The sequence below is a fragment of the Carassius auratus genome, chromosome 38 (assembly GCF_003368295.1).
Source record: "Carassius auratus strain Wakin chromosome 38, ASM336829v1, whole genome shotgun sequence".
NCBI classification, from domain to species: Eukaryota; Metazoa; Chordata; class Actinopteri; order Cypriniformes; family Cyprinidae; genus Carassius; species Carassius auratus.
Window position 1 is genome coordinate 7,325,863 of NC_039280.1, and position 144,179 is coordinate 7,470,041.

Sequence of the window (144,179 nt, forward strand, 5' to 3'; positions counted from 1 at the left end):
ATCATTACATTAATTAGTTACATTAAAATCTTTTTGCTTAAATGACAGCTGCATGATTGAAAATGCTTCAGAGTTTATATGCATCACTTCAAGCAAGAACATCTGAACTTTAGTAGAAAGGAGTGGTCAGCATAACAGTTTTCAAATTCACATGTGGATTCCATGGAATAGAATAGAATAGAATAGAATAGAATAGAATAGAATAGAATAGAATAATGGTGGTTAGTATGTCGGCATACAGCGCAACTGTATTCATGGTGACCCGAGTTCGATTCCCATCTCGAGGTCCTTTGCTGATCCCATTTCCTCTCTCCTCCCAGTGCTTTCCTGTCTCTCTCTCAACTGTCCTATCTATATAAAAAAATGCATAAAAGCCCATAAAGAAATCCATATGCAAAAAACCAAAATCATCACCGTTACATATGAGCAGTGCCAGACAGAACATTGTTATGGCTCTGATAATTACGTTCCAATTCAATGTTTACAAGTATGCCTGCTTTGATTGAGGATGCCTCTGGGTTCCACCTGCCTGCAGGGAATTATCAGCTTTAGATGTGGATTTTGCTTCGCTTTGCTCTACGTGAATATTCATGCACCGTAACAGCAGCAGTGTGGCCTGCTGGGGAAATTCACTTTCGTTTTTAATTTCAGGATTATTGATCTTGACTCCCTTTATTGCTGTATGACATCCATAATCAGAACAACAGAGCGACAGAGGAGATTAATAAGACAGCAGGAGGAAGCAAGGGGAGCGAGGGAGGGGAACTCGAGTCCATCTCTCATAATCTCGCTTTAATTACACATTTCCCTGATCTTGATGGATTCCACTCCATCAGCCATAAATTTGCCTTTTTGCTGCATGATATCTGTTTGTTTAAGAACACATTAGAGTGTGGGATTTGCAGCGGTTATAATTAATCAGATGGCTGCTTGTTAATTATGGTTGATATCATTAATATAATTATTCTTGAAGTCACGGTTAAAATGGAGGAATCAGTGCAAGTCATTGTGCCATAGGCACAGCATCTACAATCTGCAAAATGACAAAAATAAATTGATATTAGTCCTTACATGTGATTTTTTTTTTCAATGATAAAATAATTATAATTTATTTTCTTTCTCTAGTTTATATAGAAATATAAAACTTCTGAACAAAAGGTATTTGGCTGACCTTTTCCTTCAGCATTTCTAGTAGAAAAGTGTCAGAGATCTAGCTGCTAGATTTAGATCTAGATTTAGCTGCTAAACTGAAGGGCAGTCTTCTGGAGAGTAACTTGTTCAATCTGTTTTCCACTCTCCGCTCACAGAGGGTTTCTTTCTGCAGAGGGTTTCTGCTCACTGTTTAGTTAGTATGCAGTAAATACAGGCTGTAGGAAGCCATGTGTCACTTTACTCAGTGTTTGCATACAGTTAAGCTTATCAGTGCCTAAGATGAATTGAGACACAGGGCTATAGTGCTTTATCTTGGTCAGGAGGGCACGCATATCCTTGGAAGACATAGCATCATCCCCATCTTAAACATTTAGGTTTCAAGAGCAGGTCCTAGTGTCCTTAAAGCAATGATGATGAATGCCTGAGCAATGGCTATTTTTAGTCATTTTAGGAAAATGCATAATAAATGTTAACATTTGTGGATCTATTTCAAAAAAATTAACACTGTACTGAATGGAATCTGTATAACTGTTTCATTGATTTATTATATTATATTATATTATATTATATTATATTATATTATATTATATTATATTATATTATATTATATTATATTATATTATATTATATTATATTATATTATATTATATTATATTATATTATATTATATTATATTATATTATATTATATTATATTATATTATATTGTTAACAACATAGGTAGCCATTGGGTTCCTAGTGTCCTTAAAGCAAAGATAACGACTGCCTGAGCAATGTATTTTTTTTTTTTAGTCTAGTAAAGTAATTTTATTTAAAATGCATTATTTGTGATACCCTTTACATATTTGCAAATGTTTTTTTTTCTTTTAAATGCTATTTAAAAATAATAATAATACTGTATTGCACAGAATCTGTATCAATAATGCATATATTATATTATATTATATTATATTATATTATATTATATTATATTATATTATATTATATTATATTATATTATATTATTCTTGGGTAATTGTTCAGACACAAAATATTTTTTAAAGATTTAATGCCATTCGAATAGTAAATCCAGTGATTTGTGTGCATTATGCATAAGATGGTCAGTGAACAGATTTTGGATAGTCTGTGGACAGGCCATCTGAGGCTGAGACTATAACAATGATGGCCCAAATTTTTTGCAGGCCTGAATAACCTTTGGTATTGTGAGTTACAATAATGTTTGTACTCAGTGTAGTTATTGTAATATGTTTGGGCAGGTGGGCACATTGCACGTTAACTGAAGGGAAGAGGAAACAGCAGGAGTGAACTGAGGCAGGTGGGGGAAGTGACAGGATCCCACCAATAAAATATTGATATAAGCCATTTGGTAAGGATGGAGGGTTTTAAAGCTGTACGGTATAGAGTTTTATTTTTGAGTGGGAGAGGTCAGTGCAGCAGCAGGCCAGAACACAACTGGATCTCACAACCCCTTCAAAGAGCAGGGGAGGGGCTAAGAAAACCCCACCCTCTCATGGTTTAAGTGATAGTGCCATCACTCTGAATCATAAAATCACCGCTGGAAATTATGAGGCAATAACAATAAATCATATGTCTGGCGACTGTGTAAACTGTAATTTCCTGGCTTCAGCTGGCATCCTTGTTTGTTGTTTCCTTATAAATTATTACTTTTGATTAACATTTAGAACGAATTAAGCCCATGGCAAGCAACATTTAAAAGTGTGTTTTGCCTCATCACCAAATAGAATTCCAAAAAGTATATTTTTCTAAAAACCCTTTCTTCATACCAGTTTATTTCCACCAATCCTTATTAAAAAAGGTAATTGGTACTTTTTTAACTATTTTTGTTCTATTTTCCTAATTCTTTTTTTTTTTTCTTGCAATTTTCAGTTTATATCTCACAATTGAGACATTTTATTTCTCACACTTATAAGAAAATTCTAAACTGTGAGATATAAATGCAGAATTGTGAGACAGAACTCACAACTGTATTTTTTCTTATAAATAAAAAAATAAAGATACAATTATGCATTTATTTAATTATTTTTACATTCATGGCATAAACACAAAACAGAATTATGACATTTATTTCTCAATGTTGGTAGAAAAAAAAAAGTCTGAATTAGAGATTCTAAGAACTGAGATATAAACTTGCATTGGTGAGAAACATTACTTTTTTATTTATGTTGTGGTATAAAAAACAATTCTACCCTTTTTTTAACAGAGAGAAAAAAGTCTGAATTGTTAGGTATAAACACAAAATTGCAAGAAGAAAACCGAATTGTGAGATGTAAAAATATAGAAAATACTTTTTTTCTTTTATTATTTTCTATTCTGACTGTACAGTACATATCTTGCAATTCAGACTTTTTTCTCAAAATGTAAAAAAAAAAACTATATATATATATATATATATATATATATATATATATATATATATATATATATATATATATATATATATATATATATATATATATATACACAGTACAGACCTAAAGTTTGGAAACATTACTATTTTTAATGTTTTTGAAAGAAGTTTCTTCTGCTCATCAAGCCTGCATTTATTTGATCAAAAATACAGAAAAAAAAGTAATATTGTGATATATTGTTACAATTTAAAATAATTGTTTTTAAGTTTATTATACTTTAAATTATCATTTATTTATGTGATGCAAAGCTGAATTTTTAGGATCTGATATATATATATATAATATCATGGTGGAAGTAAGCTTCCTTATCTGCCATTGGTGGACAGACTGGTTCAAACTCATGAAGATTACATTGTTGGGCTGGTCAGAATCTTTATAACTAGCTTCTTTAAAGTTTTTTCTTACATTAGATAGGAAGAAGCATTTTAATCAGAAATCAGAAAACGCACACTTCACCTTTAACATCATGTGTTAAATGTGAAAAGCCCTTTTCTAAGAAATCTGCCCTTGATATAATTTGCCATTGATATGCCATCTTGGCTACATCTTCATGCATAGCCACTTTCAATTATGCAGGCCAGTGGAGGGAGACAGAGTGTGACGTTTCCAAAGTTTAAGCCCAGCCTATACAAAACGTGTTCCTACAGGACCCTAGAGGGAACAGTTTCACACTTGAGAGATGGTTAAAGGGGAAATCTCTCCACTGCTGCCGTTTCCATTAACTTTCACTGAGTGAGGTTCAGAGATGAAGCAGGGTTATGAGATAGGACTTTTGGAGGCCTGCAGGAGAGAATATGTCATTTCATATTGTTGCAGTGACACATTTAAGGTGACAGAGCATGACTAAAGGAAAGACCACCTATTGATCTTTTTACACTTGTGTATTTGTGTACTAGGGGAGGGTTTTTATTTATTTTTATTTTTTTCCTATAATGTCTCAAAATGTGTGGTAAATCTGTACATTCTTTGGAATCCCAGAAGCAACCAAGCAACGCATGCTTTAAAATGCATAGAAATGCACCGACAGGTATCGTATTTAGAATCACTCCCTGATCTCTGCTTGACCTCAGGTGCTGTCAAAAAGCTTGAATTTGAAAACAATGACCACTAGGTGGAGACACACATTTATAATATTCTTAAATTGAGTGTATCCCTCACTGTCAGTCAGATTACCAACAGTCACATATGGAGATCAGAAACTGTCTAATGGCATTGCTTTATGAAGTTCCATCTAGAGCGTATTCAGTATTCAGTTTTAGTGCATCTTGAGAGTATTCGGTCCTTGTACTATCCCATAATCCCTCTGTGCATGTCGGTTTGTGGAGCTCTCAGAAGAAGCCTCCTGGCTCTCTCTGTGGCATGGGCAGAAAAATGTCTCGGTCCCGATTCCACCCTATAATCAGCGCTTTTAACAGCTCTCATTTTCTGCTGTATATATAACTGTAATTGTCAGGCAATACTCCCATGGCAATGCATATGTTCAGCCGTTCGCAATAAATGTCAGAGCAGAACCGTGAGGAACCAAAGAAATTTACTCAAACGCCTGTAACACAAACCCTGCACACAGTATGACAATATGTCATCGGAATATGATTCCCATAAAAAATATCAAAAGCCAATATTTATATTTATGAATAAGTAAATAGAATTCAAAAAGACATTAATGCAATTCTATATGTCAAACCGTGCATATGAATGTAAAATTACCTTAAAATGCTTTCACAGATATATATTTCTTGATAGTGCATTGATACCACCTACATAAAAAAAAACTAGCATCACTGTAGCCATTTTCACAAAAAAAAAAAAAAAAAAAAAAACGCCATTTCTCAAAAGTCAGCAATCATTATTTGTTTTCCCTCTTTCATAAAGATTGTGATGCACAAAAGTGTATTTAGGAGTGTATTTAAATGTGTAGAGCTATAATTGTAATTGTATAATATAATTCAAATTATTTGTGTAAGGCCTGCTTCTTAGGTTTTCCTGACACACTTTCATAATGATTGAGTTAAGATTTAACAAAATATCTTGGGCTTCATAAACAAGTCTGAAAGTGAATATATAACAGCTCGTAATGTATTCCTGACTTAAGCTTTACTTGTTTTATTGCTTTGCTCTGCAATACAACGGTTCCTTCCCAGTGAACATAACAAAGCCATAGAAAAATGTCTGTTGAACTGCTATATACTCTCATGAACATGTCACACTGCTGTGGATCAAATATAATGCGTCACCTTATGCCATGTGCAGAATTGACAAATTCATTGATATGAGGTGTCCAATGCTTCCAGTTTTACATGCTGAAATGTGCACAATGTCCTCAAGCTTTCTCCAAAGCTATTATACAGTACTAGATGACCATTCAGGGAAGATTTTAAATGAAACCGTATAACTATATCTTATAACAGCGATTTAAATCAATTTGGTACAAAAACTGGTACAAAAAAAATGAAACCCAGAGAAAAGTCTTTCACAAACACACATTTATTGTTAATGGAGTCCCTGTGCTATGGATCATGGTACAAAATGAGCATAAAAACAGAGTACAGGCAGCTAAATGAGACATGATGAGCGATATTTATTCACATTTGAGATCAGTTGTTTGCATTGATTTACTACTGTAACACCCATCACAAAACAGAAACAAGAGTGTACATCACGTTGCAGTTTCTAGAATAATTTGGGTATTACTTTGCCCATTTAAATCTGTCCTGGCTGATCTTAAAAATTATTTTGAACAAACTGGAAAAGACACACATTTCATCCCTGAAAGTACTGCAAATTAAATGAAGAGCTTAGACTCTCCATGTAAAATTCCCAGAAAAGTTCACAATTGGCACCCAAAGATTATTAAAAAAAAGATTTGCAGATTTAAAAAAAAGATTTGAGGATTATAATGGACTGAAATCAATTTATGCACCACTAGTACTAAGAGCATACAGTAACATGTGAATTATAAATAAAAGCATAGGTGAAATAATTCAAGATTATCATGGTGAAAGTAAAGTATACAATACAGGGAGAGAATAAGTCATATTTATGATTTTACAAAGGTTTAAAAAAGCACTATATTGTGAAAATGGAAAGTACATGTGTTGATGCACTTGATAAATAACACAAGGATTTAAGATATACAGTAGGAATAAATTCAGTTCATCATATGCACAATAACTGTTGTTAAACAATGTCTCGTACTGTGCAAAAATAATAAAAGTAAAAACTGATATAGTACAGCTAAAAAAAAAAATTTTTTTTTTCTTTTCACTATTTATACACAAAAGGTTCTCTACTTTAATAATATACTTAAAGCTCCGGGCCACAAATGTTCATTGCATCACTGCTTTACATTATGAATGCTTTTCATGACTGTTTGCAACATTGTAACAATGTACTTCTTTATACTCCTGAATGTTAAAAGAGCATCAAGTACATACAGTACTAAACAAATTCCAAACCTTGAACATGTTAAACATATTCAAGCAGTCAACCGTTTAGCAATGCAATGAATTATTAAACTAATAAAGCTTTCAACCGGAACATTTAACAATGTATTAAATAAATTAATCTTCAGCATATACAACAGCCATTGTTACCCTGTAGGAATCAGGAAAGTCACTGAAAATTTATTAAAAAGGTCTATTGGAAAAAAAATGCATAAATATTTGAACAATTAATTTAATAAACAAACCAACAGAAGTGTGTTGAATGATGGTAGTGAATGACCAATTACTTCCAGAATACTGACACCCATCAATAAAGTGCATAACTCAAACAGAAGAATTGAAATTAGATATAAAACTCATAAATGAACAGAAAAAGTGAACAAACTGCATTTTGATGTCAGGTAAAGTAGATCAGAAAAGGACTTACTAATATTTATTTCTTTTCTTTTGGTAAAATGTAGTTCAAATTAGTTAAGAAATGCAAAAAATTAATTATTGTACAAATATATTTATTCTATAATGACACATTTGTTCTATAATTAATCTATAACGTCAAGAAATAAATATATGGGTACATGAAAACAAAAAAACAAAAATTCTAATAGTCTCATGGTCCCAAGAACTACAGATTTTACATGATGTTTTATTTTTAACCAGGTGATCAACAACAACTGCTGCCAACTTTCTGAAAACAATGTCCTAGTTACTCAACGGATAATAATTAAAGGAACAGTTCACCCAAAAATACAGATTCTGGCTTTATTTACTGGCTCTGTAGAAGTGACATACTGGTCGGCTGTCAGAGCTGGTTTGTGTCTGACGGTGTAGTGTGAACTGGCCTTTAGTGGTCACTGTTTTCGTAGTAGGCTCTCTTTTCGGATTAATGCCCAGAGCTTTGGAATGAGTGGTGTGCTTAGAAATCCTTTTAATTTCTTTTCAAACTTTTACTGGCTCGGTTAGTTTGACATCCAGTGAAACCCCGTGCAGCAGAGGGCCTTGTTCAGAGCTCTGGGCATTAATCCGATAAGAGAGCCTACTACGAAAACAGTGGCCAGTTGAAATGAGAATGAGAATTTTTGAGGAATATAATATCCACTCTTTTCAATAAAATGAAAGTAAAAAGGACTGGAACTATCAAACTTCAACATAACAAACAATTCACTATAGATAAATAATAAAAGTAAATACCAAATCTTCTCATACAAAACCACCTCATACAGATATCCATTGTCTTAAAGGTCCTGTTCTTGGTGTTCGCTTTAAACTTTAATTAGTGTGTAATGTTGTTGTTAAAGTATAAATAATACCTGTAAAATTCTAAAGCTCAAAGTTCAATGCCAAGCGAGATATTTTATTTAACAGAATTCGCCCACATCGAATGACCCGTTTGGACTACATCCCTCTAGTTCCTGCAGTAATGACATCACTAAAACAGTGTTTTGACTAACTTCCGCCCACAGGAATACACAAAAAGGGGGCGTGGTCTTGTTGCGCTCGCACGGAGGAGGAGGAAGAGTTGCGTTTGAAGAGTACTTTTGTCGCCATGTCGTCGAAATGCGGTTATTTTCATCTCAGAGTCCAATCACCTTTGTTTGGGCTTCCCAGGGACGCTGTACTTAAAGATCAGTGGTTACAATTTATGTTTAACTCGGTTCCCGAAAATTATAATCCACACATAAAACTAAGTGCAGCACATTTTACTGAGGACAGCTTCCTCAATCTTAATCAGTTTAATGCCGGATTCGCACAAAGATTATTCTTGAAAGATGGAGCAGTTTCATCTTTGTCTGGAGAAGCCGTTGATTATGGAACACAACCGGTAAGTGTATTTTATTAATTAAGTTGGTGCGTTTAACAGTTTCTGTAACTTATTACACAAAGGGCAACGCTGTTTAGCTTTGTTAACTAGATGGTAGGGCTGTGCAAAAAAATTTAAAGCAATTTTCATGCGCATCTCGTCAGTAAAAGCGTTCTGTGATTAGAAGTACATCTCCAGCACGTGCGTTCAGATCAGGATTGCCAGGTTATCAAAACAAATCCTGCCCACTTGCTTCTCAAAACTAACCCAATCACGTTTCTTGGAGGGCCGCGTGTGCTCAGCTGCTGTCGAATAACAACACAGAAACCGCTGGCACAATCAGAACTCGTTACGTATTTCTGTAGGAGGGACTTTATAGAACAAGGAAGTCATCAGCTTTTTTTATGACAGTGAAAACAGCGGTATACAGATAGGTGAATTGTGTGAAAAATACTGAGTTTTTTTTACACACGAAAAATGAACACGTTATACTGCACACTGTAAACACAATCAAAGCTTCAAAAAAGCACGAAAAACGGGACCTTTAAATAAGCTCCAGTATCTATTCATTGCAAATGGGTGGAAAAAAAGCAACCAGTAAGTTACTGTACTTAAAAATAAAAGTCAAATACAAAATACTAAGAAAAATTGTGACAGAATCTAATTTTAGGTGAACTAAGCCTTTCGTTTGATTTCCAAACATCAGGAAGAGTTAATTCATTTCCATAGAGAAAATAGTTTAGCGGTGTACTGTAGTGTCCACTTATTAGGGCTACTGGTAGACTGTTCTGAGATCAGCTGAGATCTCCTCATCTTTCACCCAGTTTATTGTCCAATTAGCTGCATTCCTGGGAGCCATTAACGAACACCCTCTCCTCTCATCTCTCTTTACCAGGCTCAAATGAAGTTATTGGTGATCTGACGCTGATGTTCGAATAAATCCTCAGTTTCAGCACTGTATGCATCGCCTGTGAAACAACAGTTTATCAGAATATAGATACATGCTTGAGTATACATCCATATATGTCATGGTTCATTCATTGTTAGGGGGATCATACCTGCATGACAGCCATACATAAACACTCGGTGTCCATCATATTTACATCGACAACGCATGACGTTGTTCATAAAGTCTGATTCAGCCATGTCCAGCGATGGATTTACCTCAACCTGACAACACACACACACACACAGAGAGAGAGAGAATGAACAGAGTTGTTTAGTAATGAGGTCAGTTTGAAAGGCAACCCAGAAGGATAAGTTGCCCTGGGATCCCTCAGGAATTACTATACCAAAAATCGAACTCAATTATACCTCAAATGTGAATTTTGCATCTGCTTCTCTTTTTAAATACATTATTATTATTTTTACATAGGTTTGCAAACAATTTGCTACATAAGGACCATCTAAATAAAATAAAATTAATATAAAAATTATAATAATAATTACTATAGCATTAATAATAATAAGATAAAATAGCAAATAAATATATATATATATATATATATATATATATATATATACACACACACACAAACACACACACAGTATTACATTATTAAATACAAAAAGTTTTATTATGTCTGCCTGCAATAATATTGAGTTATTTGGAGTCATATAATCGTAGCACTGTAAAAGTTTCACAGTTGAACACAAGCAGAACCAAGAAGGATGGAGAGCTTGTAAGAAAATATTATGCAATCAGATTGCTCATCAGACTACTTTACAAATTGGTTCCACCAAATCAGGCTCCCAAAATAGTTATATAGTCACAATATAATCATTTATTAGGATGAAAACATGCTGTTTAAGCAGAGTATGGGGACAAACTAGTATCTCTGTGCTACATTATTCTAAGGAAATTTAATGTGATAATGCCTACTAGGCATAATAACTTTTTAAATGCTGAAACAACAGTTCTTTTATTTTATTCTGGAAATATTTTTCTTGCCGAAGGTAATTATTTTCTGAGCACATTCAAATGTGAGTCTCGCTTATCTTTTTTTTTTTTTTTTTTTTGCTTTTAATGACAGTTTGCAATTTCTACTCTGGAGTGTTGAGCTCAGGGTCTGTCTGACCATATGTTTGAGCGAGAAAGTGCCTGTAAAACAGGCGGGCGTAAATTCCTCTGAATCTAATTGACCATGTCTAATAGAAGGGAATACAGCACGCCTTGCTCCTCCAGCAGGGAATGCTTAGCATTGAGTTATTTTGGGTGTAGATTTAAAGACAAGCAACTCAAAGAAAAAGCAACAGGTTTGCTTGAATCATCAAGAACAGAAGTTTCATTTATGAAGCGATTTTGCTCAGACAGGCTAGCATGGGACGGTTGCTATTGCTCTACATGGAGATGGGAGCTTTGACCTTTGAGTATCACCACGGCTCGCTGCTGTGCCATACATAGCAGCAGCCTGATGCCGGTTTGTAATTAGCATCTGCCAAACGTCCTTAAAATAAATGCAAATCTATCATGGCGACATTTCGAGCAAATAAATCTTCAAAATGGTCAAGGCACAAAGGTACACTATAATTAAAACAAAGCTTCACATCAACCTATATTTATGACTGGGATACATAAAATTCCTCTTGATTGGCCCCTTAAAGCAGCTCTTTGATTGGCTGGTCCTGTATGTGAAGCTCAGCTGAGGAAGTGCTCACAGTGCCCACAGTGATTAAGATGATTAACACGTTCCAAAGTTAATGAAAGAGAAAAAGTTGCTAAACTGCATCCTGAAAAGAGAAAATACTGTGTAAAACAGTTTTGTGCTGTGACTGCCATCTTCCACAGTTCAGATGTTCTGAATCATGTCACCTGCATGATGTAGTCTCCAGGTCTGATATCAGTGATGTCTATCCACTGGCAGTCGATATCGTGGCGGTAAGTGTCCCAGCAACCCACCGAAATACCTTGATCTCCATAATTGTAACATGAAAAGCGCTTTTGAAGTCCTGAAAAAAAAACATAGTTATGTGTAGTTGCACTTGTAAACCTATGGAAGCTTGTTTTACCACTGAATACATTTTCTAAAAAGATGACTGCAACTTTTGAACTCACAATTCTGACTTTTTTTTTCCTTTGCAATTGTGATTCACACTTTGCAATTCTGAATAGTTTTCTTAGAATTGCATGACAAAATCGCAATTCTGACTTTTGTCTCCTAAATTGCGAGTTTATACCTGGCAATTTAGATTTTATTTTTATTTTTCATAATTGCAATTGAATATCTCAAAATTCTGACTTCTTTTCTCAGAAACTGTGAGATATAAACTCAATTGCAAGTTACCAAGTCAGAGAATAGTGAGAAATAAAGTCAGAATTGCAAGATATAAACTCACAATTATTTCTTTTTTTCTCACAATTCTGACACAAACAAGAAAAAAGTCAGAATTGTGAGGGAAAAAAAGCCAGAATTTCCTTTCCTTTTTCAAGCTCTTGGTGCATAAAGAAGATATGTAAAGTTGTGAAGACTAAAGTCTCAAACAGTCAACCACCCTGCCCTAAAATGGCTCATTCTAATATGCCCCCACATGTCTATGTCATGATGTGGGAAGATTTATATAACGCCACCCAAATGTTCAGGCAAAGAAAGAAAGCGTAACTTTGATTCTCGCTGTTGCCGCCAGTGCCATGTCGTGTCGACGCTGCTTCATTGTGATAGTGAAAATACTTTGTTTAGTCTTCCAAAAGAGGACATAACTAGAAATCTGTGGATAAGTTGTATTAACAACACTAATCCAGAACAGTTCAACCCAAATATTCAGATGTGTGCAGTGCATTTTATGAAGGACTGTTTCCTGATCCTGGGAGAGAAGACTACAATGCCGGCTGTTCTAACTCACAGTCTATGAATATGATTACATATGTAAAGGATTTGCCACTGATGATTCAAATGCGAGTTTTGAACAGTGTAGAGTGCCGGTTCTCAATTCTAGTAATCGCGCCCCCCTGCTCTGAACATTTTGTATGTTTCTCTTATCGCTTCAGACGTTTGTTCTATTCGAACGTAAGTGCCCTGCAAAGTGGACATCAGAGAATATTCTGCCATTATTCCGGTTTGAAGCGAATGTATATGTTCCCTTCAAAGAGCATTGAAGTGTGCAAGACTTTTTACAGAGGTATATGATGTCACATTTGTCCTTGTGTGAAGACGTTGCGCAGCGCAGTTTTCCCCTGCTCAGGGAGAAGGGAGCAAATGAACACTGTGTAGGGATCATGTCAAAGGGAACACAGTTCATTCACAGAGTGGACTTCTAACGAGCTTATTATCTGTATCAGGTGTGTTAACAGAAAGACATGCAAAATATGCAGAGCTGGGGGCGCGAGGACTGGAATTAAGAACCGCTGATGTAGATTAGCGCTTATGGTTTATCGTTTCTCTGATCACAAATACAGGCATGGTTTGGTTTACACAGCGCGATGGAACACAACGCGTAAAAACACTGTAACACTGTCATTATAACCCATAATAATGTCCCAACTGGATGCAACAAATGGCTCTGGTGTTCTAACAGGGACACACATCACAGTATAGTAAGGGGCATAACATTTCCGTCACACGCTTGAGGTATTCGGCAAATCACAAAGCATGTGCAAGCTGGCCAATCAGAGCACACCTCGCTTTTCAGACCGATGAGCATGTAAGGTATAATGTAAGGTATACCTTGTATAATGTAAGGTATGTAGAAAATAATTTGTTTTTAACCTTAAACTGCATAAACACATTTCATTACACTAACCACACAACATGATGTTCTTTTTAGCAACATCATATGCACCTTTAAGTGATAGAAACAATCTTCAACATAAACCAAATGACATTCATGTAAGATTTAACACAACTAGTCTTTTACCATCAGGGCAGTAGGTGTCTTCCAGGCAGAAACTGGCTTTGTGTCCTTCGGCCACTCGGCTTCCGTTGAGTGTGAGGAGGTCATAATGTGTGAACACTTCAATGCTGTGATAATGCCTGTATCAAACATATTCATATCATTGAATGTCAGCAGAATCAGAATAATTCAGTATTACTCATAGTATTTTTTAAAACAATAATCTCATTTAAATCTATAAACAAGTTAAGTCAAAAGTAAGTATAATAGGCACAATATTAGATTTTCCCCAATGTCCAATATTTTTCAAATATTTTTGGCCATTATATATTTCTGTTTGTTTTGAAACAACACCAATTATCTCTTGTGCAGAAATTGTAAACATTTTTTTTTTTTAATTATGGTTATTTTATTTTATTTTTACAAAAACGTATTTGTTAGAACTAATAAACATTATAAAAGTTATTTTTTAATGAGAGTACATTGCATATACATTTTCATAATCAATGGAAAAAAATTTTTTTTTACATATTAATGTATAATGTGTATATTTAAAAAAGTGTTTGTGATTTCTGTTCATGTAAACTATACGTTCTAGCCTCACATTGGAGGCATCGTCCTGTACGTGCATTATCAAATCAAATGGCGGTCCAAAACACTGAATCATTCAGGCATAAATTCCTTCAACAATGACCACACTGCTGATCTGATCTTAGCACTATCACACTCTGAGCATAAAGCCGCGTTTCCACCGCAGGAACTTTACCCAGGAACTAGGGACTTTGGGCTGGTACGTGAGCTATTCGTCTTATCAGCAAGACACATCGGCATCATTTTGAATAATGCCGATGTTTAAATTGTAAGCCATTATCTGCAGATTCCGATAATATCGTGCGTCCCTACAAGTAAACTAAAAGTAATCCAAAAGCAGTCAGAATACCTAAACAGAGTCATCTAGATGATGTTACAGACTACACTTCTCATCATTTATTTTTAACCAGTTACCCAATAATTAATCAACCCAGCACTGTTGGGAACCACCCACAACACCCTAGAGTCATGGCAGCAGGTTTGCTGATTTATTTTATAATGTGTAAAAATCTTACATTTCGTGCTGGCTAGTGAACATGGGAAGAATAAAGGTTCTCTATGGACCGCGCTTAATGACCTCACTGCTCCTACATGAAGGTGTTGGCCGCTACAGCAACACCCTTTACAGGAAGTTGTTGTTATGCTGACGGGGCTGTTTATTCAGCTCGTCTGAATAGATGGCTTTCAAATGCCAACTTCACTTGTGTTGTTTTAAAAGATTAATAAAACAGGTTTGGCCTGCGAACACGCAAAGCCCACAACTCTTCCACAACAGGGCATCTTGTTCCCACAGAATGAGTTTGCAATTATTTTCAGAACACATATAAAGAGAGTGGAGGTGCTCGACGCAGCTAATTAATCTGAAAGATGACGCAAACCTGCTGACCACCCATGACCCGTTTTAGAAAGAAGTGTATGTTCTTTTCATTGCAAGCTGAAATGAATGACTAAACTGAAAGGAAATGTAACCACAAAAACTCTTCTAGAAAATAGAGCGTCATACATCAGGGCTATTCCTGAATTATTTTAATCCATGTGCTGTCTCCATTATTTAAGTATCCTGTTTATTAACAGAGTGTTACAGTTATGGAGGATGCAGCAGACTACTATGATCTGGTGTACTGAATGTTATTTATTAAATAAATAAACTATATTTTTTCACTTAAATAAATAATTATGATTTAATTATCTAATTTTATAAAATATTAAAAACAATGCAAGATAATAATAATAATAATAATAACTTGGATTGCCTCGCTTAATGAATATGCACTTTTCTACAACATATGTCTGGATATATATGATCCCTCACCTGTGGCACTGGTGCCAGGTCCACGACTCTCTTGAGGCACGTGGACGAAAGTCGGCTCTGCCCAAGTTCATGATACGGGAGGAGAAACGCAGAAGGCGGCGGTGCCCATACGGCCACTGCATACGCTTGGCAGAGGAAGAAAGACAGTTCTCCTCATGTGCACAGGTGAGCAGGTGCAGAGGCCTGTCTTCTAGGTAAGCGCTCTCCTGCACGAGCTGTGCATCCAAAACCAGGTCAGGTGCCGCTAAAACAGGATGATTTATTCATTTGGATCATTCAGTGAAAGATATGCATCAGATTACACACTATGCAATTATTCTAAGCACTATGTACTCACTACTGTATAAGTTCTATAAGGCTATTTTTGTCATCCATCACTGGAGTCTATTAACCCCTCCACCGCCGCTACATCATTAAAGCTGTGGCAGCTGAATGCATAAAGTGTTGAACATTCCACACATTTTTTTTTTTTTTGGTTAATTAAGTGCATCATCGAGGCATATGTCATTCTTTTTGTAATTTTCAGTGTGAACACACCGAATGGCATAGTGCATAAGTATATGATTTAGAGCGCACCTTCTTTCACTCCATCACTTACTTTCAGAACAGGTGACGCCTGCTGCTTTAGCTCCGCCTCCTCGAGGACAGTGCACGTGACTGTTACGACGGCACTGCTGGATGGACATTTCGGTTCCCACACAGTGAGATCCACTCAACAGCACTTCTACTGCTGCAGGGTCTCCATGCCAATAATATGTTTCCTAAATGCCAAAAGGTTATTTGTCTTTTATTTGTCTGTACATGAAATGTTATACATGAGTCATACAGATTTTTAGAATAAGGCATTTGACATTAAATACTTTTGGAAACTTCACTGGCCCTCTAATTTCTAGTTGTACTTCAATATTTAAATTAAACTGAATTTTGTAAGAATTAACAGATTTAAACAGACTTTGTACTAAATATATATTTAAAAAATATAACGTTGGGGCACAAAAAACAACAGACTTATTTATCAAAAGTATATTTAATGCATATTAAAAAGTTTCAAATGTTATAATGCGATAATCTAATATATGGGCCCGGAGCTTAAATAAATATATTTATATAATATAAAAAAGATAAATGTGGGGTGTGGGTGGATGGTTGGCATTGTGACATTATTTTTTATGACATTAATTGTCCTCATCACATATTGGGGGGTGGGGTTAATTTTTCTAATCATAAAAAAACTATTTCAATTATACTGAATTCACATTTAATGCAGAATTTTAAGAGAACAGAGAGAGATACAGCTTGGATTGATTTTAATTTCATTCAAGTTTAATAAAAAATTGGGATAAAATTTAATGCTGAAAATAGGTTTCATTTTCTTTATGAAAAGTATGATTTATTATTTCTTTATGAGATTTACTCTCATAAGCAGTACAATACTGCACATGTGGTAGACAGCAATGTGCCCTGAAAGTATAACTGTCTTGATTCATGTTTTCAACTATTGCTCAAAACAGATGAAGTACAAATATGTGCAAGATGCATAACAAGTGTACCTGACATTCTGTCTGAAAATACAGTGTACTGTTAACCTGTCCACCTCTTCACCTCCACAAAACCACTACTGTATAACACTAATGTTGCCGAGATATATCCTGCCCTGTGCCCCTAAACATTCACAGGAAGCTCTCAAATGCACACAAACTAAGGCAACCAAAGCAAACAAGACAGGAGACATATTTAGAGCGATATTACTGGAAAACCCAACATTCTCTAGCAGTCTCACCTGATGGGCACTTGCGGCGAAACCAAAGCCCAGCTGCCTGCATACCACCATAGCTTCATTTATTCCCCAGTTCTCACTGCAAATTGTCCCCCAGCGCTTTCTGCCCCCCACCTCCATAAGCACCTCCACACGACCCTCAGCCGGGTCCCTGCCGCCTGCCAACCGCACCTGAAACACAAACACGCTCACAGACATCAAAACTACACATTACAGTGCCCTCAAGGAGTATCTGAACACTTTGAACTCACATTTAAAAATGTCATGGCATATGCTAGAGAATTTCTCAGAACTAACTTCAATTTTTTTAGCCATTTTTTTGTCATTACATTTAACAAACTAGATGAGGTTTAATGGATTTAGTGTGTATATTTGAAATAAATGCTATACAATTTAGATGTTGCATTTAAAGGTACATATTTAAATGCAAACATTTATGCAAAAAATGTATGCATTTTGGAAGACTTTTTTCAAAACATCTTGCATTGCATTCAAGGTATATATTTTATCAGTCCATGCATTCCTTGCGAACTGATCCCATGACCTTGGCATTGCTGGTGCTATGAATGCCAGGAATGAATTATGCATTATAGATTGCACTTTTCTTTTCTTTTTTTCTTTTTTTTATATGTCTTAACACAGTACACTGCCTCTGCAGACTTAAATGCCTTTGCATTGTCTAATGATTATAGAATGCAAATGCATTTTAAATCAGTACATTTATTTTAAATAAATGGCATATCATGCATTATATTATGCAAAGACATCATGAATATTTAAAATAAAATATGTTTGGGTTATATAATGCCTTATGACATTTAATATGTATATATATATTTTTAATAAATGTCACTTAATGCAAAAATTAATAATTGCCATATAATGCACTATATAAATCAAATATATTTAAGTCTGTATACTTATTTTAAATAACTGCATTTAATGTAAAACATTAAATTGTGTATATTTAAAACATGATATAATATATGAAATATAATAATGGCCACAATGCATTATATAATGCATATATATTTAGGTCTGTACATTTGTTTTAATGAACATCATTTAATGCAAAAACATTTATTTGTGTATATATATATATATATATATATATATATATACAATAACTACTATACAATGCATTGCATAAATGCAAATACATTTAAGATTGTATATATATTTAAAATAAATGTCATAATGCTAAGATATTTTAAGTGTGCATATTTTCAATAAATGTCAAAAAAGGCATAATATAATCAAAAAACATTTTAAATCTGTACATGTATATAAAATAAATGGCATTTATTGTTGTTATTAAAGTAATGCATATAATGCATAAAGACATTTTAGTCGCCATATTTGTTAAAAACATATGCTATACAATACAAAGATATTTTAATTGTGCATATTTATACTTAATAAACCCAATATAATTTATTATATAATATAAAAGTCTTAAATATCAAAGTATCTTTGAAAGCTGTGCACATAGCATGAATGACTGTGATCATTTTGCTTACCGTGCTCTCAAAGCCTGTCTTAGGAACATAACATTTGACAGAAGCATCCTGGCTGTGTTTGAATGTCCAGGGAGGGACTTCCTGGAAGTAACAATCCAAAATGGAGCGCTCTGTGCCAGTGCACTGCACTGTGTTCATGTGGATCGGCCCCGTCCCTGTAAAACAAACAAACAATAAATGTCACTGGCGCTTCACAAGTTAAAAAGTCTCAAATATAAAACAAAATAACAAATGCTTGGCCTGTTTGAGTACTTTCTAACTGACCCTTTCCTAAACATTGCCTTAAAAAAATGCTGTCTAAATGTTGTTCTTTACTTCTATAGAGGTTCACTATAGGGAAGTCATGGCTTAATGGTTAGAGAGTCGGACTCGCAATCGAAGGGTTGTGGGTTGATGAAATGTTGGAAGACAAATGTATAAAATAAATGAACTGTATGAGTACGATCATTTTAAAATGTAATACAATCTAATTACAAGTACATAATTTTTGTAATCTGATTACATGTAATGAATTACTAGCACTGCTTATATGCCCTTTTAAAGTACTTCTATTTATGGTTAAATATAATACAAAGATGTATCTTTTAGCTTTTGTATCCTGCCCCGGTAACTGTTTTGTACCTTTTTGTCTGAGAGTGTATCATACACCACAAGGCCACACACGAATCTGATCAGATGTGTTTATTTTGTAAAATCATTATCATCACATTCTTGAAGTTTTATGGATATAAAAGAGCTTGACTTCATATCAGATCATATCACAGTTCATTTCCCTCTTGTTTACTGTGACATAAAAACATTGGTCGTTTCAGCATGAAGTGGCCGCTAAATCAGAGCCTAAAGTGAGCATTGTGTTAAACATCAGATATAAATCGCACAAGGATGTGAAATTAACTACACAGCATAAATATACCACAGCAACATTAGCGTAAGAGTAATTATAGAGTTTCTCCCGATCTCAGAAATACATGCTGGGGAAAATAAGGGTAAATGAAGTAGAAAGCTAGATGAACTGCTATGGAAAAACAGTGGTTACGTGCTACTGCACTGTGCTCGGCTAAGTTCAAAAAGTCCTATTTCTACCAGAGCAAAGAAATCATGACCAGCTGTTTAGTTTTGAAACAAAAATGATAGAGCCCAAAAGCAAACACAGCACGCTATTCAGCCTCGCTTCTGGGAAGCAAATTGCTAGAGATTGGCTAAAACCCTGAGGGTTAATATGGAAATGTTCCCTCGCAGAGAACATTACATATATTCAAGGATGTAATCAAAGATTAGGGGATGAACAAGAAAGTTAAGAGTCACTGAAAACCCCATTGACAGACATAAAAAAACAGACCTTTAAATTTTGTTCACTTTTTCTTGCTAACAGCATGATGACATCATAATTCGAACTTAAATTGCTCAATCCTCATTGTGTCATGTGCTACTTCACTTCACCAAGGCTACATTTATTTGATTAAAATATGATCAAATGAAATATATGGTGGTATTTAAAATAACTGTGTTCTATTTTATTTGCTCAAATATAATTTGTGATACAAAGTTATTCATTATTTCTGTCTACATATATAATGTCACACAATCCTTCGGTTGTCATATTGTTATTAATGTTGAAAACAGTTGTGCTTATTTTTTATTATATATATATTATTCTTTTTTTTTTTATGGAAACTGTCACAGGATTATCTGACGAATAGAAAGAACATCATCATTTATTTAAAGTGCCCCTATAATGGATTTTTGAAAATGACCTTTCATGCAGTGTGTAACAGCTCTAAGTGAATGAAAACATCCCAGAAAGTTTTAAATCTGAAAGTGCACGGTGTATAAAAAGGTCGACTCTTTCACTGAAAAGAGTCATTTTTAAAACGAATCCCAAGCCATTGTATGTTGGTCTTTTCACATTGGTCTAAATGCAAATTAATTCTTTGCCACTAGGTGCTGCTTTAGATGGTTAAAAATATTGGTTTCCCCGGTAACGTTGTTCACAAAGGCCCTATCCCAAATGGCACCCTAAACACTCACAGTCTTCCTCTGAGTCCGCAATTTCGTGACGTAATGCCACTTTGACTGTCGGGTAGAAGTCTGCAGCGGAGCTCACCCCAGTGTGGGCTTGGCTGAAAGTGCGGATCGAGGGCGGATAACGGCCTCAAAGGGGGCATCCGTGAGCACCCTTTTGAATGATAGTAACGAATGGGACACCCTACGGTCTCGTAGACTTAAGGGACAGTCCGCAAGACTGAAAATGCACATGAAGTGTTCCATTTGGGACAGGGCCAAAGCAGCACTGCGCTCACAAACACCACTTTATCAGGCATTACAGTCCGGATGAAATGAAAATGTGACCAATCAGACCAATCACCGCAGATTAGTATCATGCTAAGGAGGGGTTTGGAAAAATGAATCGTTAAAGAATTGTTTGGGAGTCGTTGAGCAAATAAGGTAAAAATAAATGCATATTATGAGACAATGAAAGTGTTTTTTGAACTTGCATGCATGTCAACCTGTTTTTGGGGACTCCCAAAACCAAAATATGAACCTTTCATAACCCATAATATGGGCATTTTAAAATAGAAATATTTTAAACTTTAGAAATGTTAGTGTTTACTGTCACTTTTGATGTTTATGCATTTAGTACTTATAAAAAATATATATTTAAAGAAAAAATGTAAAACTCAGTATAAATACAAAAACAGTCTATGCACAAAATGGCAAGTAAATAACAGCAAAATAGAAGCAAAGACTAAGTATTCCAGAAGTGGCTGATGGAAAGGGAGTGGTTCTATGTGTGTGTTTCACTAGAGTGTGGTTTACGGAAAATGGACATTTTCTTCTCCCTAAAATAAAACAACATATATATTCCGCATTAATGGTGTTTTTCTTTCATGGGATGACTATAATGCCTATTTTAGGAGCAGATTAAATTGCTATATAAGAAATATTTCTCACAGCCAAGTGCAATGTCAGCATGAGTTTCAAAGCCAGAGGATAAACTCAGTGACTGCTGCAAACGAAAAAAAAAAGTCTATATGCTTATACGTTTTGCCTGTAAAGTGTGAGCGTGACTAGAAATTCCTCATCTTTAGTGTCTAACTGAAGTAAAACCGGCAGATACAGCATTCAAACAAATCTCAAGACATGAAGTCATCTAGCAACTTTAGGACAGATAGGTTTACTTTCATCTTACTGGGAGGTCAGGCTTAGAGAATGTCTCAGCAGAATGTGTTGCTTCACGCTGCATTGACCTTAACAAAATCTACATTGTTATACAGAGTTCATGCCAACTCCATGACCAAAGTCAAAAAATCCACAACAGAGCCAAAATGACAACAAAAAGCCATAGTTCACCCAAAAACAAGAGTAAATAATGACTTTTCTCTTTATGTCTGGAAAATCAGGCAGTGCAATGAACACTGTACCAACACCATTATTCCGGATCATTTCTAAAAGTGGTAACCACAGTCTGGTACGTGTATCCCATCTCAACAGATTTCCTATTTTTACCGCCTGTCCCAAACAGTCCAGCTCTGTTCTGTCATTGAAAAGCTAATTTGTGTCTCTCTTCACTCACTATATGTTTTTGTGGCCTCGGCTGCACTAGGAAAATTATACACGACAATAAATATACCTAAAGACCTCAACGATACGGGCGTGCAGGAATCATAAGCTTTGATCTCTATTCCTGTCACTTCATCCAAATGGCTTTCTTCAAAAATCAGCAAGTGGAGTCACGTTCTAAAACATTTTCCATCATACCTTGGTTGAATTGATTATTTTTTCCAACCAAAACTATCTTAAATCACCAATAAGTTGTACTTTGCATTATCTGTTTTATTTAAAATGTATATAATTTGATTTCAATGAGAGTTATTACGCTGTTATAGCACTCACATGATCTACGTGATATAAAAAATAATCTAGTCACAAAAACATAAAGAACCTTTGTTATTTGATTCTATATTTTTTTTGTCTTACATATTCCAAAATGTGTGGTCAGTAATATATATTTATGTTTTTTTAAGTAGTCTGTTATGTTAACCTAGGCTACATTTAATTGACCAAAAACTTGAAATATTTTGTAATATTACATACTGTATGTTCACCTTTGAACAATTTAATGCATCCCAGCTGAATAAAACATTCCCTTAATAAAAAAAATAATAAAAACTTTTGACCACCAACTTTTGAATAGTAGTGTAGCTTGCTTACTACAAGAAATAAACCTATAAGTTGTTCAAGCTAACAGGCACTATGGTTGCTTTAAACTGAAATTTAAAAGTAGCCCTTCTAATAAAATTATCAGCCAAAAGGCAAGTAACACATCAAAGACTGGTTGTACTTACAGTATTTGGCACTTGGCAATTTAAACTGAGACCTTGTCTATAACACGACAATATCAACCTTACGCAGGTTCATTTCAAGTGTCTGGACTCTCATATGGGCCACTACTGGTGCAGTACAGCTTATATTTCAAAATAACATGCCCATAAAATCATCATGATCCATAAATCAACATTTCATTATTTCACTTCTTCTGAATGGTGGCACCTGATAAAACATAATTTATGAGTCAAAACCCCTTTCACTTCCTTTCTTTAAATAAAAACTGAAACATTGCAGCTGTGTTTTTCATCAGAGCGATATTGGGAAGTCTTCAATAAATAGCTACTGTCATCACTTCTCCTTGGCAGAGCAATTATCCCATCTTGTCAGATTGCACCGATTCCCCTTGGAATACAGATCAGCGGTGAACTCGGTCTCACTCAGCCCAAGTAAACTCACATGCAGTGTGGATCTGAGCCACAGAAAGTTCAGGGAATGTTCCTTGCTTTAAAGCATCATTTCTGATGTGGAATCCATGTTTTGCACATGGAGATTGTGATTTTGCATTATGTAAAACATAATCTCTGACCGCTTTCATATTCAGCTGCAGACAGGCGTATCCTATAGATAAGCAGTGCTTACAACTTAAGTTCAGACTCAGACTACTGTGGAATCATGTGGCAAACTCAGTATGATCATAATCACGTTCGTTGTTATGAATCCCCTTCTTCCGATAAACACCATATTGACTCAAACATGTCATCAGAAAATGGAAATTCTATCTTTTACTTGTCCTCAAGTTGATCCAACTGGGATCATTCAAGCTTAAATTAATTCTCACCTTGACCCATGTATGCTCCGGTAAGAGCCTCTTTGGCTGTGCCGAAGCCCAGCTCTCTGCACACCACGCTGGCTGAGATACGGTCCCACCGGTGGTCAACCACGGTTCCCCACTTTCCCTCACGGAGAACCTCGACTCTTCCTTCCCCCAGACGTGGTCCGGCCTTCAGACGCACCGACAGCTATGAGAAGAGAGAAAAAGATTGACATGGTTACATTTTAAGTATTAGGGTTTTGACCACAACAGACATTTGGGGAGCCTCAGTGGTGTACATGCCTTCCCCAGTCTTCAGATTAGCGTCGACAAATATAGACTGATTCTAACATCATATTAGCCCCAACCCTAAATATGTGGTTATAGCTTTGCAAACTGATCTCTAAAGCACTACATTATTCAAAACACCCTAACAGTAAGGTTCCTATACATGTCAAATGAAATACTTTCTGGAAGCATCATTCAGTTTCAGTGTCTCTAAAAAGCTAACTTAACTTAAAATCACTAAATGTAACTGAAAAGATATGTAACTCAAGGCATTTGCAGTAAAAATGCAGCAATAGCTTTAAGTATTAGGAATTATTACAAATTATAGTAACTGATTTCTATTTGCATCACATGAAACGGAAATAATTATAACATGACGGTTTGGTGCTAATTAAACATTTCTAATTATTATCAATGCTGGTGAATAGAAAGTTAAATAGCACAAAATGTATTTGAAATGGAAATCTTTTGTAACAATTTAACAGTCTTGTGAACAGTTTTTACTGTTAGTTTTGATCAAATTAATGTATCCTTGCTAAATAATAGTAATTATAAGTTACTAAGGAAAAAAAGAACTGACTCCAAACTTTTTATCAGTGCAAAAAGTCATGATTGATTGATTTTTATTTTACTTTTATTTCGGTATAACCCATTAAAATATAATTATGATGACTGATCAACTTTTTTTTATTAAAAAGTATAAATATTAATTTTTTTTGCCAGTCATTAAAGCCAATCATTAACTGAATAACCAAAATGTTTTTAGGAATACCTGTGCAGGGTGAGGTGCCTGGGGTCTGCCAGAGGACATACGAGCAAACTGTGGTCCTGGGACACACCGGGCCACTGCGTGGCGACCGTTCTTACAGGGGCCAGGGCTTCGAGGGATTGAAAGCTGGGCATGACACTCTGCCAGACTGGGCTCTGTGCCCAGGCAATGTACTTTCTCAACCCAGTTACCCTTCTTCTTGGTCGTCTGACTCAATCTAGGAGACATTATACTTTATATCACAAGAGCAGTAGTACATTAAGAGTTCAATTAAAAGTACAAGAAGATGCTCTGAAGTGTGGTAAAGAAATAGGTTTTAGAAGAAGTGCCAAAGAAGAGTCAACTCAATTCACCTGGTTGTTGAATCCTTGACTTTCTTGTCCCATATTTTTCTGTAAAAGAAAAAAAAAAAGTTTAAAAGAGTTGGGGAAAATATTTGCAATTTATGGTGCTGTTCCTCTAGACTGACCAGCAAAAATAGCAATATTACACTGGCAATAAAACAATATAAATGTACAGAAAGCCATAGGCCACATGAGGTTTTATCATTAGCAGGCAGTTAAAACTCACTGTTCCAAATCTTCATTACCATTTGTGTCTTTATTCAAGATAAAGCTGTCAGCACTCCAAACTAAAGTTTCATCCATTTACATTGCTTTTTTTATAATAATAAAAATGTATGGCCCACAGACTGAGACATCAAAGAACATACACATATGTTTTAACTTAATCGACCACTAAACTGGCTTTCAAATATGTACATTCTATAAACAGATATTTCCACTGGCATGCTGGTATCCCAGAATGGGCACAGCAAGACTTCCCATAAAACAAACTGAGACAAACTTATACTCAGAATGACAGAGAGAAAAAGACTGAGAGAGAGAGAGATCCACCCAAGAACGCCTGCCCTCTGTAACACACCGGTGACACATGAAATCATCACTGTCATCATCACCGTCTGTCCAGCTAAATGTGATAGTTACAGAGGATTTGGCCTGGTTACCCATGGGATATATGTTTAGCACACTACTTTTATTTTGCTGAATCTGTTTTTCTGACCTCTTCACTAAAATTGTTTATCAAATGGACTTTGAAAATAGGAAAATTAATTAAAAATGAAATACAATCATTCTCCTGATGGAGCTGTCTAAACAAATGAATTATAAATGAGAACATAAGTCAACAGAAAAGAAACCAACACTGTGTGGAACCTCCAGTTTAATGACCTCATAAAATATTCTGAATGTTTCTACGACACTTTGTAGCACAGTAACATTATAGTAAATACAGTAAATCTAAAGCTGCAGTAGTGCAGCCTAAAAATTATCATTTACAGCTGTCATGCCAATAGATACATACATGTATTTAATAGTTTTTTTCATTCTTATTTTATATACAAAGTTGCTCTTTTATATATCAAATGTGCTTTGAATGTGAAGAGATACTTCAGACAATATCAGTCTGTTTTTTCATTTGTTCATACAGTTGCTGGCACTGAAATACCCACCTGCTCATGTAATTAGTCCAAGAGTCCCACCCTTGGTTTACTGCTGAACCAAGAAAAAACTTAATGATAGAGAGGGCTGGTCTGTTTGCAGACAACAATCATGCCACTGTTTTAAGCATTAGTCTATACACACATAAATCTTTCGCTCTCACTACGTCTTACAAAACATGCTGTTTAAGCATTTATTAAGCAACAGGGCACTCTAATCTGCGATACAGTGTGAATATATATTAAAAAGATATCTATGACCAATCTCTGTAGTCATTACACAAATATAGCTATTAAGGATGCAAGTTTTTATTAAAGCATTTCAAGCACTTTCATGTCTCCAGAGTTGTTTTAATAATAAATAAATCATAATATAATGTATATATATATTAAACATGCACCTTTTATCAAAGGTTTTTGTACTTGAGATGACAGTGTCTACATGGAAGGCCTTTTGGTGAAATTATGTTACAAAAAAAAATTCATGAAATGAAATGTAAAATCTCACATACCACACCACTGAATCCCAACACCCTGAACTTGATCACATTTAGCTGATTATAGTCTTTGATGCCCAAAGGTGATAATCAATGGAATAAAAACATAAAGCTTAAAGCCTGCCATTAAATGGCACTGAGCCAATTATCACAATATGAACTCCATACACACAGATTTTTTCTTTCTGTACACAGTCTGACTGAGGCACTGCTTTCGACTTGGTCAGACTTGTTAAATATTGTATTTCATTTCTTTAGATGTTCATCTTAGGATATCCGAGCCTAAATTGTGGCTTAAATCTTTCAATTTCCTCGGTGACACAGACAGAGTGTGTCCTGCTGACACAGCAGCCAAAGGGCGCAGCTATAATTGTAATCAGCCTTTCCCTTACTCGCCAGAAACGTGGAAATCTTCCGAGTGGCTCAACAGTTAATTACTGCATCTTCAGCGGTGGATCCAGAAGAGGCAGTGTCAGGGCGGGACGGCTCGCGATCCCTGAGACACGTGAGGGATCGCTACTGCCAAGTCTGCTGCTATGTGGAGACTTGCACATACGACATGGTGAGGTCAGGTGCTGGGCACGCTCACAGACGAGAAGGAGCCAAATGGAGATTCCCTAGGATGTAAGCCACGAAAGCCACAGCTAGCTTTATAAACTCTAATTTGAGTTTAAAAAAGCATCTTTGAGTTGCTGTTTGCGGCATGTCTTTGAGTCATGCATAAACAAAAGCTCGCTTAGGTGTTCCTGTGACCTCAAGATTAGGATTCTCAAGGAAAAGGGCATTAAGCCTAAAAAGAGATAACATTAACCTGTCAACGGTCTTATCTGCTAAGTAACAATCTTTTTTAAGAGCACAAAAATGTGGAAAATGGTCAACGCTCATTTATCAGGACATTTTGTTCTACAGCAGACACAAATCATAGAGGAATCATCAGCAGAAAGCACGTACAACACTTACAACGCCCCAGCACAAACCTTAGACTAAAAAAGCTTAGAGACCGCAGACCCATAAGATTAAGGTGGTGCTTTTTATAACCAGCACATGGGTCAACATGCCAGCACGGCCAAAGCCCATTGAGACGATGGGAATGAAATAGTTGTGCTGTGAATTCGGTTATTCAAAAAATGTCTCTGAACCACAGCAGCCTCCTATAAGAGAAGTAAAAAAAATGAGGCAACAATGAAAAGGAAATAACAAATGGAAGCAAAATGCAGGTAGTAAGCCTGTTCCATTAGGCATCTAATTTAAAAGCAAATTATTAACTAACCTAAGAAAACCTGCTCAGAGTTGGTGGCACCACTCGACATGTTCATGAAATAAAAATGTGCTACAGACAGGCGTGTAAAGTAGGTAAGTACACAGCTCAGTAGGTAGTTAGGCAGAAATTAACATAGGTAGGTAAGTAGGTAAATAGATATGTGATTAGATGGGAAGGTATATAGATAAGAAGCTTGGTAGCAAGATACAAGGTTGCTAGAAGGTGGACAGAGTAAGTATACAGATAAATAAGTACAAATTTACATAGGTAGGTAAGAATGTAAAACCAAAAATTTAAATTATGTCATGAATTACTTACCCTCATATCAGTCCAAATATGTAAGACAGTGATTTATCTTCAGAACACAAATTAAGATATTTTTGATGAAATCAGAGAGCTTTCTGAACCTGCATAGACAGCAACGAAACTACAATGTTCAAGGCCCAAAAAGGTAGAAAAGACATTGATAAAATAGTAATGTGACATCAGTGGTTCAGATGTAATTTTAAGAAGCTACAAGAATACTTTTTGTGTGCAAGGAAAACTAATGAATTTAATCAACAATTCCTTCTCTTCCGCGTCAGTCTTTGACGTACGTTTACGACACTACCACGACACATGCGTGTGCACTCCTCTGCTTGTAAACAAGGCACAGGCTCCTGCGTCAGCACAACCACAAGCATGCATCGTTGTATACTATCATAAACGTGCATCGAAGACTGACACAGAACAGAAGAAACTGTTGAATAATGTCGTTATTTTGTTTTCTTTGCATACAAAAAGTATTTAAGTAACTTCATAAAATTAAGGTTTTAATGATGTCCTTACTACATTTCTGGCCACTGAATGTGTCAGTTGCATTGCTGTCTATGCAGGGTCAGAAAGCTCTCAAATTTCATCAAAAATATCTTATTTTGTGTTGCGAAGATAAACAAAGGTCTTGCTGGTTTGAAATGACAAAAGGATTTGTAATTGATGACATAATTTTCATCTTTGGGTGAACTAGCCCTTTAACTAAGTATGTTGGTAGCTAGATAAGTAGGACTGTAAACAGTAGGTAGGTAGTTCAAGAAGAAAATAAGTAAGGATCCCTCCAAGATCCTGTAGATAGACAGATAGGTAAGTCGGTAGGCAGATCATTAGATAAGTAGTTAGGTAGGCAAATAGGTCGATTGTTAAGTAGGTAAAGGTAAATAGAAAGTTAAAAAGATACACAGGTGGGTAGAAAGGAAAGTACAAAGGTAAACTCAAAATAGATTAGTTAAGGCAGGCATACACTGTGCAATTTCTGTGCGATTTTGGCAAGGTACCAACTCACACAGTATGAGTAGATCGCATGCCATGTAAAGCCTCACGATTTTTATGCACTCACTGTACGGTCTGATCGTTGAGTTGCGATTTGACTGCTCACACTATACGTGGGGAATCAACCGAATCAACACGTAGGATCCCTCAGAACCCGGATGTTTGTGGCTGTTTCTGAATAAACATGGTTTCCCGGGATAAACACACTGCTTTGGTGATATGTGCAATTATGTGTGCTTAAACGTCCAAAAAAAAAAAGGTGTAGGCGTATCTAGACATGCAGGTGGCCAATATGGTTTATCTTTTTTGCAACGTGAACTGGAGGTAAGCAGGTGTTTTCTTCCCTCTTTTATTTTTATTTTTCTTTGCCATAACTCCACAAGTTTCCCTCTATCACTTCAGTCCACAATACACGCCGTGTAAACATGGTTTCGTTTATGGTTTCGTGCAAACGCAGTTAGGGAAATGCGGAAAATCGGTTCATAGCCCTACTTCAATAGTGCGATACCTCACGAGAGGCGACCAAAATTTCTGACATGTCAGAAATCCATCCGACCAACCGATTGCCGGTCGGGAGAGGTTAATCGCCTCTCGTTTCCCCTTGTATACTGCACGAACACTGCATGACGAACGATGCACGAAAATGCTGAAAATCGTCCCGACCCGAAAAAGAGTCGCACGAGTCAGAATTCCGCTCAAAATCGGATGAAAATCAATATGCACAGTGTATGCCTGGCCTTAGTGGGAACAGAAGTAGAATAGTAAAAAGTCAGGCAGGTAGGTATGAGGTAAGGCTGTGCAATAAATCGCATGCGATTGTCAGTAAAGCTGGTTCCATGATTAGTAGTAAATCTCCATCACCTGCTCTCAGATGGAGCGGCATTTATTACACAGAGCCGTATGTCACTGACAATTACGCAATATCACGCTCATTATTAATATATATCGAATCACCTGCGATAATGAACACGATATTGCGCAGCTTGTCAGTGATCTGCGGCTCTGTATATTAAATGCCGCTCCATCTGAAAGCAGGTGAAGGAGATTTACTACTAATCATGGAACCAGCTTTACTGACGAGATGCACATGACAATCGCATGTGATTAATCACACAGCCCTACCTCATACCTACCTGCCTAACTTTTTACTATCCTACTTATGTTTCCAACAACTAATCTAGAATTGCACAGCCCTAGTATGAGGGGAGTATAACTAGGGAGATAACTAAGGAGATTCTAGATAAGTAAGTGGGTACAGTAGGTGGATAAGTAGGAAGGTGAGTAAAATGAATGGTAGATGGGAAGTAGGGAAAGAAACTCAGGAGGTAGATACATAATTTATAGCCAAATTGTAAAGCGCTTTGGATGGCCATGGGATCTGTTGAAAGCGCTATCTAAATGCAGTCCATTTACCATAAATAAACAGGTAGGTAAAATTAAATGGTAGGTAGATGGGTTGAAAGTGTACATATAAAGGCAACAAACATGAGCACAAAATTGCTCTAACAAAATAACTTTTCTAAAACAAATTAAAAAAGCAGGACTGGAACCTTGTCATCTCTGATCCTGTATTTATGCTCTAGAATAGACTTCTAAATACACATATCCTGTATCCCGTCTAAGCCACACTGCAAGAAGAATCTGCAGGCATCAAACTCCAATAGATTTCACAGCACAATAACTATTATATGCATAAACCCATCAAAGATACCTGAGGATGCAGTACACAACCTGCATAAATGCCTTTTTAGAGTAATAGCCAGAAAGTCCAGAAACTCCCAACAATAAACTGCTCTTTACATTATTAAAAGAGCTGACCAAGTGAGACAACAACAACAGTACAGCTCAGTCGGGAACACTGTTCAGGGAAACATTCTGTGAGGAGGCAGGAGAAAGTCAAGGGTGGCAATGTCAATAAAATCATTAAACAAACCTGAAACTCTTTCTCCAACAACAGACACTTGGAAGACTTTAAAACTGATGTCCCTTTCCAATAACAATCAGCAGGGATATTAGACTTCTCACTTAGACCTAAGCGTTCAGAGCAGACTGTTCATTTCAGTAATGCTGAGATCCAGATAGCATCATAGGTTTGAAAGATCTTTTAATCATTGGTTAAGTGTTTAGGTGTGTGAAAGGTGCCTGGGGAACAAAGATAAGGAAAACAGATGTGCCATTCCAGCCAAAAGAGATGGTGAATCTTTCACTTTCTGCTATATGCAGAGACAAACATCTTCCGTTGCTTAGACATGAACTTTGTCTACACAGAATATCATCATCCCTACACCCTGTGTGGTCCAACAAACATAGCACATCCAAAACATACAAAGAAAAGAAGATAAAAAAAAAGGATCAAGAAGGATCATGATTGGAATATATGTCTTAATATGGCTAAAAATTCAACCATCACAGGCTTAAATTACTTTTTTGAAAGATACAAAAATGTTTTTAAAATATTGCTGTTTTTACTTTATTTTTGATTAAATAAATATAGCTTTAATAGTAAGTGTAACCATGATTTTTTCAAAAACAAGTTTTAGTTATTTTTTTTTTAAATAGTTTCACCTCTATTTACCCTTACATAAACAGCATGTAAAAATAAAAGCGTAGCTGGTTGATACAGTTCGGCTACATGTCAGCCAGACAGTCGTTTCCTGTGCAAGTGGGCAGTTTTTGGCCAGAATCAGCTGCAGTCTGGACTGGATATTATGTTGTTAGTTAAAACTCTGGGAGTACTAACACAATGAAATGTAACAAAACTAACATCAGCCAAAAACCGAGATAATTTAATATGATGTTAATTCTCTCCAAAATCTCAGAGATTCATGCCAGTGCTAATGTTGTTGATTTCAATAAAATCTGCATGACTCACTTGTAAGTGTTTATGTTGGGCTGCTCCGCATCAGGAAAGCCAAGCATCCCACACACAACTCTGCTGCTGTTCAGACTCCAGCCTTTGTCACACACCTGTCTCCATCTCCCAGCATGCTTTACTTCCACCACACCTTCCGTAACAAGAGCACGCTTCTTTGTAACCATCAAGATCGGCTTGAGGCGGACTTCCTCGATCTTCACCCTACTGGCAGACTAGAGGAAGATTGAAAACATTTTCTCATGAGCATAACCTGCAATTGGAATCGTTCACCCCAAAATGAAAAATATGCCATTTTTTACTCTCATATTGTTTCAAACCCTGAGTTCTTTGTATATGCCATGTATGTCATGTAAATGTTATTAAAATGGCAAAAAGTACAATAAGAACATAAAATGTGATCAGTTGCAGCTTTTGTTCTTATGTTCCAAGTCTTCAAGAAATATTCTTTAAAATATATTATTATATTTTCCACAGTAGAAAGAAAGTCATACAAGTTTAGACGGACATGAAGATGATTAAACTCTTTATTTAAATGTCTAGCTAAAACAAAATTTAAGTAAAATGCATTACATATGTATATGATGTATACATATGTAGATCTACTCCAATCTCTATTTACCGGATTATGAAACTGCTGTCTGGAGAATTGATCCCATCTGCTGTGATCCTGGGTATGTCCGTTGCCTTGACTGAGATGTGCAGGTGTCCTTGAATTGGAGTAAATGTCCTGCCAACGGTTCGAGGTGACTGGGTTTGGCCTGAGAGAGATGGTGTGCCCTCTTCTGGTGACTCCAGGATGCACTTGGTCCAGCCTTCTCTCTGGAGTGCAGACCACCCCAAGATCCTCAGAGTGCTTGCAGTCATTAATACCCCATCCGTTCGACTTGCAGTCTTTGAGAGTTTTCTCTGTTCCTTCACACCTCACATTATCCATCCAAATGGGGCCTGTGACAGATGTTACAGGTTACAAAAGCACTGGAACAATATAACATCAGTTATGTGTCTTAAAGTGATAGTTCAACCAAAAAAAGAAAAAAGAAAAAAAAAAATCTTGATGACAACTTCTCAGTGTGACCCGGTTCTCGAGTTGTATAAAGCAATTATTCACCCAAAAATTTACATTTACTGAACATTTATTCGCTTTAAGCCCATCGAAGATGTAGATGAGTTTGTTTAATCAGTGGAACATATTTTGAGAACTTAGGCATTACATCACTTGCTCCCCAATGGAGTGAATGGGTGCCGTCAGAATGAAAGTCCAAACATCTGAACATCTGATAAAAGCATCACAATAATTCATGAGTATTCCACATGACTCCAGTCCATCTGTTCATGTCTTGTGACGTGTAAAACTGCATTTTTTAGAAACAAATCCATCGTAAAACATTAATCCATAATTATAATGCTTTCTAAGTTCATCCAGTACAAATCCAAATCCAAACATATATTTTTAAAATGGTTTTGGCTTTTACTTGTAAACAGAGTGTGATCCATGTGTATTCAGACAAGATGACTTTTTCACTAGAGAAAGCAATAGCCTATTATGGATAAAGGACTTGGATTTTTGTCAAAAGGGATGGTTTGAAGGTAGCAGCTTCTTAATGATTGATTTGTTTATTACAAACATGCAGCTTTTCACTTCCCAAGACATCACGTGATGGACTAAAGAATTGTGGTGAATTATTTTAATGTTTTTATTAGCAGTTTGGACTCTCATTCTGATGGCACCCATTTACTGATCCATTGGTGAGCAACTGATATAATGCAAAATTTCTCCAAATCTTGGATGACCTGATGGTGAACTATTCTTTTAACATTCAAGGAAAAGATTATCAATGAATATTGATTTACAGTTTGGTCTGTTAATAACATAGAGTTATTGTATGGGCTTGAAAGACTTAGAATGCAAGTTACATGGACCACTTTTATGGTATTTTGTCATTCTTTAACTTTAAAAGTTTCAGTCTCAAATCATTGTGATGCAATTTTAAAAAAGCTATCAGTATTAAAAGTTATTTTGTGTTCCACAGAAGAAAGTCATACAGATTTAGAACAACGAGAGGATGAGTAAATATTTTTTGGGATGAATTGTTACTTTGAACAAGCCACTACCAGCTTCTCCATAATAAAAGTTGTTTAAAGAAATGTTAATACATATGTATAAAGTTGAAGTCTGCAGACTTCATGTACACAATACAAGTTAATATGTGAGAGAAGCATCACCATCAAAAGCATTACAAAAGAGCTCTAGTGAAGCTGTCTGAAGGGTTTGTTTTAGTTTTAATGACAGTGTTGTCTTGCCAACTAAGTGTTATACATGCTTTGGGTTAGTGGCTGTCTTTATAGCTGCCTTAAAGTGAAATTACAGGGAGAGATTTGGGCAATGTAAAGAACAGTAGCCCTGTGCACTTGCACTAGTGAGAAATAGCTATTAAATTTAACACTGTGCCTTCTTACACAACTGTGTTCAAGTATTTCACGTCATCCACAGTTAAATGTGAAAATAACAGTGATCAAATCTCCTAAACCCTAAGCTATTCAGACAGCAACTCTTAAAGGAATAGTTCACCCAAAAACATTTTTGGAGCTTGATGGCCCTTGGTTCATTTTCATTTGTCAAAAAGAGCAGCACAGACATTCTGCTAAACACAGGTTTGGAACAACATAAAGGTAAGTAAATGAGGATAGATGAGGGTGATTAAAGATTCATAAGTCACAGTTCATGTATTTTTACAGATAAATTTACTCACCTTCTCCCTCTCCGTACTTGGCACTGTGCGCCCATGTTATGCCACTTTGGAAACCCAGTTCCCTGCAAACCACATTAGCGAGTTTAATGTCGACCTCATCATCGCATACAGTGCCCCAGGTCCCGTTGTGCAGGACTTCAACTCGTCCCTCGTTTTCTCTGTGGCCGATACCTGCCAATCGCACTTTTGCAGCAGGAGCACGCCTTGAGCGGCCTGGCGATTCGGGACGTGCATCCATGCACACAAAGAGGAGTGCAAAGACAAGAACACAAATGGGACTGATGGCCCGAATCATGATTGCACAGAGGGGAGTCTTCTGGAATGCAAAACAAAGAGTGTAATTTTTACTAAATGAACTACAAAATGAAATTACCAGTATTTTTATAAGTTGCATTGAGTGTGTTATAAAGACAAATGAAGCAGGTCATGTGATGTCAAAATGGCAGCCACCATGAGGTGACCCACTACATGCCTCTTTATCTGTTTATCTGGACATACTTAGCAAAAATACTTTTTAAAGAAAAGTAAAAAAAAAAATGAGTAGAACATGAAATAGCGCCGTTAAAAAGATTAAGGGGAAATACTTTCTAAAAAAATTTAATCTAATTTTTAATCCAACATTTCACTTAAAAACCAAAAGAAGAAAATGTAACAAAATATTATACAATATTTACTATATAATAAAATGTATAATAACATTTTGCATAAAGGCAATTAAGACCATTTAAAGAACAATGTTTTTTTGTTGTTGCTTTTTGCATTATGACTTTACAATTAAAACTAAAATTAAAATGTAAAATGTGACCCAGCAAAGATACTGTTATGACCCAGACAGTATCTTTGCAGGTGTTTGTGAGGTTCACCCAACAGATCTGTGCATATTGCATTAGAGCATGTGATGGATAGAAGAAAAGTTCAGTAGAAGTATGGATGCAGGAACTTTTCACAGGAAAGTTCAAATTAAGAAAAAAAAGGGTCTACAGTTTGTGTGTATAAATAGCAACATGATTATAAGTATCCAACAACAAACAGAAATAACTAGCTATTACTTCACCATCTCTATGTGGAGAAAAATATTCAGAGATACAAATAGATACCAATGTATATACTTAACATATTTTACCACATCCCAGTTTATTCATAAACCAATAAATGAAACCCAATATGATATAAAGCATGCACTAGAAGAAAAGGATTTTAAGACCATCATTAGGAACCATAGCAGATAGCAGAGCAGCAGTGAGTTACAAGTCAAATTTTACTCACCTGGCAGCCACACGTAAGTCACGTCAGTCACGGACTGAAGGAAAATGAATGAAGGAGAGAGTTGAACATACACTCTGTCCCTCTCCTCCCCCTCCCTCTCTCTCCCTCCATCACTTCTACATCCCTCCCACAGATCTCTCCATCTCTATTTCAAAGCATTTCACATCAATGCAGATGCAGCAGAACTGACTTTTTTTTTGCTAGTTGTTTGATTTCTAGTATATTTTCACAAAATTGTGACTTTTTTTTACAATAATTTTTTTTTTATACATTTTTGATGTAGTGTGATATTACTGTATAGATGGACGGATGGATAAGAATTAACATAGGCATGATAGATGGATAGATAGATAGCTTAAAACACATACTTAAAACTCTCACACACAACAAAGTGTGTTTGTGGTTTATGCTAGTGGAGACTCATCTGAAGTTCAGTCTAGTATACTCACATATAAAACAGACAAATGTCAATACATACAATATACTTTTAACAAAGGTTAAGTAACATATCGTAAACACGAAGTTGCTATTTCTCTAATTTTGATCTGTTCACACACACTAAAACGTCTTATGGCCAACTTTGTAACACAAAGCCACAGGAAGATCTCAAAGTCCTGAATAACTCAATATGTCAAATTCCAAGTGACTAAAAGAAGCTGCATAACCACATAGATGTTTCTCCAGTGAGGAGACCACAAACCTCACTCCAAAAAAAGCAAGACATCCTTCTCTTTAAACCACAGTAAGGATTGTCTTAAATATCTCAAGACTCATTTTCACCTCCATCCATAGTGCTTCACTCTATAGATAAAACAAACAGCTACTTGTTATTATTTGTACATATTTTAAATGATTGCACGTCTGTGAGTTTGAGACCAGATTAGCACGTTCTGTTGATATTCAGTGCATTTCAGTTTTAGCAAACCTCAAAAGGACTGTTTTAGATTCATAGGAATATTTCTAGCAAATCACAACCATAAATGTGTGCAAGGTGGGCTGTACCTCAGCAACAATTACCGTAACTTCCATGTACAGATTTAGAAACAAACAAGAGAAAAATGCGAAGGGGAAAAAATGCCCTACCGTTTTATGAAAATATTTAACAGTTTCCTCAGTTACCTAACCTGTGTTCATATATTCACTGTCAATTGAAAACTAGCAATTAAGTTGTTTTTGTGCCAAAGTTGGTGTGACTGTGTACTTGAATGCAGGACCCTCCCACTGGGTAAACCAAGACAGGAAGGGGGATCCTGTTAGAGCAGCTAATCTAAGAGAAATATTGCAAAATGACTGAAAGGGAGAGGAAAAAGTGCCAAAAATATACATAAGTGCCTCAACAAGACTATTACTTCCTATATACATATGCATTATATCTGACTCATGTGTGGCATACGTGACATACACTACCAGCCAAAACTAAATTGCACACACCTACTCATTCCTCATTGCTACGGTTTTTCCACATTTTATAATAATGGGAAAGTCATCAAAGCTATGAGATAACACTAACTTATTTATTTAAATGGCAAAAAACACTATATTTGAATTTTTTCAAAGTCGACTCCCTTTATCTAGAGCTTAACCAACTTTTTTTCAACAAAATTTATGAGATCACAGTGACAGATTCTGAGTTATAAAGGGGTACCTACAATTTATTCACATTTTAAAATAGAGTTGCAGTTAGGAGAGAAAAGTTGCAATTGTGAAGTATAAAAACAGATGCTAGGAAATATAGTCAGAAAATAGAGATATAAAAAGTTGCAGCTACACGGAATAAAGTCACAGCCATGAGATACTGTATAAAGTTGCTGTGAGACAAACTAAATAATGAAATAAAATAATAAAAACTAAATATTTTGTAAAGAAATTAACATAGGCAAAAAAAAATTTAATTTGTTTGTTTTATTTGTTTAGAAATTAATGCTTTTATTCAGCAAGGATGCATTAAACTGACCAAACGTGACAAAAGATTTATGTAAAAAATGTTGATCTTTTGATATTTTTTTTTCAGCAAAGAATTAATCATAGTTTCTAAAGCAGCACATTAGAATGACTTCTGAATGATATGACACTCAACACTGGAGTAATGACTGCTCACAAAAATAAATGGCACTTTAAAATATGCTAAAAGAAGAAAAAGTTTCACGACATGGTTGCTTTTACTGCATTTTTAAATAAACATTAAAACATTAAAAATTGTTTATATTTGTCTTCTAAGTAATTTCGAGCATTTAAACACAAACCTTTCAGTCAAAATGTTTCTAAGGACACTGGAAAGAAATTTAGACAAGAGCAAAGTCAAAGTCCAGACTTGACAGTTTGACTGATACAATGCTAATTCACCTACAGTGAAGTCTATCAAGTCTATCAAGCATCATTAGTGAAGAAGATCCTAAGCAAGTTCCTCAGCAAGAACATGCAATGTCTTAATGGAAATAGATGGCAAGTCCTCACTGTGTATGTGTGTGTGAAGGGAAGGCACAGGCTCTTAAGAGACGCTGCTGTGGTGGGGCTCTGCCTCAAGCTCTGTAATTACCCACCGAGACCCGGCTCTGCCCTGAGCCACAATTTGCGGTGCCATGAAATAAATACATGCTCTTCAACAATAAACAACTGCCTTTTCAAATTATAGCACCTCCTCTGGTTTACCCCCACCGTCACCTCCTGTTTTCGCTCTCTTCGTATGAGTCGCGAGTTTCATAACGCAGGCCATCATAGAACAGCTTCGCACGTCCATGAAGGGCACCACAGTCTGAGAAAATACTGCCATGGTTTTCAAAAAATGCAGCATTAATCACTTGAGTTTTTTTTTTTTTTTTTTATGCACTGCCACACATCAGAGCAAAGCGGTGAATTACAATGTTGCCATTTCACTTGCATCGGCCTTGCATAAGTTTAACAAGAAAACGTTGTGGCAGGACTTTATTTTACATTCAATGCATTTATTTATTTGAAATATATTTAACAGCAAAAGCATAGTTTAGGAATAAAAAAAAAAAAAAGAGTGTTATAATTGCTGAAAATGTACTCCACCATCCAAGACATATAGGAGTTTGTTTCTTCATGGGAACAGATTTGGAGAAATGTAGCATTACATCACCTAATCACCAATGGATCCTCTGCAGTGAATGGGTGCCGTCAGAATAACAGTCCAAACAGTTGATCCACACAACTCCAGGCCATAAATTAACTTCTTGTGAAGCAAAAAAGCTCTGCTTTTGTAATAAACAAAGCAATCATTAAGGCATTTGACCCTTAAAGTGTTAATTCCTCCATGTCCATCTCACAGAGAAATCTACATACATATTTATGGACAGAGCACAAAGTAAAAACATCATTAAAAGTGCATTTGTTTCTTGCAAACACACAGCTTTTTGCTTCTCTAGATGTTAATTAATGGGCTGAAGTTGTGTGGATTACGTTTGGATCATGGTGATGTTTTTATCTGCTGTTTGGACTCTCATTCTGACGGCACCCATTCACTTCTAGAGGATCCATTATTGAGCAAGTGATGTAATGCTACAGGTCTCCACATCGGTTACAGTGATAAAACAAAACTCATCTATTTTTTGCATAGCCTGAGGGTGGGAACATTTAAGCAAATTATCATTTTTGGGTGAACTATTCCTTTAAATACTTTATAAATAAAGTCCAGTAAAATGTCAAATGCCAATTCAATGTAAGAAGCACACTTTTACTGGAAAGGTCTTAAATCTCAAAGGCCTCTTCCCAACAGCTGTGTTATCAATAGACTTTTCCTAAACAATACATCCAGGCCACAAACCACTGAGGCCACAATAGCAGGCTGGTGGTCAGATGTGCTGTAGGTCGCAGAAGTCATTTTCCCCTGATATAGCGGAGGCATGCTTTTAAATACAGCAGACTTTCATACTCTTTGTGCCATGTGCTCTTCATATGGGACGCCTGTGATTGCACGAACCACAGGTCACTTTCAAGTGCTGCTGATGAAAGAGGAGGATTATTTTGGATGTCTATAGACTGATGCTCTCAAGACATACAAGATATCTGTATGAATTATAGAAACGGTAATATTCAGTAATATATTAAATCTGTTTTATGCTGTTAACAAGTTTATTTATAAATGTATATTTACAGTTTACTGTGTAAGAACTCCCTCTAGTGTCAGTTGGTATATACACTTGAATTATAGGAAAATGGAAACAGAATCTACCTGCATATATATTATGGCATACATAATAATGTAAAAATGGTATCAAGAGTATCGGTAACATTTTTCAAAAAAGTCTCACTCGTTAAAAAAAAAAAATCACCTAATGCATCAGCCAACACAAAGTAAGAATTAATAATATATACTACAATTCAACATTTCTGGGTCAGTAAGATTTTTATGATGTTTTTGTAATAAGTACTCATCAAGGCTGCATTTATTTGATAAAAAAATAAAGAAAATAAAGAAAGAAAATACTACTACTGATAGTGTGAAACATTTGTACAACTTAAAATAATTGTTTTCTATTTGAATGTATTTTAAAAAGTAATTTATTCCTGTGATGGTAAAGCTGAATTTTCAGCATCATTACTACAGTCGTCAGTGTCGCATGAATCTCCGATTATTTTTATATGCTGATTTGCTGCACAAGAAATTTCTTATCATTAATGTTGAAAACAGTTGTGCTTAATATTGTTTGGGAAACCTTGATACAGGATTCTTTTACAGGATTAAAAACAGCATTTAAATAGAAATCTTTGTCACTTTGGATCAACTTCATGCAAACTTGCTTAATAAAAGTCTTAACTTAAAAATAAATTAAATTCTTACGGACGGTTTTGAATGGTAGTGTATTATTTTAAGGAATTTATTTTGGCATCTGAATGTCAAAGGTCCAATGCTAAATAACTGCGTTGTTTAGAGAGCTAGACAATAAGCTAGTATTCCACTATAAACTATGCCTTATACTGATTAGCAAAAAAAAAAAACTGACAAAAGCGGGAAAGGCCACAAAAGAAAAATAAAACGCATACAGAGAGAGTGGAAAAAAAATAACCGAAAAAAAAAGAGACAAAATATTCATTTTGAGTGATAAATATCCTTTAATGCATGACTGAACTCTATTAAGGGCTCTTTAAGCAGCACAACAGTGAGAAATTGTTGCCATTTTCATATTACTTCAAAAAAATAAAATAAAAAATTAAGAAATTAAGTCTTCAAAATAATTTATTGCCAAAAAAAAAGTAAAATGAGAACCACAGGTGTATGCCTCAGTCCCAAACCAACAAAACTGACATTTCTCTGAACATACATTAATTTTCTGTATTATTTCGTTCGCAGCCTAATGTAAAAGTCACTTCCCTGTTGTTCACGGGGGACCTCAGCTTAAATATGAATGCTAAAATAACTCATCTGGTAGAAAAGCAAATTTTTAAAGGCACTCTGGACTGTCACAGAGTCAAAAGAAGCACAACTGAACTAAAAGCACTAGTGTGACTACAGCCTGCATAAAAACCCATGCACTCATATCTAAAAACTGAGGAAAAGTATTTAACTTACACGTCGTAAATAGTGTATCGTACAAAAATAGCAATGTGTTGGTCTGTGGTAAACTAGGTAAACATTAGTGTTTCTTTGGTTAAGTGTGTCAGAAAAGTACGAGGTTATGAGGGTGTTCAAATGCATTGAAACAAGAATATTGCTTAATGAAATCATTATCATACTAATAATAACTTCAGAAATGTGCATGATGTTTTACAAGTTGGTGGAAGACATTTGATCTCAAATAGCCAACTTCCTTCTCATCCCCTAAACACACAGAAAGAAGGTTAAAAAAAAAAAAAAAAAGAGGAAATGATGAAAACCACCTGATCAACTTCGCGCTGATGGTATGAAAAGTGCCAAAGCAAGAGTTTCCTGTGTCTCAGAACTCTTGCATAAGAAAACCACAAAATTTTCTGCATTTCATGGAGCAGCATTACATGATCTATAACCAAAACCTTCTTTTGCGATCTCATTACGTGAAATCATTTTTCCATGTCCATATTTATAGATAAATGTAAATAATATCTAAATGGCAATGGGATGCCAATTGGAAAATACCATGAAAAAAATACCACCAATGACCACAGATCATCGATACCTTTTAGCAACATGATTCTGACCAAACATCTAGTCGTCTTGAGGGAAGAAGACCACGTTTTTCACTTGAGGAACAACCCATAGATCATCTGATTTGATAAAGTGCAAGACTGCAAGAAAAAAGCAGAATTGAAAATCATTTATCAAGAGTAGGGGTGCATGATAAATATCGGGCGATAACTAATGCGCATCTCATCAGTAGTTTTTGCGCAGCTTGTCAGTTAACAACGGCTCTGTTTAGTAACAGCTGCTCTGTGAAATCACTGAGAATCGCTGATTAGAGAACCGGCTTTACTGACGAGATGCGCATTAATTATTGGCCGATATTTATCATGCACCCCTAATCAAGAGACGTAATTTCTTCAAGATTCAAATAATTGCTCTAACCCTTTGCATACTGACATGCCCTCAAATCTCTTCAATTCGGGGCCTTTTGAGAGAATTAGCGGGAAAAGTCCCACTTAAGAATATGGATAAATAAAGAGCTGGAGTGTGTCTGAGGTGGGTGGAAACGAATCAAAACACACAAGTAAAAACTAATAAGCTAATTTTCCCTGAAAGCCTTTTCTCTCTCCACGCAAAATCCACATATGGCATAGTATTATTCTTTGGTACGATTCTCCCATCCTCAAATACAGAATCAAAATCATTCTCTCGGAATGAACTCAAATGTCAGCTCAGATCTACTGCTCTTCTTTGGGTTGGTGGAGTTGGCACGGGAAGAGAGAAGGGAGCATACAATATGAGAGGCTGTGTAAACCTCAGCAGACGGCGAAATGGTGCACCACCCAAACCTCACCTCAAAAGAGACACTTTTCCCAGAGTCCCGTCTGCTTTGAAACCCTGTGAGGTTTGGAGTCTGACAGTGAAGCACTCAAGAGAGCCATCGTAAGACTCTGATCCACAATACTGGTCCTGACCTACAGATAATCAAAGTGAAGATTACAGTCCCTAAAGTCATGCAGTCGTCTCCCAGAGTTCTTAGGGGAGAGGAAAAGAGAGGCAAGAGTTGACTCAAGGTTGCCAGTCTTTGCCTCGATGATCGGGAATGTGCTTATAGCGACATCGATCTCCAAAATGACATCCGGTGGTCCTCCAGAAGTAACACTCATCTCCGTTGACAGGACCTCTGCGTCTTGGCCTAGAAGAATGATGAATTAGTTATGACATTTGCAGTGATTGCTGTTCAAAAACATAAAAAGTAAGCACCATTACTTTTCTTATTAACACCACAGAGTCTGAATTACCCAGTAGTCCCTGCAGGTTGTTGAATAGCAGGTGTCGGCAAGACTCTCTGAATCCGTCGATCTGGATATCGAACCACTAGTCGGGTATTCTCAATAAAATGTCCCTGAGAAGAGCATTTAAAAGGGTTTTACATACGAATATAAAAACATGCATATTGGATGATCATCAGGGTTTCACTCACATTGAGTTTCTCCATCGCACGGGAGGCCATGTTGGCATTATTGAAGTTAACAAACGCACAGAAGCGTTCGTGCAGAACCCGAATGCTGTCAATTTCTCCATAACTGGTAAGTATCATCAAAAATGGAAGCTTTTAGAAAATGATTCAATTATTGTAAAAAGCCAATGTGGCATGAGATCTCACATTTTGAACAGGTCCCACAAATGTTTCTCTGTCAGTTCTGTGGTCACGTTGCCCACCCACAGGGAATTGCAAGGACTTGTGAAGGAGAGCATGAAAATGACAGAAAGGGAAATATAGATACAGAATTAAAGGGAGAGAACGTTTCAAAAATAAACGAAAGCACAGATTTAGACTGAAATCCGTTATATGATGGCTTACCCTGGTTGGAGGAGAGCACAGTCCTGATTTGAAGCTGTAAAACAAATATTTTTATTACACAAATTAGCCATGAGAAATTCATTGATTGTGGCAAATTATCAATAGGGTGTCATTATGTAAAATGAAGAAAGTTTAAGTTGTTTTTTTTTGTTTTTGTGGCAGTGCGTTATTAAAGAATTTAACAAAACAGTTGTTTTTACAATTTTAGTTGTTCTCAGGATGCACAAAATGAAACTTATTTTGCACTGATGCCAGACTTATTCATTTGTTATATTCATCGGGTTTAAAAGAAAAGGAGAAAATTAAAGTAGACTCATATATTATGACATGTAATCAAGATAATAATAATGACTGGTGTTTCTTGAACACCAAATCAGCATATTAGAATAATTTCTGAAAGATCACGTGAGACTGAAAGCTGGAGTAATGATGCTGAAAATTCAGATTTGCATCACAGGAATCGGTAACATTTTAAAATATTCACTCACCAGCCACTTTATTATGTACAACTGTTCAATTGCAACAGAGCGACAGAATGGGAAAGAAAAGCGATTTAAGTGACTTTCAACGTGGAATGGTTGTTGGTGCCAGACAGACTTGGTCTGAGTATTTCAAAAATTGCTGATCTACTGGGATTTTCGTGCACAACCTTCTCTAGGGTGTACAGAGAATGGTCCGAAAAAGAGAAAATATCCAGTGAGTGGCAGCGGTGTAGACGAAAATGCCTTGTTGATGGCAGAGGTCAGACAAGAATGGGCAGACTGGTTAGAAATGTACTAGAAAGGTGTACCTAATAAAGTGGCCAGTGAGTGTATGTTAAAACAGAAAGCAGTTCTTCAAAATAATATTTCTGTGTTTACTGTTTTGCGTGTTACAAAATAACTTGAGTACTGATTCTGGCCAAAATCAGTGTAGCAATAGCACCATCGTGTGGCTCAATAAAAATAGTTGGCAAAATGAAAGAGCTCTTACCCTTGGCTGCAACAACAGCCTGCACCGTGTTGTATTTTTCCAGCAATTGAATACTCTGTTCCTCATCATAGCCAAGATCCTAACAAAGAGAACACCTTTATTTATATTTCTGTGTATACTTTTCAATGGACTACAATACATTCGCTTCCAAAGAAGTATTTTTTAAAGCTGGCCCCATTCTAAACTGAAACACTTCACTCAAACTTCATCCTATTGTTATTCAAAACTTGTTTGACTTTCTTCTGTGGAACAAAAAAAGGAGATGCTTAGCATGGCTGAGCTGCTTTTATTACAACCAAAGTTATGTAGCTCCAAAAATATGGGTGAGTCATATGGACTCAGCTGTTGAAATGTCATTTTTTCCATTGTTCTTCTACTGAGAAGAAAAACTAGGAAGATTCGGAACAACAAAAGTGAATGATTTAGGAATAGTTATCTTGGGGTTTTTTGCTTTATAGAGGCTTTGTAAAAAGAAACTTTGGAAATGTGAACATACAAATTTTATCAGTATGTTCTTTGTTCTCTGGTACTAGAACCCACACCCTTTGTTCTTTGTGCTCTACTTATTGAACTACAATGAGAAGTCCTGTCCTTACCAAAATTTGTTGCACTTTGCAGTACAAGAGGTCATTGACCGCTTCTTCGCAGTCTTGGTCCAGTTTTAGCACCTGTTCCATAGCTTTCTCAGCTTCGCTATAACTCTATTACAAACAAACCCGCATACAAATTCATTGATACACAGCTAAATAGAGATTCGCTCCATATACAGGAAAGAAAAAAAAAAAACCTATACGCCAACAGGTCATACCTTAAGCCCCATAAGTGCACTTCCTCTGCGGTAATAGCCTTTGGGCCAATCAGGAGCCATTTGGATGGACTTCTCAGCATCTGCGAGGGCCAGAGGATACTGCTCCAGACAACAGTAGCAGTACGAGCGATTTCCAAAAAACCTGTTAACCAAAAATCAAAGCTAGTAAAAAAAAAAGAAAAAAAAAAACAACAACAACAGCCAAACAAACAGTATATCTAGATATGATTTCATGCATATCAATGCATCACCTGTAGTCTTTCGGATCACATCTGATGGCCTCTGTAAACAGACTAACAGCTTGTGTGTACTGACCCTCCTGAACAAATCGAATCCCTTTTTCTGGAGTGAAGAGAAAGAAAGACTCATATGGAAGAGATGGATTTGGAGGAATGTATGAGTAAAGAACAAAAGCAAAAATGTTTGACAGTGATACTCTTGCTTAGTAACTGTAAAAACTTGTGATCTACTGTGAAGCATTTGAAAAATTATGTAACTGATTGACCTTCATGTCTTTCCAAACCTATTTCTTTCTGAAGAACATTCTGGAATATTTTTTTTTTTTAATAAATGAAAGTGAATGTGTACCAGGGCTGTCGAGTTCCACAGTGACAAAAAAAAATCATCATCATAAAAGTTATTAATTAGTCTTCTGAAGACATTGAGATTTAATTTGTATTCCAAAAAGCATTCCGATTTGTTTTCCCCTCCAGCTTTACCTTTTATGCTCCACTGAAGATAGAAATAGAAGGTTGGAACAATATAACAGTATAATGACAATTTTAAGGTTAAACTAAAAAAAAAAAAAAAAAAAAAAAAAAAAACCAAGAACAAAGAAAAGAGATTATTACACACCTACTAGTAAGGCACTTCTCTTAGTCTTAGCATCTGGTAAACCTATGACCTGTTTAAAAAAATAAAAAGTTATATTACAGCGATACCACAGGTTATTTTCAACAGTCAAATGCAAAACAAATTTAAAGCTGCATGAAAAACAACATTCAAAATATGTAACTACTATTCTGAAAGATGATTGAATAGTTCAGGAAGGATGTGATATGATTCTCCGAAAGTACTGTCTGCATCTCAGTTCTATTACTATTCATCTCAAATTATAATTGTGTATCCTTTTCATTGAAATGTATTACTTTTTCTTTTAAATAAATATTTTTAAATCTGGAAAGTGCCTACTATTTTTAATTTCTTTAATCTATTCACTGTATGCAGCATTATAAATTAGCACATCCCAGATCAGTACACTACAACAATAGTACACTGGTTTTGAAAGAGGTTTCTTAAGTTCACCAACGCTGAATTTATTTGATCAAAGATACTGTGAAAATATTAATATTGTTAAACATTATTCCAAGTTAAAACAATTGCTTTCTATTTTAATCTATTGTAAAACTGAATTTATTAATGTGATGCAAAGCTAGCCATAGTGTCACATGAGCCTTCAGAAATCATTCTAATATGATGATTTGCTGCTCAAAAAACATTTAGTATAATTAACAATGTTGAAAACAATTGTGCTGCTTAATATTTGTGTGGAAGTAATAATTTTAGGAAATAGAAAACTTTTTTAATTTTAGATTATAAATGTATTTACTGTCAGTTTTGATGCATCAGTATAATGCATCCAATATGATATGAATAAAAAAAAAGCCTGTATTTATACTAATTATACTAAAAATTCTAGCTACATTTTGGAATGGTAGTGTACACAAATCTGTCATGACAGTGGAAGTACTGCCAGCTGAAAAAAAAAAAAAATGTAATCCTGTCATATAAGCCCAGAGTGACAGCACCTATAGATTTATGAACTATGTTAATACTCAAGATTCCCAACGCCCAGGTTCTGCATTTACAGGCTCCACCTTTACAAAACAAGAGTACGGGCAGCCCACAGATGGCAACAACACACATGACACTACAGTAAATACACAATTACAAAAACTCACTTCTCCTGTCCTGCTCTCATTTTCCTTGTTCTCTTTCGACTTGTGTGCTCCTTTACTTTTAGCTTTAGGTCGAATGTGACTGACAGCATTGGCAACAAAAGCACTGTTCACATCCCAGCCTGGGTCCTGAAAATTAAGAAATAGTGTCGAAGCAAGCAACTGAAACCATTTAACATTCAAATAGCAAACTCTGGATGTCCATCAGTGGGAACAGTATGGTTGGCTCAGTTTCCATACCTCCTCACTAGCACGAGCCGCCGGCTGTTGGTTGCTTTTGTTCCCTGACGCCAGTGGAGGTCCAAAAGGAGTTTTACTTTGAGGAGCAACTTGCTTCTCTTCCACTTTTGAAAGGCCGATACATTCCACCTCCTCTGACTCAGACTCCTCAGACTCATCAAGTTCAGAATCAGCTCCAGCATTTTCCTCCCCCTGAAAAAAAAATTATAAAAAAAATAAAATAAAAATCACATTTGAAATTAATTGAATTGCATTGATGGCTATTTTCATGGAAAGATCAATGTATTTTAAAATAAATAAACAGAACTGAACCAGAATCAGAATGAGATTCATTGGCAGGTATGTTTACGCATACTAGGAATTTGTTTTAGTGACAGAAGCTCCACAGTGCAACAGAATGACTGTGACAAGACAAGAGAATAATATAAAAAATATATACTAAATAGACAATGTACAAAATAGCAAAAACACAATTTTGTATGTACAGGTATTTTATGTAAATAAGAGTGTTAAAAAAAAAAAAAATGTGTGATGTGTTGTGTTCTCCATGATTTATGGTCAAGTGTTCATGAGATGGATTGCCTGAAAGAAGAAACTGTTCCTGTGTCTGTCCATTCTGGTGTTCAGTGCTCTGTAGCGTCGCCCAGATGGCAACAGTTCTAAGAGTGAGTGTGCCGGATGTGAGGGGACCAGAGTGATTTTGCCAGCCCTTTTGCTCACTCTGGATAAGTACAGTTCTTGGAGAGTGGGGAGGGTTGTAACAGTGATTCGCTCAGCAGTCCGGACTACCCTCTGTAGTCTTCTGAGGTCAGATTATTTAGCAGAGCTGAACCAGACAGTTACTGAAGTGCAGAGGAAGAATTCAATGATGGCAGAGTAGAGCCATTTCAGCAGCTCCTGTGGCAAGTGGAACTTCCTCAGTTGGCGAAGGAAGTACAACCTCTACTTGATCTTTTTAAAAATGGACTCAATGTGAAAGTCACACTTCAGGTCCTGAGAGAGGATGTTGCACTGGAATCTGAATGACTCCACTGTTGTTACAGTGCTGTCCATGATGGTGAGTGGGGGGAGAGAAGGGGGTTTCTCCTGAAGTCCACAATCATCTTCACTGTTTTGAGCATATTGAGCTCCAGGTTGTTAAGACTGCACCAGACAGCCAGCTATTTCACCTCCTGACTGTAAGTAGACTCGTCACTGTCCTGAATGAGGCTGATAAGTGTTGTATCGTCTGCAAACATTAGAAGTTTGCAGAGGGGTCTTTAGATGTGCGGTCATTGGTCTACAGGGAGAAAAGCAGTGGGGAGAGGATACAACCCTGAGGAGCTCCAGCACTGATTGTACGGGTGCTGGATGAGAATGAGATTTACTAGTTGCTGCCTGTCTGTCAGGAAGCTGTTAATCCACTGACAGACTGAGGTGGCCACAAAGAGCAGAGTTAATTTGGACAGAAGGTGGTTTGGGATGATAGTGTTGAAAGCGGAGCTGAAATCCACAAACAGCATCCTCACGTGAGTCCCTGGTCCCTGGTCTGTCTTGATGCTGCTGGATGTAGTGCAGTCCCATGTTGACTGCATCATCCAGATACCAACAGACAAGCCATCATCAGCCTTTCAAATGACTTCATGGTCATATACGTTAGAGCCACAGATCTGTAATCATGTCCTGTAATTTTGGGAATTCTATGGGACAGGGATGATGGTGGAGCATTTGAAGGCCTTTGCGAGAAGTTAGGGGCCTGTGGCTTTTTTCTCTTGTTCTTTCTGAAGACCTGACACTAGAGGTGTAACAATTCACTTGTTTTCTTGATGCATCGATTTCAAACCCTGACAATTCATATGAATCGATCTTGAAACATGATTTTTGAATTGTGAATCGCCGATATCGAACAGTAATCGATTTAAAGCTGCGGTAGGTAACTTTTGACGCTCTAGCGGTTAATAAACAGAACTGCTTGCGTCTTGCGGAAGAACATCATAGCCAGAACTACTTCTCTCTGTTTATGTCTATGAAGAATCACAAAGGTACTGGGTTACTCCGCCGCGGTTCCCCCGAAGCAATCTAAAATGGTCTGAATATAAACACTTATTATAGGTGCACCTTAGTGATTCAGGACAAGCTAAAAACACGGTTTGGAAAATGGATTCATGGTGTACTAGCTTATTATATATATATTTTTCTACATTTTGAACACAAACAAAGTTACGGACCGCAGCTCTGATTGGTTGTTTCTTACCGGGAGCGATGGAGTTTCTGCAAATAAGCTGCGTATTTATTGCATGGACGGGGCAGAAATGTAAGTGTCTAAATCTTATGCACAGTTTTACTGAATGATAAATTTGTTTTCACAATGCTGAAAAACCGAATGTTTGAAGGGAACTGTTGAAATAACACAGCATTAACAATGACTTAGAAATAAGACAAGGTTTATCTGAGAATTAGATGCATGATAGTTAAGCAAACAGACATCGGGAGCGTTTTCTCTCAAAATCACCATTTGCTGAAGGAGACGAAAAGTAAAAGAGCTACTAGCATTTTATTTTGTGAAAATTAGATAAAGAAGTTTTCACACTGAAAGAGAAGTGATCTCGCTTTCATAGACATGCCAGGCTTTATCTGCAGCTAAACTGAATAAAAGCAGAATGAACTGATGAAACATTTAAAAAATATATTTAAAAAAAAACACACACACAATAAGTAAATACACATATTTTATGTTGCAGTGCTACTTGACATATAATTAATTACAGTACAGAAACTATAAAGTATATTTTCTATCTTATTTTGTGCAGAAAACTGAAATAATTGCTAATTAAATGTAGCCTAGTATATAAAACAATCATAGACAATTATCGATTAGAAATGATTGATTATTGTCCAGCAGTGTATTTGATCTCTTACAGCTAATTTAAAAGTAATAGAAAAGAAGATAATTCCTTATTCCTTCCTTAAATAAGAGGTTAAAATCAGATCAGACCCAGAAAGATTAATCTGTGATAAATAATTTGTTTTCATTTTTGTTCGATTTTTAGAGAATTTTTATTTTTGGTGTAACAAAATACTTTCTGTGTTCAGGTTTGAATGTAGTAATAATAATGCAAAAACCTACAATTCAAATCAACATTTAAAACAACAAAAAATATAAACCTTGACAAAAAGTAGTCTTTGAGAATGCCTTAATATACATTTAAATCCACAACCTAATAAAAGTAAACAATTATGAATAAAAACATCTAGGAAATTCAAAAGCCTCTCTATAGAATCCTATAATACAGGAATCTAGCGGTTGCACCATCTCCTTTTTTTGCTCTCACCAGGAGGTGCTATTCTGCCTTCAAAAATAGGATTTAAAGACCTATCCTCTTTTTAATATGAAATACTGCATTGATTAAAAAAAAAAAAAATTTATAATTATTTTTTTTATTTTTTTACTATTTTCATTCAGGAATCAGGAGGGATCAGGATCACCTAAGGGCTAAATATGATACACTGATCTGCCAGAACGTTTATAAAAAAAAAAAAAAAAAAAAAAAAAAAAAAAAAAACGGAAGTAACTACCTGCATCTTAGACCTCTTACAACAAGCATCCTCAACCTTCTAGTTTTATTTTACCTGTTCAGTACTTTCATCCTTTTTACCCCGCTCTAGTTTCTTCCGCTGACGTTGGCGCTAAAAAAAATAAAAAAGATATTAAAAACTTTTTGGCAGCGACACAATGCACATAATGAAGCTTATTTAGGCCTCTGTTAACAATAAGGAAAAAACAACGCTCAATAGATCTGTCCTGACAGTCAACTCTAGGTTAAAGTGGACTCATTCTTTTACTTAGTGTGTTAAAGTTAATTTCCTCTCACCTTCCTTTTGGCTTTGCGTCTCTCTGCTTTCCGTCTGGCCTTCTCATCCTCACTAAGACCTTCCTCACCATTTAAGACATCCTGTAAAAAACACAAACACAAATGTATTAGTGTATCAGGAACACACACACATATACATACATCTAAATACTATGTTTCAGAAGAGAAAAATTGTGCAATATATCAATATTCCTTTTTTTTTATTAGGCCTATGTCCTTCATTAAAGGTGTTTAAGAAGGCAAATCAAACCTTATTTAAGATAGATTTTAGTTACATGTGCTGCCTACAACAAGGTGGAAATGGTTACAAAACCACTGTGGAGGACTTTGGCCACCATAAATCCATATGCAGATTGATAATGTACAAATGAATGAAAGTGAATGAAAACAGTGTTGCTCAATCTATGAGTGGTTAACCAACTAAAATGCTAATCAAAACTTAAATTCAAGAGGACCGCAGGGAAAAGCTATGGGACAGAAGACAACTCAAACTCTTTAATGTTACAGTCAGTTAAGAATGCACACTACCATGGACCAATAAGACACAATATGAAAGTTCCAGCATGAATGAGAAACATTAACCAAACAAAATACAGAGTTCCTTGGAACAAAAAAGCCTCAGAGCAGCTGCGCAGTTTATGCTGGGAGTATCTCTGCTTGGAGCACATTGACCTGACCTTAAACCAACTGATATGTTGAGGCCTGACTAGAAGATAAAGTTCATGCACTAACAAAAACATCAAGGTCTCGAGGTTCAGCCAAGATACCTACAATGGCCCAAAAATGGTTGGACAACTAAAGCCATACTTAAACGTATCAGTGTCTTTGCGTTACATACAGATACTGTTTAACTGTGGCTTTTGATCAGTTGAATTTGCTCATCAAATAAAAGTAAAAAAAAAAAAAAAAAAAGTAAAAAATATAAACATCATACTGACCGTAAACGTTTAAAACGTTTACACTAAACAAAGATTTTAGTATTAAACGTATCTATAGTAGCCTTAAAAGTGTATAAATAAACTTTATACTATACACACAATACAAGGTGTAATAATATTGTGCTGAAATCGTTGCCATAATTCTTCAAATTTAATTACATTTCAGATTTCATTTCAGACTAAACTATTAGTCAAAATGTCTGCAAACAGTTTGTTCAAAAACAGCATGGAAACATGCAGGTCTTTTGACCTCTTATTACTGATTTAACTTACATCTCGGGCTAATTCAGGAAAAAGAGCCCACTGTTCTTGTACCTGTGAGAGTGTGTGGTCATTCTGCTCGGGGAGGGCACCAGTGTCCATCTCCTCTGGCCTCTCGTCACTGGAGCCTGTAGAAAGATGCAATAGAGAAAACAATGGATAAAGTCCAGTTCAAGCCAACAGAATCAGTCAAGCATTAGCCAACATCATATTTTCTGAGAGGCGAAACATTCATTAATGCAGAAATGAAACTTAACTCTAGATCACAAATCCTAACCACATTTACCATTTCCTATAGTTCACATGAAAAAAAAACATATATATATATATATAAAAAAAAAAAAAATATATATATATATATATATATATATATATATATATATATATATATATCCATACATTTGTGAACACTTCTCATTCACTTCAAAATTGGCAGACCATCATTTTAATCAAAGTGCTAAAAACCCAAGAAAACCTCACAATCAAGCACTAGTTTTACTTGTATAACTTACTATAACAATTGTAAGCTTGGCCGCTGATGTTTTGGCTTTTTAACATTTGTGTGGTCCAGCTGTGCAAAGATTATAATTTCACATCATCTTTGCTACAGAAAAACCAACCAAATCCAGGGCAAAAACACACTCACACATTAGTAAAACACGGGAAATTGGAAATGTTTCAATACAACTGTCAGCTAGCCTAAAGTTTCCTTGCATTGGTAAACTTAGACCTTGCGATCATTTCTCCAAGCAACACATAAAATACACGGCTCAAAGAATTCTGCATGAAAGCCATTTACACTGTGGCCTAAAAAAAAAAAAAAATACTCTCAAAAAATCGTCCAAAGACTGTGTTTTGGATTTTGCCATCAAATAATGTAATTAGATGGATTTCTTTTTTGGGATTCCTGAGAATTCAAGTTTTATTCCTGATTCAGCCCAGGGCTTTGTTACATTACAATAAGCAAGCATCTGCAAAATCTCCAAAATAGAAATTTTCGTATCACATAAATAGCACAGAATGACCAAGTCCCACTTTTTTTTTTGCATTCGTTAACCAAACACTAGCATTCCTGTTCCAGAAAGGGATGTGGATTTGAGACTTTTTTGAGAAGTTTTTTAACTGATTCTTTGTTACAGAGAAGCAAAGACACATTAGACACTCCTTATCCTCAATCACTCCCATCAGCCACAACAGCCTTAATATCCTGCATATAGAAGAGAGACACACACATCTTGCCTTTGGTTACAAATCACTGCCAAACTAACTCCAAAAATCTCAAACAAAAAGCAGGCAGTTGATGCATTGGCTAACACACTTCCCTTTAAGTGACTCATCCCACACTTCTCATCTCAAAACTGATTTACCTTGGTATGACGACACAAACCACTTGGCCCTCAGCTAGTCACGTCTTCCTTGGATTATGCAAACTGTTCCATGCAAATGATCCCGACTTATACTGTTTTCACTGTTGTGAGTCAGTATGCGGAATCCATTTGACTAAAACAGCAGCTCAGAATCATGATTCATACAACAAAAAATTAAATGCATGCAACAGCAAAAAAGACAAGTGAGGATTTTTAAAAGGTGTTACAATGTTAAACAAAGATGTTCATTTCAAAATGTGAACCAGGAATGATGGCGAAAGCTATATGGATTACGTGACAAAACACCTCTGAACATTTTACTATGAATGAAACAGACAGGCAAATTGCAGTCTACAAGCAACAACCATGAAAAGTTAAAAAAGAAAAAGAAAAAAGAAAACTATGTACACTTTAGCATTTTATGGTGATGGCTCTTGTTCTTATGCATATTCACACTTCTAACAACTTTAAGTACAGCCCAATATTAGACAGTACTTCAAATAGACCGCAACATTTCAACAAATACAGTAACAATACACTCAAACACACAATTAAAAATATAGCTAAAGGGATTTTACAGCCTGGTGTCATCATAGGAGAACCTTTTCAAGTTCCTCAAAGAATTTTCATTTTCTAACTCTTTAGAAAACCCTCCATGCAATTGTGCTTTGAGTAGAGCTCAATATTAGACAATGCAAACTAGCATTACTGTATGTAATGGAGACTGCAACAAATACAAAAAAATAATATAAAACAAGTTCCTCGAAGTCAAAGTTCCTCAAAGAATTTTCATTCCATAGCTCTTTAGAAAATCATTCATGCAATGGTGCTTTAAAGAGACAAGACAAGAAAACCCTAGTCTGAAGAATCCAGTTTAAACTGGTAGCTGTGTTTTGGAACATAAAGAGGTTTCTGTATGACTACTGGCTGGTCAGCTAGCTACATTTATCATAAACCATCTTGCCCAATTTAGGCTAGATGGTTTACCAGCTTATACTATTTAAATAGCAACAACCAACATGTAAAAAACACTTCAAGCTAGTATTTTCAAGATTTAAATATTTTCAAAGCACTTTTTTTATAAGATTTGTTGCTTAAAATGGTAAAGAAACACTGAAAACACTTTGTTTATAATTGTAAAAAGTCTTGTTTGCCTGTAGACGCGAGTCAACCTTTAACCCCTAAACTGTGCTTTTAATTTACAATCCTACAGAAATGACTACAAGTCAAACGAATGCAATGCGTCTGAATTGGTTTGTCTAAAAATGGCTACAAAACCACTATCATACAGAAAAGGATGTGTTAAAATCAGATTTAGCGTCTCTGTGATTCACAGGCCTGTTTTGCGTGTGATTTCTTAAGTATTTGAATTAGTTTTCAATAATAAACTAAAACGGCTTAAACAAAAAGCCTGTAATTAGTGTAAACATTAAGCCTACCTTTCTTTGTAAAACGTAATTAAAATAATTTAGAATCTATGAGACTTTACCGAAAAACTTGAGTTCATTTTTCTTCGTAATATTTTTATATTTAACATTAAAAGTAGATTTGACCGAAAAAAGGTTTGGAGACTATTACAATCTACAAATAAAAACTACATGGGTGACAACCGCAGTTACGTGTAGTAATTTTTTCATAAATTACTTTTGCGTAAATTGATTTATATCACATTATTTATTTTATATAAAACTGACTGGTGTAATACAACTTTATATCACTGTCACTAACGCGCTTTAAGGCGATAAAAGTGGATTGTATCTTGTCGTGTTTTACGGTTCTGATTCATGGAAAACTAACTTTATAACTCGGACAGACAGAAACAAAGTTTCCATGCAGAGGAACTCACCGCTAAGCCCCAGTAACCGGCAGAAATCCAAACTGAACTTCATCAGTCCGACCATTCAGCATTATTACCCTCAATACCGCTACAGGAACGTAAATACAGCACAATACACGTCAATTCGACAAATGAATCGTCATATTTAAACTTGTGGTGTTTCTCTTCCTGGGCGTCGAGCGAAGCGCCAGGCGTGTGTGTTGAACTGAACTCAAGCGCCTCCCAGAACCAGTGTCTTAAAGGGCCGCGGGGGCATAGTGTTCTGGAGCCACACTTGTTCACTATGGAAAAAAGCTATTCCACATTTTTTTTCTATTGTTTCAAAACACATTTTATGACAACCTCAGGCCATCTGAGATGTAGACGAGTTTGTTCATCTTGAACAGATTTGGAAAAATGTGGCATTACATCTCTTGCTCACCAGTGCAGTGAATGGGTGCCCTGAAAATGAAGGTTCAAACAGCTGAAAAAAATTATCATAAGTAATCCACAAGACTCCAGTCCATCAATAGATGTTGTGAAGCAAAATCCTGGGAGCTTGTAATAATCAAATCCAATAATAAGTTTTAATTCCATTTTATTATTTTTTTTATATTTCTTACTCCATTGAAACAGTCATCTAGTCTGACTCAGGAGAGAAATATGCAGATCAAGCACAATTTAGAATGGAAAACAGTACAAACCGTTCTAGATCATGGACACTGGAGGCATTATTATTGGTTTTTGGACTCGTATTTTGGCCCTCACAACTCATTTTCATTCCTATCAAAAAGCAAATATATTGCTACAACGACTAAGGTATATTTATTATAACTATTTTTAAATTTATTAACATTTCACTAAAAAAATACATGGACTATTCTAGAATATGGACATTTTGGTAGTGTTAAAAAAACAGAATAACCACATACAATGTTAACCACACTTCTTATTTGTCGTAATCTCTCTTTCCATTAAAGCATCCCATTGGAAAATGACAATTCCCACTGAAGGCCAAGATCACAGTCGTTTGAAATCTGCTAGAACTCTGAGAGCTGAATTCCAGCCAGCTGCACCCATGACGCCTCCACCTGAATGAGAAAAAGTTACATAAACGCTGGAAAACACAGGGGAGGTCAAGCACATCAAGCTCAGCATTTACCTGACCTGGTTTTATGAAATGTGATATCACACTGATGACATTTCTAAACCTAACACGCACTCTTTTAGCTTTTATTTATTCAAGCACAGACCTGGATGGCTGCCACTGCCACATAAGTACAGTCCTTTGACTGGTGAGCGGTAGTCTGCGACAGAGGGCAAAGGTCTCGCCAGGTAAAGCTGATCCAAAGACATTGAGCCATGAAATATATTCTGTGGCATAAAAAATACAAGTACTGAATGTTTGGAATGGTACGAGGTGCAAACTAACTTCCAAATGAGAGATTAAGAGACAAAAACATTCTGTATGATTGTGAAAATTACTTAATTAAAATTTCCAAGTTTATTAAATTTAAATATCCATACCCCTCCAGTGAGACCAAAGACCCTCTCCAGATCAGCGGGGGTTAAAATGTCTTTGCCAACTATAGACTTTTTAAATCCAGGTGCGTAACGCTCAACCCAGTCGAACACTGTGAAACAGGAAACAAAGGACCGATTACAACAAAGATCTTATTACTTTGAGGCATGCGATATCACTGCAGTAGCACAAACGGTGTCTCTGTGTTTAAAAGTAGCGATTTCATCGCATTCCCATCTATCAGAGTGTGAGTTTTTTGATGATGAAGGTGGAGGAAGGGTCTGGCTCATCTAATGTTCTGAAATAGTATTGCAATTACTTATTCTTCAGAAATCATTCTAATATGCTGATTTGGTGCAATTATTATTATTACTCAAATATTATTAATGGTTTGTTGAAAACAATTTTTTTGTAGAAACCTTGAAATGTATTTTTTTTTCCAGAATTATTTGATGAATAGGATCATTTGAAAGCATGTATTTGAAATAGAAATAATTAAATAAGTCTTTATGGTCATTTCTTTTTAATAATCAATTTAATGCATCCTTTGTGAATAAAGGTATTATTATTACTTAAAAAACGACTTGAAAAACTACTTTACCCACTTATTACTTACACGAATGGTAGGTTTGATAATATTAAGAAATGCTTCCTAAGCACAAAGACGGCAAATTAGAATGATTTTTGAAGGATCATGTGACACTGAAAACATAAATTTTGCTTTGCCATCAGTGGAATAAATTGCAATTTAAAATGCAATTTTTACATTTAATTGTAATTTTAAACAGTTATTTATAATTGTCATAGGATTTCACAGTATTACTGTTTTTTATATTATTGATTAAAATTGAAGCCTTTGCAAGCATAAGATACTTTTTTTTTTTCAAAAACATAAAAAAAAGAACTCAACGAACCTGTTTGTATTACACTTTGACAGACCTCCAAGACCTTTTACAAACACAAGGCTTATAATGGCTGTGCACACAAACGGCACAAAAAAAAAATGTAAATAGGTCATCAGGTACCTGTGTCAGCAAATCTCCCCCTGTCCTCCTCAGTCCACGCGTGACAACCCTCCAGCAAATATGGCGTAAACTGGATGAAAAGAGACACCACATGACAGCCGGGGGGCGCTAGAGTCGGATCCAGCACTGAGGGAATAGTCATTTCTATCATGGGCCTACACAAAAACACCAGAAGATAAATTGGGATATCATGTAAATCGCTGTGGTTCGGTGCATTGAATGGAAAACCATCACCATAAACCCTGTTCACGGCAACAGATGTGCTGTCTGTGAAACTCTGGTCATGACTTGCAAATGCAGTGTGTAATGTGCAAATATTAGTTGTTCCATTATAAGCACCACAGCAGGTTTGCCCACCTGGAGGATGGGCGTCCCTGCTGGCCCTCCCTGTAGGCCTCTTCCAGCACCTCCACACTCTCACAGTTCAGGTGGATTGAACACTGATGATGTGGACCTGGTCTTCCATCCGCACTATTTGGAGCAGCCAAGAAATTAGGCAGCTTGTCTACAGCCACTGTTCATTTGCAAAGGACAGAGATTACAGAATATTCCAATCGACAATTATACAGGAAAAAGACAAACTGAATTCCATTAAATTACAGTTCTTGCAAGGCAGCAACCTAGCTAACAAATTAACGTTCCAACAATGTTTTGCTAATGTTAACATTAGTTTATGAAAACGTGATTTCTTTAAACGTTTAAATGTTTCAAAAAGTCTTGGTTATGCGAGTGTTCAAGGATTCTTAATTCGAAATGTAATTTCGCAAACATAATTATCTTCTTTTTTTCTTTTCTTTGAAATGGATATTTAGTTTGATGAAATGAAGTATTCAGTTCTCTGTAATCTTACCATTTATCTTGGTAACAGGAGAGGTGTAGTCAATCTGATCTACAGCCGTGATGAATGCCTCTGGCAGGGCATCCTTTACCAGGACAACCACAGACATCAATTATTCAGACTTTAACAGACAGTCATTAACATTTAAGTAAAACGCTTGTTAATTTCTCCACATGACTATTATCATTTTTTACATTGGACTAATAAAAATAAATTCAGTGGGATTCTTAATGTTTCGTCTGTATATATAGATATATAATCCTACTCTAAACTGAACTAACTCACATGTGGACAGTGTTGCTGGTCAAAGAATAGGGTCACTCCTTGAGTAAACACAGATAAAGAGATTTGAGCTCAAGGCTACAACAAAGTGCTGACAGAATAGGATGACATTAACTGTGAACCACTTTTTTAAGCATCTGAAAACAAGCAGACCTGACACGGTCTTAGGACTTCAGGTCTGTACCTGTGGTGTGAGCTGTTTGAAGGTGATGTAGGGAGTGGCATTGGACAGAACCACTTTACTCTGGACTTCAGTTCCATCTGTCAGCACAACACCTTTGGCAGAACCATCCTGACCAACAAGGACCTGTTCAACATCCTACAGGCCCCCAGGAAAGCCACAGATTAATATCCGTGGGACAGACGGTTCTTTTGAATAAATGTGCTTGAGAAAACAGCTACACCTACTTCCTGAATACTAACCCTGTTTGTGAAAATATCTGCTCCGAGAGACCGGGCGGAGCCGGCGATCGATTGAGACACGCCACCCATTCCTCCCTCCACATAACCCCAGGCACCTTTCTCTTTCTCCAGCTCACCCATGACATGATGCAGCAGGACATATCTACAAGATTGAGCATACAGTCTCCACAATAACATCCAGTGTCCACAACAACAATCACAACATATTCTGAATCTGTTCTAAATGTCAAACTATCCTCACCCACTTCCAGGATTATTTGGGCTTATGTTTGCACCAATCACAGAGTCAGTGGCTAGTGTGGCTCTCAGCGGCTCTGATTCAAACCAGCGATTGAGCACCTACAGAAAAAAAAAAGAAAAATAAAAAAAAATACATTCCAAACAAATAAGCTTCTAATGCCAGATTCATGTCATGAATCACATCCTCAAAACCACAAATAATTAGCCTAATTCCTTAGGCAATGCTCATAAAGCCAAAAATGAATTATTCATATGTAATATGTAATATGTAATTTCTGTATTTTCAGGTAAAACTTTACATATACATTATTGGTCTAGATTTTGTAATAGTTTAGATTTTTTTTTAAGACACCCAATCTGTATTTATTTGATCAAAAATACAGTAAAAACAATAATATTGTGAAACATTATTATGATTTAAAATAACTTCTATTTTAATATATTTTAAAATGTAATTTATTCTGTGATAAGAGCTGACTTTTCAGCAGCTATTTCAGACTTAGCGAGCATAAGATATTTCTTTAAAAAACATTTAAACAATTCTAAATTATTCCAAACATTTAACCACCAGTGTAGATGAAGGCAAGATTTGTATTTTATTTTTTTATCAGAGGACAATCTGGATACTGATAATCTGTACATTTACAGTACACTGCAAATGATTTACAATGTTAGACTTTGGAATGACCTTCTTGGGGTCTGCTAATTATTCAGTCAAATGTATTCAAAACGATGTACTATCTTAACCCACCTTCATAGCTGGAGCTGTAACAAGTTCATAGAAATCTGGTATATTCTTTCCCAACTTCAACCCTGTTAGCATGGAAGAACATGAATTTGTCTTTAATTTATTAGTTTTATAAACACTTGTCTTATAAGAATCTCTGTACTTAGGTGAGCGACAGCAGAACAATTAAGGGAAATCCAGTGTGTTATATAATCATGAAGCATCATTACCAGACTTCACCAAAGGTTTCAAGCTCCTGAGGGCAGACATTTTCTTTCTCAAAGAGCCCTGAGTCAGTCCTGGAATGTCAACAGGTGGAGCATCTAAAAGAGGGTGGATGGCACAGGCCAGTCTTTCCAAATAGGATAAAAAATCAGGATAGACCTATAGTGATTGGACAGAGAGAAGAGAAAAAATACATAATTTAATTATATTTAGTTCATTATTTGACATAGAAGGGTGTGTAGGCAGTTGCCACAGTATTTTGTTTTTAGTGTCACATGCAAGTTCATGAAAGTGTTCTTGCAAAAATTGAATTCCTCTTGTCAGTGAAATTGAACCTTGGCATCTTTCTCCGAGAATTTGCCAATCTCTTGCTGGGTCTTTGCCAGGTCAGCTCCAAGCGTTAAAGACGGTGGTGGTTGCCCTCTTACACCATCCTCCAACATGGGGGTAAATGAATAGGGGTCCCTCATGTACACCTTGAGGCCATGTTTCTGCACAAAAAAGACACACAGTGGAGAACTGCATTTTTAGCTTGAAAGGAAAAAAGTAATTAATCATCTGCCATTTGCTTCTTCTCCTTGTGAAAAAGAAAGGGGGCTTCTTGTACTGAAAGTGCAATCGTAGCGTCCTTCAAATCTTAAAAGTAAATATAAAAATTATACTTGTAGATAATAAAATAAAACTGATACTTTCCTGAAAAGAATCTGCTGTGTTTCTTAACACTTCTGGAAAGTATGTTATAATGTCAGAATAAAAGCATTACTTTAAAGTACATTTTAAATCACTGTTTTAATAATCTTCTGTCATGCTTTTATAGAAGTTTTTCACATAGAAATGGTCATAAATGCTTATCAAAACACTTGGAAATATACATTTTAAAGACAACATAAGTAATTATTAAATTACACTGCCATCCAGAAGTTTGGGATCAGTAAAATGTTTATTGTCTCTTCTGCTCATCAAGGCTGCATTTATCTGATTAATAAAAGATCAATACATCAATACAAGACAAGTCTAAAAAAGAAAAAATTGATTTAATATTACATTTAAATGATTATACATAATTATGACAACAACAAAAAAATGAACAAACATGCAACTAAAAAGTATTCTTAACTGTGCTTCTTTTTACAATGTTTGTCAGGTCCGTCTGAGGCACAGCACCATTGAGGCAACGTATACATGTGGGCGGCTATTTTCATAAACGGACATTTCAACATCTCTGGTTTCAAAAATAACATTGTGCACACGTCAGTTTTCAGAAAAGTGTTCATTTACATGTACCCGTGTATTTATGCCGTTAAGAGCATGCCAAACCTGTAGGGGGCAGTGTAATGAGAAGCTCAAGCTAACGTAAGCCAATCAGAATACCGAAAATCACATGTAATCACATCATAGGTCGCACTTTTTTAACGTACTGTAGGTGCGAGCCCTGGCGCATACTGTGACATTGACTGCCTAAACACCCGTTTGTCTCAGTTAACATACAAACGTGCAAACGAAGATTTTCCAAATCTCCACTCTGGCCGGAGTTTTTAGAAAGAATGGGTTTCAGAGGCTAATTCTCGTTTGCGTGTAAACCAAGGCGAAAACTAAGGGAAATGTCTCCATTTTTCAAAATAACCATGTACGTGTAAACGGGGCACTAGAGATAGTTAAAGGGGAGCTGATCAGTTTTAAACAATAACAAGAGAGGATCAGGCATGTAACATCAATGAACATCACCTTGAGCTCCAGGTCCTGGTAGATGTGTGGGCGCAGTAAACTGAGCAGATAAGAGGCCCTGGAAAAGTGGAACCCTGAAATAAACAGCCAAAGTCATGCAAAAAACATTGATTCACACAATTCAATTTCCATATATCTTCAGGGTCAATCCGAAACCTTGACTTACAATGCTTAGACTACTTACTTTATCAGTTCTGAATTTCTAATTATTGATAATAACAGAGTGCCTGAGAAACTGATCTTTGACCAGTCTGTAGGGGGTTTAGAGTACATTACATTAACTTGCACCTGGAATAATCTCTTCAGATACAGCTGCTCCTCCAAGTACATGTCTGCGCTCCAGGACTGCTGTTTTCAGGCCTCCCTTCTGCAGATATGCTGACTGGGTAAATCACAACAGAAGGTTTCAAACAAGAAACTGTTGTGCAACTGTTGTGGTCCAATACATGAGATACATCAGATTTGGTGTGTACTTACTGCAATAAGGCCGTTGTGACCTACAAAGAAAGAAAATAATTGTATTTTTGTTTAAAGGAGTCTAAATTTTAAAATCATTTAATAGATGTTGTTGAATAATAGCCGATTAATAATATAGCCTACAATTATTATGTCCTGAAACTTATGAAGAAAAGTATGAGTGTGGTTCTAAGAACGCTGGTGTTTGCAAAAGCATGTTTAGATATAAAAAAAATGATAAAAATCAGAAAACTGCTTGGTTTCACAGCTACGTTACATAAACTTTTTTTTCCTGCAGGGGAAGCATGGAGGCTCAACATAGCGAATTCCTTATGGAGCCAAATTAAACCTTTGGACGTTTTTTATCTCATTGGGACATTTGTAAACAGAAAATCAGAATCGTTTAAAACTAATTGTTTCAAATCATTAGTATCTGGTTCATAAATATACGTTACATTTTATCTCAAGTTTCGATGAAAGTATTTTAACGACAGCCCCAACGACGACTCAAAAACGACTCTGACTGGTCCCTCCAGCCCAGCGTTGAGAAAAGTTACAGGCGCCACGTGACACGTTGTCCGCGCGCAGTTTTAAAAGTGGTCTCAATAATAATTTCTAGCAATACAACGTAGATTGTAATAAAAAATAAAGTTAAAATACACACTCAATAGGTCAGGTTAAATAATTAGAATTTTTCATAATCGAAAAAAAGCCCCGCCCAGCCATGTTACAGTTTTGTTCTGTTTCTTTAGGCCATGCATGTATGTATGTCTGTAGCCTACCTGCACCGATAATAACTGCGTCATATTGAGGTTTGAGTGCAGTGCTGCTGTGGCTGCCGCGCCGTGCCACTGATATAACCCCTCTGTGCCATGAACCTGCCCTGACAGCCGCAGCCATGACGAGTTCTGACAGCGCTCAAACCCAAAGCTCAAACTCCAAAGCTTCGCCCCTTCTACAGTAAACTGGCCTGGGGCGAAACTCCAAGTACAAGCTACTTTTCTCTCCTTTGGAACACTCCTCCCCCACATGCAAAAAAAAAAAAAAAGGGTCTAGGAACCTGGGGAGAAAAAAAACAAGTAAAATTTAAAAAATAAATAAATAATACTCTAAACTATTAAACTAACTAAAATTAATATTTAAAAAAGGATTCAAATAATAAATCAATAGTAAAAACAAACAGTACAGTAATATATATAATACAAAAAAGACATAATAATGTAATGGAAACTTTTTTTTCCAAATAGTATTTTATTACACATATGTATAATATTAATCTGTAACAGTATAAGCTTTGAAAGTGATTAGAATGTGACACCACTAATGTAAAAATACTAGACATACCCATAATATGTTTTAAGCAAAACCAGACATTTCTTTGCACTGATTCTGCTGGAAAGCATTTATTTTGTTGGTTTTATTGCTGCTTTCCAATGACTCAGTTCAGTCAGTATTCATCAGCCTAAAAATCAGAATAGAGACTTTATGTGCATTTACTAATAACTGGTATTAAGGCCAGAGTAGCTAGAGAAGCGGCTAAAGAAAGTTCAGTTAGAATAATTGTAATATCAGCAATCTCTTGGTAAACATGTATACATGGTTAACTGTCTGTTGTTTTCTGTGCCTGTTCAAAGTCACATAGAACATCTTGAGAACATTTTCAATGTTTGACCAAGGTACAAAGTTAAGTAGAAAGCTTGATGGTCAAATGGCTCTTTAAATAAACCAAGTCTTTACATTAACCTATAAGACATTAACCTTGTTTTATAATCTTTACTTGAAAGTAGGATAGCCACCTAAAGGTAGGCCTCGATATAAACACTTAACAAAATGATAGTGTTCCACTTCTTTAAAAGTGTGCAATGAAAGTGCATATCAAGACAAAACAAGTTATTTAAAAGAGTTTGTCTATTAATACCCTGGCGCAAGGAAAAAATCACAAGACAGAGGCACAAGACAGAGCTACAGTAGCTCCATTGTATTGAGCTGCTTCTTAAAGCGGCTTCTGAGACCAGTGTGAAAACTGATTATGAATAAGATAAACAGATATCACCTGTTTGGGGCACGCCTGTGATCTTTGAATTTGTAAACATGTGATCAACAAAATAAAACTGGACAAAATAAGTACAAGTTGTTTAATGTATCTTCATCATTTCTGTGTCCTGTGAGAAGTCAAGAAAGAAAGAAAGAAAGAAAGAAAGAAAGAAAGAAAGAAAGAAAGAAAGAAAGAAAGAAAGAAAGAAAGAAAGAAAGAAAGAAAGAAAGAATAAAGCCACATTTTATTCCAGTAGGTGGCGGCAAAGACTTTGGGTTTTCATAATACAGAGGAAGCATTCATTCTATATCAGCCTCAAAAGATCATTTATAACTAAGAATCTAGACGATTTATTATTAATTATTATGATCAACTAAGTCTTTTTATGTATTAGTACTTTAATTCATGTATGATTTATTAACGTTTAATTTATTCACATTAGTTGAAATGAACACTACATTACAACATGAAGCCATTCAACATTTATTATACATTTATTATCTTAATGTTATTTTCAGCATTTACCAACCAGTACAGCATACATAGTGACCTAAAAACAAACAATCATATTTTTATAAGATGACCGATGATTAATAAATGCTGTAAAAATATTGTTAACTGTTAGTTCATGTTAGTGAATGCATTAACTAAATGTTAACAAAAGAATGCATATGAGATTGACCATTTCTGTATCAGCCTTTTACATCAATTAATATCTTGTTAACATGTATGGTGTTGAGATTTACTACTTCTGTATCAGACTTTTACATCAATTAATATCTCGTTAACATGAATCATTGACTATTTAAGATGGGGAGGTCATAGTTAATTCAAAGCCTTTTGAATATTGTCTATTTCAATTATATGACATGTCAAATAAAGTTACTTCAAAGCCTTGCCATACTTAAGAAATGTTCTCTTCAGCTAAGAGAAGTCATCTTGACTGAAGAGCCCGTCTGAAGAGATCATAAGTGGTTCTCTTTCTATGCTAAATATGATAGGAGATGATGCATCAACATCTTGCTGATGGGACTGCAGACAGCTTTTAGAGACACATTTGAAAAGCAGGAGGTCTGTGGCTTTGTGCATTTCACTCAAGTAACCGAAGATAACCAAAGCTTAGGCCTTAAATGAATTAGAAACTCAATTTGAGTCTATATTATGTGTAATTGCTGTGACGCAGTATACAATATCCTTTAACTTCTATTTGTTTTGCTTATGCTGTGAAAATCAACTCCTATTGATTCAGGTTCTCAGAAGGAAAATAAATAAAGTAGCCTGCTATTAGATAATCTAGGGTTTCCCGACACCTCTATTTTGGTCAATTATGGTCAAGACACAGAGATACTCTACAGGCACGCCAGCTTGGCTTTCCTTGAAGGAACACATCTGGATAACACACAGTCAACGTTAATTTGATCAAGGCCATGGAATTTTCTTCTTGTAAGCGAAAATTAACACTTCATTCCCTTTGTCGGCAGAAATTCTACACCATGGGCTCACGGCCAAAATGAAATAAGCTGAAAATGGTCCTGCTTTAAAGTATAATTAGGTTATTGTTGGGCAGCCTAATTAATTTTCTTCCAAAGAGATAAAGATAATGATAGTGTTGCTGATGTTTACTTATTGTCTGAAGACTATGATTTTTGTTATTTTTCAGCCCTACGCAACATTTTGATAATGAGAGTGATGCATACTGTACATAAGCTGGGATACAAAATCTCACTTTAAAAATGTCATGCCTAACAATAGCTAGTAGGCCTATATGGAAATTGTGCAATTATAATGGAAAAGCATAAAGGCTACATGAAATTTGCTGATATATGTAGAAAATTTAAAATAAAATATATTCTGGTTTGCTAGTTGATTTAAATTAGGACAAGCAAATCAACTTAGGCTTGTTTCTGTTGATATTAGGATTTGACCTTCAAAGCAAACACTGTTTAACAAGGTAATGCATCCATATGCCTCAGTTTTTAATTTATAACCTCTTGTTTTTCGACGTTGGGTGCAGCTTATGCGAGACAAAACTTTTCATTCTATCACTCCCAACAATGAATTAGACTGAATTAGTCCTAGTAGTTACACTCTAAAAACGGCTGGGTTATTTTTTAACCCAAAATGCTGGGTTGAGTCTGTTGGGTCATTTTGTTGGGTTATTTAATTTCTTTTTAAACACTTTTGGGTAGTTTCAATTTACCATGTGTTGGGTTAAACCTGCTGGGTTGCGTCGCTGGGTTGTTTCAGGCCAGCGCTGGGTTATTTAACGCGCCTTGAAGATGTTTAAATTGCTCCCCAACTGTCACTTTGGAAGAACAACGGGGCAAAGCCACGGCTTTCAACTGTTTTAAGGTAAGTTTATTTAATGTTTTCAATAATAATTATTTTAAATTGGCAGAATAATAACTTTTTTTTGCAGCAACAATACTGTTAAACGTCTACAGTTACGTTAAATGATGAACTGTTTACCTCAAACGGCCAACCTACGTTACGCGACTCGCATAATTGTGTTAAGGTATCTGAGACGACAGATTAATAAAGTTTTATTAAGTTTCAGACAGTGACTGATGGCTGAAATATGCGAATACCTGTGAAAATAGAGGAAAAAGTAGTTTCTGACACTGAAAAGCGAATTTGATATTTAAGTGAGTCAAATGAGTTCAAAAAGTGAATACGACTTTCTGCTCTAATGTAAACGCCTGCAGTTGTCCATATCGACATTTAAATCATACAAATTACGTACAATATAGTCGGACCGCAGGTCTAAAAGAACCGACGACCCGGTTCAAGTAAACCGGTTCAGTAATTCTCGAACAAAGTGATTCCCGGAAAAGAATCGACGTCTCAGGGCATTTCAAAGTGCGCGCACGCACAGCGAGTGACGTTGGCCGCGTTAGTGAAGTGATTTGATGCTTTTGTGGTTTATAAAGTCTTTTTACATACAAATTATAATTCAAAATGTGTTTTTTTTTCCTGTCAGAAAAGCGCATGGATACATTTGTGAGAGAAAAACTCGTCGAGTGCAGTCTTATTGAGGCGTCTAACGGTAAGTTCGTGTTTATTATACATTTTACATAATTGTTTGTCTGTGATAATCAACTAACGTTAACCATATAGTTAAAGCTGCACCAGAATGTACCTAATTTATGAGCGTAAACATCATATATTAATTTTCCAGATCGTGTTTTTGACTTGTCCTTATCACTTTGGTACATCTATAAGTTTTTATATATGGACTGTTTTACCTACGTGACTTGTCATAGAAATGTCTGTGTGCGCGCATGCAGTGTGATCTCCCTTATCTGTGCCAGTGACTGTGTGTGTTTGATATAGCCAGCATATCAACATAAAACTGTGATTTATAATGACTGGAACATCCCATTGATTAGACAGTTTGAAAGCACACCTTTCAGCCAATCAATATATCATATTCTGCTTCTGTAGACCAACTCATAGGTGAATTTAACTCATAGTCATGATGGGTCAATTTCATGATTAACTTCACACAGTTAATTGAACTGAATCACTGTTATTAAAACAATTTGTATTTTTTCTTTTTTTTCAACTTTATTTTAAAGGTTGGAACAAACATGGAATTCCTTAACTGAGCAGAGTCCACAAAACCCCATCCAATTGTCTTGGCGATTTAAAAATGACAGCAGATCTCTCAGGCATTGATCATAATCAATGGACAGGTAAGGATATTCTGGACTATTTTCAAAAGGAATTGCAAATTGTATATTTAATTGTATTTTTCCACATGTGGACAAATACATTGTGAAATAGTCCAAACTCAATTGAAAAGCATTTGTATTTCAGATGCCTTACACAGAAAGCTGTCAATTTGTGTCAAGGGTGGGACTATACTATGGGGCGTGTTTGTATTGGGAGATATTTTGTAGTTTTTACCCCAAAACTCTCACTGTTTGCACTCTGATGCACGTCAGCAAACAACATTGCAGTTCTACTCTTATTTACCTAGTTGCATCTTACCCTATATTTTATTCCTCCGGTGAAAAGCATTTGGTTAATGGTGAATATTGACCAATAGTACCATGTGGTGGCTCTAACATTTAGCGGGTGATAGTAGCTGCATTTGGGGTAAAAATGACAGAATTATTTATTGTGTGAGGTGCCAAGAATATAGGGAGATCCGGGTTGCACTGTCTGTTCTTTATCACACATCTCTCGGAGTGGCAGCTGCCTTTAGTAGTGCCTTAACCTCCATTGTTCAAAGCATTTTGCACAGTTGTCTTTGAGTGACGTCACCTCCCAATACAAACACTCTCCATAGTATGGTCCCACCTCTGACAAAAATTGACAGTTTTCAATGTGAGTCATTGGAAATTCAGATGCTAAAGATTCCATTTGAGTTTTGGCAGGTAACATGTGCGACACAGTGAAAAAACAGACATGGTAATTCATAAAACCTCATGTACTTGTTCTTATGTTGCATCTATGCTAACATTAGTCTGTTTCTCTCTTATTCCAAGGTCACCGTAGCCACCAGATCCAATCGGTATCCAGATCAGAGGGTCACTGCAGTCACCCGGATCCAGTACGTATCCAGACCAGATGGAGATCATCATCTAGAAAGGACCTCTACTGCCCTGAAAGACAGCGGAGACCAGGACAACTAGAGCCCAGATACAGATCCCCTGTAAAGACCTTGTCTCAGAGGAGCACCAGGACAAGACCACAGGAAACAGATGATTCTTCTGCATAATCTGACTTTGCTGCAGCCTGGAATTGAACTACTGGTTTCGTCCGGTCAGAGGAGAACTGACCCCCAACTGAGCCTGGTTTCTCCCAAGGTTTTTTCTCCATTCTGTCACCGATGGAGTTTTGGTTCCTTGTTTTTCTTTAGTTGGGGACAATTAATATCAAGCGATATCATTCACTTGATTGCACAGAGGGACGATACATCACTGAATCAATGACGAATTGACTTTAACTGAAAACTGAGTGTTTACTTTTGTCCCTTTGCATTATTACACACTATTTTCCTATTTAATACTGTAAAGCTGCTATGATGCAGTATTTGATCAATATGACAGGCTTATTACTCATAATACATGGAAAATACAGCTACAAACTGACTTTGTTTTTCCATTTGAAATTTGGCAGTCACTGTGCATTCATGAAAACTGAAACCGTAATTTTTGTTCAGTGTTTTTGAAACAGTGTTTTTGTTCAAGATTTGCAATTGTGTTTGGATTGTCACAATTTGTCACATGTGCAAAACGCAATTGAAAATATAATTAGCAATTCCTTTTGAAAATTGTCCTTCCATAGACAGGCTCTACAACGGAGTACACTGCTCTCAGGTGTAGATCTTTGCTTCAGAGCTTAAGTGTTTGACAATAGTTCACCCAAAAATGAAAATTGTCACTAATTATTCACCCTGGTCTGAAAGCTCTCGAATATCAACGAAAACATCTTAACTTGTGTTCTGAAGATGAACGAAGGGCTTACGGGTTTGTAACGACATGAAGTTGAGTAATAAATGACAGAATTTTCATTTTTGGGTAAACTATATGTTGAACTACCCTAAGCAGTGCACATCTACCTACGTAGGAGTCTTTATATACTTGATATAAATTTAAGGACATCTTTAAATGATTTTACATTTAAATATAAAGAATGTTAATTGTCAATGTCATTTCACTGTGTATTTAAATAGCTAAAAATCTCAAAATGTAATAGTTAAACAGCTAGACACAGGTCATTCAGAAATAATTTTCTTATTTATTGCAACTGTATTTCTGTGATTTTTATTTATTTATTTTGCATTTGCTGGAAACAAAAAAAGGGAAAATTCCATGTTGTTTGTCATTGGTAAATATTTTTGAATGTCAGATGGCATTAAAAATATTTTTTAACAGTCTAAATAACCTGTATTCTTCATTATTTATTAGTCCATGATTGCTTTGTTAAGCAAAAGTGAAATTATGAGAATAACCCAGCAAGAATAACCCAGAATCATAAAAATGCAAACCCACAAATGGTAAAAATGACTCTATCTTGGGTTTTCTCAATAACCCAGCATGCTGGGTTAAAATGTGTAAACCAGCATGCTGGGTTACTTTAACCCAGCATGTGTTCTGTCCAATATTTACCCAGTGCTGGGTTGCCAATTGGGTTATTTTTAACCCAGCCATTTTTAGAGTGTATAAAGAAACCAATGAAGTGTACCAGTTAGTGATGTAAAAGTAAAAAAAAAAAAAAAACAAAAAAAAAAAAAAACAATTGGAATGAGCTTGATTGCACCACAGTTTTATTAATTTTCTTATGCATTTAATATTTTATGAAACATGCAAAAACCTTTTCAGTAAAAATATGTAAATTAATTTTGGTGTTGTTTACTATAAATGCAAATTCCATTTTGACACTAACTGACTTGTAGGAAATGTATCAGCACTGCAATACAAAACACACCCTTTAAATAATAATAGTCATAATAAATTAATATTAATAGAAAACTTATACAACAATGTTACAAAAAAAGCATGTATTTTAGTTGCAGAAAAAGAAAATGTCCATATAGGCTACATAGGAATTTAACACTGTGTATTACTGTTACAATAAAAGTAACATCTAAAGAAATACACAGTAAAAATAGACAACAACAGCAATAATAATTATTATTATAATTTAACCAATATAGCCGACCTTGAGAATTAGAGAAACATTTTCAAGTAGGCTATTCTATACATTCTATTATAACATATTATGATATTAGGTTCATTGTTTTCCCATTTTTGGTCGTGTATATGGTATAATTAACAAATGAAAAATTCTTTTGTTCCATAGCCTACATATAGCAAGAAATATATCCACGCCAGGATTTCAAGGTCAAGTATTTTTTATTTATGTATTTGTTCATTATGGAACGTATCTTTTTGGAAATAATTTATTTATTTATTTTTTTAGTTTTTTTTTTTTTTGAACGCTTCTTTCAAACAAACTGTTCAAAAGAACGAGTCGCGAAAAATAGTTTCAAAAGAGCTTCCCATCTCTGGCTGCTTCTATCAGGTGTTACGCTGTTATGTCACTGTATCCCATAAATATCGACTGCGCGCGTTCTGAATTGAATGACAACTGTTTCCTCCAATCACAGCTCAGGACACAGCGAAAGGGCGTTTCCGTTTCCCCTCGCGGCCTGTTCTGTCAGTCACCGCCTGCTGCGCAGTTCTAGCCGAAGCCGAACGGGACGCGTCCTCTCCCCGGTGCGCAGGCGGGAGAGGCCTGAGTTGAACACGTAAACATCGGGCGTGGAACGCATGATTTTAAAGGACTGGGTGTTGCAAATGGAAGCGGATGGTTTTGTGCGAAGGCGGCGGATGACAGCGGACACATCGGGCGGCGATGCCGCGGTGGCCGGGGCTTCCGCGGGCGCGGAGATACACTGGCTTGGCGGCAGATTCTGGGGTGTTTCCAAAAGTCTAGTCGGCACTTTGACACCTCGTATAGCGGGAGAAACGGAGCTTCATGTTGGACATTTCTATGGCTCCCAGGAGGCCAATGATTCCTCGGAACCGGACTATGAGGGTTTGCCCCAGGGAGCCTCCACCAGCACGCACATGTTGGCAGGGGCAGTGGCAGGAATCATGGAGCATTGCCTGATGTTCCCTATTGATTGTGTCAAGGTAAATAAACGCAGTTGTAAAACAGCAAGAGTTCTCTAAAGAATTCAGGTAGAGTAAATGTGACCAGAAGGCCCATGAAAGATCCGACAAGCTGGCAAGGTCGAGTTAGTTCCCCTGTGTGATTTCCAGACTCTTTATTATAGTCTGCATGCTTTTGCAGACGATATAGTTTCCCTCTGCTCCTTTCTCGGATTATAGTTGTTTGTCTACATACAGAAATAATAACTGCATTTCATATTCATAGCAGTTATTAAAGTTAAGAATCATTTTTAGTCATGTAATCTCTCCAGTGTACTGTAATTCTGTCTAGACTGATCTAGTAGTAACTAACTAAAGTCCCAAGCATGGAATTCCACTAGCAACTGATTGCCTCGTTTTTTGTTTTGTGGATAGTGATCTGATTGTATCCTGTGGTTTAGAGTGATAGTAGCTAGTACATGTGTGTCTGCGAGGTGTCATTATGAAACATGAACACGAGAAAGGAAGGTCACACGTGGCTTCTGCGCTCCTAAACCACGTGACCTTGTTGACGCTGCTTTGGGATACGGGCATGCGCATTGAGTTTGTAGTTCAAATGCAGTGCAGTCTACTGAGTTTTGTTTTATAAAGTCGAAGGTTAACATAATGACAGTATATTACCTGGGATTGTATCATGTATTTGACAATGCGCAATAGCACGTCTTTGATATGCTACTAGATGTGTAACTACTAGACCGATTCTCAGACTGCATAACTGCATTTCCCTAAACAGGACACCTCACTTCATGTGTCATTGAAGCTGTTTTGCATTAGAAGTGTTTGCTGGATGTACTGATCAAGATGCCATTGGCAAACTGTAAGGAAGTATTACTTTGAGTGTTCAGCTGCTCTGTCAGGATGAAGTGAAGGGTTCTTTAGAGACAAAAGACACTTGTTTTATGTCCATCACAGGTGTTCCCTCTCAAATGGGCCAGTCCAGACTGTAATCCAAGAAAACACCGATCTCTTTTGTGCATTTTAACAGTTGTTTTATTATTATTATTATTACTGTTTAAATACATGTTATAAAACTTAGTACCAGCCTGTATGTAGGGTTGTTTCTTTGCTTCTGCACTGATTTCAATCCACCTCTTTATTTACCTGTCAGAGACCTCAGTTTTTAATGTATAAAATCAAGTTCAGCCCACATTTGTTCTTGTTGAATGTCTTGTTTGATTTGGAAATAGGTTAGTGGTGAAGCTGGATTGAAGCACTTATTTGTTGACTTTAATTGTAATCCGTCTCTTTGCAAAATATGGAAATTCCATGCTGAGGTTGATTCACAGCAGTATGAGTGATGAGGAAAGGTAAAGCTAACAGTACATTCTGTTTACACTTAAGTCAAAGGTCAAGTTAAAACTCTGAACAGCACACAGTGTGGCACACTGCACGTTTTCCCTATTTAGAAAAGAGATGCAAAAAGAAGTGTAGAAGTAACTACAGCATCTGTACAGTCCATTATTCATTTATTTGTATTGGGGACAAAAACTTGATTTCAATCCTTCCAAAAAATTAACAAATAAAATAAAAGCAAAGCATTGTACATACAGTATAGATTACAGCACAGATGAAGTTGCATCTTTTATAGACTTTTCTCAAAAAAAAAAAAAAAAACTGCAATATAATTAAAAATAAAATGCAGAAGTAATTGGTAAATTACTAAAATGAGTGCAGTTCTGCTTTGGTTTAAACCAGCCCTTCACCATTAATATAAAACAGCGTAAAAATCTTGTGTTCATTTAATTCATTTTGTAACATATTCCAAAGTTGAGAAACCTTTACTGAAGAGATGGGTTTTTTTTCCCCATAAAATTTTTTTTTTTTTTTTTTTCTGTCTATTTATAAATTCAGATATCACCTTTGGGGCTTTATTATATAACCACATATTTTTATTATATAAAAACATGCTTTTTGGTATAGCAGCAGCGATGTTGTTTAATTGTTAATGTGACATTTATCTAAGGTGACATTATACGATTCATTGTGGATTATTTTGTTTAGTTGTAAACTTTGGCACTGTTGCTTCATGTATAAAAAGTATATTATTAATTGTGAATCTAAATTAATTAATAAAAAAATAGGGGAGCTGCTTTTATGTCTTCCTAACCTCATAGTTACCATGGTCCATTCATTCATCCATTTTGCTCTCTTAGCTCTTGTACATTGTTTTCTTGGTGGTAAATGTACTACAGATTCAGTGTAAAAAAATCTAAAGTTGAGAGAACGTAAAAGTTCAAGGCACCCAGCTTCAGCAGATTTTTGAGTTTTCTAAACTTGTTGTTTTCAGTTAATACAATAAAAGTTGCTCCGCTGAAGCTGGTTGCCTTAAACTTTTAAGTTTTCTTAACGTTTGATTTTTTTTTTTTTATAGTGTTTACTGCACGTCTTCCGGTTCCCACAGTCAGCAGATGTTAGAAAAAAAGTGGTTATTAGGTTTAAATTCTGGATATTTATTTTATAAAAACGCATGGATTCGCTACAGGGGGCCTTTATTCACCCCCTATTACTGATGCGCTCACTTTATTTCACATCTTCTGAACTGTTGACAACAAACACCCGCTTACCCACATTGAAAGGCTTGGAAGAGCAAGGGCAATTTAATATAACTCCGATTGGATTATTCTGAAAGAGGAAAGTCACATACACCTAGGATGCTTTGAGGGTGAGTAGACCATGGAAATTGTAATTTTTGGGTGAACTAACCTAAACCTTTAAATCTCATTAGGCTGTTTCCTGAAAGAAATTGTATAGTTTAACTCGATGCATTAAAAGACCAGTTTTCTGTTTTGTACAAGACTCTGTTCCCTGGCCCATTTGCCATTCCCAAGCGTTTGAAGAGCAATCTTGAACCTTCCTGATGGAGTTTGTGGTCCCACACTCCCCTTTCATTAAGACTGGCTTCAGATATGGTTTATTGGCAAATATGATTATTTCCCGGGCCTTTTATGGAAGTGTTGTTTCCTTACATGAATAACGTTTCTCATGTAGCCACAGCAGGCATCTTGAATTTCACCACATTGCAGCTGTCGTTCTGAACTAACGTTTTCAACCATGCTGACCATGTCAGTTCAAACATGACTTTTGTGGTACGTTCAAGGCCACAGTGTATCTGTAAAGTGTGTTGGGCAACCAAGTGCATTACTAAGAACTAAGCACATAGATTTTTCCACTGTTGAGTCAATGCCGGTGTTTCTGTAGAAGGTGGTACTGTTCTCATGCATGTCAGGTGATACTGTAGATCCACAGGAAAAGCAGATTAGGTGGTGGTTAGATTATGTCCCCGTGTGACCGTATTGCTGCAAACTTCAGTTCTGATCTACAGATCCAATGACTTTGCTATGTGACGTAAAATTCATAAATATTCACACTTAATTATTTTTTCACTATTGTGTGTGTTGCGTTGGTTTATATTTTGTTGCAGGTTTGAGATTATAAATATTGCGTATAAAATATTTTCTAGCTGTGTGAAAGGTTTTGCTGCAAATGTGAGATTGTGAATGTGTAATGTATCTATTATATATATATACATGTAATAAATAATGTTTTAGCTTTTTTTATTATTATTGAAAAATGTTTTGCCCTTTCTTTTTCTTTTTTTCTTTTTGAAGAAAATCAGCAAGTCTAAGAACAAATGTGAACTGAAAGTCCCTGTTTTTAATGCCTGTATTTATACTAATAGTTTAATCTAAATAGTAGGGCTTGTAAGTTTAAACAATTGTTTTTTGTTGCAGACGCGCATGCAGAGCCTTCAGCCAGAGCCAGCTGCCCGCTACCGTAACGTGATGGACGCTTTGTGGCAAATCGTGAGGACGGAGGGAATCTGGAGGCCAATCAGGGGTCTGAATGTTACAGCTGTAGGGGCGGGGCCAGCCCACGCACTATACTTCGCCTGTTACGAAAGGTTGAAAAAGGTCCTCAGTGATATCATCCATCCGGGAGCGAACAGTCATTTGGCGAACGGTACCAGTTTTCCGGCCCATCAGTCCTACTAATTCCTCTCAGCAGCTTACCCACAATTCTAATAATGGCTTGAATTGGCTTAAAATATTCTAAAATCTTTTTTGCTTTTTCACAAGGCCTTTTTAACTTTATTAACATATTAGTTGCAATGACTGTTAAAATTAAGTGAAGATCGGCAGTGGTTTAAAGCCATAAACATTCTGGAACTAGTTATTTGGCAGTGGCTGCGTTATCTGTATGTATCATGTATTGTCATGAACTCTTTAAAATGTCCTTCTAGTATGAGGTCAAATCCCAAAATAGCCAAAACTGCCCCTCTCCAATATCATGACAGCAGCCATAAATATAAAAGATCATCATGTGGGTAGTAAATCTTTGAACGTGCAAAGAATAATCCACGTTTTTAATGATATACCTTCAGGTTGTATCTTTAACATCTGGCAAAGAATCAGTGCAAAACTTTGTTAAACTGAATTGCATTGCTAACTTTGTTGTAATACCTTTAAAGCTAAAGCTAATGTAATGTCACTACACAAACTTAACTGTCCATATTCTAATTTTCTAATTAAAAATATTTGTATTATCTGTAGAGAAATTTGGGAATTGATTGCATTTATATTGTATCATTGCATTTGTCAGATTGTGGTGTGATGCTATTTAGACTTAGTTTCAGAGCTCAAAGTGGAAGTCGTTGTTGGTGTTTCTGTGTAGTGTCTGTTTTCTTTCTCTTTCCTCCAGGTCAGAGTGAAAGGGTGGTAAGTAACTGCTGGCATGTTACCATTTACCAGTAGATTTCACTGAAAAGGAATGAAAATGATTAGACACCTTGATACTTCAGTGTGCTTCTGTAAGTTTTTTGAGTCATAGCTTGAAGGCAGATGTCTCATGTCCTGTTAGCACCTTGGGATTAAGATTGTGGACTCAGAAGCTGTAGCAGTTTTTGCTTCTTATCATAAAACAGAGACACGATGAGTGAAGTAAATGCCAGTATCCTGAACAAAAGACTCTTTCTCTCCTGACTTTAAATTCCCCAGAGTTTATCCAGTCAATCCTAATCTCTCTGTTAAATCATAGGGGGTATTTGGTGGCTGTTCAGGACACAGTTCTTGTCTGACTGTGATCTGATCTGTCTGTATAACTGATTGTTGTATTTTAAGTCCAGTGACTATCCGGTCTGTGTGCATGCTCTAATTTTGGTGCTAATGTCTGAGGGGATGTGTTACAGGGGCTGCTGGATGTGTTGCCACATTGCTTCATGATGCTGCAATGAATCCAGCTGAAGGTATTTTTACTTTAATCTCTATTTCCTATAAAAAATAAAATATGATTTTAATATGCCATTCACTACTATTCAAACTTTTGGGGTTAAATACTTTTTAAAGAAATAAATACTTTTATTCCGCAAATATGTATTCAATTTATTAAAAGTGACAGCAAATACATTTTATAATGTTAGAAAAGATTTGCATTTCAAGTAAATACTGCATCACAAGGTTATTTAAGAAAAAAAAAAAAAAAAAAAAAAATATATATATATATATTACAAATTAACTTTTTTTCTGGATGATTGGTGAGCATAAGAGACATTTGACAACCCAAACTGAACAGTAGTGTATGTTATTGTTCTACTTTATATCTGTATGTAGTTATATGTGTGCGTGTGTGTGTATGTGTGTGTATATATATATATATATATATATATATATTAGTATCGTGGTAGTACCATCACCATGTTTTAAAGGTGAATAAAGGTCAGAAAGAATAAACTTTTACTTTAAGTAAAAAAGATGTTGCTAATTACTAGGGCTGCAATGATGAATATTGTTATATTTATTTAATTTAATTTCTCCGTTGTATTGAAAAATAGCATGTTATTCCACATCCTGCCCAATTTTCCTCTCCAAATAATAAAAAATTGAGTTGTTGCAGCCCTACTAACAAGAAAACTTTGACTCTCTTGGTCTGGAAGTTACTATGTGCTCCCAGCCAGGAGATGGCAGAAAAGATCTAATTTCCTGGCACATTTCACCAAAAAAAAAAAACACATTTCCAAAAGACAGCCTTGAGAGATTAGATTGTCCTTGCTCTAATTAACAGTTGTGCGATGTTGAAACAGTAGCATTAGCCGAAATTCCCAAGTGGGCCAAATCTCAGTCTGACAGCAGTGTCTGTTTCTGCACTCTTGAGGCTCAAGGTTAATCAGCACAGGTGGCAGACTGAGACCTTGCATAGACACCTGCTCTCAGTCGCCTCGTCTGTTCCCTGCAGACCGCTTGACTGTAGGTCAGACAGGAGGCGCGTTTGATCCGCTCACGTCCGGACGTTTCTGCTTTGATCGGCCTACTGTATTTCAGTCATGACCTGGCTTTTTGCACTTGCCTAATGGTCCCCATCCTGTCCTCTTTTTTTGTTTCCTGTCTGACTGTCTCGTTCAGTGGTGAAGCAGAGGATGCAGATGTTTAACTCGCCATACCGTGGCGTTCTGGACTGTATGCGCTGCGTGTGGCAGCAGGAGGGGGCGTTGGCGTTTTATCGCAGCTACACCACGCAGCTCACCATGAACATCCCATTCCAAGCATTGCACTTCATGACCTACGAATATCTGCAAGAGCTGCTGAACCCCCAAAGACATTACAACCCCTCCTCCCACATGGTGTCGGGCGCGCTGGCGGGTGCCATTGCCGCCGCCGCCACCACGCCACTGGACGTTTGCAAGACGCTGCTGAACACGCAAGAGTCTCTGGCGCTCGATTCCGTCAGTCAGAGCGGAAGACACATCACCGGCCTCGGCCATGCCTTCCGGACTGTCTACAGGCTTGGCGGCCTTCCCGCTTACTTCAAAGGCGTTCAGGCCAGGGTCATATACCAGATGCCCTCGACAGCCATCAGCTGGTCCGTCTACGAGTTCTTCAAGAATGTTATCACCAAACACCAGCACGAGAAGCGCAGGATCCAGAGGGACGGAGAGAAGTAAGCGCGCACAGCTGGCCTGACCTTGGCTTTCTCTGGCATAACCAACCAGATAAACACTCGAGCTGCAAAAGGACTGATTTAATAAATGACACGCACATATAGAGTCCAAACACTCATGTCTGTTTACTTCCATTCAGTTGGCATTTAATAGTGAAACTTTCCTGTATGATTCAACTATTAATCATGACCCAAGTTCTCACTGTGAAGGCTCAAGTTTTTGTTCACTACTTTGCACTTAACCCAAATTACACCTTCCACAAGGGGGCGTCAAATACCTCTTTAGACGTTTTATGCTAATTAGTGGGTGATCCTTCACGTTTGTGGGTGGGGTTTAGAGCCTCTAGACTTCTCCAATTCCTAAACAGTACCTAGAACAGCAAACCTGAACCCTAATTTTTGTTTTGTTTTTATATTTTCCCAACCAAAACCAATACGCACAAGTGAAGACATATCTGTACATTCAAATTGGGATTTTAAACATCATTAAAATCATTGTTTATGGCAGAATGTAGACCTGTACAGTAATTTATTGCCTCCACTGGCTGAATAGCGCTCAGAGATAATGAAAGATATCTATGTTAGAGGTATTTTTGTAGTATTTGTGGGAAATGTTCCTGCAGTTGACCCAAAGTTCTGAGCTGGTTGCCCCTTTCATAACTTCTAGAAAAATTGTTTTGAGGTCTTTAGGGGACACTGTATATAGATCTGTAACAGCTATAGGAAGACACACAGTCCTTCAGGCCAACATTAGTATTATCCAGTCAACAATGCCTTAGACCTGCAGATCACATGACCTGAGTGTCATTTAAAATTTAGATTCTGATTTAATCTGTTGAGGTCCTTTTGAGTAATTCAGTGAATATAGAGTTGGTCATTTGGAATTATTTCTAGATTGACACTGCAATGTACTTTGGTTTGCTCTGAACAGAATTTGAGCTCTAGTGTTTGAGAGTTTCAGCTGAAACACCTGGCAGTTGAACATATGAAGAGTTTCATTGATGGAAATTTGATGGGCCGTTCCTCAGCTTTCAATAAATTAGCAGTGCAGGGATTTCCCTGGCTTGCAATGGCTGATGTCATTCTGAGTTTAATTATTTATTCATACACTTTATTTAATCATACTATAATTCAAGTTTGGAGTTAATGGAATGTTCTGGATTGACATTAATTTCGACTGGTAAGTAAAAAAAAAAAAAAATCACTGCAGTATAATGCACTAGCTCTGTGTGTTTTATTTTTTATTTTTATTTTTTTTTTATAAAAAAGCCTCTCAGTCTAACCAAGGCTTCATTTCATTTGATCAAAAATACAGTAAAAAAAAAAGAAAATTGCAATATTACAATTTAAAACTTTTTTTTTTTCAATTTAAATGTTTTAAAATGTAATTTATTCATAAGGTGGCAAAGCAGAATTCAATAATCAAGCATCAATAATCAAGTTTTCAGTGTCAAGTGAACTTTTAAAAATCATTATAATATGTGCTCAAGAAACATTTTAGTGTCAGTTTATTGACTGAATGGGAATCTTGCCTTGTAAAGCCAGGAAAATGTTTAATTTATAACTTTACAGCCCCCCAAAAATTGTACTGGACAACTGAAAATTGATATAACTATTATAAAATATGAATAATTGATATATCTGCTTAAGCAATGTGCATTCAAGCATTAGGTTTATGCTGTAATTGCTTGCATCACAAATTTCCAATTAAAGTTTTACTGTAGCTATCCTCTATTTTTAGAAACTTGTTTCTTGTTAATTACCTCCTAGGATGATTCAGTTAATCAATGCTCAATATCTCAAAAGCTATCTATCACATAGACTGTAGTGCATAGAAAAACAATGATAACTGGAGTACATTTTACAAGAAAATATTCTTCCAGTCTTTCTAGTTCAAAAGTTTCCATTTAAGTCAATGTGTTACTTGCCGTCTCTGTGTAATTATTTGTGGTAAGTAGGAAAGTAAATCCTACACCAGATTTTTTCCAGTGAACATGACTTGGAGTAATTCCTCTGTGGTCTGTGGAATTCCTCTGCTGGTGTCCTCGGGAATGAAGGAGCAGCACCTCTAAGTCGTGAGAGCTGAAAGATCTCTGTTGGTGGCAAGTTCAGTGTTTGGTCTAAGACGCAGGTGCGCATGTGACCTTTGACTTCAAGTTTCCAAACAATTGCTTGGAGTGTGGAGGAGATCTCACCTGCCTGCTAATGTGTGGACAAGAGGGTTAAATGTTTCTTCTTTTTTATGTCAGCAGTCTTTTAATGTGGCCTTGCAAGTATATTGGATACTCAAATCACACTGTTTTTCAAAACCAACTTCACTTCTTTGGGTTTTGCTTTCATGCAACTGGTGTCAAGGTCAGACTTCATTTTTTGTAGATGTATGAAGTCAGTTGCCCTCAAGTTCACACTGGTGCAATATGATCATATGAACTATATTAACCATTAACTTAGTATATACTGTATTCATAGAGAGAATGAACGTAGGAAATGAATATCTTTATTCAGTAAGGGTGCATTAAATTGATCAAAAGTAACAGTAAAGACATTTATAATGTTGCAATAGTTTTCTCTTTTAATGCAGTTCATTGAACTTTCTATTCATCAAAGAATCTTGAAATAATCCTTGTTTCCATGAAAATATTAAGCAGCAAATGTTGTTTTCAACAATAACAATTTATAATAATTGAACTAATAAAAATCGAGCAACAAATCGGCATATTAGAATGATTTTTGAAGGCTCGTGTGACACTGAAGACTGGAGTAATAATGCTGAAAATTCAGCTTTGCCATCACAGGAATAAACTGCTTTTTAATATATATATATATTTCACTTTAAGTTGAAATAAAATGTCACAAAATCACTATATTTTTGATAAAACAAATGCAGCCTTGGTGAAACATTAGAGACTTCTTTCAAAAACATTAAAAAACCTTTTCATTTTATTTATTTATTTATTTATTTTTTTCAAAGTTGTAAATTAAGCAAAAATTGTTGGAGATGAATATCAAAACCGCATACATTTATTGTAAACATTTTTGAGGAAAATATTTTAAATGTTTTCCGGTTTGATATTTTACATGAACATGCATTTGTTTTTAAGTGTCTCTTAAATGTTCAGACGTTTAGGGATGCAAGGTTTTGTTGTTGTTGTTGTTGATTTTTGTAAAAACCTAGCTGTCACAGTAATGTCCTAATGATGTAACGGGTAAGTAACAGCATGCTGTAGATGATAGGGTTCAGAAATTCCTCTTTTTCCTCTAAAGGTATGAGAGAGAGCAGATGACAGATGAAGAACCGTCAGCCGCAGGCTCAGCCAGCTGAAAGTGAACTTGACAGTCGATCTGCCAGGTGGACTACATGTAATGGAGCCGCACATGGACGTCGCTGCAAGTCAGACCTGATTCAAATGCTCAAGATGAGGGGGGAAAAGTAAAATGTTCTAAATGCATTTTCATACTTGCCAGTCGATGACTGATAAGAATACTCTAAAAGTTTTTGAACAGCGTACCTTATTTATTTTTTGGGATTTACCTAACTTAGAATGTCAAGGTGTTGTTGTCTTTAGTTTGCACTTATTCGATTTGAATACAAACCTGACATGGAAATCAGGTCTGGTGTAAACCTTTCTATCCTTAGATGGCTCAGTGGATGCACACGTCTAACGTCAGCCCTGCCTCATGGGATTCATGTCCTTCAACTGACTTTCTATTATCCTGTTTGCAAGTGAAAAAAAAAACACATTGGAGGAAGTCATTTGCTTTTTGGAAATGGTCTGTATCGCCTTTAAAGCAATGCAGGATTTTACGCTCCTTGCAACATTAGAGTCACTGAGAACATTGGGTGTAAACAAATGCACCAAATAAGACACAAAATACGAAATCTGGGTGGTTTGCTACTGGTTTAATTTGCAGGTGCAAGATGATTTTCTTTAATACAGTCTTTATGCGCGCTTCCAGACACATACTCTTGTCAGGCAGACATCTGTTCAAACAGAGAGCGTTAATGAACACTCTTTGAATGTCTGAGAGTGTGTGATGGTGTGTTTCACCCCGCCCTAGCGTTCGTTTATGCCTCTCCTCCCATCCGTGTCGCGGGTGGCCCGCACAAGCTTGCCCACAATGGTGCTGATGAGCCTCTTCGGTAGAGTCTGTAGGGGATTAGGAGGAGGTGTTTATGGTTCCTGATCCACCAGTGATCAGCCCTGTGCAGTTCTTTAAGGAGTCAGAGATAGTAAATGAGGTATTTGTAGGGAATTAGGTGATGTTATTGTTGTTTTAGAACATGTACCTGGGCTGATGTTTGATCAGCTGAGTCAGAGAGGGACTTGGGATAGTTTCCTAAGTGGGAAAATGTGAGAAAGTGTGTGTTGCTTTAGTCGCTGCACTGCTGACAGACAATGGAGTGTTTGCTTTCTCTTCTAACGTTAATAAAGAGCCCTCGCGGTCTGGTAGAGGATGTGTCTCATGAGACACTTGTTTCGGTTTTTGCCACACACACATGCTGAAGGTTTGATGGTCAGCGTTTTTGCATTCACTGAAACAAAACCCATGACCTTGGTGCCATCCACAGGAACCTGCTCCAAAGCTGTACATAACCCTGGCTTTAAGTCACTGAGCAGTGAAGCTTCTCATTGTTGTGTCCTTTCCCCACAGTGAGGGACTCTAAATTTCACAAAAGACTTCAAGCTGAAATTGATGCTTGAGGTGGCAACTCATAAACTTTTTGGGAAGTGGTGGATGAAATGCGCAAGTCATTTACATGACTTAAAATAAAAATACTGTAATGTAATATTCCTTATTAAAAATAGACATGCTCCTTTTATATTTCTGCTTGAGTAAAAGTTGGTGACAGTTCAATAGGAAATCAGTTGAAAGCATCCAGTCAGCCCACATACAATTAGTGAATGTTAAATTTATCAGTATATTGTAAATATTTGAGAAAAAGGCTTATTGTTGTATCTGAATGTATTAGTCTAGATACAGGGTGATAGGGAGAAAATGGGCGAAGCAGATAAAAGTTTTCAAGGTTCGAGATTTTTATTTGTCACAAGTTATTTGTCACAAAATATGACTAGCAGTGAAATAATGGTCTGGCTCAGTAGACTGCAATGAAAGAGGTAATACAAAAATAAAAGAATACTTTTTTTACTGTGTGGCTCTCGATCGAGTTTCTAAATAACAAAGAATAGCATGTTTTAGCACAGCAAAAAAAAAAAAAAAAGTGAGATAAGCTTTGGAATGTAGGAAAATAATACTTGAGATTGGCTGCGACCAAATCATAGTTGAATTCACAAATGTGTTAAAATGAAATTTGAATAAGTCATAATTATTTTTATATAAATAATGATTTGTTCATGTATCGTGTCTTGGAGGGCTCTCAGTTTTTCAGTTCTAAATGATAAAAAACGTTTTTTTTTGTCTATATGTAAAATATAAGGACTATATTTTGTAATGTAGTAAAGGAAAGTTTAAAGGGTTAGTTCATCCGAGAATTAAAATTTGTCTATCTTCTACTCACCCTCGAAGAATCCTAGGTCTATGTGAATTTCTTCTTTCAGAATAATCCAATCGAAGTTATATTAAAAATTGCCCTTGCTCTTCCAAGCCTTTCAGTTTGGGTAAATGGGTGTTTGTTGTCAACAGTTCAGAAGAAGTGAAATAAAGTGCGCACATCAGTAATAAAAATGTCCCTCAAACGGCTCTGGGGGGTGAATAAAGGCCCCCTGTAGCGAATCCATACATTTTTGTAATGTAAATATCCTGATTTCAAACATATTAAACTCTTTTTTTTTTTCTCACTTCTGCTGACTGTTGGGAACCGGAAGATGGAAGATTTATGCATCTCACGCACACCTCTGGGAAACGTAGGAGCAAAGGAAAACCAGTCTCCTCTAGGTTTATTTTGAAATCCTCCAACGTTTTTCTTTACAAACCCTTGTTTTGTGCTTCTAATTCGTGACCATAGTTTTGTTTTGTTCTCTCTCCGTGCTCGTCACTAACCGCAAATGTTCATTCTCAGGTGAACTAACCCTTTAAGATCATTAATCATTAAGATCATTGAATCAGTGAGATGTTCACAAATGAATAATTGAATGTGACTTTTGAACTGTTTCAAATGAGGCTTTAAAAAATTTCTCAAAACAACAATTCACATATGTATTGTGACTTGGATTGATTTTTTTTCTTCTCCTGCTTCTAAAGAATGGCATGTTTTTCTGGAATGCAGTAAAGCAAGTACCATGCTTTATGCTTTTGAATAAGATACTCTGATTAAAAAAAAAAATCATCAACAAAGAAAAATACTTCATCACTATTCACAAACTAATGATTGTTGAAGATGAGAGCCGTTCACCTTGTCTTCACTCATCTTATGCAGGTGTGATATGAAACGTGCTCTCCCTGAGGCTGACTGTCCAGCTGTAGCTGACACCTTGTCATTTCATCTGAACTGACAGCTGCCTAACATTAACCAGAGCCTTCTGTGCTATTTAAATGATCTGCAACAGACACGTATTGCAAGGAACACGTTTCCCAGTTGTGATTTATACTAAATGGTCTTGTGCTCTTCCATTACCGATGTGTTTGTGTGTTGGTTGACTCCAGAAGCCTGATTGTGGCTGCGAGACCACTTGACAGTGAACTGTGGTGGTCATCTTCCTGAGGTCTCCACCTTTGTGTCTCTGTAAAAATACACAGTCTTTCCTTATCTAAATTATTTAGTCTAGTTGTAAATTCCTTTCAGCATCAGTGCTATAATGCAAATTACTTTTTTAGAGGCTAGAGCTATTTTATGCAAGATAATTCTATGACTGTCAAATTTATTTATTAATGTTCCAAAGTTTGGGGTCAGTGTGAATTTTTTTTTAAAGAAATTGTTTTCTTTTATTTAGCAAGCACACATTAAATATATCAAAAGTAACAGTAAAGACATTAAATAATATTACAAAAGACTTATATTTTGAATAATTGCTGTTCTTTTCAGCGCTTTTTTTAATTGAGGAAATCTGAAAGAATTAATTTCCACAAAGAAATTTGCCGGCACAACTGTTTTTAACTAATAATAAAAAAAGCAGGATTAGAATGATTCTTAAGGATTATGTGGCACTGAACATTTATTAGTTTAAATATTGTTAAATATATTTTAAATAATATTTTTTTCTAATTTATTTGTAAAAAAAAAAAAAAATCAGTCTTCAAAAACAAAATAAAAAAATCTGTCAGCAGTGTCTGATTTATTTGATTTCCATCAGTCTATTTATTTGTTTTATTTTATTTTATTTTTGGGGGTGTGAATCCTGGGTGGTGTTTCTACAAGGATGATCAGATAGGTATAGGATAAATGTTCTTTTACTTTTTTGGCATTAACCGACCACAAAAGCCTCTGATCTTGTTTTTAGTTATAGCACCACTTAGCAGTCATAGTGAAAGGCGTATGATTAATCAGAGAGACGCACTCTTAGTTTTGACAGCAGTAACTGGCTGGCCTGCAGGCTTTGACGAAGCTCTTGTGTTTACCCAGTTTTCCATCACAGATCTGCTTTCAGACCCACACACAACTCCATTTGTTTTCATTCCCTACAGCTGACACCTCACCTCCAGTCCATCTCTCTTTTCTGATGAACACGTAAAGGAGCTCTCTTCTTTCTTTTTTGCAGAAGTCATGAAAGTCCTCATTCCTTGTGAACTTGACTGACTTGTGTCATAGAGCCTGGAGACTTGATACAAAGCTGCAAACCCTGCGGTGCTTGCGGTCCCTTTGAATGATCAGGTTTGTTCTCTTTGTGTGTGGAAAATCTGCCTCTGTTCTGTGCATCAGAGAACATTGTGATTTGTGTCCCCGGGATGTACTGTTGACATAACAGAATCAGAATATCAGCCAATTTGCATGTCTATATTCATTACATTTAATGAGTTTTACAGAATAAAAATAGTTCTGAATGAATTTGGACTTTGTTTAACTGTTTGTTTCTCCTGTGAAAATAATGGATGGAAGTTTACTTGTCCACATGATTCAAACAGAAGAGTCTTGTGCCGTCTTTAATATTAATATTTCACTGTTATCTGCATATTCATCTGTTTCAGTCACATGATTTTTTTCTGATCATCCAACATATTTGTATCTATCAGCTGGACAATATAATGGCAATGACTACAAAAACACATGAACAGAGATATCAAGACAAAACACTGAACATTGGATATGATCCATACCGGGACCCAGAAAAACATATTACAGATCTCAAGCTAGCAAAGACCCAAAGTCTTATTTTTATTATTCATACTTTTTATTTTCTTCTCTTGGCATTTTGCCATTTGTCAGTGTTATAAGGATTGTGGAATAAATATTTGGTAGCATATGTGCTAAATGTTTTCTGTGACCTGATCTGAAACAAATGTAATTATCTTTTATTCATTTTTGTAAAAAAAAAAAAAAAAAATCATGTTTGTGTATTTCAGCTGTTTATGTGTTTATTCCCCACTATTTACTTACACCCCATTGGTGGTTATAAATATGGTGGATGAGCAGAAAAAGTCATGTGGCTAAAACAATTATTATTATTATTATTATTATTATTATTATTATTATTCATTGTAAATGATTTTTTTCTTGGAATAAAGTAAAAAATATATTGACTGTGTATAAAGTGCTGCAGTGAAATTTGTAAAAGTTGTTTGTGCAAAACGTTTTTAAAATAAATTTGATGGTCAGTTTGTTTTTTTATTTTACTTTTAATTTATTTGTATTATATTTTATTACAAAGGAAAACCAAACTGATTGACAGAACCCAAGAATGACTCAGTTTATTATTATTAAATTATATATAATTCATTATTATAAAAACAATTATTCCACATTTACAAGGTTGCAATAATGTTGTGCTTTCGGCTGAAATTTTAGCAATGCGAAATAACTATTGTTACTTTGCAAGGCTGTAACCATATTTAGGCTAACAGTTTGAAAATAGTTCATATCCGTTGACCACAGGCAGTGTCTGTGGCTAAAGTGATTTTTTAGAGCAGTTGCTGGATAATGTTTAGCTCTCATGTTGAATGTGATGGGTGAGAGGCAGTCTCTTCTTTGGCGTGATTTTGATCATATCTTCCTTCTCTCACAGAGAGCGTGTTTTGGATAGACAGTATGGCGCCCGGTTGCTTCTGTGTACATTACGGACAGACGTGAAGCTCTCAGCTGAGAGGGGAGACCTCCGCTGGATCTGGATTCTCAGAGCTGCTCTGCTGAAGAATCCCATTGTCTGGCTTCCCGTGAGTAGAGAGCGGTTCCCAGGACTTGGCTTGTCTAAATAAGCCATGACAGAGTGGACTCCCTCCTGCAATAGCCTCTCTGACTCACTTATCTCTGGCAGACGCACTCTCAACACAAACCAGTGCCGTCTCTCTGTCACACAGCCTAATCTGTAATGTCATGGTTCACTGAAACACTCCCACTCTCTCCAAAAACTGGCACGACCTCCTTCAGCACTCTGGTGATCCAGTACGATTTATACACTACCGATCAAAAGCCTGAGGACGGTACGATTTTTGAATGATTTTGAAATAAGTCTCTTTTACTCAAAAAGGATGCATTTATTTGATTAAAAGTACAGTAAAAGGTGCAGTATTTATGAAATATTACTATAAAGAAAAACTCTTATTTATTTGAATGTATTTTAAAATGTAATGTATAAGCTGAATTTTCATCATCATTACTCCAGTCTTCAGTGTCACATGATCCTTCAGAAATCATTCCAATGTAGCAACATTTCTTCTTCTTATTATTAATCTTGAAAACAGTTGAGGGAAAGTACTGATGCATTTTTCAGTGAATCTTGTGAAACAAATGTCTTCATTTTCACTTCTGATTATTTTTTAAACCATGTTTGCTGAGTACAATGAATTTGTTTTAAAATCTTACTTGATCCCAAATCTTTGAAGTTTATACAGTCTGAGAAATGAGAGAAGCTAATTTGTGAACCTGATCAAACATTTCTTTGGGAAAAAGCCTATAGGAGCCCTACAGGTAGCCAACACTATGAATATCATTGCATTAGATAACAAAATATCATTATTTAAGGAAATCTGTTTATGCATTAGAGTAATAAAATATAATGGTAATTGTGACTTTTTGTGATATAGAATAAATCTCACAAATGTCCCATAATTTCCCAACAGTTCCCATAATTGTTTCCATCTCTTGTTTTGACTTTATATCTCACACATTTGCACAAACGCTATTTTATCACTGAGATACTATTTTTATTAAAGGGATAGTTCGCTTTCAAATTAAATTTTGATATGTTTTAGCCTACCTCAAGGGCATCCAAGATGTAGGTGTCTTTGTTACGCAGTAGATTCCCTTTTGATATTTTTAGGTCAAACCGTTCTTGTCTGAGACTCATATAATGGAGGTATATGGTCAGCACCTCAAAGAGCATGCACAGAGGAGTCCAAATTAAACAATTCCCCATCATAAGTACACATTGATGACCTAAGACACGAAACGAGCGGTTTGTGTGAGAAAATGAACAGTATTTATATAGTTTTTACCTCTTGTACACAACCAAGTCCAACTGATCTGAGGGCACTGGCGCTCTGGCTTAGTCTGCACAAGCGTGGAAAGCGATGGAAGTGAGGTCTTAGGTCTTAGGTCATCAATGTGTACTTACTATGGGGAATTGTTTCATAAGGACTTCTTTGTGCATGCTCTTTGAGGTGGTGACCATAGACCGCCATAGAGTCACAGACAAGAACGGTTTGACCTAAAAATATCAAAGTGAACTATCCCTTTAATATTTTGAATTAGATTTGTTTTGTTTTATATTTTCAGTTTTGCTAATTTTGCTGTTTGTTTTTGCCACTTTTATTATTATTATTATTATTATTATTATTATTATTATTATTATTTTTATTATTAGGGATGCACCAATACCACTTTTTTTCAGAACGAGTCCTATACCTATACTTTAATTTTTGGTACTCACCAATACTGATACCTGTATTTTCACAGCATGTGTCTTTTTTTTTTTTACAAATATTGGGTAAAGAGACAAAATAATAATAATAATCATAATAATAATAATAACAAGAAGAAGAAGAAGAAGAATCGTGTTAGTTGGCTTCATTTAGCAATCAGATATTCCTTGAAATATTTCCACACTTAATTATACTTTCACTGTTCATTTTAATGGCGCAGAGCTGCTCTATTGCAGCTACTCAATACTTACAAATCAATAATCACAAAACATTTTCCTAAAACAATGCAGGGAACCACTCGTTATACATTATAAGAGTACACATGTACTTTTTTGGTGATGTAATTTTCGTCACGCGCACTGTAGCATGCGAGGATCCTCGCGTACGAATAATAATAAAAAAAAACAATTTTAAGGCAAGCTAAACACAGCAGCGCGCACACGTTTTCATTGGTGCAGAATGAGAGAGACACTCCTAGCCTAGCACACAGTCTGCTAGTTTCACTTTTGCTTTAACAGTGTATGCAGTGTATGCTTTTAAATGTTGTTTATAGTGAATGCCCATATAATTTTTGTTTTATTTATGATTTAGGTTTAATCCAAATGCATGCGCTAACGGAGCGAACTGCAATCAAGATTATGCAACATAAGTGCGCGCTCGATCACTCTCTCTCTCCCTCACACACACACACACACACACACGCGCGCGCGCGCGCGCATCTCTCGCTCTTCTTACAGTCTAATAACTTTAGTAACTTGTGCACTGTTTTGCTTTCTTGTTTTTTACATATCAGACCGAACTACAAACTTTCCAGTGATGTCTGTGATATCTGATATTCACTGGACAAGCTCGCGCATCTGTGCCGCGGCGCGCTCAATCGGCGCGCTCTGCTTATCAGCTCGCACACATCCGCTATACGGGCGTGTATATTGAATGTTTACCATTATATTAATTACTTGTACTTAATGGACATCATTAATTTCTAATAACTCAATTTTACTATATGTTGTCCTGTTGTCGGTGTTTCTTTTTCTGGACACTTGCTCTGTGGTTATCGGCTTCTGGTATCGAGGCATTTTTACAAGTATGAGTACAGGAGCGCAGCATCGGGCCCGATACACCGATACTAATATTGGTATTGGTGAATAATTATTATGAATATATAGTTCTTATTATTTTAGAATTAGTTTTAGTTTTTGTAGTTCATCAAGTAAAACTGAAAAAGATCATTTTTGCCTTGGCAACTGGCTAAAATAAAATATGTTTAATAATAATTCTTATTTTATTTCATTTAAGGTTTATTTTATTTCAATTGCTTTAGTTTAAGTTTTAGTTAACTGAAATGACCCTGTTTCATTTAGTAAACTTCTTCATTGTCTATTCTTTAAATATGGTTTAATTTATATTTTTGTTGAAAGTTGGGTGACTTTGACATTTTGATTTAGTCTAAACTAGCATTATTTTTTTGTAGACACCTGATATTTTATCATGTAATGCAATTACATTTTTAATTTTCTTAAGTGTGGCTTAATTGTCCAAATACATTTTGGCCTGCTGTACTTGATCAGTTGCCAAGCAACCATTTAGCAGTAAGTATATTACATTATAGGAGCCACACATCCACACAAGCAGACACTCTCAATCTCTTCCCTTCTGTTGTGTGCCTAAGCCGATGTTTTGGAAACATAATCTATAGGTCAGAGCCCCTCAGCCTGTGCACCTGTGGAAGAGGCCACTGACAGCCCAGGTAGAGTAAAACATGCTCCACACCTAAAAAAAGAAAAAGCAGCAATATCTTAGAATCCTCTGGTGATACTGTTGCCTTGCTTTATACAATCTCTGTTGACAGACAGCTTGTCTGGTCTCATGTCTATTGGCCTGCAGGCATTAGACTTTATCCAAATTGCAGTTCTGCAGTGTGTTTACACACCAGTAGTCAAACACTTTTCCTATTATACTGTTGACAATCAGGAGACAGTGAATCATTTCAGTGAATATAAAGTTTAAACTTGACAAATTTGTTTATAAGCCTCACTGTAACACTCGCACGATACTTACCGGGTGAGATGGGCTCATGACAAGTTTTCATTCTGACAGATTACTTGAAGCTTTGTGGCTCCGTGAGTCAAGCAGAAACCCTGAAAGCTGTTTGAAAACTCTCCTGCCCTGCCTTTCCCATCCCTTCCCTCTGCCGGTGCTTAAAGCTGCTATCTGTCTTTGGCTTCTCTTCAGTTTGAGCCAAATATATATATAATGTATACTGTATATATGCTATACTGTATATATATTTTGCATTTTGCATCATATGTTCGTGTGATTTAAGAATCTAAATAATTTGGGGGCAACTGTAACAAAACAAGCCTGCGCAAAACTACCTAACTGTCTTTTTTCAGTCTGATGGAATTAGAAATCATTTTTCATTATGTCATCACTGTAAAGATCATATATGCATCAGTAAAGCCTGAATGAAAAGGGGCTCATGGTATTTCTCGCCACTGCAAGTGAAACTAAATTCCATGTTCTTTATCTGAGTGCCTAAATATTCACCCATTGTGTATGTATATTTTATTTTTTGTGTAAAGTGTGTGAAGGCCTATGAAGGCCTGTTGTTTTGTGCCACTGGTTTAGGCTTGTGAAACAGGATATTTCACACCTTTCATGAAATAAAAGAAACTCATGCAAGGCTTGCTGTGAACAGAGACCTTCCCCTAATAAATCCAGCTGTTTACAGTTCTGAGACACTATGATGGCCTCTAGTCTTGAGAGCACAGTGCAAAAGTCACAAAAGTGATATATTAATACCACACAGAGTGTTGGCATTTACGCATGAAGACAGTTGTGAAAATATAAGAAGGGATTGGAGAGGATGGGCTGGTCTTATTTATTTGAGATCACATACTTAGTCCAGCAGAAGAAAACAAATGAAAAGGCACATGTTTGAAGTTATGATTTTAATGTAAATATGCTGCTTGTATGGTGGTTTTTGACTTAAAATTAATTTGAAACTTCAAGTAAATCAGTAAATAAAGAATGGAGTTCACAGAATGGTTCACCCTAAATCTTGTTATCATTTACTCACCCTCATGCCTTTCAAAACCTGCATGACTTTTTGCTTGAGTGGAAGGCTAAAGGTGTTATTTATAGCTGACAGTCAATTGCAGCTCTTTTCTGTACAATGAAAGTGAATGGAGTACAAATCTGTCAGGCTAGATTTCAAATAATATGTCAAATTAGTGCTACATGAATTAACTTCATTTTGTTTGAAATTAGCAAAATTTTAATAATGAGCCAGTACATCATACAACCATCTTCCAAACCTTGTTTCTGCCTTACCCTAAAGACTCTAACATATTTTAGAGCTGTCTGGACTGGACAACATACTTGCAGTATTCGTGAATGTGTAAGTTTAACTCCTTAAACCCCAACAGTGCTGTTACTGTGCCCATAGGGGGCGATGATTACTGAATGAACACTTGCTTGACCAGCACAAAATAGGTGTCATTTTAAAGCTTTAATGATTGACTTTACAGTGAATATAAGGAATATGCCCAACTCTTAACGAGTGTTTTTAAAATAGCTGAAATATTAAGGTGCTCCATTTTCATAGCATAAAGAAAAATTAGTCTACTTGAGAATGTGATCTGTGAAAGCATCATGCATAACAGATAATCTAGTGTCATATATTGATGAAAAGGTCTTAACTAGCAGAATACAAAATGCATATATTTTTAAAAGACCAAAATATACCATGTACCTATAAGTTTTGCATGTAAAATTGCCACAGATGCGGTTTTGCGGTTTTGCACCATATTTTTGGCTCCTTGCAAAACATTCGTAAATCACAACTTGCATAACTTTATTTAGACCAGGTGGTCTGGATTCAAACAAGCCCACACACAACATAGTATTATATGTAGATCATAAGAAAATCCACACTCAATGACATGAAATGCTGCTTGGCTAAAGCTATTTCTTGATCCAATCATGGCGCAGTTTTGACACAGTGTTCTTCAACATCATTTGAAAGTAAAACCAATGTTAACTTGATCTTGGGTGTGGTGTGTAGAAACCAATCGGTTTTACTTCACCGTGCACCACAGAATAGGAGTGCACACTGAAAAAGCACTGGAAGATCATCAATTAGGATCTTATTAGTTATTGTTTATTCTATGTATAATATATATTCGTACATTTTATTTGTGCCGTTTACACATTTAAGTAGTATTTATGTTCAGTAAAACACTCAGATTAGTTTTTTGGACTTTTGATAAAAAGGCTACCTTGGTTCCAAATGCCATAAATTTTGATTGCTTTGCGATATCAACACAAAATTTGGCCCAGATGTGGTTGATATTATTGTGAATAAGCCTGAATTTTATTTATGTGATCAGTCACATAGGCTTTCTAATTGTCATCATGTCAAGGATGAATAACAAAAAATAAATCTATCACTTTTTATTGGGTTTTCACAGCAGTGTTGTATATGACTCTGAAATATATTTTTATCAAATTTGTAGAGGTTTTCTATCAAATGAGACCATGAACTTAATGCTTTTTTATTATTATTCATTTATTCATTTATTTTAGTAAGTTTCAAGCCTTTCCGTTTTATTGTGTCGCTTAGATGTGAAATCTTTATGAATGTCTTCACGGTGTAAAGGGTTAAAAAAGGCAAGAAGGACAGACTACTGCTAGGCTAGAAGCAGTTTAAATAGGCCTAGCTTGAAGCCAAAACAAATGAGCCTCAAACCGAAAAGCGTTAGCAAGCAAAAAAGCAAAAGCGACAGTTCCCGTAATAAAACACGAATCAACATAGTTTGCATAGCATCAAATGAGCTATGCACTGACTATGTTTTCACAAAACAATGTTTTTGTTGGTTTCAATGCGAACTCTAATCCACTGCTTTGGTCTATTTGCCTATAAATAGCCTATAGGCAAGTTAATAGTTTCGATCAAATTACCTTATCTGATATGAATAGCAATCGTTATATCTAATATCAACACTGCCAAAGTTTTGTAACGTTGCATTTAAAGCAGTTGTTTACACAACAGCGGCATTTAAGCCACCTGCTCTTAAGGCCTTATTTATTTTTGGATATCTGTTAGGCTACTCTTTCGTAAATGATATTCACGTTGATACAGTGGCGCACCTCAAGCCATCAGAGTCATGTAATTCAGACTCAGGTAATAACCAGAACGATGACAAGCCATCAGATTCACGTAATTCAGACTCACGTAATTACCAAAACAGTGCGCTGCTCAAGTAACTTGTAGTTTGATGTTTTTTCCACTAGAGGGCCAGCCGTACATAGCGTAGCTTTAAATTTAATCTTCCATGCAAATGGTTCTTGTTGCTTTATAAATCTTGAAATATAGTGCATGATTTATGGATGTGGAATATGTAGGTATGGAATTTGTTCGTATTGCTTTCCCCATTCCCTTTATATGAAGTGAGCAGCTTGAACATTCTTCTAAACCCCTCTTTTTGTGTTTATCACTATACCTTTAAGGCCACACAGAGTCTAAAAGTAAGCCGATTTTGTGTGCAGGTGTCCAAAACTTTCTCTCTTTAGCCTGACACCCTTCCAGCACAAATTTTTTCTGCTCTCTTGACAAATGCCTCTCAAAAAGTAAACAAGGACATAAAATATCCCGACAAGACCCTCAAAGGGAAGTGTGTCTGCTCTCTCTGCACAACAAGCCAACTGTCAGGTGACATCTCTTCCACAGGTGTGGAGAGGGTTGAGCGGAGAGGAGGGGTCTCAGCTGGTTGGACAGAACAAAAGCACACCGGACAGAGCTGTCTGCTCTATGTTGACCTTGAGCAACAAACAAAAAGCCATCTGTCATTGAAATATTTCTTTGCTTGCCTCGACTGGTCATTCTGTGACCATTCATGGTTAGTCACGGTCCACTTTGCTGAAACTTTGCAGTGACTGCCAGCCTTGTCCTGAAGTATTCCAGATTGCACATTTTAAATGTAATCCTTTATTTAACACCTGATTCCTCTCATTATCAGAGGCGATAGGGAAACATCCAAAATACAGTGTTATGGCAAATACTTGGGAAATTTAATGAGTGTTTGATTTTTAAACTTCGCATACATTTTTTCTCTGACAATTTATTGTAGTGTTTTGTGGTAAAACTATTTTGTTTTTTGAATCTTGGAGTTTGGAGTTTCCTCATGTTCTCCCTGCGAAGATCATAATGATCAGTAAAGCCTGAATGAAGATGCTTTGTTACTTGGCAACTGTATTATATTATATTATTTGCCTGGGCCACTTGATATAATGCATATAACCTTGCATCCTTTAGGTATTAAAACAGATCTTTTAAAAACAGAAACAAAAAGTCAAGTCCTTTCTCAGGAATACTTAATCACCATAGCACAGCATCAGTTCAAGTTCAGGTAGTCTTGGTTCTAATCAGTTGTGAAGGGCATGAATGTTTGCGTTTTACCTGTCTGACAATAAAAGACATAATTTGGGCAAAGCAAGAACAACAGGACATCATTCTAGACAGTGGAGGAGCGGATGTGTGCCAAATCCGAGGTCCTATCTCTCCTCTGATAAGTGAAGTTGCCTTGTGTCAGGGTTTTTCAATGCACTCCTTGTTTTTTCCTTATCAGCGGTAATTAAAACATTGAAATTCCTTTCACGGAGCCCAGCGAGTGAGATTCAGACCTGTTGGGAAGCATCTTGTGGAAATGTAACAGGTTGGAGCAGATCAGAGCCCTTCGCAACCCATCTATGGCCAGAGGAGTGTAAAAATATTCACACACTGGTGCCAGAAAACATCACGTTCCCACACTCACTCACTAACCCATCTTTCAGCCCATAAAGGGAAACCATTTTTATCCATCTTTTTATGGTAAACAAAAACTTCATGTGCATATTTTGAACTCAGCATACTGTTCATTTGCTTTGAGTTCAGAGTTTGTAAACCACTGCAGAATAATGTGTAGGGGAGAGCAGGGCTAGTTGTAAAAACATGGTTTAAATGGTTGTACACATAATTACATTATATAGTGAAAAATTACAACAAAATTAAAAAACATACCATTAAATGTATAAATAGCGATAGAGGCTATTTACTTTAAGTGAAAATAAAAATTTCTTACTGATAGATTCTATTTGTGCAAATAACAATGGATTCTATTTACTCAAAGTAAAAACAGCAGGATTTTCTTAGGCATATATTTTGTTACACTAAGTGCAAATAGCTATAGACTCTGTTTACCCTATGTTAAAATAACAGGATTTTCCTGTAATACTTTATTGCAAATACTGCCAATTATCTGCACCACTGTATTGAAGTATACGTTATAAAACAGTATGCAATAATAGCGTATTGAGTGCCAAATTATCCTTTTAATTCAAATCATTAAATAGATGCCACATCTAATTGGGACAATAAAGCCCTCCCTACATCTACCCTAACCCTACCCAATACTTTATTTTTAACTTTTTGATAATTTCCTTCTTTTTTATTGAAAATAAATGCCTTTCCGACCTATGAGATTTCAAAAAGAAAATACAATGCGATTTACCATCATTGGAGTTGTTTCTTAATAGTCATTAATAATAAATTAATAATTAATAATAATAATAATAATAAATAATAACATTAATAATAAAAGGTTTGTGGGTGGAGTTAATGTAAATAGCCTCTGCCAACAAGGCAGGCTATTAGTGTAAATAGACACTCTATTAATTTAATCTTAGCAAAAGAAATACATTTTTAATCTGTTTTTAGTGTTAAAATGAGACAAATCTGTTATTTAGTGTTTAGTAGTATTTAGTTATATAGTAGTTTTGATAGCTATTGAGAAACCATGTGAAAATCTTTTACACGCACACAAAGGGAAATTTTTGCGTATTTGTCATGCATTGTTTCCAGTTTGTGTATATCTGATATTTTTAATTGAATGCAAAAAGTGAATCGTTCTTTATGCATGAAAATATTCTTGTGCATGCAAAAATGTCTTTTTTTATATAGATTTTTTTTTAAAAAGTCACTGTAAAGTGGATTATCCCTAACTTTATTTGGCTAATGGTATCCTACCACAATCATAACCAACCATATCCTATTATGATACATTTTTTAACCTTATTTAAAAGAGGATTTCCCCCCCCCCCCCCAATGTAATGTGACCTGAAAGATCTTTCATTTGCAGGGCAAAACATCCACTGTAACACAAGCCTGTCAATTCTCCATCTGCTTCACAGCCGAAAACCTCTCAAGATCACCTCTCAAAAGAATAAAATAAAGGTATGTGAACAAAATGCAAGTTTTGGCCACTTGCAATCTATATTAAACAACCGTGGCAATATTTTGATCACTACACAGTGCGGCAAAACATTGTAAAATGTGAAAAAAAGTGCCTTAATATATTTAAACATTTAAATATTTAAAAACAAAAGGTGTGTTAGACTGCGCTACGGGTGTATGATATCACCCAATAACCTATCGGTCTGCTCAGCGCCGCTTTAAGTCGAACACACCTAATGTCGTCTGCTCTCATTTTTGCGTTTATTTTCACCAAAGGCAAACTCACGAGGAGCTCATAAAAGTGAAAGTGACATGACATACAACCAAGTATGGTGACCCATACTCAGAATTCGCACCTCAGTCCTGCTATTACCAGCCTGAGACTTGAACCCACAACCTTAGGGTTAGGCGTCAAACTCCCTAACCATTGGGCCAAGACTTACCCGAAGGCACGTCATTGCACTTTACCTCATTGTTGCTCCATGTTTGCCATCTGCTCATTTTGTTTTGGTTACACTATTGTTAAATCATGTTGCATAGTGTCGCATCTTGTCATTACTTCCTGTTTTTGGTTGGTCCATGTTGCGTTCATATATCATTCGAGCTGCACCAGAGTTTGTTTGGAAAAGTCCCATCTTTTCAGAGTTCTCGGTCCACATGTTTGGTGCGCACCAGGGTTCGGATGGGAACGTTAATACTACTCAAATGAACCACACTAATGGAGCAATCGCACCAGGGTTTGTTTTAATTGAAATAAACATGCCAAGTGTGAACACACCCTAAGAAAACTGATTTGAGCTGAGTAGCAAAACAAACTTGTAGCCAATCAGCAGTAAGGGGCACATCTACTCATGATGTGGAGGAGAGAGCGTTCAGTCCACAGGACGGATATTAGCCGAGCTGAGCAACAGAAACATAGAGATGGTGGATAAAAAACAAAAGAGGAAACTGTCTGCAGAACAAAAGAAGGCTTAAGGCAAGAGGTAGGACCCATGTTAATACCGGATCAGCTTTCCAGCACTGGAGAAAACTCAAGGAGTGGAAGCCCTGCTATCCTGCTTTGTTTCTTCACGATAGGTGAGTAACAGCGTGTCTGTGTCGCAACAGTTGAAAGTTGTGACATTTGCCAAGTATGGTAACCCATAATCAGAATTGGTGAATCTAATGCTCTTCATATAACTCATCCAAGTGCACACACCGTGAACACACAGCCTGAGCAGTGGGCAGCTATAAAGCCAGCACCCAGGAAGCAACTGGGGGTTCAGTGCCTTCAGTGTACTTCAGCCACGGATATTGAGGGTGGAAGAGAGCACTGTTCATTAACTCCCTCCCCCACCTACAACTCCTGCCAGCACCGAGACTCGAACCTGCAACCTTCGGGTTACAAGTCCAACTCTCTAACCATTATCAGAGAGCGTCACAAATGGGCAGGACTTTTCCAGAGTATGACGTCACAGTCTGGAACTGCTCCTGTGGAGAGACAGTTTATGATTTTTGGGGATTATAAAACAATGAGTGAGTGGATTTTTGTCATTATAGGCTGGTTGTTTTCACACACTGTGGCCACACAACTGTGTTCAAACACCTTATAAAATGATGTTGGCATTCTATTGCACCTTTAAAACATTCTAATCCCTAAAAGAAAAAACATTTATGCTCTGAATATTTTTTTTTTCCTGAATTCTTTTTTTTAAAAACACACTCTCATAAAACTCTATACATTTAAATCCAAAGCCATACTTGTGGTTAGAAAGCTCAGTGTGTGTTTTCACAGAAGAGAAGCAGAGTTGATGGCTGATAAATGCATCACACTGGAAGAGAGTTCATCTCTTATGGTTTTACTGTAAATGTTTACATTCCAGCATGCCGTGATGTTATCAGCTAATCGTTTTTGGAACAGACCGTGGAGTCCTGTGGGTTGGATTATTGGTGGTGGTGTTGGGGGGTGATTCGCCTGAGGAGACAAGGTCAATGTGAAGCTGTGCTCTCTCCAAACAAAGGTATTAACTTTGGGCCATTTCTTTCCTCTTTCATGCCTTTCTATAGCCTGGATGAATGCATTAACGTCTCTTTCCACTGCACTCATGTGAAAATTTAGCTTCTTGTTACATTCTCACACCTGAAGCTTGATCATCAAATATCATAGCGAGTCATTAAGACGTCATGGATTCAATGACTTTGTATTTTGAAGATGATATGTGTCATTTTTTCCCAACTTTAAAATGCTTTCACCTGTCAGATACAGAGACAACTTTAGGTAGGTTGCCAACTAAAGTAGTTTGATTTCCTTAAAAAGTTTTTTACATTGTTGATATGTGATGCTGTGAAAACATTGCAAAATTGACTTAACCAATGCTGTGAGGTTACGGTGGGACTACTTGTTAAATCTTTAATTACAGAAATAGGGAGTGTAGGGAGAAAATATTTTTGTAGTTTCTTTTCAGTGGCACTAATTGTGCAAAAAATGAAATTATGAAAACAGTAAGATTTGTGAGATAAAACATTACAATTATCTTCAATTTTTTATGCCATTCCAGAAACAAGCTTCCATAGTTTTATGCTCTTTGCAAAGTAAAACAAAAATAAAAATCAAAGTAGTCTCAGTAGACTCATCAAGGAAATTGTGTGACATTCTGGAAGTACTTAAAGTTCTTTGTGTGAAATCCCTCAATCAGTGTCCTGGTTAAAGACAGACTCTTTATACTGCAGTAGTTGAACTGGGAGGGTCCGATTCACGGTTGATGTATTTTGAATCAATTCTTTGTCTCACCTATTTTAATTTCTTCATAGATGAATGTCAGAGTGAAACATGGCAAAATAACAATTTGAGTCTTTTTACCCAGTCAATGTGAGGCTTAATTGCTGAGGGCTTTGTGAGCATGCAGTGGGCGAACTCTCCCAGCCGCTTTTGTTGTCTTTGTGAGGGTTTATAAGCCTGCTCACTCTAGTCTGCACGAATCGTCTGCTCTACTCAAAAACTGTGTTTACATACTTTTTCACGATACATTTTTTTTGTATAAACACAGACATCCATATGGTGCTCAACTGCGTCCTAATTCCTCTTCAGAAGATGATCTGTTCACTTCTTGAGTACTGTAGGCCTTCTGCTTATAAAGGCCATCATCATTAAGTGATTTTAATCATTTAAAAACATAGGAAGTTCAAGTATTTTAATGCATTATGTTTACTTGCATTTTTGCTTTTCCTTATAGTAAGCATTTATCCAAGCACAGGTAATTGACTCTGTACTGATGGTACACAGGTGGCATAAAATAGTATATTTTAGTGCACTTTAGTTATTTTCTTTCTGCACTCTGTTGGAGGATTGTAAACGGAAATCCGTGTTTTGCCCTCAAATGGCTCTCACAAAATGAACAATACATGGTATGTTACTATGATTTCATCCATGAATCTGGATTGACTATATGTAAAACATTGCTGAAGTAGATGCAGGTCTCAGAGAGTGTGTTTGCATATGGATGCTGTATTTTGGTGATAGTGAACCTCCATTCTCTTGCCTTTATGAGGGTGTTGTCTCTTCAAGCACACTTGATTAATGTGCTCTGGGCTTTAGCCAGACTCTGTTGTGCAACATAGACATGGTCTATTGACAGTATCTGAATCATGCAGATATCACGAAAGGGCTGCTTAAACTCATGTGAACTGCTTTATATTGTGATGGTTGAAATAGAATTATATATCTCGCCCCCAACTTCTTCTTTTTTTTTTTTTACTGCAATAAACAGCTGAATAATCCTTGGGTGTGTATAAAAGCAGCACAGTTTCAGTCACGTAGAATAACACACATCTTAACACCCTTACCTGAACACTTTAGATATAAATTACAGTTAATGAACAGGCTAAATTAATTGGCTTAATTTAAATCAGTTTATTAATTAATTGCAAAAATCTGCTTTCTGCTAAAAAAAAAAAAAAAAAAAACTTCATGCTAAGTATAGTTAAAATCTGTTAACGTATTTATTGATATATCACTTAAGATTTACTGATATACAATTATAATTCAACTTTTTTTATTATTTCTTAATTGCGCAATGCACATTTCTTAATATTATGCCCAAGATGTGTTTTAATATCATTATTAATAAAGATAGTATGATCTCTGTGTAGTATCAGTCTTTAAATGCAAGATATTTCAAGTGTTCCTAAAGTATTTTAACCCACTTCTGCACAATTAAAGCAGAATTATATATTAAATTATATATAAATATATATATTTTTTAATATATTGATTTGTATTAATTTACATTTAACTTGTAATATATAATATATAATATAATTTATAATATATATATATATATATATATATATATATATATATATATATATAATTTGTAAAGCAAACTCAAAACAATATTTTTTTGATTGAAAAACATTTTACAGTGATAATCAAAAAAAAAGAAATTGATCAGCATATTATTTAATTTATATTTGAGGTTTTTATTTTATTTAAATCATGCATTGTATTGCTTTTCAGTATTTTAGTTATTTAATTAAATATATGGGCGCTTGATATTGGAGAAAGAAAAAAAAGACAAATAGCTGTTTATATTTGTACAGTTTGCTGTTGAATAATCTCATACCCTTTTAAAAAGCATGTTATTTGGCACATAAACAACATTTATTCTGTAAACGTGTTTGACAGTGATACTGTCCTTCTGAAACAAAGGACTGCAGACTTTTCAAAACAGTCTGACGGACTTTGTTGTTCTTCATGGAAATGTACGGCACAGTCTTGCATGCGAGGTCAGAGACAGGGCAGATTCTAGATAATTTGGTATTTCTAATCCCAGATTAGCTCACTTTTCATATTTGTGCATTCATTATAGTTACAATAAGTGGTTTTGGTGTTGGTTTATCTAAAATGTTATTGCATTATTAGTTTAATGTTACTGATAGTGTTTTCATTGGCTTTTATCTGTATAATAGTCTGCCACCTGTCAAGCCATTATTTACATAGAATCTTTTGATGAGCTCTGCCTCTTAAATTATTGCCTTTAAGGCATTTATCTCTGTACGCTGTGTTGACAAACCCACTTTAAGCTTTTGCTTTTCTGCTTTGATACTGGATTTAAGCATTGAATTAAAGCAGTAGACACATTAGTGCACCATAGAGTGTATTTTCCTTTGTGATTGAAATAAACAAGAAATTTAATCGGTGACAAATGCTGACAGAAAAATTATTTCAACTAGCTAAACACACTCCATATAATTTACAGTAGACCTACATTTGAGCACTTAAGCAGCACTTAAATGCATGCATGCCTTTGCATTAGATAACAAATATTAAACTGAAAAATTTTAAGAGTCAATAATGCAAAACATTTTACAAACCCAATATTTTACATTTCAAATTATATACTAAAAACCGTTTAGACACATTCTGACTTTGTCAAAACACCTATCTAGTAAAATAGCATCAAAGAGTTTAGCATCATTTGTTTGCTAGCACTTTTTGGTTTAATATTTTGTTATCTAACGTAATATAATTCGTAGATTTTAAGTGTGCATATTTGTCCAAATGCATAACTGTACAACATTTAAAAAAGACGGTTATAACTACAAATGATAGAAACTCGTTTGGGTGAAGTGTCTTTGCTTTGGCTTAATGATCATTATTGAACATCAGTATATCATATTCCTCTTTTGGTTTCATGGTCATAGTTTATTGTAGTTTCAGCATTGATAATCCATGGAGGGATAGCAGTTTCGTTTACTCTTTGGCTGTTTTTGATTGTTTATGTCTCCACAGTCATTTTCCACTTGATGCTACAACTCTGGTAAATCAGTACAGGCCACCACTTAAAGTGTTTCCTGAGATCCACGGCTGGAAGCAGAACATGTAAGGATAGTAAGGGAATGACTGGTATACTGGAGGAACAGACGGACTGGGCAGCTCCTCGGTGTTGTATTGCCTCTGGTCGTTTCTCACAAGTACTTTCACTGCTACTCTCTTTGCCAGGGCTGTCGTCGGAGCTGTCGTGAGCTCGGCTGCCATTTGTCGCCGTTTAGTTTTGTATCTCCTGTTCTGGAACCAGATCTTCACCTGCGTCTCTGTCAGTTTGAGTGCTCCTGCCAGGTCGGCCCGCTCTGGACCAGACAGGTACCGCTGCAGGTTAAAACGGCGCTCCAGCTCATACACCTGTGCGTGAGAAAACGCAGCCCGTGACCTTTTTTTGCTCGATTTGGGGTTGTCTTCAAAGTTGCAGCTCTGTGGTTTCTCTTGGTCCTTGTCATGATCTGTATTGATGGATCAAAAGAGGTTTAGACACTTTGTGTTACATACAGGAGCTGATATGAAAAATAAAATCTTAAAATAGTTGTATAATACTCATAAGTGACTGTTAAGAGCTTAATAGGACTATAATGTGAATTGGTGTGTATATTAGGGAGATTTTTACTTTAAAGCATGCAGTGAGAAATACATAATTTTAATTATCTGAGAGGAGACAAGGGCAGTGCTTTTTCATTTCAGCTTCTTTAATTTTTTTACGTGTTTTAAACTTTGATCTATTACTCTGGTATAAAAACTGTAAATATAGTGTCAAGTGCAAAGAGTGATATTATATATATATATATATATATATATATATATATATATATATATATATATATATATATATATATATATATATAGCTCCAGTACACTATAATCAGAAACATAAATATTTTAAATGTTGGAAAATCTCTTTATTGTTGTAATCAAATACTTAATGCTACCCCTATTTCAATTTAAATATTTTAATTCTAAATGGTCACCTTTTTTTTACTTTAAAATAAAATTGGCTTATGATTAAAAATCAAAAACACTGCATGTGTGTATTTGTTTTTATGCCTTGTCTGTTTTTTTAAAGCTTAGAAAAGCTTGTGTGCACGTTATTTATCAAGTATTATTAAAATATATTATTAAAAAGCACACGCTGATGATACAATTTTTGTCATTTAATTTACCCTAACGTGATTATGTGTTAAAATATTTACAGGTAAGGCAAAAATATTTATTGGGTAAGAAAGTAGGCCTATAATTGTTTTACAGATTTGTGATCATGTTTATGCTAAACGACGGAAATTGTATCGAATTAGCAGCTTCTATCGGTTAATTTTTGCTATATATTGTACCCACAAAAGCTAAATAAAATAAAATGGTTTATAATTGAGTAGCCTATATAAGCAGTATTCCTCACAATTTCGACTAACACGCGTTTTTACGTTAAAGATTCGTCTGTTTGATTTATTTTCTAATGGATTGTTTCTATTGCATTTAAAATGCGTCATGTGCCGTTTCTGAGACGCTGAAATTGAGTGACGCATAATAATTATTTCTGAGAGGAAAATATTGATTACCACAATAATGCACAGTGTCTAAAATATCCGGTACAGACAAAAGCACGTTCATTTACACAGTTAAGTTTTTCTAAACTGTATTAGCTAATCTGTGGCAGACAAAATATTATAAAAATATCCAAGTTTGACACACGTGTAGTGCAAAAACCTGTGGTAACAAAATGTTTAACATCACAGCCCAATCTCCAATACAACGTAGGCTATATGAAGTTGTCTTAATGTCTCACCGTGCTGTCTTTCTGGTGAATTGTCTTCTCCTCCTGTTGATCCTTCCTCACATGAATGCTGGTCGGAGGGTGAAGAGTCCAGCACGAGCACACAGGAAGAAATGCTCTCAGCTCCATCGTTCCTCACCGGCAGAGAAGAGCTCGAACGACCCTGCGCCTCCTGCTCTTCTGCGTATTCCTCATCAAGTCCGGCATTTCTCTCGCAATCAAGTCCTCCGTTTAATATGTTGTGAATGGAAAAGGAGGTACGGTTATTCGCCATTTAAAACATAACCTACCTAACCCCCTCGTCAGTTTCCGATGTCCCGCAGTTCTGCGCTTTTATCTGGGAAGCTCCTGCGCTTTCATCACGGTGAATTAGTACGCAGTGTAATTGGGCTCCTCTATGCTTGTCGTTTAATTGAGGAAAAACGTCTCCTGCACCAATCAACGAGCAAAGTGTCAGGAAATGTCATGTGTGCATCAGTTTCCTCTCTTTCCCTTCAGACGCGGTGCCAATGAGCTTACTCGAGCATTTCGCTCCTCCCTCTAAAATAGACGAGTAGAACTGAATACCCACCGAAATCTGTTTACTACCACATGCTCTTACTGGCTTTGTTGAGTTTCACGACACTTTTCGATGACAAACAAGATTGTCTGAGACGATCAAAAGGAAAATTATTTTGAATAGGCTATTTAAAGCACATACATGTAGCGTTGTGTGTTCTTTGTAGTTAAAAAAAACATTATGGCATTTTCTAAAATAAAAAAAGCTCTTAGGCTACATTTAAAGTGGTTTAACCTTTGCCCCTTTAATACACGCGAGTGTAGGCTAAACTTAGCTAATCATCGTTTTTAGAAACGTTTTCAAACACAGTTCAATAAGCTATATAAAATCTTTTAATAAATATGGTCAACATATCTGACAATATTAAGAAAAAACGTAATGACTTTTGACAGAGTTATGAAGGTCTAAAGGAAAACATCTAGGCTATGATTATTTTGTCAAAGGACAGCAAAATGTATTGCTGCATGTTGGTTAAGCAGCACTGACTCGGATTCGCCTTACAAAATTGACAAATTATGTCAACTTGCGCCAACATTTCTTTTTTTCAAGGTTTTATTTATTTATTTTTTAAGACAGTAATTGTAGATGTTGTTGAATTAAGGGCAAAACATCACGATGCATTGTTATTATACGTTATTAGAGTTGTAGGCTATAATTGATAGTTTTTTTTTTATATTTGATGTAATCCTGAACTTTATAACTGACAAAAACGCGTGTCACGTCAAATGTCCCTGTATTAAACACCTATGGCACATTAGTGGGGTAATAATTTCTTGCGTCTGAAAACATTATTTTTTTAATAGTTGCGATTTTTGTAAAATTTGTGTAGCTTACATCTAACCAGCACTTAATATTTAATGTCTTTCTCGTTATTTTTGATGTTCAACATTTGTGTTGTTTAGACTTAGGCAAAATTTAAAATATTTTATAATACAATCAATCAAATTCTTTACTTTTATTCAAGCTTTTGTTTTCTGTTCTGAAGCAACGACCTTTCATGCAGTAGGCTATATTTATTTTATTTAATTTTTTGTATTAGGCTGCATTAGATGTGTTAAATAGTATGTAGCTACTTATTGGCTTCTTCATTTAAATTCTAAAACGCATTCGTTCTTTGAAACGAAAATTTTTTATTCAGCTATTCTTTTATCTTTTGTATAAAATCAAAAAATTCAAACATGTAGTTTTAAATATATATATATATGTATATATATATATATATATATATATATATATATATATATATATATATATATATATATATATATATATATATAGCCTATTTGTAAAGCACTTACATGGCAATTTAAATTCAAGCGTCTTGTAATGCTCGATCTTTAGCATGTCTGTAATATGTAGGTATAACTCATACAGATGTTTTGTGAATAGCTCTCGGTTTCCTGACAGGTTTTCTAATGAGTTAAGCAGAACACGCACACTAATAGTTTACAAAGACGTTCCAGTGAATGTGTGTGGTTCGGCTGTATGACATTGTGAAGTAAATCTCGGCGTGTTTGCTTGTTTGTTTCTCAAAGTCATTGTTCTCCGTTTGTGTTCTCAAGAAATACGATTGCAGCGCCTCCATGTGGCCAACATATGCTCTGCTTTGTGCAGCCAATGAAACTGTAGGCTAGCCGTGTTCCCAAAGCTGAGATGAATCTTCCAGCATTCGTAAGAAGTCTGAACTTTATATATATATATATATATATATATATATATATATATATATATATATATATATATATATATATATATATATATATATATATATATATATATATATATATATATATATATGTATAATATATATATATATATATATATATATATATATATATATATATATATATATATATATATATATATGTGTATAATTCTATGTGACAACATCATTTCATGCAGTCTGATATAGACAGCATTTTTATTTTAACTGTTATGCTTGATTTTCAGTGTTCTTCAGGTTGCAAATAGCCTCTTGATGCACAGTTACATATTGTACTAACTGAGTGTTTTTCAGTCTATTCCAAATGACAGATTCTGATGCTCAACAAGCTTTTTATATATATATATATATATATATATATATATATATATATATATATATATATATATATATATATATATATATATATATATATATATATATATGCTACAAAAATTGCCACACTTGTATATATTTGCTGTTTCACATATAAGTGCTCACAAACCAAATTGAGCTAGATCTTGTAAAGTGATTAATGTTTAATACAACTTTTAACAGGATGCTTTTCTTTTGTTTACACTCCCACGACAGACAACCAAATAAATATTACTCTGCTGTTGTTCATGTTGAGTAAGCCATATCACCATATTGGGAGGTCTGAAATGTTGTAAATGTTTTTCACTCTGAAGAAACATTCTAATTTATCAGGTCAAATGCACAGAAAAAAAAAACAAGGCAGTTAAACATCTGATTCAGTGGCTCCTCTTTTCAGATGTCATTTTTATTTAATTTTGTATTTTGTAGCCTATTTGCAGGTCCTTGAAATAATGACATGCTTGTCAGGCACCTCGTCTTCATATATTAAAACCGTCTCATGTTTTATATAAAGATCATGCGTTTGGAGGACGAATGAGACGTGACCAGCAGGGGGCGCTTTCCATCTTGCGCTCTCAGTGTAAAGGTGCTGACAATATAAATTACATTTAGGAGGATAACACCCAAAGCTGTAGTAGCCTACTCAACCTTTGAGGATTTCTCTTAAGATAAGCCATTTATCACTTTGAGATTTGTGACAAAATTAAGACCTGTTAATAATTCCTTATCTGCAAATATCTTTCCTCACTTAGCCTATGAATGTGTTGTTCATTGGTTAGATCATTCAGATTGTGATGTTTGAGATCAGCATAGGGTTATGAAAGCAAAACATTCATAAACTGTGATCTATGTTTATGCAGCTGAATTCATCAAGCATTCTCTCTTTTCTTCTTTTGTTTTCATTAACCCTTGGTTGCAATAGTTGTCATCACTGTAATGTATTCGCTTATGTTCTCGTTGTTTGCCCGCTTTGCAGTTTTAAAGATAGATTCAGTGGCCTTATAACTTTGACCTCGTGTTCTCTTGAAATAATTCTTGTGTTCGTAATCATCTTTTTCCTTCCTTTTTTTATCTCTATACAGATAACCAGTCCATACTGGATATATCTTTTTTTCTTGGACTACTGATATTCCAACAGTTATATGACAGTGATTAATTTAAGAATTATAAAACTATTATAAATGCATTTATAATATTTTAACCATAATGTGGTCAAGCCAAGGTATTTTTTTTTTTTTTTTTTTTTTTAGCTTGTATCAGAAATGGCCATGCAACTACTAATATTTGGCCTATGACACATTGTTTAGGGGAACCAACCACACCCTGTCCTGATATTCGTCCAGAAATCCTCTCTATAGATTCATATCTGTCGTCCAGCACTCTCTATAGCGGCTCATCCTGAGGCATCGCCGCTCTGTCGCCATCAGTATTTACTCTGAAGTGTCTGGCCCACTTACCCTGACAGCAGGTATGTCCAATGGCCTTGCGGTAGCGAGGGGAGCTGTTCTTCCTTGCTATTAGTAGATACAAACCCCCGATGACTCTGTTTACTTTACTATTAATCTTCATTAATGGTGGAAGCTCTGGTGTGAACCCGTGAATGGGCTGAAGGCGAGTTACGCCGTGCGTAATGGACGAACGGATCTACTTCCTTCAATCAACGCTTTATGTTTGTTAAAACGAAATCAGAATGACGAATTATGTCGTCAGGAACTGAAATATACAGTAACTGAAGCACGCCAAATGTATTTTCTTTCTACTGCGTCTTTTCTAAAATGTAATGATGTGTTTTTATTTGACAATGTTATACAAAATTTCTCAAAAGATTCTTAGGCCAACAATCTCGAATTAGTTTTTTTTTCTCCCTCATAGGTCGAAAATTACAGAGTGCGAAAATATTTTTTTGGTAGTCTAATAATAATAATAATAATAATTCGATGTAGCATCCGAATTATCAAGTTCATTGAAGTAATATTTAATATAATTCCTACTTTTATAAAGGTTGCATACCTTAAAGTGAATAACAGGATATATATATATATATATATATATATATATATATATATATATATATATATATATATATATATATATATATGTGTAATTTATTTATTTAAACGAGATAAACGCTTGTAATGCGATTAAACACTTGTGCCATTTATAGTCTATTCGATTAAATCTTACAACAACAACATGCAATAATTATTAGAATAGCCATTGGAGGAAGAACAAACAGGAGGAGGCAGAAAGTGTGAGATCTATTCATATGTCCCTTGCTAAAAGTACTTATCTCTGAATGTATTTTAAACTAATTGCATGTGTGGAATTGTTATTAAAAGTATTTCATATTCCAAACCCAATCAATCATGCTTATCAAAATAGGCCTATATATAAACGTTTAACTTCTTTTCAGACATTCAAAGTCGGGGTATTGCGTGGATTAAAGTATCGATTTAAAGTTGGCTTGACCAAAACTTTTATTCGATAGCATAATAAGTATTTGCTTTCTAAGAAGTAAGCTACTTGTCGTTAATTTTGTCTTTAAAAAACTGGGAATTAAAAGCGAAAGATTAGTTTAAATGTAGATTTATGAGACGCCCGAGTCTATCAATATAACGATTGTTTTCGTGAGACTTGAGAAATTCGAATTATAGTTCTGAATATTAAAAATCATGGATAATTAAACGTAGCCTGTAGAAAAATAAGGCTAATTTATTTCAAACAAAAGCTGACTTTATATTAGAAAATTATAAATTAGGCCTAATAATTATATATATACACACATATACATATATATTTGGCTCGTAGGTTATTGTCTAGCTATATTGATTTATTTCTGTCTGAAATTTTCCTCCTCTTATTAAAACTTTTTTTATCTTGAATTATACGCATTCGGTTTAAATTAGTTGATGTCTTTCTCTCACTTGATCGTTTTTTAAACGTAGCTATAGATTCCCGTGTATTAGTAAGTATTTTAGTATCACCTTTTAAAAATAAAGTTTACTGTTTTTATTTTTACAATGTAGGTCTGCACAAAATTACACACACCGTTGTCAACATTCGTAACATTTCTTTGGTAATAACTATTTCATCGATAAGTGCAATGAATGAGAAAACAGTTGTCTCTGATACCATGGTGCCAGGCTAAAGTTAGACCGGTGAATGTTCAGGGAGTAGGCTGTGTGTTCCAAATAGGTGGTCAAAATTTTAATGAATATTCATGTGCATTCGTTCAGCCATCGTGGAAAGGTTGCTAGAAGAAATTCACTCAAGTTTATACTGAAAAGGTAGACTATACAGGACCCTAGGCCTATAAAACATGACTAACTGTTGTGTGCTATTATTGTAAAGTTGCAATTTATATACAGACGGGTGCTGCAATGACACTACCATGCTCGAATGCCCTGCAGAGTCCCTTGGCACGCGGACACGGGTGTCCCTTGCGATGTCTGAGGTTGGGAATATGTTCCGAGGTTGTTCAGACTCATGCTCATCAGCGCATTAGTGGATGTGTTTGCTGGGAGAGGAGGAAGGCTGGGATATGTACAGCTGTAAGGGTTTGTGTACGCGGCGTTATTATAAGACGAGTAGCCGTTATATGTGTAGGGGCCTGGGTTCACCGCGTAAGTGGCGTTGTAGCTCTGTGATCCCGTTAAACACGGTTTGCCATCCCGGACTAGGACGGGCACTGCCACTCTCCTGGGCGGCGGCGGCGGGTGATGGTGTCCTGCCATTTCCAGTGTTTTGTCTTGACGCTGTCGCTTGCATTTGTATCTGCGGTTCTGGAACCAGATTTTGACCTGCGTCGATGTCAGCTTCAGGGTACTAGCCAAATGTTCTCTCTCGGGAGCGGACAAATAGCGCTGCTGCTTGAAGCGCCGCTCGAGCTCGAAGACCTGCGCCTGGCTGAAGAGAACCCGCGGCTTCCTGCGCGTCCTCTGCCGCTGCGCGCGCTCCGTGTCCGAGTGCGCCTCGCCCTCACACTCCGGGGATCTGATGATGGCAGAGCAGCTCTCTAGAGAAACAGGAGACACAAAATACACAGAGCTAACTCTGTTAACTCTCACTTCACGTAATTCACAGAAGCATTTCCTCGCATAAACCAAACCAAACAATACAATTGCGATGAGTTTATAGGCCTTTAGCAACAGTTCATGTCACTTATACAACCTTGCAGACAGAAAATAATCAAGTTGTTGTTGTTTACAGAAATAATGTACAATTGTAATTGTTTTAGCAATAAAATAAAAAAAGTAAAAGTGCATAGTACTATTGTAAGATCAACCAACATAACTTATATAAACAGGAGAACATATAGCCTATAAGAGTAAGTGTATATTGTGCAGCGGTTAGTAGATGAGTCATTTAATTTTGTAGTGCAATACATAAACAGTAAACAAGTGGTCAGTCAATGGTATTTATATATCTATTTATGATTATGTATGTAGGGCTCTACTATGTCTTTGCAGGGTTAGACCGATAGAAAGTACGAAAGTGATAGAAAGTGTCATAACATGCATTATTCACATTAAACATTGTTTAAATAATACAGCGTTATGATAATTGTATAACTTTATCACAATTAAATACTTTTACGAGGGCGCCTTGCATTGAAGACGCATAAAAATAGGCCTACCTCATAGGATTTTCCAAAGCTGCTCTTTTATGCAATCACAAAACAGAAATATTTGTTTTTTTCTTTTCAAAAGCTAGCCTATAGTTTATTAAAATTGTAAAAATTTGCAAAAAGAGTGTGGTTGTCCTAATTTACGCATTTCCAATGCTAGGCAATGCAAATTACCTAATTAAAGGTAGTTTTATGTTTATGTTATGCTGTATGATTCATGCAATTTTTAGCTATTGTTTGTTTAAAAAAATGTACTAGGCTATTCATCAAAAATACAACGGCATTTGATTTACATTTCTAGTTTTTAATCTTTCTTACTTTCTCCCTCCGTCTTATATTTAGAGACACGATCAGTTCGATCTCCTCGTCAGTTTCAAACTCATTCACGTCAGTTGTAAAACACAAAATCACCCACTCGTTTCGTGGTCCTCAAGTTCATCTTCAAGTTTAGTGTCGACGTGTCCCAGGCCCGGATGGACGAACATCGGAGGCGAAAGGCTGCTCTCCACTAAACTGTCCTGCATGGAGAGAGAGTTCAGGAAAGACATCTTCTCGTCGTTGTCTGAGAAGCCGGGGCTGTCTCCACCTCCGAGAAAACAGGATGATGGTGCCTGGAATCTCTCCTGCAGTTCCGGATGCAGTTGTGCGTGGTGTTGCGCGGGATGCAGAGATTGAAGGTGGCGAGATTGCTGCTCCAGTTTCAGTATATCCTTCACAGAAAACGGCGTTGATGTGATCGGGCTCGGAAGCATCATCAGGCGCTGTTGGATTACATCTATATTGTTATTCCCGATTCAAATGGAAGCGTCGAGCACTAAGCCCTGTTGAACAATTGTTTAGATAACCAATCATTTCAAGTAAACATACCTAAATGTGTCGATTAATCTCCCATTTTCTCATGGCTGCTTGATTTGCATGAAGAGAGGTGAGGACCGCCACTCGTGGGTGTTAAACGGTTGTGTGTTTTTCTTGGAGTCCGGCAGCACAAGGCAGTTCTTCTGCCCGGTGATGTCACGTTACCGGGGCGGGATGTAATGATCCTTCCTACAATCCACAGAGGAAACGCATATACAGTTTCATGCCAGCAGAAAAACAGCCTCTAATATCACCCGATACCATTTAGATAGCCAGAACCAGACCAACGTAATCATTAATGCATCCTTCCTCAGTTCAACAGAACAGAAACAGAACACTGTTTGTACACTTTTTTTTTAGTCTTTGGAGATGAACATTCTTGATGCCACATTAAATTTTTTCTTATCAGAATTGATTTGATGATTTTCTAGTAAAAGTTTTTTACGACGTACTGTCGAATCATTTTAAGTTCTAATCGGAATCTTTCATTTTAAATTTAAGATTGTGTGTTACAGGGTTAGTAAAGATAAGGCTTGGTATAATACAGCTCAATAATACATTCTCCCACAGAGAGCTTATGAAAATGTAAATCATGTTAAATGACTCGTGTTCATCTGCTCAATGCAAATGCATTTGTTCTGCCCAATTTAAATTATATATTATAATATAAATTATATTTCGAATCATATCTTTGACTAAGACTGATGTATGTTTCCTTTATAATAAACTGAACCAAAAAGAGTTTTATATCCTGATGTCCTATAGGACTTTTTTAGCTTTAAAAATAACTTTTTATTTTTTAGTTCTCTTAAGAACCCAGAAACAAAAACTATATGATATGACATCAAGAAATGTGTATATAATTATATGTTTATAATTTAGTTTATAATTATATCCCATAAACGATAACTCTCAAAAAGCGTTTCTAATGTGAAAACGCTGAGTTGCTTATAATAACTGAAATTTTTGTATTTGTTTATCAGCCGCATATTCTTAGATTTTCTCTGGAAAAGAAGCTTAACCCTGCTGCTGCTATTATCCCATTTAGATCTGACCTGCACTACACTTGTGTGCCATTAGACAGTCAAGCTGGAGCAAAAACAGCTGCAGACTTTTGACAATTAAGCAGCAAGCGGATTTAAACATAACTTTGTTTGTGCGTGTGAGAGACAAATGGTGTCTGCATGGGTGTGTGTGTGTGTGTGTGTGCGTCTGAATGAGAGAGAATGGTCTTAAGTAGTTCCAGTTTTTCACGGTTTTTCAAAATATAAAATCAATTTAAATAAGGGTAGACTTCCATTAGTGCTCAAACTTCCTGTGATTTCTTTTCTATGGGATCGCAGCAGGTTTATACCTGGAAAAAAAGTTTAAAGATGTGTTTCTGCTGAAATCGAGAATTTACATCTTCAGATTCTTCGTCGCCATCTTCTAATTAATTAACTTATTACAATTTCGTCTTTTGTTCGTAAAACAAAAATCTCTCTTCACTCTTCCAAAAGTTACAATTATGATAAACGATTCGCTAATGTAATATTCACTTTTGAGTTTTGATCACTATACGCTCAATTGTGTAGAAATACAGTTATTAAAATTGTCTGTTAAAATTCAGTGACTTTGTCAAATAGATTACCTCAGTTTCCCAAAAAGGAATATTAAGCATAAAATGAAATGTTATGTTGTTTCGTTTGTTTAGTTACTATGATCTATTGATGAAAAAAAAAACTAAATAGTTTTTTTAAATTCAAAATCTTAAAAGTAATACATAGCTATTTGGAGACCCCTTGGTGTGCTTCTTTTGCGCCGAAGAATAAATAGCACCAGAACCAGAAACCGTAGGCTTTATATAATTTTTGTTTTCCATCCTGTGTCCAGTCCCAGGTATCGATCACTTATTGTGAGGACGGTGCGCAGGAAACCTGTTTGAGGGCGCAATGATGCGCATCGGTGTGTCTCTGAGCTCCTGCTCCGGCGCCAGAGACAAAAGCCTGCCAGAGACTAAGACGAGAAAAGAAAAGGAAAGAGAGACGAGATTATCTCATCCGTTAGCTATCAACAGTGCTCTTTAGATCAGCTTTGTGTCCTCCAGTCCCAAGACTAATGGTTCAGGAGGAAAGTCGGAGTGGAGGAACGGCAAGGTACATTAATTTCATGATATTTGCTGTTATTCACTTACTAATCATTGACTTGTTGTATTTATTTATTTGTTTATTAATCCATGCATTTATTCATAGGATTTGCTGATGATGCGTTGTCTTTGTCGTTAATGCAGTTGTTAATAGGCTATTGGTGTACTAATGGGCAGTGGGCCTAACATTTTGTTTAGATGTTTGATTTATGCCTTATACTGCACCCTCAAAAAATCAGTTCAAAACGTTTTATTCGTCTTCTTCTTCTTGTTCTTCTACTTCTTGTTCGCCTTCTTCTTCTTCTTCTTCTTCTTTTTCTTCTTCTTCTTCTTTTAAACCAGCACCACTTATTTGTCATGGTTATTAAAAAGTTTCCAGCACATTATAACTCCGTGTGCTGACACGATGACAAACACCATAGATCGTTTTGGTCCTGTTTAGTTGATAAAACGCTTATTTAATTAATAATAGATTACACACCGGCCTAATAGCAATGCAGGTATCCTTACAGGCCCATGGCCAGAGCTTTGGAGAGTGTCCGATCACAGGGGTTGGAGGTTGTCGCGTGCTTTTATCCGATCAGTAGTGATCTTTGCCCCACACACGACTAAAGTGTGTGAGTGTTTTGTCTGGTTAAAGCACCATTAGGATGGGGAGAGTCTCAGTCAAGCATGAAGCCAAGCTGACCGTAAAGAGCGCATGTCTGTACAGGACTCTCCTCTGGAGTCTCCAGTGTCCTGATGGATGGACATATTGATGATAGCAATATATATATAGCAGAATATACAACAATAATTGAAACGCTTCGATCGGTTTGCCAGGATTATATGGAAGTAGCTACTGTTAATATTTGCTTTGATGATGCGTTAACTTATAAACAGTATAAAGGTCGAAAATAAATATAAAAACACATTCACATTCCCTCGGTATCCGTTAAATATTATATTAGCCTAACTATATTATATTATATTATATTATATTATATTATATTATATTATATTATATTATATTATATTATATTATATTATATCATATTATATTATATTAAAGCCTAGACAGTTTTGTTAATATAATTTGTGATTAAATTAAATGTTTTGTGCAGCTACCTTTAACCTAAGACAAAAAAAATAAGAATTAATGGTCAAACCAGAACTACTGCATGTATTATTATTATTATTATTATTATTATTATTATTATCATCATCATGATAGCCGATTTCAGATCACATAATGATATTAGGGGTGATAGCTGGAAGTTAAATAAACGTTTTAAATGATTAAAAAGTATGTTTACATAGCCTGCTATACATGCACATGATAGTCTACGTTGGATTATTTATTTTTGTGAAACTGAAAAAGGAATTTGTTTCTGAACATCTAATTATTGAGGACAGCTTTATAAAGACGTTGCTATTATATGTTCGATTTACTTGTGTTCAGTATGTATTATGATTTTAGATTTTAAGATGTTCAGATATTTGAAATTAAATTAATTATTTAATTTATTTCGTTCATAGATAGCTTATTGTCCAGACTGTGGAGTTATTGATATTGTCCAGTACTTGTCCATTTAGTTTTTGTGGCGAAGTTCATTATGGCACACACATCTTCTGTAGCTTTGTTAATCATATATGTATTTTTTTACTGATCTAATATTACAAATACTTTAGCAATACCTTCAGCTATTGCAGCACAGCAAATTATTTGGCCCATCTTAAATTTCCCCATCCTTCAAAATGTTTACTGCATGGCCCTTTAGTGTGTAAAACAATAATTATCCAGTAAAAAAACTTCTGTCTTGAGGTACCAAGACGTTTGCGTGCTGATGCCAGTCCCACAAAGAAAAAAAAAGAAAAAGGTTTTAAGCCCATGTTTATGTAAAGGAAGAGCCTGTTTCCTGGACCTAACAAAACCCAGACCTGAGCACCATGACAGTGAGGCGGTCAGCAGAGGGAGGGAGAGGCCAATAGATCATCTTCATCTGGACACTGACTATGGTTAGATGTAGAGGTACCAGAAGTGGGTCAAGGGCCTGCATCTTTTCGGACCATCAACTGCTCATTGACATCACAGCATTCTGTACAAACTCAAAGCCAGCGAATGCTGTGAACATCAGGCGAGTGTTTAGGCTCAAATCCAAAGTCTGTGAGAATACAATGTTAATTCATGTTTATGAGTTAAGAATATGTTTTAGATTAATATCTGCAGCGTTTTAAAGCAACTGTATGTAGTTTTTTGCATTTTTGCGACTTTGGAGCCACCTACAGAGTGGGATTCCCGTTGTAAATAGGCTAGATCACTGTCGTAATTACAGTAGCTGATCCAAAATCTCGTAGCCTACTCTCTGTCCAGAATAAGTAACCACTAGAGACCAGGTAAAAATGAGTTCTGTATGTAATGCGGTAGCTTCACTGCCATGCACAAATTATTTTTGCGATTTAGGATGCAGTCGTTTATTTTTTTTTAGTGCCGTAAAGCATTCCTCCCTTGAATTTCGTACTAATCAAACTCCCCAAATACAAGTTTGAAGTGGTGAACGTGGGAAAGAAACAGAAGCCATTTGCCTTATTAGAAGTCAGTGTAGTATCAAAAACATTTTAAAACAAACATTGCTTCATAATAATGCTTCATATTTGGTTCCCCCAAAGAATCTTGCACTGAGCATATATATATATTTTCTGTGGAATTGAAAGGTTACTTGGATGTGAAACGCTCTTCATTGAACCAAATAAACCAATAAAGAGCTGTTATTTTTAAGATCGCACACAGGTAAGGACTCGTTCGCAGTGGCCAGCTAGAGGAAATGTCCTCACACGGTTCTCAACAGGCCCATATATACAGAAGGCGTATCTGAGGAGGTGCAGATCCTGTTAGGTCCCGGAAGGTGAGTCTTATCAGCTCCTGGTTTCAGGCCGTGTGCTGCGCCAGGCCTTGAGACCTCGCCGGGAACCATTGTGCATCTGACCCAGCCATATGACTGATAGCCTTCCCCGTTTCTGTGTAGACGGGGAGGAAAAGAGGGAGGCGAGGCGCTGCAGCACCAGACATTCCCTGTCACACCAGAGCTTTGAGTTAGGGAGGTCTGGTCTGGAAGCCCGCTGACGGAAGTCAGGCCAGGAGAAATACACACAGCCTCCTGGGACTAATAAATTAGACAGCTGTATTTTCCCTCATGGCCTTAACCCTGCAGGTGTGTGTTTGTATACATGTGCACAAATTACCGAGCGTTTAGTCTGTAATGTGTGTGACCTACGCCTTGGGTAATGTGGTGAGAGAGGAAGGCCGTAACCTAAATATTCGATTACAACAGACAGGGGTGATTAAAACACAGAGTAGCTACACAAAGTCTTCCAGTGGGATGTGAACGGCTAGATTTCCTCTTTTTTGTCTAAACATTCCCTGGGCCGTGCCAGAGAGGCAAAAATAAAAGGAAAGGTTGCTTCAAGTTCATCTGACCGCTGGTATGCGCACAGTTTACAAAGATTGTCATTCAAACAATAATACAATTAATTTTATTCAGATTTATATGTTGTTCATTTGGGGATGCACACCACATGACCTTCCACTGGATAAACATGTTGCGAGCAGGGAGCCTGTGTTACTCAGAGCAGTCAGTGTGGCGTCTCCCATCAAACTGACAATTTGTTTCTATTCGAGCATGAGATCCCATTCATTCGCTGTCGCAGCTGTAAATAAAAAGGAAGCTCGTTTCGGCTCCTACATTTGGCTTGGGTTTGGAACGGCTCGTTTCTGTTGGGAAATAGGCAGTTGTTTGTAGCCCCTGAGATTGCAGTCCTGGGAATCCCTTGGTTTGTGCAAGCAGGCCTAGCTGATCAATTGACAGTTGTGATAAACAGTTGTGGTGCCATTTCCACCACAACCAACCTGATCTCACGACAATTCTTACATTTTTCACAAGGTGGCTTATTCGTACGAATTCCTATGACCACACTCGTACAAATTCATACGATTGTTGCCAAATCGTACGTATTTTACGAGTTGCACAATTCGTATGAATTTGTACGAATGACCTACACCTAAACCCCCCCTAAACCTAACCGTCACTGGGGTTTAGACAAATCGAATAACATCGTACGAGTGAGGTCGTACAAATTCATACGAATAAGCCACCTCGTAAAATAAGTACGAATTGGCCGTGAGATAGCGTTGCCACAACCAATGATTTAAGCCTGATGATTTTATTTTATTTTTTACAAAACTTACACTTGGTTACCATATAGACAATTGTGGTCTCAAAGAACGTGAAACTTGAAAATGTGAAAATTTTGGTCAACATTTGCTTTCAAAAGTAAAAAATATGATTTTAATGATTTTTTTTTTGCAGTAATTTTGGATGCATGATAGTTAGATTTGAAATTACTGAAACCTCCCCTCCCCCCACCAAATAAAAAAAACTTTAAAATGGAAATGTTTCAGAACAAGCATGTTGGAAGACAAGTAAACTTATTATAATAATATTAAAAACTCTTATTGATTATAATGAATGATTATACCATCTTTATTTAACATATAAAGGTCAAAAAGACTTGTTGAAATGAGATTTATTTCCTTTAATGTCTTTAATATGCATGGCTTCTTAAGGGGGGAAAAATGGCAGTATGATCGTGTAGGACAAAAACAGCAATTCTCAGAAGTATTCACAGCAGACATGTAGGAACATGCAATCTTCCAAGTTGTCAGACAGTGATTGCGATGGATTTCTTTCATTTCCGTGACTTTACTCTTTATTGCTGAATAATCAGAAGTATTAGCGCGCCACATTCATAATCTCTGAGACCATAGATGCGGTCTCTTGTCAGTCTGCTTTGCAAATATTTGTGCAATTATGCATTTGTCAGAACTGCTAATTCAAACAAGTGTAATTGTGTGGTTTCACAACCTCCGAAAATCATGGCAAAGAGATTCAGTTTGTGGTGTTTGATATATTTTTGCCAGTGACAATCCCAGCGTTCATACAAAGGCTCTGAATCTGGTGACTGAAGTAAATAAAGGCTAATTGTGGACAGCTGCATATATCAGCGATGTTTCTGCTGCCATTTGACATGTTTGTGGTGAAGTATGAATTAAGACAATGTTTGCACGGCCCTTTCGTGTATGTTTATTTGTTCTTTTCAATAAGACGTAAACCAATTGGTGGCAGCAGACTTGTAGACATGAGGTTACACTTCCTCCCATTGTTTAAAACGGTCAGATCGAAATGTAGTCGAGGTCAAAATTGGAAGAAAAGGAACATCTGTTCAGTATGTAGACAGGCTTACATATATCTGTGTTTTGCTACAATGAAAGTCGTACAAGTAAATGTGTTCGGCCTTCAATAAATAGGGTGTGACTTGTTCTGTTTGTACAGAACTATAATGGATTAGCCTTTCAATGAGTAATGACACTTTAATCACACTTAACAGCACTTATGCATCATACTTTTATTCATGTTGACATACAGGGCTGTAACCACCAGTAGACACTGAGGAAGACACTTCATCTCAGTGTTCAGATTAGTTCAGATTTGGGTTGATGTTGATGGTTATTTCTTCAACGTTTATGTCCCAAGCGTTACGTTTTAGAAACCTTTGTTTAATGTAATTTACATTTACAATGTATTTTATGTGTAGTTTTGACCGTTTTATACTTGTCACAAACCTAAACTTTCTATCTTAAACTATATATACTGTATATATATATAAACAAATTAATTATTATATGTAAAAGTATTTGCACAAACTACAACAAATGTCCCACAATTGATATTTGCAACATCTAACTTTTATTTTTTTTAGCAGCAACCAAATAGTTTTCTTTGTGGTTAAGAATATGACATTAGAGAAGAAAAACTGCTGAATAAGTTATTCTGCATAACTTATCGTGTATTTAGGATACATTATGGGTTATGAAATTACCAAAACAAGTAATTAGCAATCTTATTTCTAAAATGTTTAAAATGCTATTAACAATGGATATATGACGGAAATGGTTCTTTATATTATTAGTCGATAAATGAAACTAGTGATTTATATTTCCCTTACTTGAAATAAAATAAACATTGAGTGAAATAAAATAACATTTAAATGAACTTTTAAGCTTTTAAATTGATTTAAATATATGACGTTGAAATAAATTGATATTTAAATGTAAAGATTCAATTAAAGTAATAGTAATAAAATAATAAATAGAATCTGATAACAAAATAACATATTAAAATGGGACAAATGTGGCCATAGAATCTATTACCCCAGTCCTGAATATGCGGTCACATTCTTGCTGAGATTCGATGAGTGATGAAATCTGTCAGATGAAATATGTGTTGTTGGACATTTTAGCCCATTTCTCCAACTACAGCGTATCTCTTACCAACATGTCCCTCATAACATGCCCACTCTGGATCTTTAAGAGGTGTCTCCTGCTACATTTTTTTTTCTCCCCTCTTTCTTTCTTCTCTCTTTTCTTAAAGAGTGACTCATGATATTTAACCTACTTACAGAGCTCCACCTATAGCTGCTCTATTTTGGTCTTGGGAATAGGAACGTCTCGGGTCCGCAAACTCAGAATGCGGTGAAGGGAAAACATGGTGGTCTTTCAGTCAAATCCATCAAACAGAATTGATGAAACTGGTGACAGAAAACAAAATAACCAACATAGAGTTTAGAAAAGGCCCTCACTCAGCGAAGTGCGCTGACCCTTAGCAGAGAGGCTAATGTAACACGTGAACAACACGAGAAGGTCCTGCACTGGAATGTCGCTCTGTGTACATGTTTGGTACGAGCTGCCGACTTTCTGTCATGGTCCGTGCATGCTTTTGAAGTCAAGAAGACTTCTCAAATTCTACCTTTTGAACACCGTTTTGTGTTTATTTGTAGAGTTCATTAGAATGAAGCTGATAATTATGCAAGATTGCACATGTTTGTTAATGTTACTCCAGTGTTTTCATATTTGTTGAGGCGGGTCTCTAATGAATGCTCTTTGATATGGTATTAGCTGATAGAAGCTGCAAACACTGACACTCGTGTCATATGCTTCTGTGGTCCCCGCTCTTCTCTCAGCCTGATGTCTCTCTCTATCTGTCCCCAGGCCAACAAACATTGTGCTGGAAGCTCCAAATCCCATAATTACAAAGCTGACAGTTAACACACAGGTAAGCTACCCTTACTGACCGGCAAAGAATGCAAACATCTACTGCACTGGGGTTGAGAGACGGAGATGGAGGGCATGCTGCAGGTGCAGAAGTTACTCCTCCATATCTCCCGGGGGTTGTGAGGGCATAAGATCATCCCAACACAAAACTGGTAGGCTTTGGTAGAGTAATCATGAAAGTTATGCATATAATATTTTAATGATAAGTTCAAAGGTTCTTTATGCTTCCTTGAAGAATCTTTAACATCCATGGAACCTTTTCTTTATACCCCTTTAAGGTTCCTAAAGGGTGTTTTCACAGTGATGCCACAGAACCTTTCAGTGAAAAGTTAACTAATTATTAAAAAACATATCTACTATAAAGAATGGAAAGTTTCAGTCAGTATTATAAATAGGTTCTTCATGCAATCATAGATGGCAATAATATAGTGTAATTTTTTTTTTTTCGATTATTAAAATGTTCTTTAAACTAACAAAAAAAAAAAAAAAAAAATTTAAGAACTTTTCTCAGAATGGTACTTTGGGAAAACCCCCTTTCTGAATCTTTATTTATTTTATTAATTTTGTTGAGAAGCAGAAAAAAATTATTCCACGTTCGCATAATTTAATCATTAAAATCCTAGGATTTTGCAAGTTATTGAAACGATTTGCTCACTTTCTTACACAAAGCAATCGCAGTACTTGAAATACAGGTCTGGGTTGTGCAGGTGATTTGAGGTTGATAAGTTATCTGATGGTGCTGCTACTCTCTCTAAGAGGGAGATGGCAGTTTCATATCTTTTTCAGGTTCATTTCTTTTGCTAATAGCAGGTCAAGAGAAGTAAAAGCATGCAATCTCTTAAGCTGACAAAAATCGACATTTTTAGGATGCAACATTCACGCTGCCTGGAGTGGCTTTCAAACAGTACCTATCAATTGAAGTATATCCTTTAAAAGCTCATTATCAAAACAAACAAACATATTATTATTTGCTTTTGAAGTTTAAATGTATTATAATATTTTTTTAGCTAACTTTAAAATAAGTACTATAAAAGAAATAATAGAAGTGAACAAGAGGTCACGTCTGCACATAGATTTTTAGAGACCTTCATGATATAAATACCAAAGAACAGCTCATGTTTCCCTTTTTCCTCTTGGGCCTTGAATTATGATTCCATTAGAGACCTTAAAACATCGTGTTTTTTTTTGTGGGACAGTGTGAAAAGCTTGGAGCACCACCTTGTGGCCTCACAGAGACATGACATACTAAATATTTTTTCTTCTCTAAATGTACTTGTATTTACCCATGTACAAAAATAAAAACATGTATTGACTAAATACGTAATATAAAAAGGATATGATATGATATGATATGATATGATATGATATAATATAGGCTACCAGCAATTAAGCATTATTAACAATAAAATGTAATGTATATTTATATAAATTTGGAATGCTTTAAAAGTTAAAGTAAAAAAACAAAAAAAAATTAAGGGTTAGTTGCATTGTAAATCTTAATTCAATATAAATAGCCCAAATATTGAGGTCAGTTTTGCTAAACACAATGTAGAAATTTACTGTATTTTTTGTTGTTCTCCTTGTTTGGATACTTTCAGTAAATATATAGACTAACATGTAATGTATGTATGTATATATACATATATACATATACATATATATATATATATATATATGTGTGTGTGTGTGTGTGTGTGTGTGTGTGTGTGTGTGTGTGTGTGTGTGTGTGTGTGAGGTCTACCCAAAACAGGTGCTGTATTTCTACTATTCAATTTGCGAGGAGTGTTGTTTAACCACATTTATATAGCCTTAAATTACTGTGTTGTAATTTGATAGCAATATCAAATTCAGCCGTGTTTTTAATTTTTATCTGGGGGAAGGTGGAAGTACAGGGTACTGATAACATCATTAAAGTGAACTAAGACGGATATTATGAAACTTTTGTTTTTGTAAAAGCAGATAACAGCCATAAATTACACAACTTCAATTATGATCCAGATATCTGGATACGGAACTCAAATAGCTGTGTGGGTGTGAATGAACACAACACAAACGTAACCCGCCCTCTCTACTTTATAATTGGTCAAAAGGCACGTCGCTCTTTCATATTCCAGTTGTCATTGGTCCTCGCAGTGTTGTCGCGCGCGTTTGTTGATGACGTAGCGGCTTGACCTTACGGTATTAAAATATGATTGGGTAATCTTCGAGTCGAACACAAGCTTCTGGGTTTCTATTGGTCAGTTTAGACACGCCTGTCCTCCATTGCCAAATCGCACATCTGAAGGTTAAAATCTGTTTGTCTCCATCAAACCGCACTTCAATCCAGCGGTACTTGCGTTGCAGTCTCCCTCTTCTCGCTCATAATTAGCAGAAATATTAACACAATATCATGTCGATATTTGGTGAAGTCCCGCAAGCTGCTCCTGTCGCAGTGTTTAAACTGACAGCAGATTTCCGTGAAGATCAGAATCCCCGGAAGGTGAATCTGGGAGTCGGAGGTGAGAGATGCGCTTTATATCAACACCTACACGCACGTGTATATCAGAATATATGAATATGACTGTGAGTGTGTCCACGCACACACTGTTAACCTCTTTGACGACAGTCAACATTTTCATTTTGAATGGTTATGATGGTGGGAGGCACAGTACGTTATTAGGTTATTGTCTGGAATCCAGTAACGTTAACAGCATCAGTAACACGAGATACTCCATTAAACTGTTATATTTTTAACTGCATGACATGTATGTCGTTTTAGACTGTATGCAAGTCATGCATACAGATCTGATCTTATATTTTCTCTTTATGTTTGTAAAACAGACCAATACAAATTAAAAAATTACATTTTTGGTCTTAGTGAAAGGACCCAACAATTGAACTGCATGCTTTAATGCTTATTAATGCATGTTTGAAATGGATTGAATAATTTAAATAATTATTTAACTTTTTAGTTGCTATTTAATTATTATTTTAAATAATTCATATATTAATAATCTATTAAATACTGCTTAAAAAATACCCCAACAATTGTGCAGAGATACTTTCAAAAAGAAAAACTTTTCAAATAGAATATGTTTTGTTTAACATTGTCAGTCCCTGCATAATACATTTTTTTTCCAATAGTCTTATTTCATATTTTTGATGACTTGACCATTACTCTAAAATATAGACAATACATATAAAAAATTAATTGGTGTTAAATTTTAAATGACTTCTATTATATCACATTAAATGAAACTAAAGTCATGGCATTTAGCTCCAGAGGCATCTAGGGTTTCTAAATATATTAAAGGATAGAGTTACTCTTCCAGCATTGGCCGTTTCTATTGGAGACCAGGCCCATGTGCAGTGCTTTTACCTTGGGTTGAATAGATTGTGTTTTGTCAACAGTATTTTTGTGTAGAAGCAGTTGTCATGTGTCATCTGCTGTGTAGTTATTCCTGATCCCAGTTAGAGGGCTTGACCTCAGAGGATTCTGGGAGGATTATCTTTATCTTCCGCTTGTCCTGTGGTTCTGAGATTGAAAATCCCTGAGTCATGACTGTTTTTGAACCCCTCCCCCCCTGATTTGCGGTCTTTCCTCAGATTGAAATGATTAGGCCTATCCCTCTTGAGCAACCCAGAACACTGATTTCATGTGCTTTCTACTACATCTTGTCGTACTTCTGCAGAAGGTGACAAAAGATTATGCATCGAATATGCTTCTTATCTCATATCTTTTAAAAGGCTGATAATTATATACTAAACTAAATAAGTTGCACCATAAACTGGTAATTGTTCTAATATTTGATACATTCAGGCATGCAGATTTATTAAAACCATTGCTCCACTTCATAATCTTTTGATTCCGTTTATGTACAGGATGCATTTTTTTCTGCATTTGTGTATGATTTTTAATTCAAGAGTTGCATCAGGACACGTTAATGTTGAATAAGCTTATTTTGCTCTTTGGTGAAAGTTCACAGATAAATCCTGATTATAGACAGGCTTGATAAAAAGAACAATTACGCATGGCAGATATTGATTAGACAGAAATTCAGGGTGCTGTAATGTGCACTGTTCAAAAGTGTTTTTATGTTTATGAAATAAGTCTTTCTTGCTCACCAAAGCTGCATTTATTTGTTTAGAAATACAGTAAAAACTGGATTATTGTGAAATATATCAGCTTAAAGTTTTCCATTTTCTTATATTTTAAAGTTTAATTCATGTCTGTAATGGCAAAGCTGAATTTTCAGCATCATTACTCTAGTTTTCAGCATATATATATATGCTGTCACTTTTGATCAATGTAATGCATTCTTGCTAAATAAAAGTATAAAAAATGTTGCCTTTTGTATTTTGAAGCAGTCTGGTTTAAATTCTCATCGTATTTCTCACCTTAGCCTACAGGACAGATGAAGGTCAGCCCTGGGTTCTGCCCGTGGTGAGAAAAGTGGAGAAGATGATCGCTGATGACCATAGTTTGAACCACGAGTACCTGCCCATTCTAGGCCTGCCAGAGTTTCGTTCAAGCTCTTCTAAGATCGCTCTGGGTGAAGACAGTCCTGCCATCAAGGACAATCGGGTCAGATGAGATGCTTTTTTTTTTATATGCGTTTTAAAATGTAAGTTATTCCTGTAATGGCAAACCTACATTATTCCAGTGTCCAGTGACACATAGTCCTTCAGAAATCATGACATTTTCAGATTTAGCAAAAGGTTTATTTTAACACATTGTTACACATTTTGAAGCGGTAGCATTCTAATGTAGATGTTTCTGTTGTTGTTGTTTTGCAGGTAGGAGCCGTGCAGTGTTTAGGTGGCACTGGTGCTCTGAAGATCGGAGCAGAGTTTCTTCGTCGTTGGTATAATGGAACTGACAACACAAAAACGCCCATTTATGTGTCGGCACCCACATGGGGTGAGCAGCAGATCTATTTACTCAAGGAAAATACAATGTACAATATAAAGTATATGTTAAAGTTTTGCCTCTAAAGAGCGTAGCATGCTGACCTTATGTTCAATAATTAACTTTGTTTTTATGTATTGTGTCAAATGCTTAAAATGTTCAGTTCAGTTTGTGGTCTTTTATTCTAGAGAACCACAATGCTGTTTTCTCTAACGCTGGATTTGAGGACATCCGTCCATACAAATACTGGGATGCAGGGAAGCGTGGACTCGATCTGGAAGGTTTTCTGGGTGACCTAGAGGTTAGCAGTGATTTTGAAATTCCATTGTCTTTAACGAAACAAGAATTCAAAGGTGTAGCACACACATCCAAAACCTTAATGTCTGATGAAGGGCTTGGGCCCGAAACGTTACACGTGGTGAGCAATCATTAAAATTGCTAAGGAGCATTTTCTGGTGTGCGGACTCATTGTTTACCTTTAACGAAACAAGCTCTTCCTAGTTACTTATTTATCAGTAATTGATAGATGTTATCTAAAAACCTTTGATTATGCCCGAAAAGAAATGTTGAGCATGACAGTCATGGTATTAGTTCAGATTTTCTTGCTTTAGTGCCATTTTCTAATGGCTCTAAACATGCTATAAAAAAAAAAAAAAAACACGTAGCGTACACTACCTAGTTTGGTGTCAAAAACATTTTATTTTTTTTTAAATAAGCAAAATCAGCAAGGATGCATTAAATTGATATAGTTTGAAACTTTTAGATTGTTACAAAAATTAGATTTCAAATAAATGCTGTTCTTTGAGCTTTCTGTTTATCCAAGAATCCTATGGTAAAATATTAAGCAGCTCAAACTGAAAATTGATCGTTTTAAGAAATAAATATAAGAAATGTTTAGAATGATTTCTCAAGGATCATGTGACACTGAACATTGGAGTAATGATGCTGAAAATTCATATTTGCCATCGTGGGAATAATTTAAAAAACATAAAAAAAGTCAATTTTGAATTTGATTTAATGTAAATTTGATTTGACGTAAAACTTTATGTTACACATTTTAATATAATTCGATACATTTAATTTTGGCCTACAAATCTATATGAAATGAGATTTTTAGCTCTTTGTGTTAAAAAGTTTGAACACATCTGCTGTATACAGTCCAAATGAAAACATGTCTTTCCTGTCAGAGCGCACCTGATCACTCCATCTTTGTGCTGCATGCCTGCGCTCACAATCCCACCGGCACAGATCCCACCCAGGACCAATGGAAGCAGATCGCTGATGTCATGAAGGTGAGACCCATCACAACAACCCCACATCATCTCACTCAGATTAGAATACTAAAGCTCATGGTACAGAAAAAGGATCCTAATTGCAGGTAATAAGCCATTTAAGCACAACGTGCAATTACAACCTACTGTTGTCTAAGTTTAACAGTTTTATAAATACTGAGTTAACTATTGCATAATCGCCTAGAGTCAACATATCTCATCAAAACTGTAGAGTCATACAGGACACAGAATGTTCCTGAAATGCTTTTTTGCATGGCAGAGAAGTTGTTATCTGACAACTTTTTTCTCTCATCTCTCTCCTCAGCGAAAGAGTCTGTTTGCCTTCTTTGATTCAGCCTATCAGGGTTTTGCCTCAGGAAATTTAGATAAGGACGCCTGGGCTGTCCGCTATTTTGTGTCACAAGGTTTTGAATTATTCTGTGCCCAGTCATTCTCAAAGAACTTCGGTCTGTACAGTAAGTGGTTCCAGTGTTGCATGTTAGAGATTCCCTTTTAATGCCTTGTTTTGTGTCCTTGTTCAGAACCATTTGATTGTAAAGAATAATCTGACTCCACAGATGAGAGAGTGGGGAACCTGACTGTTGTAGCCAAAGACCAAGACAATTTGAACCGTGTACTGTCTCAAATGGAGAAGATCGTTCGCATTACCTGGTCCAACCCTCCGTCCCAGGGTGCACGTCTGGTTGCCATCACACTCAACACCCCTGAACTCTTTGCTGAATGGTGAATGCAGATTAAATGAATCTAGTGTCATGTGTTTGGTAAAAAGAAAAAAAAAACATTTAATAGCGCAAGTATATAATTTTGAAGGGATTCTCAAGAAAAACAATTTCTCCCTAAATTCCCATTAATGTATGTATATATATATATATATATATATATATATATATATATAAAATAATCTAATTTTCATTACTGTTATGGGAAAAAACAGCGACAGTTACAGCTTATTTACTGTGCTCAGTGGTAGAGCATTGCCTTAGCAGCACAAAAGGTTGTGGGTTCAATGTGGGAACACACATACTGGTAAAAAAAAAATACGAATAAATAAAGGGTATATATATCCTGAATGCACTGTAAAGCGTCTGCTAAATGCATAAATGTAAACTTAAATTCTAAAATATTAAATGCACTGCTTTTCATTTATGCTGATTTAAAAAAAATATTATAGATCATAGAAAAAATAGCACCACTCTGCATAATAAATATAAATCTTCTTTCATATTTTGTTAAAAACTACATGGTAGAGAGTTTGGAACTCAGCATTATCAAATTAGTTTTAGATGCAGGGCTGTGGAGGACTTCTTTGTGACCTGGATGTGTTCTTGACAGATGTTTGAGATTCACCATTGTATGTGTATGTTTTAGTTATTTATTTATAGTCTGGCATTTTACCAACTTTCTACAGGAAGGACAATGTGAAGACCATGGCAGACAGAGTCCTGCTCATGCGTGCTCAGCTGAAGGAAAAACTCAAAGCACTCGGAACTCCTGGAACCTGGGAGCACATCACTGAACAGATCGGCATGTTTAGCTTCACTGGTCTCAACTGTAAGTTCCTCCTTCCAGCGCTTCTCACTCTGTTCATCACCGATCTCACCACTGGACACATCTGTTCTCACATGAGTCACTAATGCTTTACCTGCTGATTAATTACACATTACTGCAACTATAGGCTTTAAAAGTAATAGTAGGTAAATGCTCATACCTAAGAACATAGTTAACAGCTAGTAATGAGAAACTTAAAAGCTAGTACTGAGAAAATAGTTAGTTTGTAATAAGAAAATAGTTAAAAGCTAGTACCGTATTTTTCTGACTATAAGTCGCACCTGAGTATAAGTCGCATCAGTCCAAAAATAGGTCATAATGAGGAAAAAAAAACATATATAAGTCGCATTTATTTAGAACCAAGAACCATGAGAAAACATTACCTTCTACAGCGGCCAGAGGGCGCTCTATGCTGCTCAGTGTAGGATACAGGAGTGAGCAGCATGGAGCGCTCTCTGGCGGCTGTAGACATTAATGTTTTCTCATGGTTCATTTCTTTCGGTTCATGTCAAATTAGTTTTGATAAATAAGTCGCACCTGACTATAAGTCGCAGGACCAGCCAAACTATGAAAAAGAGTGTGACTTATAGTCCGGAAAATACTGTACTAAGAAAATAGTTAAAAGCTAGTACTAAAGAAAATAGTGAAAAGTTACTACTTTACATTTTTTTGTAAAAGTTATTACTAAGAAAATAGTTAAAAGCTGGTAATCAGAGTTTTGCTAAAACTAGTATTTAGAAAACCGTTTAAAGTTAGTACTTAAAAATTGTTACAAATTAGTACAGAGAAAATAGAAGCTAGTTCTGAAAAAGTTCCTAGTTCTTAGTTAGGTTAGTACTAAGAATACATTTGAAAGCTAGTACTTAATAATAGTTAAAAGCTAGTAATTAGATATTTGTTTAAACGAGTATTTAGAAAGCAGTTAAAAGTTAGTAATTGAGAAAATAGTTAAAAGCTAGTACTTAGAAAAATTATATAAATAATGAGTACTGAGAAAATAGAAGTTAATACTGAGAAAATAGTTTAAGTTAGTACTTTGAACAAAGGTTAAAAGTTAGTACTAAAAATAGTTAAAAGCTGGTAATCAGAGTTTAGCTAAAACTAGTATTTAGAAAACAGAAGTTAGTACTAAAGAAAATAGTTATAAGCTAGTACTTAACAATAGTTAAAAATTAGTACCGAGAAAATAGTTCGAAGCTGGTACTGAAAAAATAGTAGTTAGTACTGAGAAAACAGTTAAACCCTATTGAGAAAATAAAGTTAGATTTTAAAATGGTTAAAAGTTACTACTTAGAAAAAAAGGTTACAAATTAGTACTAAGAAAATAGTTTAGAAGATAGTACTTAAAAATAGTTAAAAGCTAGTAATCAGAGATTTGTTAAAACAAGTATTTAGAAAACAGTTAAAAGTTAGTACTTGAAAATAGTTCAAATCTAACACTTAGAAAATAGATTAAAAAAAACGACTACTAAGAAAATAGTTAAAATTAGTGCTTAAGAAAATAGTTACAAGTTAGTACTGAGCAAATAGTTAAATATGAGCATTGAGAAAATAATTTAAAGTTAGTACTGGAAAAGTAGTTAAGGAAAAAGTTCATTATTATTATTATTATTATTATTATTATTATTATTATTATTATTATTAATAATGCAATGTGTCCATTACAAATTTACATAAACTGTTACTTAACCATTTAAAAATGTTATTTTCTGTTTTACAGCTAAGCAGGTGGAGTACCTGGTGAAAGAAAAGCACATTTATCTTATGGCGAGCGGTCGCATAAACATGTGTGGCCTCACCACCAAGAACATCGACTATGTGGCCGAGTCCATTCATGAGGCTGTCACTACAGTCCAATAAGCACCTTTACCACACTTCCTGTTTTTATGTGTGTGTGTCTTCAGGAACATAGACACACACACACACACACACACACACACACACACACTGATACACACCTTCACTCACCAGCTTTGCTGGTCTAATCAGCATTTCAACATTCTATTTTAACTGTAATTATAAAGAAATGAAACGGTCCCAGAAGATATATATATAATTGAATTTTATCATTGTGTCTGTAAATTTCACTGTACTGAGTGCGGAACTGAAGGACGGTGTGCATGTTTTATGATCTGTGTGTCTGTGTATTCTCAAAACATGCACACAGAGATGACTCTAGAACTTGAATAATGGGGCGTTAGATTGTGTTTAACTGTCAAATCCTGATACTCTTACCTCAAAATAAATAGCTTGAAGAAACATTTTACCTAAAAATCCACTTTTTTTGATTCAGTTTTAAACTTATTGTAAGCAATAGAGGATGAAACCTTGTATTGTGATCGGTGAAGAGGTGCATTCTGGGATATTGGATCTCTGACAGCTCAAAGAGAGTAAATTATACAGAAAAGTGATTTGTGGGTTGAATATTCCTTTAAGCTCATCGTCTTTAATGTTCTGGAAATCCTGAGCTGTGAAGATCCCAGGCATTGTTTTGCACTTTATTTTCTGATGTCTTTTTAATGTGCTGATTCTGCTCCATCACTCACACTGCTGTGTTTTTGTGTTGTGTTCAGGCTCATTTGTGCACTGCAGGACCATTTAATAAATGTGCAGCAATTAGTCCATTACTCTCCCACACTGCTTAGTCTCAAAAGATCAAACCTCTAGGTGTATTAAAACTTCTTGTGCACAAATATACTAATCAAAGTGCATTCAAATAAATGAAGTAAACAAACATTTCTGGTGTGTTTTAGTAACCCAAGTCACATATAGTAATATAATGTAGTATAATGTAATGTAGTATGTAGTATAATACATGTAGTATATTTAGTAACATTCAGAAGTTTGGGGTATTATTAAGAAATCAATACTTGTTTTCATCCGGGATGCATTAACTTGGTCAGAAGTGAATTTTCTGGCACAAAACAAGCACTGAGTAATGTGATGAAAATTGTTAGTTTCATTAGGACACTTTTGCACCTTCAGTTCTTTTCAAACCCTCTAATGTTCAACTTTGTAACTTAAGTTTTGACTTTAACAGCATTGGCAAATTATTTTGTTAAAGATAAAACCATGGTATATTAAAATGTGATTTATTAACTACACAGAGAGCAATTGGCAGTATAATTTAATCTGGTATATATTCATATTGTAAGCATGCCAATTTTAAACTTGCTGGGACAAGGTTTGTTTCTTCATAAAAACGGATTTGGAAAAATGTATCATTACATCACTGAATCACCATTGGATCCTTTGCAGTGAATGGGTGCCGTCAGAATGAGATTTGAGAATTTTGTGACGTGCAAATGTTTGTAAGAAACAAAGCAAAACCATGTTGTCATATTTGATTAGAACTCTTCTAGACTGTTGTCACTTGAAAACACTGTTTGATCTGAGCATTTATCTCTCCTGATCATGGATAGAGGACTCCTATTTTAACTGGAAGTCACAGTTTGATGATAAAAACCCCTTAAGCTATTCGCTTCACAAGACATCAGTTGATATACTGGAGTCATATTGGATTACTTGCGGATTATTGTGATGTTTTTAGCAGCTGTTTGGACTCTCATTCTGATGGCACCCATTCACTGCACAGGATCCGCTCGTGAGCAAAAGATCTTATGATACATTTCTCCATGTCTGACATAGAAACGGATCTACTGTACATCTTGTATGGCCTGAGGTGAGTACATTTTTGGATTCAGATTTTCATTTCTGAGTGAACTAATAAGTAACTTTTTTCACTCTATGCAAAGCCATAAAAAAAAATAAAAAACAAATGCCATTTAACCGGCACAGATGTGATGACAGACCTTCAGTGTAGCAGATTCTGGTGGCATCAGAACACACTTTATGATAAGCATATTCAAAGAATGTGTTCCCCCATAAAATATCACCCAGCAAAGGTTATCATCCTGAAATAGTCGAGCAGTAGTTAGACCTCAATGAAACTTTATTTTCAATGAAAGTGACATTTTTTGATACGAATCCTCCATAACAACTATGAGCTCAGGAACACCATAATAAACCTTTGGTGTGGCTATATTGCTTAAAAGTGTTCATTTACTGCATTTGAACAAAAATTATGTTTTCCAAGACAAATTTGAGTCAAATCTTAATTTATTGGGAGGTCAGTGGTACTTCTTATTCTAATATACCACATCAATACTTAGAACATTTGACATTTTCTTTATATATATATCCTTATATAATCAGAGCATATTTTTTTTTTGTAAAGTCATACACAATTCAGCAGGTGTTTTCAAATAGAAGTCTTTGTAAACTCTGTAGAAACATATATCTATCCTTCGGCCAACTCACTGTACAGAGAGTGAAAGCTGGAGAGGATTTTCTAAACGTCTTTAGCAAATACCCACAGATTAAGGCTTAAATATACACATCATTGAATGTGTCGTTTCACTGGAAGCAGCTGAGTCAATCAGTGCATGTGTTTGTTTGGAGGGGTTGAACCAGACGTCACCATGCGTCACTCAGCCCACCCTGCAATGCAGCACAGTGACATTAAAAGTGCTGCCCCTCTCTTCTTTCTGTCTTTTCCCGTCAGCATGTGCTCTCTGTACAGTGACTTTAGCTCACAGTATTACACAACACAAAGTGTCCTTGTGACCTGAAAGCAATCAGGCACATTCAGTTCACTCCAGATCATCAAGATGCAAAGCAACTTTATAAAAGGGACTAGCTTGGTTATTGCTATTCAATATAGGGATAAATATCAAGGGGAAAGAAACAGACATCCAGTGGTTTCCAGCCTGAGTCTTTGTGCTTTCTGTGTTCGACTTCCTGGTGGTGTGGTAGGGACACTGTTAGCATAGAGGCAAAAAGAGTCTCGCTTGTGGCCCAACAGTCTCTACATTTCACCAGTGTCTGCTGCGTGCATGCAGGAGAGAGGTATTAACTCGACATACTCAGTAAAAAACAGCCTTTCATGCAAAACACATCCTATGTATAATCCCCTGGCATAATGTAATCATGTGACCCGTTGTTGGCAGGGATGGGCTGATTGGTTAGTTTGTCATGAAGACGGCATGCTGGGAAAGTCATGGCAGTGAACCAGTGATGGAAGCTCAGATATTTTTCTGATACTCTTCCGGTTAAGAGTTTGAGGTCAGTAAGATTTTTTGTTTATGAAAAAGGTCTCTTATATACCCACTAAGTATGCATTTATTTGACTGAAAATACAGTAAAAACCCTAATACTGTGAAATATTATTACAAATTAAAAATACCTGTTTTCTCTCTAAATATGCTTTAAAATGTAATTAATTTCTCTGATGCAAAGCTTAAGTTTCAGCATCATTTGTCCAGTTTTAAGTGTCACAGAATCTTTCAGAAATCATACTAATATGCTGATTTGGTGCTCGAAAAACATTTCTTCTTATTATTAATTTTTAATTATTAAAAATCATTTTTGACATTATAAAATATATTTCCTGAAACTTTTTTTAAATCCATTTAAAGCATATTCTTATTAACTAATTAGTATTAATTCCTTTAAAAAATCTTACTGGCCTCAGACTTTTGAATGGTAGTATGAATGCCATTTAAAAAGGCTCTAATTTACAGGAGGTATGAAGCTTGAAGATTAAATTTACACAGCAGCATGCTTATGAAAGGAAACGTGGGTGAGATTTTCAGCATGTTGCAATAAATTACTAAATATTCTATCATTTTCAAAAGGGCTCAAAATAAATAAATACTATAGGCTTCTTGCATGTTTTGGATATTGCTTATTATTTTCATATATATATATATCTATCTGAGGTGACATTTTAGTATCAATGCTTCAAGTTTGTTCAAGTTATGGCTTGCGCATGTCCTAAATATCTATATTTCATACAGTAAACACAATGTTGTTCTAATAATAACAATAATAACACTGCTGTTTGAGAAAAGCATGCCGATATAATAAATGTTATTATTTTTAAACAAATAAATCTATCTTCAAATATATGTGCTTAGACCATTAGCACTGGCATCTCACACTATTTTTTAAAAACTACTGAATATGGCCAAAAATAGCTAGAAAGAAATAAAAAGCCATATCTCTTTGTACCCTGTGCTCTCAGCCGAACAGAAGTGCAAAACTTAAAGCAAAATGATAAGAAATCAACATAAAATAGCCATACTTTAAACACAGAAAATAGAAGAAAAAAAAAGACTCTGACAGCACTTTTCCTAATATAGGTATTTTTTCTCTGTCAACATCTCAGCTATTCAACAGAATATGAAATAAATGGGTCTGATCTGTCTCAAATCTGCCTCTGATATCTTGATTAAATTCCAGGCACAGCCTGACAAATACCTCTCACTAAATATGATAGAAAATCACACAATAAACACCTTGTTTCTACTGAAAGATGACCATATTTTTAGACATACTAAAGGTTATGCCCTCTCATTATTCAAATGGTTGGCTTCAGGTCTCCAGGCTTGTGCTTGCTGGCTTTGCCCGGGGTCAGAGGTCACAATGTCATTACCACAGTGACTGGAGATGACATCATCATAAACCGCCATCAAAACTGTAGTATATCAACGTTTATGTAGCATCTCGTCAATGAAAGAAAACATGTGTCTTGCTGGATGTTGTATATTTCAGGTTTGTTGTAACATTATATTCCTGAAGGCAAGGTTTTCTGATGCTACATCTGTTGTGGTGGTCATTGTACACTGGGTTGTGCTTTCTCTCACTCAGGATCCAGAGGAGGGCTGCAGAAGATTTCACATTTGTGGGAGAAGCAAACCCTTACAATGAATGCTAGGTCTTCACCTGTGATTGTTCAGGATTGTCTTCCAAAGGTTTATCTCCATCACAAGACTTCTTTCTTTTTTTGTTGCCTAGAGAGTAGAAAGTGAAATGTAAAATGCCTAGTTTTGAACTGACCTGAATATTTGAAGTAAAAAGGTTGTCAACTGATAAGCCTGAATAAGTGATAAAAATTGATTACGACTGTTATTCAACAAATAGGACACATTTCTGGCAGGGTTGTGCACCATTCAGATGCTCTTCAAATTTCAATACAAGTCCTGAATTTGAATTAAATTTGAACTGAAATGGGAAACAGAATTGCAATTTGAATTTGAATGTAAGAATCAAATCAATTGAAAATCACATAACCACTTTATTTTTATTATTTTATTAAACCAAGGTTTCTCAGTACTTTGAATGTTAGCTTGACAAATGCATATTTAAAATAAAATAAAAATAACATTAAATATTAAATAGTATATCCATATATACTGGATTTTAAATTAATTTACTAAATGTACTTCTTTAATACACTCTAACTGTAATCATGTTTGAAAAATTGTTGAAAAGCCCTTTCAAGGTTTTCAAGGTTTAAGGTTTTTTAGACTTTCAAGAAAGAATAAACAAAATACAGATTTGGAAAAAATAATTGATATATTGATATTCTATATTATGTATTTAATTAATATAATAATTAAGAAAATGTTGATACATAAATCATTTATATAATATCTAAATATATCTATATATAAAGAAAGCTCAAAGTATATTGAAAATACACCAAATGTAACTTTAGAATCTATTAGTTTGTAAGTTATACGTTTGCTTTCCTCAAGTTTGCTTTCCACCAAGGTATATACTTCAAATTTTACAATTTGAATTGCTGTATAAAAGTGTAAGTGATAGGTAAAAATTGATAGCCTGAATGCACTGTAAGTCGCTTTGGATAAAAGCGTCTGCTAAATGCATAAATGTAATTTTTTATTTAATTTAAATTTAATTTAAATGCATAAATGAAGTAAGAAACATAATTGAACCGATGATGGTTGCCGAGTCTAGTTGGTTAAACTAGTCAGAAAGCTTTACCAGAGCACCAGCAGGAATGATTTCTTGATAAAACTGTTTTTCCAGAAGCAACAAAGGCTGCTGACCCAGAAATATGCCCTACTTGCGTAAATCACAATGTTCTTTTTTGTATTAAACAATAGTGTGGGCTGCAGTTTGTCTGGCTTGTTGCTAGGAAACAGATGGAATTTGAAAATGCAGACTAAAAGCAGGTGTGTGTGTGTGTGTGTGTGTGCAGCCGTAAACGCAGGTGTCGTGTCATTACTGGGCAGATTCACAAATTTGCGTTTCAGTCAGGTGCTTGGCATCTGATACACACTGAGTTTCCGGAGCAGTTTTTTCCCCAGGTTCTCATCCGAGGCACCCAGAGAGTGAGAGCTGATGAGCTGGGATGTAGACAGGTCCGTCTCCATGGGAACGGCCGTCGCATCTGAAATAGATCGGACACACTATGACAAAGATGCTAGGATCACATGACAAACTGAACTGGAAAGTCATTGGTTATTCTCTTCTCTTCTCTTCTCTTCTCTTCTCTTCTCTTCTCTTCTCTTCTCTTCTCTTCTCTTCTCTTCTCTTCTCTTCTCTTCTCTTCTCTTCTCTTCTCTTCTCTTCTCTTCTCTTTGCTTCCCTTCCCTTCCCTTCTCTTCTTGATTTAGTCTTCCCTGTTAACCTCCAGTCATAACAAGCAGAGCTGAACTGGACAGTTCTAGCCTGATGTCAACATTCCTTTGCAGGTCGTATAAACAGAGACTAGAGCCCATGCATTTCCTCTCCCTGCAGTCTGTCAAACGTCTCGCTCGCTGTCAAACAGCCACTCCAGTGTTTGAAAGTTGGGGTGCTTTTAGTCAGAGAGCAGACCACCACCCTTCTTAAAGGAATAGGCTTTGTTTATACACCCTTAGGCCATTTTGCAACTTGTATGCTTTATTTGTTACTTCTAAAGACATACAGATATTTTGAAGAATCTTTAGGAACCTTTTAAGGTATAATTATAGGGTATTACAGTTTTAAAAACTATATTCTGAAGTCTTGAAGTCATATACAGTCATCCCCAAAAATATGGACACCCTTGGTAAATATGATCAAAGAAGGCTGTGAAAATGAATTAAAAAGGCTGATCTTTTATTTACAAAAATCACAATAATTGAACCTTTCATTGGATAATAAGAATTTTAAATGGAGGGTTAATATCATTATGAAATAAATGTTTTTCTCTAATACACATTGGCCACAATTAAGGACACCCTTTTATTGAATTCTTTTTTAAACCTCCATTTGCCAGTTTAACAGGTCTACATTTTCTCCTATAATGCCTGACGAGGTTAGAGAACACCTGACAAGGGATCAGAGACCATTCCTTCATCTCCAATCACTTCAGACCCTTTAGATTCCCATCTCAATGTTGGTGCTTCTCCTCTTCAGTTCACTCCTCTCATTTTCTGTAGGGTTCAGGTCAGAGGACTGGAAAGGCTACAGCAGAAGCTTGGTTTTGAGCTATTTCTGTATTGTTTTTGAGGTTTGTGTTTGGATTATTGTACGGTTGAATGATCCAAGCATGGTCCATTATAAGATTTCTAACAGAGTCAGTCACTTACTGATTTGTTTTATCTGTTGGTATTTGATAGAATCCATGATGCCATGTGTCTAAACAAGATGTCCAGGACCTCCAGAAGAAATATAGGCCCACAACATCAAAAATACAGCTGTATATTTCATTGTACACATGGGGTACGTTTTTCTCTGTGTTCACCAAACCCATCTTGAGTGATTGCTGCTAAAAAGCTAAATTTTTCTTGAAATCCTCCTAAACAACATGTGTTGATGTAGGTGCTGTTTGTCCTTGGAGAGTCTTTAGCCACTCAAACTGACCTACTCACCATGTATTAGGACGATATAGACACATGTCTTCTTCCAGGCAGTTTCGTAACATTTTCTGTTGATTGGAAATTCTTAATTATTGCCCTGATGGTGGAAATGGGGATTTTCACTGCTCTAGCTCTTTTCTTAAAGCCACTTCACTGATTTGTGAAGCTCAATTATCTTTTGCTGCACATCAGAAATATATTCTTTGGTTTTTGTCATTGTGATGGATGATTAAGGGCATTTGGGCTTTGTTTCCCCGCTATTTATATTTCTGTGAAACAGGAAGCAGTGGCTGGATAATTTCATGTTCATAATCACCCTGGAGTACTCAAAATTGTTGAATATGAATGGGAATATACTTCAGAGTTATTTTACTCATAAGAATTTATAGGGGTGTCCTTATCATTATTTCATAATGATATTTCCCCCCACTTTAAATTCTTATTACCCAATGAAAGGTTAGGTTTTTGTGAATTTTTTAAAGATCAAAAGGATTAACTATGCATATTAATTTTCACAGACTCCTTTTATCATATTTACCAAGGCTGTCCATATTTTTGGGCATGACTGTAGTTGCTTGAGAAACAAAAATGTAAAATGACTTTGAAAATATTAATAAAAATAAGAATATTCTTAACAAATTTTCATTGTGTGTCCGTTGAAAGCATACAGGTTTGAAATGGCATGAAGGTGGGAAAAAAATTACAAATAAAATAACATCAAAAATATATTTTTGTATTTCAAAAAGTGCAGTTTCTACAGTGATGTATGTTCACCCAATGCCGGTCTCTTCTTTTGATTTAGTTTTTAGCAGCTTTTCTATTCATTTTTAGACTGAAGTAAACACTGTATATCGGTGCATAAAATGATGTCATAGTTTGGCTTCAGAAATCATCCGTCAGTTCACCCACCAGTTCCTTCTTTTCTCTCCACACGAGTGTCTCTTATATATGGGGTGTTATCCATACGCAGGAACACGGAGTCACTGGGGCTCTTCTGTCCATCGGACTTACTTCCTACAGGGGGAGCCAGAGAGCCAGAGTCAGATGACCACACAGGAAATAAACAAGACAGGAGACAGAGTTTGTAGCACTATGCATGTCTTTTGACATAAAAATGAAACGGATTAACCAAACACAATTTTCTGACCTGCGTTGACATATGAAACAGCATATTAGCACATTACTCGTACTATTTCTGCAATATAAAGCTAGTATGCAATTATCAATGCAGGCACAATTGTTATTGAAACAGGAAGTTGTGGTGGATGTATTGAAGGCATTGACCTTTTCTAAAACAACCAGTAGCCTTTAATTTTCATGACAACCAGAGATTAACCACAGTTTTTTTCAATGAAGACTCTTTACAATGAACCATGGAATATTTCTCACTCATTCCCGAGCGATGAAGAAGAAAATGATTCTGAATTTGTTTTTGGATTACGACTATGTCTCTCTGAGTCAAGATCTGAGGGAGAAGATCCTGATGACGAGGCCTGCGGTCATGATCAAGATGTGGATGGTAAAATAAATTGCTTATTTTGTATTTTTGCTGCTGTCTGATTACTGTTATATCATTTGATTGGTGGCATGTGGTATTTCAGACTGTGAGATGTTTTCATGTTAGAAGACAAAAATAAACAACCCGAATCTTTGTCATCTCGTCATCTCATGTCACACGATATTTTAAAGATTTGCTGGATAAAGATATTTATGTTTCTTTAAAAAAGCACATTGTGCATTGGTAATGTAATAAACGTGTACAAAAAATGATATATCTTATATAACTAGCATTTTTACTATTATTTAAATGAAAAGTACAGT

General features: G+C 35.7%; 8 protein-coding genes across 10 annotated transcripts in view; 2 read left to right on the forward strand and 6 right to left on the reverse strand.

Moving 5' to 3' along the window:
- Positions 1–8,991: 8,991 nt before the first annotated feature.
- On the reverse strand, positions 8,992–36,615 carry LOC113056852 (lysyl oxidase homolog 4). The gene is made up of 15 exons (XM_026223756.1): positions 36,498–36,615; positions 35,232–35,547; positions 33,101–33,426; positions 32,479–32,693; positions 25,399–25,437; positions 25,049–25,262; positions 24,016–24,196; positions 18,849–19,003; positions 17,332–17,499; positions 16,150–16,312; positions 15,552–15,795; positions 13,673–13,788; positions 11,634–11,770; positions 9,880–9,991; positions 8,992–9,789 (listed from the first exon to the last, which is right to left on the reverse strand). The coding sequence occupies exons 2-15, from the start codon at positions 35,524–35,526 to the stop codon at positions 9,719–9,721; spliced, it is 2,436 nt and encodes an 811-aa protein (XP_026079541.1). The 5' UTR covers positions 35,527–35,547; positions 36,498–36,615; the 3' UTR covers positions 8,992–9,718.
- Positions 36,616–41,550: 4,935 nt separating this feature from the next.
- On the reverse strand, positions 41,551–57,018 carry LOC113056853 (hsp70-Hsp90 organizing protein-like). Of its 2 annotated transcripts, none has more exons than XM_026223757.1 (16): positions 56,661–57,018; positions 53,460–53,575; positions 52,249–52,329; positions 52,007–52,063; positions 48,398–48,589; positions 48,161–48,286; positions 47,055–47,103; positions 46,451–46,541; positions 46,200–46,341; positions 45,988–46,092; positions 45,392–45,470; positions 44,420–44,453; positions 44,222–44,296; positions 44,039–44,141; positions 43,857–43,960; positions 41,551–43,750 (listed from the first exon to the last, which is right to left on the reverse strand). In XM_026223757.1, the coding sequence occupies exons 1-16, from the start codon at positions 56,713–56,715 to the stop codon at positions 43,624–43,626; spliced, it is 1,536 nt and encodes a 511-aa protein (XP_026079542.1). In that variant the 5' UTR covers positions 56,716–57,018; the 3' UTR covers positions 41,551–43,623. The 2 variants fall into 2 exon arrangements, with proteins under 2 accessions (XP_026079542.1, XP_026079543.1); XM_026223758.1 differs by having other exon boundaries at positions 53,502–53,575; positions 56,661–57,016.
- Positions 57,019–57,205: 187 nt separating this feature from the next.
- On the reverse strand, positions 57,206–65,126 carry LOC113056854 (pyridine nucleotide-disulfide oxidoreductase domain-containing protein 2-like). Its single transcript, XM_026223759.1, has 16 exons — positions 64,876–65,126; positions 64,115–64,134; positions 63,926–64,019; positions 63,638–63,711; positions 62,248–62,403; positions 61,918–62,071; positions 61,712–61,773; positions 60,962–61,059; positions 60,721–60,862; positions 60,482–60,616; positions 60,028–60,100; positions 59,535–59,691; positions 59,178–59,332; positions 58,158–58,264; positions 57,884–58,004; positions 57,206–57,721 (listed from the first exon to the last, which is right to left on the reverse strand). Exons 1-16 carry the CDS (start codon positions 64,991–64,993, stop codon positions 57,651–57,653), a joined length of 1,737 nt encoding a protein of 578 aa, XP_026079544.1. The 5' UTR covers positions 64,994–65,126; the 3' UTR covers positions 57,206–57,650.
- An 8,154-nt stretch (positions 65,127–73,280) lies between these two features.
- Positions 73,281–81,804, forward strand: LOC113056855 (mitoferrin-2). The gene is made up of 4 exons (XM_026223760.1): positions 73,281–73,777; positions 77,527–77,755; positions 78,981–79,037; positions 80,191–81,804. The coding sequence occupies exons 1-4, from the start codon at positions 73,412–73,414 to the stop codon at positions 80,727–80,729; spliced, it is 1,191 nt and encodes a 396-aa protein (XP_026079545.1). The 5' UTR covers positions 73,281–73,411; the 3' UTR covers positions 80,730–81,804.
- A 22,811-nt stretch (positions 81,805–104,615) lies between these two features.
- On the reverse strand, positions 104,616–108,124 carry LOC113057520 (homeobox protein zampogna-like). The gene is made up of 2 exons (XM_026224942.1): positions 107,558–108,124; positions 104,616–106,226 (listed from the first exon to the last, which is right to left on the reverse strand). Exons 1-2 carry the CDS (start codon positions 107,817–107,819, stop codon positions 105,772–105,774), a joined length of 717 nt encoding a protein of 238 aa, XP_026080727.1. The 5' UTR covers positions 107,820–108,124; the 3' UTR covers positions 104,616–105,771.
- A 5,051-nt stretch (positions 108,125–113,175) lies between these two features.
- LOC113056856 (homeobox protein Nkx-2.3-like) lies at positions 113,176–115,807 on the reverse strand. The gene is made up of 3 exons (XM_026223761.1): positions 115,676–115,807; positions 115,224–115,569; positions 113,176–114,196 (listed from the first exon to the last, which is right to left on the reverse strand). The coding sequence occupies exons 2-3, from the start codon at positions 115,561–115,563 to the stop codon at positions 113,568–113,570; spliced, it is 969 nt and encodes a 322-aa protein (XP_026079546.1). The 5' UTR covers positions 115,564–115,569; positions 115,676–115,807; the 3' UTR covers positions 113,176–113,567.
- An 11,381-nt stretch (positions 115,808–127,188) lies between these two features.
- On the forward strand, positions 127,189–135,399 carry LOC113056857 (aspartate aminotransferase, cytoplasmic-like). The gene is made up of 9 exons (XM_026223762.1): positions 127,189–127,433; positions 129,318–129,499; positions 129,712–129,835; positions 130,012–130,124; positions 131,011–131,115; positions 131,420–131,570; positions 131,673–131,838; positions 132,524–132,666; positions 134,384–135,399. Exons 1-9 carry the CDS (start codon positions 127,325–127,327, stop codon positions 134,521–134,523), a joined length of 1,233 nt encoding a protein of 410 aa, XP_026079547.1. The 5' UTR covers positions 127,189–127,324; the 3' UTR covers positions 134,524–135,399.
- Positions 135,400–138,060: 2,661 nt separating this feature from the next.
- LOC113056859 (metal transporter CNNM1-like) overlaps positions 138,061–144,179 on the reverse strand; it is a 21,334-nt gene continuing 15,215 nt past the window's right edge. Inside the window, exons 8-10 of one of the 2 annotated variants that reach the window (XM_026223764.1) lie at positions 143,268–143,372; positions 140,759–140,923; positions 138,061–139,517 (exon numbers count right to left, since the gene is read on the reverse strand). In XM_026223764.1, the coding sequence (XP_026079549.1) occupies positions 140,787–140,923; positions 143,268–143,372 (242 nt within the window). In that variant the 3' untranslated portion in view covers positions 138,061–139,517; positions 140,759–140,786. The remainder of the gene's footprint in view (positions 139,518–140,758; positions 140,924–143,267; positions 143,373–144,179) is intronic. The other variant, XM_026223763.1, reaches the window with a different exon arrangement.

Bases quoted from the DNA above. Each gene is read 5' to 3' on its own strand.
- LOC113056852 (XM_026223756.1), bottom strand. From the start codon at position 35,526: ATGATTCGGGCCATCAGTCCCATTTGTGTTCTTGTCTTTGCACTCCTC. The intron at 17,500-18,848 runs GTAAGCAAAATG...TTTGTGTTTCAG, and splicing joins AGACAGGCTTTGAGAGCACG to GTGCGGTTGGCAGGCGGCAG. The intron at 9,992-11,633 runs GTGACATGATTC...GTGTGTTGTCAG, and splicing joins CTGGAGACTACATCATGCAG to GTTGAGGTAAATCCATCGCT.
- LOC113056853 (XM_026223757.1), bottom strand. From the start codon at position 56,715: ATGGTCGGACTGATGAAGTTCAGTTTGGATTTCTGCCGGTTACTGGGG. The intron at 52,064-52,248 runs GTGAGAGGAAAT...TATTTTTTTTAG, and splicing joins GACGCAAAGCCAAAAGGAAG to CGCCAACGTCAGCGGAAGAA. The intron at 43,751-43,856 runs GTAATTCAGACT...TCATTCTTCTAG, and splicing joins CAACCTGCAGGGACTACTGG to GCCAAGACGCAGAGGTCCTG.
- LOC113056854 (XM_026223759.1), bottom strand. From the start codon at position 64,993: ATGGCTGCGGCTGTCAGGGCAGGTTCATGGCACAGAGGGGTTATATCA. The intron at 60,617-60,720 runs GTTAGTATTCAG...GGGGGCCTGTAG, and splicing joins CAGATATTTTCACAAACAGG to GATGTTGAACAGGTCCTTGT. The intron at 60,101-60,481 runs GTACAGACCTGA...GTCCTGGTAAAG, and splicing joins TCAAACAGCTCACACCACAG to GATGCCCTGCCAGAGGCATT.
- LOC113056855 (XM_026223760.1), top strand. From the start codon at position 73,412: ATGATTTTAAAGGACTGGGTGTTGCAAATGGAAGCGGATGGTTTTGTG. The intron at 73,778-77,526 runs GTAAATAAACGC...TTTTTGTTGCAG, and splicing joins TCCCTATTGATTGTGTCAAG to ACGCGCATGCAGAGCCTTCA. The intron at 77,756-78,980 runs GTACCAGTTTTC...GATGTGTTACAG, and splicing joins GAACAGTCATTTGGCGAACG to GGGCTGCTGGATGTGTTGCC.
- LOC113057520 (XM_026224942.1), bottom strand. From the start codon at position 107,819: ATGGCGAATAACCGTACCTCCTTTTCCATTCACAACATATTAAACGGA. The intron at 106,227-107,557 runs GTGAGACATTAA...CCATCAATACAG, and splicing joins TTCACCAGAAAGACAGCACG to ATCATGACAAGGACCAAGAG.
- LOC113056856 (XM_026223761.1), bottom strand. From the start codon at position 115,563: ATGATGCTTCCGAGCCCGATCACATCAACGCCGTTTTCTGTGAAGGAT. The intron at 114,197-115,223 runs GTGGGTGATTTT...CTGTTTCTCTAG, and splicing joins ACTTGAGGACCACGAAACGA to AGAGCTGCTCTGCCATCATC.
- LOC113056857 (XM_026223762.1), top strand. From the start codon at position 127,325: ATGTCGATATTTGGTGAAGTCCCGCAAGCTGCTCCTGTCGCAGTGTTT. The intron at 127,434-129,317 runs GTGAGAGATGCG...TTCTCACCTTAG, and splicing joins GGTGAATCTGGGAGTCGGAG to CCTACAGGACAGATGAAGGT. The intron at 129,836-130,011 runs GTGAGCAGCAGA...CTTTTATTCTAG, and splicing joins TGTGTCGGCACCCACATGGG to AGAACCACAATGCTGTTTTC.